The sequence below is a fragment of the Schistocerca cancellata genome, chromosome 2 (genome assembly GCF_023864275.1).
Source record: "Schistocerca cancellata isolate TAMUIC-IGC-003103 chromosome 2, iqSchCanc2.1, whole genome shotgun sequence".
Taxonomy (NCBI): Eukaryota; Metazoa; Arthropoda; class Insecta; order Orthoptera; family Acrididae; genus Schistocerca; species Schistocerca cancellata.
This window is the reverse complement of record NC_064627.1, coordinates 1050303506-1050447684: the sequence shown is the minus strand read 5'-3', so window position 1 is coordinate 1050447684 and position 144179 is coordinate 1050303506. Positions and strand designations below refer to the sequence as shown.

Sequence of the window (144179 nt, the reverse complement as noted above, 5' to 3'; positions counted from 1 at the left end):
GACAGCCAACTATCATTCAGTACATATCAATGTCCAAAAAATATCGTCTTTTTTTCCTTTTCGTTTCTGCTTTTTCTTCTATATTTTGGCTTAGTTCATCATCTCTGTGTTGCCATCTATCGGCAGGTGGTGTCACTTTGGCATCACACTGGTGTTCCCTTCATGGGATTTAAAACTCTCCCAGAGGCTTGGCCGACCTCATCTTGGACTTCTCACCGCTAGGGAGATCATTTTATCTAGGTTGCATATTGGGCATTGTCGTTTTAACCGTCGCCATTTGTTAAGTGGTGACCTCGTGCCACTTCGTGCTTATTGTCGTCAATCTTTGACGGTTCGCCATTTCTTGACCTAATGCCCTTTTTTTTAACCACTTACGCTCTCATGTATGTTATCCGTCTGAGTTACTGGTTTTTTTAGCGAAAGACGCGCCGGCTGTCGACTGCGTTTTACTTTTTATCCTAATAATATGACGAAGGACATTTAATATTTGGTTCGGAACCTCTGCTGCCTCTACAGTGTATTTTTTGGACTGTTTTAGACGAATAAGTCCTTGTTCTTAGCTCGCTTTCCTTCCGTCGATTGGGCTTAACTTATAGTCACTTTTAAGTTCTTTTACTTCTTGATTTTCTAAAGTTACAACATGGGCGCTTGTAACCTTAGTTGTTTTTCACCCTAAAACAAAACAAAGAAAAAAACAACGACCACCACCAAGACCATGTTGCAGCTCCAGTTTCACGTTTTCTGGTGGCGAGCGTCAAGCAACTTCTTGTATTCTTCTACAGCTCTTTCTCATACGTCCTATCGAAAAGGGCACCACTTTTGCCGACGTTCTTAACAGTTTCCATCCATCTTTTCTTTGGCAGTCCGACGTCACTTTTCTCATTTATAGTCACTTCAAGGAATTTCTTGGCTGATCGAACAGTCCACGGGTGTACTGCCTGTGCATAGTGTCCAATTGTTGAACAATTGTATATGACTGTGCTTAAACTGACACACAATATTTTTAGCGCAAAGCAATCTGACTTTCAAAAATCCCTACAAAAGAATGGCCCTGACTAACATTAACCTATACCTTTCACAAATCACTTACCTCACCAAAAATCTTCCTTACTCAAGCTACTGCAATGCAGCGAGCGCCACTACTGCCAGCTAAATAAAAGATTCGAACTACAGAAGGTACTAACTACTGATAGGCATAGTTAGCAAATGAAAGATGTTAATAAAGAACAAACAGTGTATTTACCTTAATAATCATAATATATACAGCAGTTCATGACATCCATTCTGTACTCAAAAATCCGCCATCTCATTTCCCACATCCACCACTGCTGGCGGCTCACCTCCAACTGCCCAACGCTATGCGCTGTTAACATCCAGCTGCCCAACAATACAATGGCAGACAACAATGCAAACTAGCCACAGACTGCACACAGCACAGCCAGTGATTTTCATATAGAGCGCTACGTAACGTTGCCAATACGAAAACCTAAACAGCCTACTTACATAAAGAAAACATAAACAGCCTACTTACACAATGTGAACAATATTTCGGCGATCAGACACGTCGCCATCCATTAACCAGTGCTTACAAGGGACAGGTTCAAAACGACATTCACATTTATAAAAAAAAAAGACAGCCAGAAAGCAAATTTTAGTGTGCACAATTCATGCAAACAGCCCCTAATTGAAACTGGAGATGCTCAGAAACTGACAGAAAATTTACGTTCATCTAGTTGTTATTCAGGCAGTGCACAAAATCAACTATCCTTATTGCATCAGAATATCCGAGGACTCGGGAGTATGCGTAATTGAGTTGCTTATATGTTTTGAAGAATTGGAGTTTAGCAAACCAATTGATATAATCTGCCTCTCTGAACATCATTTCACCACTGGTATAGATATGTTAAATGTTACAGGATTTGAGTTGCCTCTTTCTTCCGCAGAGAAAACATGGAGACAGGAGTAGCTGTCACATTTGTCAGAAATTGTTTTAATTTCAAGAATACTAATATTAATAAATTTTGCTCAGAGCAAGAATTAGGAGCATGTGCATGGCCGAGCGGTTCTAGGCGCTGCAATCTGGAACCGTGCGAACGCTACGGTCGCAGGTTCGAATCCTGCCTCGGGCATGGATGTGTGTGATGTCCTTAGGTTAGTTAGGTTAAAGTAGTTGTAACTTCTAGGCGACTGATGACCTCAGAAGTTAAGTCCCATAGTGCTCAGAGCCATTTGAACCATTTTTTAATATTTCATATCAAATCCTTTATAAGTATATAAAGAGCACCTTCAGGAAACTTTAACCTCTTTATAAAAAATCTGGACTCTCTGTTGCCCCATCTCACAGTAAGAAAGGACATAGTGGTTGCTGGTGATTTTAATGTGGATTTATTGGAAAGCTTTGTCAGCGAACAATTACTACAATCAGTAACACTATCATTCAATTAAGTTCCTACTGTGAACTTTGCAACTAGGATATGTAAATGCTCTGAGACTGCTATCGGTAATATCTTTGTAGACAAATCTAGCGGAAAAAGTCATATCAAAAAACCAATAGTAAATGGGCTATCTGATCATGGCATGCAGCATCTTATGTTAAATGCTGAAACTCGTCAGGATATAAAATGTATTAAATCTGAATACAGGAGGGTACTAAATCAGTAAAAAATTGAGAATTTTAGGAGACTCCCCAAAGTCATAAACTGGATAGATGATTACAATACTTCTGACTCAAATGGAAAATACAATGCATTCATTAAGAAAGTCACTTACTCACTTGAAAATTTTTCCCCCTAAAGGTAACTCAAATCAAACAGAAGTCTAAAAATAATCCATGGATTACACAAGGAATAAAGGTATCATGTGGGACAAAAAGGAAACTGTATCTACTATCTAGGAACAGCTCTGATGTTAGCATTGTAACGCATTGCAAAGAATACCGCAAAATATTGAAGCAGTAATCGTAGCATCTTTATTATGAGAAAAAGATAACTACACTAGGCAACGAAATGAAAACTACATGGGATGTAGTGAAGACAGAGACAGGTGGGACCAGAGAGACAGAGGAACAGATAGCTCTAAAAATAAGTGAGACTTTGGTAACAAGTGCATATAATGTTGCAGACCTCTTAAATAAATACTTCGTTACTGTTACTGACAGCTTGTGATTATCAGCGTCAGTGAACAATGTAATGGAATATCTGAGACTAGTGTCTACAAATAACTTCAGTAAAATGGAAATGACACTCACTTCTCCCAAAGAAGTATCGTCCATCATAAAATCCTTCAAACAAAGTATTTTAGTGGTTATGATAATATATCAAAACGTCAATCAAAGAGTGTTCATATGAGTTGAGTTCTATCTTAAGTTATTTGTGTAATCAATCCCTTACCAGTGGAACATTTCCAGACTGGCTAAAATATACTGAAGTTAAACCTCTTTATAAGAAGGGAGACAAAGCAAACTATCGACCAATTTCACTTTTGCTGGGATTTTCAAAAATATTTCAAAAGGTTGTGTTCTATCATCTGCTTAAGCATCTGACTGTAAACAACCAGGTCACAGTTTGGTTTTCTTAAGGGTTCTTACAGAGAGAAAGCTATTTGCACGTGTAGTGAGAATGTACTTAATTCATTAGATAACGAACTAGAGGCTACTGGCATTTTCTGTTACTTGCAAATAGCCACTGGCTGTGTCAATCACAGCATTCTCTTAAGTAAGTTAAAATATTATAATGTTATTCCCCCCCCCCCATGAACCATGGACCTTGCCATTGGTGGGAAGGTGCCTCAGTGATACAGATAGCCGCACCGTAGGTGCAACCACAACGGAGGGGTATCTGTTGAGAGGCCAGACAAACGTGTGGTTCCTGAAGAGGGGCAGCAGCCTTTTCAGTAGTTGCAGGGGCAACAGTCTGGATGATTGACTGATCTGGCCTTGTAACACTAACCAAAACGGCCTTGCTGTGCTGGTACTGCGAACGGCTGAAAGCAAGGGGAAACTACAGCCGTAATTTTTCCCGACGGCATGCAGCTTTACTGTATGGTTAAATGATGATGGCTTCCTCTGGGTAAAATATTCTGGAGATAAAATAGTCCCCCATTCGGATCTCCGGGTGGGGACTACTCAGGAGGCGATTGTTATCAGAAGAAAGAAAACTAGCGTTCTACGGATCGAACCGTGGAATGTCAGATTCCTTAATCGGGCAGGTAGGTTAGAAAATTTGAAAAGGGAAATGGATAGGTTAAAGTTAGATATAGTGGGAATTAGTGAAGTTCGGTGACAGGAGGAACAAGACTTTTGGTCAGGTGAATACAGGGTTATAAACACAAAATCAAATAGGGGTAATGCAGGAGTAGGTTTAATAATGAATAGGAAAACAGGAATGCAGGTAAGCTACTACAAACAGCGTAGTGAACGCATTATTGTGGCCAAGATAGACACGAAGCCCACGCCTACCACAGTAGTACAAGTTTATATGCCAACTAGCTCCGCAGATGACGAAGAGAGTGCTGAAATGTATGATGAGATAAAAGAAATTATTCAGATAGTGAAGGGAGACGAAAATTTAATAGTCATGGGTGACTGGAATTCGATAGTAGGAAAAGGGAGAGAAGGAAACGTAGTAGGTGAATATGGATTGGGGGGGAAGAAATGAAAGAGGAAGCCGCCTGCTAGAATTTTGCTCAGAGCATAACTTAATCATAACTAACACTTGGTTCAAGGATCACGAAAGAAGGTTGTATACATGGAAGAAGCCTGGAAGTACTAGAAGGTATCAGACAGATTATATAATGGTAAGACAGAGATTCGGGAACCATGTTTTAAATTGTAAGACATTTCCAGGGGCAGATGTGGACTCTGACCACAATCTATTGATTATGAACTGTGGATTAAAACTGAAGAAACTGCAAAAAGGTGGGAATTTAAGGAGATGGGACCTGGATAACCTGAAAGAACCAGAGGTTGTACAGAGCTTCAGGGAGAGCATTAGGGAACGATTGACAGGAGTGGGGGAATGAAATACAGTAGAAGAAGAATGGGTAGCTTTGAGAGATGAAATAGTGAAGGTAGCAGAGGATCAAGTAGGTAAAAAGACGAGGGCTAATAGAAATCCTTGGGTAACAGAAGAGATAATGAATTTAATTGATGTAAGGAGAAAATATAAAAATGCAGTAAATGAAGCAGGCAAAAAGGAATACAAACGTATCAAAAATGAGATCGAAAGGAAGTGCAAAATGGCTAAGCAGGACTGGCTAGAGGACAAATGTAAGGATGTAGAGGCACATATCACTAGGGGTAAGATAGCTACTGCCCACAGGAAAATTAAAGACACCTTTGCAGAAAAGAGAACCAGTTGCATGAATACCAAGAGCTCAGATGGAAACCCAGTTCTAAGCAAATAAGGGAAAGCAGAACGGTTGAAGGAGTATATAGAGGGTCTATACAAGGACGATGTTCTTGAGGACAATATTATGGAAATGGAAGAGGATGTAGATGAAGATGAAATGGGAGATATGATGCTGCGTGAAGAGTCTGACAGAGCACGGAAAGACCTAAGTCGAAACAAGGCCCCGGGAGTAGACAACATTCCATTAGAACTACTGACAGCCTTGGGAGAGCCAGGCCTAACAAAACTCTACCATCTGGTAAGCAAGATGTATGAAACAGGCGAAATACCCTCAGACTTCAAGAAGAATATAATAATTCCAATCCTAAAGAAAGCAGGTGTTGACAGATGTGACAATTATCGAGCTATGAGTTTAATAACCCATGGCTGCAAATGAATAACACGAATTCTACACAGTCAAATGGAAAAACTGGTAGAAGCCGACCTCGGGGAAGATCAGCTTGGATTCTGTAGAAATGTTGGAACACATGAGGGAATATTGACCGTACGACTTATCTTAGAAAATAGATTAACGAAAGTCAAACCTACGTTTCTAGCATTTGTTAGACTAAGAGAAAGCTTTTGACAATGTTGACTGGAATACTCTCTTTCAAATTGTAAAGGTGGCAGGGCTAAAATACAGGGAGCGAAAGGCTATTTACAAATTGTATAGAAGCCAGGTGGCAGTTATAAGAGTCCAGGGGCATGTAAGGGAAGCAGTGATTGGGAAGGGAGTGAGACAATCCTTTGTACCCTTTCCCCGATGTTATTCAATCTGTATATTGAGCAAGCAGTAAAGGAAACAAAAGAAAAATTCGGAGTTGGAATTAAAATCCATGGAGAAGAAAGAAAATCTTTGAGGTTCGCCGATGACATTGTAATTCTGTCAGAGACAGCAAGGGACCTGGAAGAGAAGCTGAACGGAATGGACAGTGTCTTGAAAGGAAGATATAAGATGGACATAAAACGAGGATAATGGAATGTAGTCGAATTAAATCGGGTGATGCTGCGGGAATTAGATTAGGAAATGAGACGCTTAAAGTAGTAAACGAGTTTTATTATTTGGGGAGCAAAATAATTGATGATGGTCGAAGTAGAGGGGATATAAAATGTAGACTGGCAGTGGCAAGGAAAGCGTTTCTGAAGAAGGAAATTTGTTAACATCGAGTATAGATTTAAGTGTCAGGAAGTCGTTTCTGAAAGTATTTGTATGGAGCGTAGCCATGTATGGGAGTGAAACGTGGACGATAAGCAGTTTAGACAAGAAGACAATAGAAGCTTTCGAAATGTGATGCTACAGAAGAATGCTGAAGATTAGATGGGTAGATCACATAACTAATAAGGAGGTATTGAATAGAATATGAGAGAAGAGAAATTTGTGGCACAACTTGACTAGAAGAATGGATCGGTTGGTAGGGCATATTTGAGGCATCAAGGGATTACCAGTTTAGTGTTGGAGGGCATCGTGGAGGGTAAAAATCGTGGAGGGAGACCAAGAGATGAATACACTAAACATATTCAGAAGGATGTAGGTTGCAGTAGGTACTGGGAGATGAAGAAGCTCGCACAGGATAGTGTAGCATGGAGAGCTTCATCAAACCAGTCTCTGGACTGAAGACCACAACAACAACAATGTTATGGGCAGTGCTGCAAAATGGTTTGTGTCTTACCTAACTAAATGGAAACAAAGCGTGCCATTGCGAAATACTTGGGCAGTCTTCATCTGATTGGGAATTAATTACATGAGGTGTTCCTCAAGTTTCCATCTTGGGTCCATTGCTTTTTCTTATGTAAAATTATGACCTCTCGTCTATTACATTGCCACATGTTAAGTTTATTTTGTTTACAGATGATACAAACATTGGAATAAGTTGGAAGTCAAGTACAGATTGAGAAACAGCTGCTAATCAAATTTTCTATGACATTAATAAATGGTTTAAAAAAATTCACTGTCATTAACTTTTGAAACGACCCACTATATTCAGTTGAGTAGGTGTGAGAGATTTCCTTCCAGCATCTATGTAACATATGAAGACATGAAGATAGAAGAGGCTAACACTATTAAATTTGTGGGAACAAAACTCGATAATAAATTCAATTGGGAAGGGCATACCCCAGAATTTTTGAAGCGTCTAAGCAAGTCTGTATTTGTAATGTGAATGATGTCATATGTACGAGATAGAAATTAAAAAAATTGCCTACTGTGCTTACTTTCGTTCTATTGTGTCATATGGGATCATATTTTGCGGTTTCTTGACAAACCGAGCAAAAGTTTTTAGAGTGCAAAAGCGTGTTATTAGACTAATTTGGGGTGTAAATTCAAGAATATCATGTAGAAACTTGTGCAAGGAATTGGGTATTCTAACAACTGCTTCTCAGTATAGTTATTCTTTAATGAAATTTGTTACAAGCAATATTCCACTGTTTCCAGCTAATATCTCAATACAGAGTATCAATACTGGGAATAAGAAAAATCTACATAAAGGCCTTAAATCACTTATCTTGATCTAAAAAGAGGTCCAATATTCAGGAACATACATTTTCAACAAACTGCCAGCAACCATTAAGAACTTGGTTTCAGATAAAGCACATTTTAGCAGAGTTTGAAAGACTTTTTGATAGGCAACTCCTTCTTCTTAATGGGGACTGTTAGACTGGCTTAAGTAAAAATGTCTGTTGCATTTCACTTTTGTCACAACTTGGGCACAACAGTCAAGATTAGTTATTTTGTGTATGATAAATTTATTGAAAGTGCATAGTTATGTTTCCTTCTGATAGTGTATTTATTCTACAAATATTAGCAGTTCCAGTTTACTGTAATTTATTGATATATTTTGACAATCTCCTGACAAATGGTCAGGGAAGTGAGTATTATATTCAGGTGTTTTGTGTTATAGATTCTGACATGTTACGCACCCTTGAGAATCATTTTTGTGTCTATGGAACGAGAACTGCATCCACTCTAATGTAATATAATATAATCTCAGGTGCGTTGACGAACTGAGCTCCCGAGAGCGCGCAGCCGACTTACATCCCCTCCCACCGCAAGCCGTTCCCTCCACGATCCGCGCCCGATGGCACGCTTCCGTGGTCGAGGAGACGCTGGCGTCAGCGTCTCCAGTAACGATGTAGTTGCTGTGTCCGCTCTGGTCGCCAGGTCGTTGTGTTTGATGAGAGTCTATTTAAACAGATCCAGCGCTGGTTTCCAAGCCTTGCTGGGATTGTAGTCGGAGTCCCGACTGATAAGATTGTCTCTCGTGCGAATTTCGATGGCTTCTCTAACGACAGTACCCCAATATTTGTAAGTCAGCGCTAACACCTTAGCAGTTAAGTCCCATAAGATTTCACACACATTTGAACATCTTTTTTTCAGCGCTATCATTCTGATACGCTCGTATTTCATCGTATGATTTTTTTGACAAGGAGTGCTCTGCAACCATCGACTTGTTGGATTACATTAGTCGAGTGTGCCGCTGGTGTTCTCGGTGTCGATCTTCGATGCTGTGAAATATTTGTCCAATATATGTCTTGCCATAGTGGCACGGAATCCGATACACCCCGGCTTTCCACAAACCTGTAATCCCTGACACAGTACTAGTTAAAGCCTGTGCTATGGAAAGTGAGCGGGATTCACCTTACGAGAAAGGATTTTCGCATAGATATCGACCGCGTGAATGGTGGCAAATCAGACTTACGCCCACTCTGTAATAACAATGATCCGTGAAGCAAGTTCGAAATGCAATCACACGTCAGGATGGACCAAAAGCAAACCAGAAGATGCTACCAATGCGACAATAACATGGTCGCCAGCCTAATTAGGCATTAACTGAGTTTCTTCCCTGTACAAGTTGGCATATATTCATGCAAAACAACAAGTTGTAACACTGCATAATAAAGTAGAATTTTAGAACCAGAAAATCTATTGAACTGATAATTTCACGTTCAGTACTGATATGGAAAATCATGAGTACATAACACTACACTATGTTTACTACAAAACTTTATACTGTCTAGTAATCTGACTAAAATGGGGCATAGGTTACCTTAGAAATTGTACTTTCCTGCCACACACAAAATGTCAAGTTTGATAAAGATAAAACACTGATAAATTTTGACGTTTATATTGACTTTAACTTTTGCTGGTCAAACCAATTTAGAACACTTCAGAATTCAAATGAATGAAGGGGGGGGGGGGGACCCTGAAACTGTTATAATCGCTGTATTTTAAAAAATGACTACTGAATTTATTATTCATTCAGGATTTCCAGTATATAAGTTACTACTCTTTTCATCTTATTTACTGCTCATTTAAATGCCTTTAAATCTGTCTCGAAATAATAAACTATATCAATACTAAAGTTGTCTTTCGACTTCGTTAGACCTTCTCTATTCATTTACTGGTTGATTAACAAAACATTTCTTTAAACACCATTCTAATATAGCTAGCTCTGCAAACAGTTATTATTAACACAATTTTTAAATTTCATTTCGGGACACTCGGATTGGACAATGTTTGGAAAGGACCCTGTCTAGGTTAGTTGTGAGGATAATTAAATGATGGAAAAGTTCTGGTAAAATTTAGGTTATTATTGCACCAAACAAACACAGTTCACTCTCTGATTCATGCGAATACAGTACTAAAAGTTTCAACCTGCTAGTATCGATGCGGCGGTTGGCGGGCGGCAAGATGGCGAGGTACAGAGCACACATACAACCACAGCTATGGCTCTTGACGTATCGGCACTTCAATTCTTCTTAGCGTCGCAATACTTTTCCATTTAGTGCCTATGGAATTTTGCCATGCTGTGTGGGCGTTGGAACGGCATACCCGAGGCTCAGTGAAGCTATGTCTTCCAGGAGAGCCTCCTTGCTCCAGAAGGTGTTGCTCAAACCAGTGCCAAACTCCAGCTACTACTGCGCCCGTTGTGCCGTGCAGTGCCCGCGCGCATTTTCCCGCGCTCGCCTGCCATCCACCTTTTACCGCTCCCTGACCGGCCGGGTATTCACCCGAGGTTTTGCATTCTACATATCCTAACACATTGCCTACGCATGGACCAGACGCACAGTTACAATTTTAAACATCTTACAACAGTTTCAACATGTGTTACATTTCAATTCTATTACAATATTACTTGACCTTTGACATAAACATTAATATTCACATTGAAACTTATTTACAGTTTTCTTAACATAATGGCATGAAACAAAAAGAAATGAAATCAGAACCTCAATTACACTAGTTTATCGTAAAATCAGATGAAAAGGATTACTTATATGTACAATAGTACAGAGTCGTTGTTGTTACAAACCCAGGTCATCTTTGACACTGCCCAATAATGCCTGTGTTTTATTGGGCAGGCAAAAGACCATACTTACGCGGTGCTTTTTCAGTACGTGCCCAACTTTTGCCGATAGCAACTCCTTAGAACTGTATTCCGATAAAAAGGGTACTCAGTATGGCAAATTAAGTGCGCTCTTCACTCCACCACTACAGTACAACCTAAGGAGGCGGGAGAAATCAAGGAGGAAGAGATAGCCACAGCCTTTATGTCATACACCGGGGTGGTATAGGGAAAATGCGAGTCGCATACTGAAAAAGCACCGCGTAGGAACTGTCTTTTGCCCACCCTATAAAACACGGGCATTATTTGGGGAGTGTGAAAGATGCTTGCAACAGGAACTCTCTCAGACGGAAGGCCAATGCCTACATCATCAGGAGTCACAAACACCTCAGCAGAACGATAGCACGTATCGCTCCGAGATGGCGAGAAGAAGAAAGTGGTGGCCAACTGCTCATCACAGACGATGGCAACCAACAGAGGCGACAACATCAAATTGGACCGAGGAGTACAAACCATCGAGGTCGTCAACGCACGCGGCAACATGATAAACGATGGAATATTGGACCTCGAGGTTCCAGAGGTCACGCAGCACGACAACTACCAAGAAAAGTGGTTGTACGCTCGCAAACAGGAGAACAACAAGAAGCAATACACACCATGAAGGGAGTTCCATCAATCTATCTTCCCATCACATTATACGGCAAGTAAGGTGTGAGCACCAACAGTACACACCATGAAGGAACTACCATTGATCTATCTTCCCATCACATCAGAAGACAAGTAACGTGCCTACATCAGCAGTTCTGATGGGATTTGGAGCTTTGCCTTGGCTGTAAGGTGAATACCGGAACTGTACCCATAACCTCCTGCAAATAAATTTCCAGTTGGGAGATGTAAGTACCCCTCCTCCTAAACCTTGCAACAAATATTTTACTAATGAAGAAAACATATAACCTGGTAAATCCCAAGGCTGAGAACTGTTAGTGAGCATGACCTTAAACAGTCCATTTCTCCCCATCAGGGATGAGAATAAAAAGTTAAATTGTAAAAAAAAAAAAAAACTCAGGAACTCAGTTCGTCAATGCATCTGACGACGGAGACGTGTTTGATCGCTGAAATATTGTGCCCGTTGGACACTGTGGACCGGCAGATCACGTACTGAACATGGTCAGTTCTGCCTTTTGTGGTATCTGGTTGCCCCAAAGCAGCCACTTCATTTGATTGTAAAACTGCGCACCTTATTGTGTACGGCTTAGAACGTCCCTTCTGGTTAAGTTATAAAAAATTAGCATACATATAAAAACAGATGAAATGTCGAACAGTGTTCTTAAAAGTATCGTTGACGGGTTTTCTGCAAATAGTCTCGCCCTCAGTTTTACAAAGACACAACATATCCCTGTACACACATCTAAGTGTGTAACATTTTCGGTAAGTGTAACATATGGTGATGAAATAATAAATAGGGTGGAAACTTCAAAATTCTTAGATGTCCATACCAATGAGTATGTAAAATGGAAAAAGTTCATTTTGAAACACCCGAAACAACTTACTTCACCCACATTTGCACTTAGAATCATTGCAGATCTTGGAGAGAGATAAATCACTAAGTGCACATGTTTTGCATATTTCCATACAGTAACTTCATGCGGAACAATGTTCTAGGGTAACTCAGAAAGGAAGTCTTCCTTGCTGAAAAACGAGCTGTAAGAATAGTATGTGGTGCTCACCCACGATGATCCTATAGACAACTGTTTAAGGAGATGGGCATTCTGACTGCCGCTTCACTGTATATTTCTTCCCTCATGAAGTTTATTGTGAATAATCCACAACAGCTCAAAAGGGACGATGATGTACGTAATTGCAATACCAGACGGAAATATGACATCCATTACTCCACATTAAGGTTGTCTTTAGCATAAAAAAAGAGTGTGCAATGTTGCAACAAAAATTCTAACTTACCCAGGGATATAAAATGTCTGCCAAATACCAAAGTAAAATATGAAACCAAACTAAAAAAAGTTTCTCTTTGACTGTTCCTTCTCCTCTGCACAAGAATTTCAGTTATTGTAATGAGTAAGAGGTGGTGGGTAGCAATTACTATATCACAGCTGAGTAAATAAATATTTAAACATTAAGTTACAAGGAATATGTAAAATGACTCATTCCACATCATTGCTATTTTACAATGATGATCATACCTCCCTGTGTGAGTGAGTCCCATAAAAATATTTTAACACACTGAGGACAAAGCCGGTGACTGAAGTTTCACGATAAGCTCCTGCCGCAACGAAAAACTCCTTTGTTTTAATCATTGCCATCCCAAATCGTGTATCACATCTGTGCCCCTCTCTCACTTATTTCGCTATAATACAAAACGAGCTGACCTCCTTTGACCTTTTTCGATCTTATCCGTCAATCCTATCTGATGCACATGCCATACTGCACAGCAACAATCCAGAAGATGGCGTAAAAGCAGTCTCTTTAGTACACCTGTTGCATTTTCTACATGTTTTGACAGAAAATCACAGTCTTTGGTTTATTTTATCCACAACATTATCAAAGCGGTTGTTCCAATTTAATTTATTCGTAACTGTAGTCCCTAAGTATTTAGCTGAATATGCTGCCTTCAGATTGGTGTGTTTCAACTCTTTGGACATTACCCATTTTACCAAGTTAGCCAACTACGTTGTTACAACAACTAAGTAAGCTAAAAACGCATGGTTATTATCGTATTATAATGTAAAATTGGCACGTGACAGTCTCACATACTACAGAGAGTTCTACTGTTGCATAATCATGTTCATCATGATGAGATGAGATGAGATGACGTTAATGGCGAGTTCCACTGCTGATTTAACTTCGCAAATGGTATGTATCATTTTCCAACAATAACTGAAAAGACATTACCAGTTTCACGATATCAAATCTCATTAACACGAGTCACATACATCTCTTGCGAAGCCATACGTGCCGTGGTCATACTCGTACTAATTTACGAAGCTGTTTCTTTATACTTATGATTATGCAGTGTTTGCAAAATAAGACTAGCCTGGATAATATTTCATGTACCTTAGATAGGCAACCCGCCACAGGTGCTGTTGATGTAAGTTAGATTGCCTGTCTTAAGGGGAGTTAGAACGGAAAAAATGTTTATTTCACATTTTCGAATTTTTATCACATTATAAAATTTGAAATTTTCCGAATAAAATGATAAACTCACATGGGAAGTGTTTTATTTTATTTTTTAAATATAACCTACACCGGTTGAAAATGTTAAAATTGTTTACGTGCATTACTTCAAGATCTAATAAAATTGGTAATTTTTTATATAGAAGGCTGTGTTATAGAGGTCATGTCCAGAAGAGGATCGGCACCAGGTTGCGGAAGTTGAAACAAAGTCTGAGAGACAAGAAACTTTCTGATGGTAAAACCATGAGAGGCAAGTTGACAGGCAAAAGATTGATGAAGTACAGCAGTATTATGGGATGGCCATTAGAAATAGTACTGAGGATTTGTTGAAAATGAAGCAGGCAGTATGGGCCTCCTTCTTCCACAGACTGTCAACTGATGAAAAACCAGTACACCACCTTTGCCCTCTCTGGACCTGATTCATGGTGCAATTACCACTATGCCCAGTACTCAAACAGCTCATACAGCCATAAACATTCCATTCGAGCAGCAGTCGTGGATATCATAAAACCTATTTACAGAGTCCTGACAAATTCTGAATTACTGAAGAAATGTCTGCATGCTCAGACTCAAAATCCCAGTGACTCGTTCAATAATCTTATATGGACTCGCTTACCAAAATATGTTTTTGTTGGAATGAAGTCACTTAAGTGGAGGGTCAGTGATGCTGTTATAGCTTTTAATGATGGCAACATTGGTAGGGTGATAGTGCTAGAGCATATGGGAATTAATCTTGGAGCAAACTGCATCAGAGAATTGAACGGATGGACAAGGTTCGCATTGATAAAGTAGAGTACACAGCACAGTTGGTCACTAGGGAGTCCAGAAGGAAGAAAAGAAGAAAATGCTTGGAAAAGATGAAGAGGATGATGTACAGTATGGTGCAGGGTGCTTTTGAGTGACTAAAAATAAAAAAGCATATATTAAGTGAGTTACAGTCTTTTGAAATTTTAGAAGGCGTTCCTGAAAATTTACATTTTCTGTTGTATTTTGCCCTAAATCTTAGAAACCACTTCGAGCGGAGCTTCAGATTTTCAGGGAGTAATAACATATATATTGAACTAAAAGAACATAATGTTATGTATAATTAAAATTATTTAGGATAACGTACAAAAAAGTACACAAAATTTTAACCGTATAATTAAAAAATAAAAAATGTAGAGGGTCTATACAGGGTCTATGGAGGGTCTATACAGGGGGGATATTCTTGACGACAATATCATGGAAATGGAAGAGGATGTAGATGAAGATGAAATGCGAGATATGATACTGCGTGAAGAGTTTGACAGAGCACTGAAAGACCTAAGCCGAAACAAGGCCCCGGGAGTAGACAACATTCCACTAGAACTTCTGTCAGCCTTGGGAGAGCCAGTCCTGACAAAACTCTACCATCTGGTGAGCAAGATGCATGAGACAGGCGAAATTCCCTCAGACTTCAAGAAGAATATAATAATTCCAATCCCAAAGAAAGCAGGTGTTGACAGATGTGAAAATTACCGAACAATCAGTTTAATAAGCCACAGCTGCAAAATACTAACACGAATTCTTTACAGACGAATGGAAAAACTGGTAGAAGCTGACCTCGGGGAAGATCAGTTTGGATTCCGTAGAAATACTGGAACACGTGAGGCAATACTGACCCTACAGCTTATCTTAGAAGAAAGCTGAAGGAGAGGCTAACCTACGTTTCTAGCATTTGTAGACTTAGAGAAAGCTTTTGACAATGTCGACTGGAATACTCTCTTTCAAATTCTGAAGGTGGCAGGGGTAAAATATAGGGAGCGAAAGGCTATTTACAATTTGTACAGAAACCAGATGGCAGTTATAAGAGTCGAGGAACATGAAAGGGAATCAGTGGTTGGGAAGGGAGTGAGACAGGGTTGTAGCCTCTCCCCGATGTTATTCAATCTGTATATTGAGCAAGCAGTAAAGGAAACAAAAGAAAAGTACGGAGTAGGTATTAAAATCCATGGAGAAGAAATAAAAACTTTGAGGTTCGCCGATGGCATTGTAATTGTCAGAAACAGCAAAGGACTTGGAAGAGCAGTTGAACGGAATGGACAGTGTCTTGAAAGGAAGATATAAGTTGAACATCAACAAAAGCAAAACAAGGATAATGGAATGTAGTCGAATTAAGTCGGGTGATGCTGAGGGAATTAGATTAGGAAATGAGACACTTAAAGCAGTAATGGATTTTTGCTATTTGGGGAGCAAAATAACTGATGATGGTCGAAGTAGAGAGGATATAAAATGTAGACTGGCAATGACAAGGAAAGCGTTTCTGAAGAAGAGAAATTTGTTAACATCGAGTATTGATTTCAGTGTTAGGAAGTCGTTTCTGAAAGTATTTGCATGGAGTGTAGCCATGTATGGAAGTGAAACGTGGACGATAAATAGTTTAGACAAGAAGAGAATAGAAGCTTTCGAAATGTGGTGCTACAAAAGAATGCTGAAGATTAGATGGGTAGATCACATAACTAATGAGGAGGTATTGAATAGAATTGGGGAGGAGTTTGTGGCACAACTTGACTAGAAGAAGGAATCGGTTGGTAGGACATGTTCTGAGGCATCAAGGGATCACCAATTTAGTACTGGAGGGCAACGTGGCGTGGAGGGTAAAAATCGTAGTGGGAGACCAAGAGATGAGTACACTAAGCAGATTCAGAAGGATGTAGGCTGCAGTAGGTACTGGGAGATTAAGAAGCTGGCACAGGCCAAAGTATCATGGAGAGCTACATCAAACCAGTCTAAGGACTGAAGACTACAACAACAATTAAAAAATTGTATTTCCGAAAAAAGTTGCTGAAATGCCTTTGTAGTTCACTAGATTCATAACATACAGTTTAATGTCTTGTAAAAGTTTCATGTCAATGGCTATGGCTGTTCCTGAAATACGGAGAAGCCAAGTCACTAAATTTAACATCATCGGGACAGGGCGTTCCAACTCTCCTTAAGGAGCCTGAAATATATTCTGCTCACATTTTATGTAGCCCAAACTATATAATCGTAATTATAAAGCAACAGCTTCGTAATGTAGTATGACAGCAGCACGTGTGGTTCAGCAGGTGATCTATGTGACTTTTGTTAGTGAGATTTAACAATTCGAAACTGGATATGAATGATACATAACATACAAGTCACGTACAGGGCATATCGTAATTAATGGTTAAAATACATACGGTTGAAACTACACGATATTAGAAGCGTTTGTGAGATAATTGCGACTTTGTGATTACCAGCCACTACTGACTTGATTCTATGTAAACGTCATCCAATTTAGGAGAAGCTAACAATAGTGTACAACATTAAGAAAATTTATTTAGAGATATTTTTTCAACAGTGCTGGTATTTCAAACGAGCACGACACCAGTTACATGACTTGGTAGCAGTTGAAGGAGGTTTGCAAAGTGTCGCCCATGTACGCGTATTCTGGGCTCTACCCGTCGCTGCAATGAGTTTTCAATCTTTGTGACCGAGGGCTTATTTGTTACAATATAATTCTTGACAAGTATTGGCAACCGTGTTAACTGGAGTGGCGTACAATACACCTTTAAAGTGGCTCCCAACCACTGAAATCCTTGTGGTTAAGCCGAGGGGATCTTGGAGGCCACGGTACAGGTCTTCCTCTCTCACTCCATCTTTGGCCATATCGGGGCGTTAGATGTTGTCTCACATTAGCTGCAAAATGTATGCACCTTATCCTCTGGCGTTGCTGTAAGCGCACATCCTCAACCAATCCTGTAAATCCAAACCAAAAGGTAATTCCGTCCGTTGAGTTTGTTTCGTGACATGTACGGCACAACAAGACGATCCCCTTATACCCGGAATTTGTCCGGCAAGTCTCCTTGTTTTCGTCTCTTTCCAGCACCACATTTTCAAGCACAAGCGTAATTCGTGCAGGTATATCGGTTTCCGCAGCACGTGCATTGTTCCCAGTTTCTCTGAGGGGTTGATGAACTCATGTAAAGGTTAGACTTTCGAGGTATCTTCGCGCAGGGTATGCACCTTGGTGCAAGCGTGTAGCCTCCCGCGCACTGCTCTTAACCTTGCCATACATGAAATGCATATCCGCCATACTCCTCGTTACTGTATGTTCCACGTTTCCAGCAACACTCGTACAACACAAATGGTACTCCACAAACAGCTGACAACTGACATGAGTGGTATTCTAACTGTGTACTGTACTGTCGTATCAATTCTGCTTACAGCTACATCCCTCGAAACCACACTCCACGGTCCGGCATACGGAGTAGTTGCAATTATCTCGCAAACGCTTCGTTTCCGGACCTACATTTACTGATACGTTTTTGCTTCTACACTACTGGCCATTAAAATTTCTACACCGAGAACAAATGCAGATGATAAACGGAGTATTCATTGGACAAATATATTACACTAGAACTGAGATATGATTACATTTTCACGCAGTTTGGGTGCATAGATCCTGAGAAATCAGTACCCAGAACAACGACCTCTGGCCGTAATAACAGCCTTGATAAGCCTGGGAATTGAGTCAAACAGAGCTTGGATGGCGTGTACAGGTACAGCTGCCCATGCAGCTTCAACACGATAACACAGTTCATCAAGAGTAGTGACTGGCGTATTGTGACGAGCCAGTTGCTCGGCCACCATTGACCAGACATTTTCAGTTGGAGAGAGATCTAGAGAATGTGCTGGCCATGGCAGCAGTCGAATATTTTCTGTATCCAGAAAGGCCCGTACAGGACCTGCAACATGCGGTCGCGCGTTATCCTGCTGAAATTTAGGGTTTCGCAGGGATCGAATGAAGGGTAGAGCCACGAATCGTAACACATCTCAAATGTAACGTCCACTGTTCAAAGTCCCGTCAATGCGAACAAGAGGTGACCGAGACGTGTAACCAATGGCACCCCATACCATCACGCCGGGTAATACGCCAGTATGGCGATGAGGAATACACGCTTCCAATGTGCGTTCACCGAGATGTCTCCCTATCACGGATGCGACCATCATGATGCTGTAAACAGATCCTTGATTCATCCGAAAAAATGACATTTTACCATTCGTGCACGCAGGTTCGTAGTTGAACACACCATCGCAGGCGCTCCTGTCTGTGATGCAGCGTCAAGGATAACTGCAGACATGGTCTCCGACCTGATAGTCCATGCTGCTGTAAACGTCGTCGAACTGTTCGTGCAGATGTTTGTTGTCTTGCAAACGTCCCCGTCTGTTGAGTCAGGGATCGAGACGTGGCTGCACGATCCGTTACAGCCACGCGGATAAGATGCCTGTCATCTCGACTGCTAGTGATACGAGGCCGTTGGGATGCAGCACGGCGTTCCGTATTACCCTCCTGAACCCACCGATTCCATGTTCTGCCAACAGTCATTGGATCTCGACCAACGCGAGCAGCAATGTCGCGATACGATAAACCGCAATAGCGATAGGTTACAATCCGACCTTTATCAAAGTCGGAAACGTGATGGGACGCATTTGTCCTCCTTACACGAGGCATCACAACAAAGTTCCACCAGGCAACGCCGGTCAACTGCTGTTTGTGTTTGAGAAATCGGTTGCAAACTTTCCTCATGTCAGCACGTTGTAGGTGTCGCCACCGGCGTCAACCTTGTGTGAATGCTCTGAAAACTAATCATTTGCATATCACAGCATCTTCTTCCTGTCGGTTAAATTTCGCGTATCACAGTACGTCATCTTCGTGGTGTTGCAATTTTAATGGCTAGAAGTGTAGTATCGTATACTTTCAATACTTTCAACTGTATGCGTCGACGCCATTAATTGTGATATACCCTGTATAGTTTTTCAACTACGTAAGCAATACATTATGCCCAACATTGTTACTAGACGACCAAGAAATAATGTCGTTAAGTGATTCGACAACAAGTGACTTACATGCTATCTAGTAATTAGTTTTAACATGTTGAAACCGGTGAAGTTCGAATAAATTGTTTCAATCGTGATTGGTGAATTAAGGATTCTTATTACTTTCTGAAGTTATTCTGTTCTTTATACCATTTTCCCTCGCATATCCCTTGTAAGTAGCAGTGTTCGATATAAGTTTATTTTGTTTCATCACCTATTTGTCAGCTGTGTGTGTGTTGGAGAGCCCGCGACTCATCAAATACACGAAATACCTGAGCGCTGGTCACGGAAAGGTGGCTGGCTCCTGAATTAAGACAACTGGAGGGTTCAGTTTACAGTGGCTTTAAAGTGGGCCGGGAGTCGTATGCTCGGCGTCCTCAATAGCGGGGCTGAGATACAAAAGGGACGCAGTTTGCGGAATATTACCAGATCACATTAACACCGTCTAGAAAAGTACAATTTCAACTATTAATATGTTCCTTCGCAGCAGAAAGTTCAAAACAAAACTATATCATATCTCTGAATTTGCTTTCAGTGTTCCTCTGGGGGGGAAAAAAACTGAACTGAACATCTGGGCTACCTGCACTCGTTCCAAACTGAGGTGTTAAACTATTCGTAGAGCATTTTTTGCTCTCAGAAAATCTGAATATATCAGTAATGTGCATATTTTACATTAATGATTTGTAATTCATTGACCTATCAGAATTCTTGGTCTCATTCTTTGCCTGTCTTGTTTTAATTTGTGTATCATTCAGTTCATAAATGAAACATATTCTAAGAGGTATTTTTTCAAATTTAATTTCACTTATGCATTTGTGTTTTGTTCCAGTGATATCTGCTGTCAGACTTCGAGCTATTTAGACCGAGTGAGGAAGCCACAGCTTTTCAGGTGTAAGGATTCAACGAAAATAAATTTCTTTACTCGCCTTAAGAGAGGTTCCATATTGTTGTTTAGCTGTTTGTGACTAAAATTTGTGAGTGACATTTAAAAATTATTCGTCCTGCCATTGAAGCAGTTTTGACTTTCGTAGCTAAAAACAAAATCAGAATATCGTTATGAGATTTAAGAAACTTAAGTACTCGTATTTTTCCCCTACTCTGCACAACATAAATAAATGTAATAAGTTCATTAAAGTTACTGGAGCAATAAAGTGTATTTTTACAGCAAAAGTCTACTGAATAAGTGTTACTGCTTATCTAAGAGGTTTCGCTATGACAATTAGCAGGACAGTCTCAGAGTTTCTGTGAGCTTCATTTTCCGTACAAGTTGAAGTGATTACCAGTAGCAGTTGTGATGAAACTGAGTGCACAGTCAACTTGCTATGTTATGATGAACGTTGTCTCTCACTGTAGGTTTTTTTTTATCAAAGCGGCAATTTCATTGATAAGAAAAGGCAAGTCTCACACTACATATTTTTGTCTCAATAGCTGTTTTATTGATAAGAAATGGGAATTTCGTTTGTTTGCATACGCAGGATTATCGAAATCATTCCTAGTTAACAGGTTTGAAAGGCGGGCGCATACCGGCTAAAAATGAGAAACGAATGATCGCTTTGGTTATATAATTCAGTTGTGCGATAAAATTACATATGAAAGATTAAAAGTAACTGCAGGTATTTACATCTTCGAGAAATAAGCAAATTTTGGGAAAATATAGTCATGTATAAACGCCATATTCTCACTGAGAAGAACAATCGAAGAATGTGGAGAATTCATTGGTAAAACAAACTTAGGATATATCTATTTTGAAAAAAAAACGTTACCGCTGTGAACAGGAACATATTGTAATAATTTTTTTTTGTAGGAGACACTTCGTAAGATCTATAAGACGTCTGCACAACGAAACAAAGTTTATTTAAACATACATGGAAAATTACAGGTCCAGTTTCAATAACGTTACTGGGAATTTAGCGGAAGCAGATATCACAAATAAAAGAGCCAGTCGGGGCTCTGTGTTCCATCAACAGGTACTAGACCAAATTACAAGGGACTCGGATTGTGCCCGATTCGTACCGCTAGTTTCCAAATAATAAAAAAATGGTTTGGCGCTATTTTATGATCTTGTTGATCACTTTCGCACCCTCGACTAGTCATGCTCTATGGGCCAGTAATACAACTGCTAAAGACGTTGATTTAAATGACGAATTGAGAGGAGTCTAGTACATTTGAAAATAAACTTTAACGACCAAAACTATGATTTTACGCCATAAAGAAGTCAACAATACCCCAATAAATTCCTTTAAATATACCAATCAAACCTAAATATCACAAAAAAGTGCAAGAAGGTTTCCCATATTAAATATCACATTGAATGTGTGCAGTTCAGCGGTTTGTTGGTCTCTTAACTCAGCGAAAGTCTAGGCTTTGTTATGTTTCTAATTTAACCAGGACCGACGGACCGCCGTGTCATCCTCCACCAGAAGCTTCATTGGTCATGGTATGTAGGAGATTGAAACTTGAGCGCCGCCCTCCCCACCACTTCTCACCCGGGTAGCTCCTCAGTTACCACCACCCAGTAGAGTGCACCCCGATCCAGTCCTCCCGCCACGGAAAAATCCCTGGCACTACCGGGGATCGAATCCGGGGTCGTCCACAAGGCAGCCACACACACTGACCACTGAGCTACAGAGACAGACATTGCAGACTGTAGCATTTCGTTTATGAGTTTGGATTCTGTTTTCAACCACACTACTGGCCATTAAAATTGCTGCACCAAGAAGAAATGCAGATGATAAACGGGCATTCATTGGACAGATATATTATACAAGAACTGACATGTGATTACATTTTCACGTAATTTGGGTGTATAGATCCTGAGAAATCAGTACCCAGAACAACCACCTCTGGCCGTAATAATGGCCTTGATACGCCTGGGCATTGAGTCAAACAGAGCTTGGATGGCGTGTACAGGTACAGCTGCCCATGCAGCTTCAACACGATACCACAGTTCATCAAGAGTAGTGACTGGCGTATTGTGACGAGCCAGTTGCTCGGCCACCATTGACCAGACGTTTTCAATTGGTGAGAGATCTGGAGAATGTGCTGGCCAGGGCAGCAGTCGAACATTTTCTGTATCCAGAGAGGCCCGTACAGGACCTGCAACATGCAGTTGTGCATTAGCCTGCTGAAATTTAGGGTTTCGCAGGGATCGAATGGAGGGTAGAGCCACGGGTCGTAACACATCTAAAATGTAACGTCCACTGTTCAAAGTGCAGTCAATGCGAACAAGAGGTGACCGAGACGTGTAACCAATGGCACCCCATACCAACATGCCGGGTGATACGCCAGTATTGCGATGACGAATACACGCTGCCAATGTGCGTTCCCCGGGATGTCGCCAAACACGGATGCGACCATCACGATGCTGTAAACAGAACTTGGATTCATCCGAAAAAATGACGTTTTGCCATTCGTGCACCCAGGTTCGTCGTTGAGTACACCATGGCAGGCGCTCCTGTCTGCGATGCAGCGTCAAGGGTAACCGCAGCCATGGTCTCCGAGCTGATAGTCCATGCAGCTGCAAACGTCGTCGAACTGTTCGTGCAGATGCTTGTTGTCTTGCAAACGTCCCCATCTGTTGACTCAGGGTGGAGACGTGGCTGCACGATCCGTTACAGCCATGCGGATAAGATGCCTGTCATCTCTACTGCTAGTGATACGAGGCCGTTGGGATCCAGCACGGAGTTCCGTATTACTCTCCTGAACCCCTCCGATTCCATATGCTGCTAACAGTCATTGGATCTCGACCAACGCGAGCATCAATGTCGCGATACGATAAACTACAATCGCGATAGGCTAAAATCCGACCTTTATCAAAGCCGGTAACGTGACGGTACGCATTTGTCCTCCTTATACGAGGTATCACAACAACGTTTCACCAGGCAACGCCGGTCAACTGCTGTTTGTGTACGAGAAATCGGTTGGAAACTTTCCTCGTGTCAGCACGTTGTAGATGTCGCCACCGGCGCCAACCTTGTGTTAATGCTCTGAAAAGCTAATCATTTGCATATCACAGCATCTTCTTCCTGTCGGTTAAATTTCGCGTCTGTACCACGTCATCTTCATGGTGTAGCAATTTTAATGGCCAGTAGTGTATTTTTCGAACTTTAATGTCTCTTGATATATTACTAACGCCTTGGGCGCGAAAATAAATAATTCGTCAATTAAATGGATTAAAATTACCACAAACATTTTCTTACGTCAGATGTCACCCTAAGAGACGGTGGGAAATATCGCTGCTTCTGGCGCTAATGTTGCTCTCGGACGCAGCAGTTATTGTCATGGCTGTGTGTTTTACCACATCTGCATCTATAGTCTGCCAAGCATAACATGGCATTTCCCATTGCTCCACGTATTTGGTTTTCTGCTCGTTCTTGTCGCGTTTGATCATTTCGAGTATTTCATTTTTCGTGTAGGTGTGGTGCAGTTCCTTGTCGTGGACGCGAATTCCCCTTCAATGCCCGTTTACAATATCAATCTTCGTGCTTCTACTGTATTCGTGTAGTCGCCAGTATTTTTAAGTAATCACACATTAGTCGTTTGATGTGGGCATGTGTGATGTTTAGTGCAGTTTTCCTCGCATAATGACAGATGTCGTCTGGCTATTTTTAGCTAATTGTACAGCTGAAGTGCACCAACTTTGTGCGCGGCTCTTCCGTTGCATGATGCTGTTGGCAGTAGGTTATCGTTGGTCATAGCCTATCAGTTGATGGTATACGGTAGCCAATGGTCATCAGCGCACACAAGCTCGGACTACGAAAGGTGGGGAACCAAACAACCCGACATTGGCCCGGAGCGATTTAGGGAAATGATGGGAAATGATGGGAAATCCAGATCTGGATGGCCCGATGGAAATTTGAGCCGTCGTCCTGCCGACTCCAAGTCAAGTGTGTTGGCTCTCGTTAGTTCGTCATATAACGGTCTTGGCGCTAATGGGTTCACAACCTTTCTCTTTTGAGTCATGAGTCTTCAAACTGGTTTGAAGCACCCCGCCACGAATTCCTCTCCTGTGCCAACCTCCATCTCAATGTAGCACTTACAACCTGCGTCCTGAATTATTTGCTGGATGTATTTCAATCTCTGTCTTCCTCTACACTTTTTACCCTCTACAGCTTCCTCAGGGACCATAGATCTTATTCCCCGATGTCTTAACAGATGTACTATCACCATCTTTCTTCTTCTTCTTCTTCTTCTTGCCAGAGTTTGCCACATATTCCTCTCCTCATTGATTCTGCGGAGAACCTTACGTTATCGGTCCACCTTATTTTTCGACATTCTTCTGTAGCACCACATCTCTGTTCCCGTTTTCCCACAGTCCGTGTTTCACTTCTATAAAATGTTGTGCTCCAAACGTTTATTCTCAGAAATTTCTTCCTCAAATTAAGCTCTGTGTTTGATACTAACAGTAGTCTCTTTGCCGGGAATACGGTTTTTGCTAGTACTAGTCCGCTTTTTATTTCCTCCTTGCGCTGCCCATCATGGATTATTTTGCTACGTAGGTAACAGAATTCCTCAACTTCTACTTGACGATCCCTAATTCTGATGCTAGGTTTCTCGCTGTTCTCATTTCTGTTACTTCTCATTATTTTCGTCTTTCTTCGATTTACTCTCAATCTATATTCTGTACTTATTAGACTGTTCTTTCCAGTCAACAGACCATGTAATTCATCATCACTGTCAATCAGGATAGCAACGTCTTCAGCGAATCTCAATTTATATCCTTGCACCTTGTATTTTAATCTCACTATTGAAACTTTCTTTAATTTCTGTCATTGGTTCTTCGTTGTGTAGATTGAACAGTAGGGGGTGAAAGACTACGTCCTTGTCTTACATTCTTTTTAATCCACTCTCCGTCTTCCACTCTTATTGTTCTTACACATACTGTGTATTACCCGTCTTTCCCTATAAGTTGCCCCCATTTTTCTTGAACGTTTTGTGCTTTTTTAGATCGTCAAACGCTTTTTCCAGGTCGACAAATACTACGAACGTGTCTTTATTTTTCTACAATCTTGCTTCCATTATCAACCGCAACATCAGAATGGCTCTCTGGAGCCTTTGCCTTTTCTAAAGCCAAACTGATTGTCAACTAACAGATCTTCAATTTTCCAGTGCATTCGTCTGTATGTAGTTCTTGTCAGTAAATTGGATGCGTGAACTGCTAAGCTCATCGTGTGATAATTCTCGCAGCTGTCGACTATCTTCAGAATTGTGCGGATAATGTTTTTCCGAAAGCCTGATATATCGACGGTCTCTCACATTTTACACACCAACGTGAGTAGTAATTTTGTTGCCGCTCCCACCTATGATTTTAGAAATTCCGATGGAAAGTTAAATACCCCTATTGTCTTATTTTATCTGAAGTAGTACAAAGCTTATTCAAACTCTGATTCTAATAGTGGATCCCCTGTCTCTTCCCTGTAGACTCCTGTTTCGTCTATCACGTCATCGGACAAGTTCTCTCCCCCTCATAGTGGCCCTCATTGTATTCTTTCCACCTATTCGCTCTCTTCTCTGGAATTAACAGTCGAATTACCATTACATTCCTAATGTTGTCGCCCTAGCTTTTAATTTCACGGAAGCTTATTTTGACTTTTCTATATGCTGTCAGTCTTTCCGAAAGTGATTTATTTTCCGATTTTTCACATTTTTGAAGGAGTCATTTCGCCTTGCTTCCCTGCACTTGCTATTTCATTCCTAAGCAACTTGTATTTCTGTATTCCTTAATTCCCCCGTACATTTTTGCACAGTACCACCCTAACGGTATACTGAGCGAATGTTAATATTTTTAAAAATCTGCAGTTTTCTTCAAAATATTGCTCATACTGTCAAGACTGTCAATATTACCTCGCTATTCTCCGTGCTGGGCAGTAAATTGAGCGTGTGAGGGCCCTTAGGTGTTCACATACTTTCATTATTTATTGCACAATAATGTTGTGTCAATACAGTGCGCGGAAATGTGAGGACAGGAACGGTACAATATTACGCGCAATGTTTATGCCCGGGGCGTGTCAGAAATATGACCTCGTAGCGAACATGTCGGTGGTCGATGATGTAGAATTGGCATGTATTTCGATTGCTGTCGCAACGTGCTACAAAAAGAAAAGCAGGAGGAGATTGTTATGGGAAAAAATGTGTCTTGGAAGGTGTTTCTTATATGGCTATACTAACATGGTAGAATTTCGGAATTTGAGGATAGAGGAGGAATCTTTCGACGAATTTGTGAACTTCGTTACGTCTTACGTGCACAGAAAAAGATACAGTTGATATATTCGCCGGGTTTCATTTTCCACGATGCTAGAAGTGATCTATAAACCCGACAAAGAGTAAATTTTATTATAGATCAGTACGTAGTCCTGTTATGTATTTATGCTATAAATAATTCAAGCTTCTGAAACAAACAAATGAGCAGTTGCAGTGCTATTTCCCTGCACTTAAGTACTTTTGTCGAATGTTTCTAAAGCTGATTACTGAATACGTATTAAATATGTAATCAAACTACTCTCCTGAATGCAGTTCAGCGGATAATTCCTTTCGTATGAATTCATATTAATATGGCGTCGCTGTACAGCATCAGTCGTTTGTATGTCCGCAGACCACAGAGCCTCAGCAGAAAGGGCTGTGTATTGCGTAGTATCACCCTTACCGGTTCAACATAATGGGCAATATTATTAACAAGTATCAATATTTTTAAAACTCCACTGTCTTCTTCAATCTACTATTGCTCAAATCATCAATATGAGCACGTGAGGGCTCCTTTAAACCTAAATGTGGGTGTTGGTAACACCTACCGCGAGCGATGATAGGAGGGGGAGCAGCCGAGTTGCACAGATACAACCAATACCGTAACGCTATGTTTTCGCTTCCGTAGTGAGAGACGTTTCAGCATTACTGTGGTATGTTTAAGATGCCACAGTGTGATAAACTGGATTTTCTGAGAAATCACATGATTTTCAAGGGCAGATATCTATAATCTCAAATTTTTTACACTATATTTTCAATAAAAACAAATGAAACAAAATGTCTGATTAATGCTTGTAAGCCGTTGCCACGTAATTCATAGAACGTATAATAATATCATAACCATTGCACCTGTTTCTGTGCACATGTTCCAATAAGTAGCTATTGAACATATTAGTGCACTGTAGAGGCGTTAACGTGAAGTTGTGTCACTATACGCATAAACTGAAATGTTATCCGCTACGTACGAAGATTCACAACTAAGACCTCTTGGCTTTCAAATTCCATCAAAGTTTCTCGTATAGAAGATATTGGCCAGCCTGGTCCCAGTGCTACGAAGAGCTAGTTTACACTCTTACGTTATTTTTTACAGTGATTCCCATTTACCAGGAATGCTCTGGCAATATTTATCCTTTGTTATCCTTTAAAATACATACACGCAAGTGGAAGCATTCTTAAAGCGTGTAGCTTTCCTGGCAGTAAAACTCGAACCTATGCTGCACATCAATACCCACTGTTTGTCAGCGATATTTACCAATCATTCTTAAAAACCCCGGAACACCATGAGCAGTAGAGGCAGAACATTTGCGGGAAAACTTTTAGAACGTCACGAGTAAATTTCCTGGATACGTTAATGCAGTAGGTGATTTCAGCTTAAACTCTAGGCCACTGAAGTGATTAGGGTGGACGGTAGCGACAAGGGATCGATGAAATAGTTCTAAACGTCTTATCCAGTAATTACCATAATCGGAGAACCGACTCGACCGGTTAACGTCTTAGATCTCCAGGCTATGAACAGGCCCGAAATATCTGACTCAGTAAATGTTAAACGGGTAATTAGTAATCATAAGACCGTTATAGCATCACTGAATACAGTATTAAATAGGAATGTACAGAAAGGCAGGAAAATAATTCTGTTTAGCAAGCGAGGCAAGAAACAATACTCAGACCATCAACATGAAATATTCACCCCTCAGACTGAAAATGGTAAGTGCACATGGTCAGTATTGAGAACTATAAAATAAGCAATCGTGTTACAAAGCACATAAAGCTCCCCCGCGCGTTTAAACCTAGTCGAAGCCTCAAGCAAAAACTGATAAAAGCCAAAATTAGCGTAAAGAGAGCCTTACGTGAAGTGTTCAACACATTCGAAAGTAATATTCTATCTAACAATCCAACAGAACATCTTAGGAAGTAACGAATCAGACCCATCTTTCCAAAACATACTGCAACCGTAATGGCATCGAAATTGGGGATGCTGGAGAAAAGACCGAAATACTGAGTTCCGATCTCAAAAACTGTTTCAGACAGGACGATCGTACTAGGATTTATATTTTTTTATGATGACGCTGATCACAAACAGCCGTTGATGGTTAACAGTGAGCTTCCTGATGTCCTGCCGAGTTGTTGGTTCCATTTCAAGCACAAGAGCATCAAAGTTTGGTTGGGTTGTTTGGGGGAAGAGACCAAACGGCGAGGTCATCGGTCTCATCGGATTAGGGAAGGATGGGGAAGGAAGTCGGCCGTACCCTTTCAAAGGAACCATCCCAGCATTTGCCTGGAGCGATTTAGGGAAATCACGGAAAACTTAAATCAGGATGGGCGGACGCAGGATTAACCGTCGTCCTCCCGAATGCGAGTCCAGTGTAGCATCAAAGTGCGTAATGGGTGTCGGCAACACTCTTAGTAGTACGTGAAGAAGACGGCTGGGACGTTCGTCAAAATACTGCGCACAGAATGGAGACAAACAACTCTGTAAAGCACCTGGAAGCACATATTAATCAGTCGCGCTGAGGAGACCTGAGAGATCAGTCATTGACAGATCTTTATAGGAATGTCTATTGAAGATAATTATGTTACAAAACCAACAGTCAGTGGCCTCACAGACTATGACAGGCAGTTTCCTTTTCAAATATTAATACTGTACAGAATATAAAATATAATAAATCTGGATTCAAGATGGTAGTCAGTAAGCCAAAAACTGATTATTTTATTATACTTCTCAAAGACTTGACTAGTGATGTATACTGCGCTCATGCCATGAATCTGTCAATCCTAAGGGCCCGGGTTCGATTCCCGGCTGGGTCGGAGATTTTCTCCGCTCAGGGACTGGGTGTTGTGTTGTCCTAATCATCATCATTTCATCCCCATCGACGCGCAGGTCGCCGAAGTGGCGTCAAATCGAAAGACCTGCACCAGGCGAACGGTCTACCCGCGGGAGGCCCTAGCCACATGACATTTCCATTTCCATGCCATGAATGAAAAATACGTAGGTTGGAACTTTTAATAGTGCAACACTGCTGTAGACACTATGCAACGGATAGTACACGTTTTTGACATACCTACCTTACCTCCGAGCAAATGGACTCGCCCGTCCCACGTCACCGGCGTGCGCACATTCGAGGGAAACGCAGTCACTTGTGAGCGAGCTGTCTAACGTAACGGAGTCATTATGTTACCGAAACAGGAACGGAGTTGGATCAAGATTGAATGTGCCAGAGGTCGTACCGCACGACAGCGTCATCAAGGTCTTCAAGAGGTGTGCGAGGAATCGGCATTGCCGTACAGAACAGTGGCACGTTGCGTAAAAGCCTTCAACGAAGGTCGGCAAACAGTGGCAGACATGCTTCAGGCAGGTCGTCCTGGCGTCTCTGAAGAAGTGCATGCTGTTGCCGCGTTAGTGGACAGTGATCGACGCCATACGATTCGTGAGCTCGCCCACGAAGCCGGATTAGCGCATACGACTGTGCTTCGCATCTTGAAGGAACTCCTGGGCATGCGAAAAATTGCATCACGATGGGTTCCGCATGAACTGACGGAAATGCAGAAATGGATGCGTTACGATGACGCTCAGACGCACTTGGATCGCTATGAGCGCGAAGGAGAGGCTTTCGTACGCCGTATCGTAACACTGGATGAGACATCGGCCACATCTTAAGAGGCAATACTGAAACGCTAGTCCAACGAATGGCGTCATTATGGGTCGCCGTGAAAGTCGAACGTGCGTCAGAGCCCGAGTGTGGTAAAAGTTATGGTGATTCTCGTGTACTCATGGTGTTATCCTAAAGCATTACGTTCCTCCACGGCAGACCGTCAGTGCACAGTATTATTGTTCGTTTTTGGAGCATCACCTGCGACCAGATATGCGAAAGAAGCGGCGACACTTTCTGCGCAACGCACCCACCATTTTGCACGACAATGCGCGGGCGCATACAGCGCAAGCTGTGGCTGCTCTGTTCGGTCGATGGGACTGGGAAGTACTGTACTATCCACCATACTCCCCGGACTTAAGTCCTTGTGGCTTTGATTTCATTCCGAAGATGAAGGAACTACTTCGAGACATTCGCTTCAGAATTGTTCCAGAGATTCGAAAGACAGTAGACCGCTCCATTCGCACCATCAACAGAACAGGCTCTGCTAACTGTATGCTACGCCTTCCACATTGCTGGCAACGGGTTCTGCACAACACTAGAGACTAATTTGAAGGACAATAACAGGTGCAAACATGTGAATCTTTTGTATCGGCTGTGAATAAATAGTTGCCACTATTTAAGTTCCAACCCTCGTACTACAGTCATTAATAAAGTACCAAAGTTATTGGAATACTGTTTCCCCACAAAGTAACCCAGATTAGACCAAAGCCTACAAATAAGCTATGGATTACTCAAGGAATAAAGGTACCTTGTAAAACAAAACGGAACCTATATATGACAGTCAGAAACAGCGATGATGATGATGATGATGATGATGATGATGATGATGATGATGATGATTCATTACAAGACATACTGCAAAATATTACATACAATAATATGTACACCAAAGCAAATACATTATAAGAAATAGATATAGACATTAGACAAATACAGACAATATGGGATACAGTAAAGAGGAGACTGGTAAAACTCGACAAAGAGGAGCAGATGGCATTAAGAGTAAATGATACATTTGTAAGAAATACGTGCAGTGCTTCAAAACCTTAACCAGCATTTCATAAGTTACTGAGAGAAGGGATTGTCACGTTCAGTGGGGGCTACAATGATATATCTCACACCAGTCACTACAACTAACTTCAGTAATATGGATATGACCTTTACTGCACAATTAGGAATATTTATCACCATAAAAACATGAAAATAAAGAAATCTAGTCGTCATGATAAAATATCAACAAAGTTAATCAAAGGGTGTGTTTCACAGTACAGTAACATTAAATTATCTGTGTAACCCGTCATTTATCAATGACACATTTCCTGGATAGCTGAAATGTGCTGAAGTTTAGCCGTTGTTTAAGAAAGGAGATAAAAAATACTGGCAAATTTCCGTCCAATTTCACTTTTGCCAACATAGTCGAAAATTTTATGAAAGGTAACATACAATCAGCCTCTTAAACAATTGGTAACAATAATACATTCTCAAAGTCACAGATCGTTTTCTACAGGGTTCTTATATTGAGAAGGCTCCCTACTTACGCAGTGAGAATGTGCTTCATTTGTTAGACAGTAAATTAAATGTTACTGTAAGTGAATTAGAATATTATTCTGTATCAGAAAACGCTCCAAAATAGTTCATCTCCTATATCATAGGGAGCAAAGTGTGTCAGTGGGAAAGAGTCATGCAGCAGGTGTCGTCCAACTGGGAACCAGCAACATTTGGTACCCGACAAGGTTACAACTTACGGCTTTTGATTTTTCTTGTTTATACCAATGTACTTTCATCTGTAGCATTGCCAGTACCAAAGTTTTTCCCTTCAGATGACAAACATTGCAATAAATAGTAAAAAATGAGCTATGTACTTAGGAAGATTGGTTAACGAAATGTTCATTGACATTAATATGTGGTTCCTAGACAGTTGTCACTAAACTTTAGAGAGAAACCAAAAAAGACTTAAGCGCCCCACCCCCATATATACCTACAATACGACTACAAGAAGATATAAGACGACATTGTTAAATTCATCAGATTACAGTAATAAAGTTAACTGGGAAGAATACGCCAGAGAACTGCTTCTGTGCCTAAATAAATCTGTTTTCTGTGCAAATTTTGACAGATGTGATATAAAAAAAGGAGAACGTTGTGCTTACTGTTATTCCATAACGTCATGTAGGATTTTTGGGGGTAATTCATCAAATCAAGCTAATGTTTCCCAGGCCCAAAAACATTATATATGGTGTGAACTGAAGAACATCCTGCAGAGGCCTGTTTAGGGAACTGGGGATACTAATTGCTACTTTGCAATATATTTAATGAACAGCTCACTTCATGGACTATTCTAGAAATAAGGCTGGTCTTTACAGAGACTTAAAGTCACTTTAATACAGAATGGTGTCCAACATTTGGTAACACGTTTTCAGTAACTTGCCAGCAGCCATAAATATTTGAACTACAAATCAAAATTATAGGATCGACATAAAAGCAACTTCTTATGTTACTGATAGTATCAAATAATACTAGTATTATGTAAAGTCTGACTTCTGTACAAATTGAGTGCAGATTGCAGAAAATGATTTTTCTATTTGATGACGCATGATAAGCTTAGAATTATCAGATACACCTTAGCGTGTTGATTTGTGGCAAATTTGTTATTACCTTGTAAATGAAAATAAGTTTCACATTCTATTTCACATCCATGAGTACCATTTTTCTCTTGGGATCTGTGTAAGATACTTTAATGTATCTGTTGTTCTTTATAAATATTTATTGTGTGTTCATGTTTTCTGACATGTTCCACATCCTGGAGGACCTCACTATGGTTCTATTGGAATGGGAAGTACATCAAACTCAATCTAATTGCTTATTACTTATCAGTATAAAGCCTAAGGATTCCACCAACAGGGAACCAGTTACAGTACCCCTTTTTTTAATGATTCCTTTAGCTAATAACTTTCATAAAATATTTCAGTATTAAATTGTATAATGGGCGCTCTTCTCATCAAGGCTCATCTCGCTTCACAGAAAAACCCTTGAAAAAGGGTTAACCCTTCGACTACCATTGGGACTTGTGTGTCCCACGATAGAATAGCAGAGAATTAGTTGGAATTTTGCTGCATGTTATTGGTATGTATCAATGGCCCACTGGTAAAGGGGTACCTGCTAATGTTTTGCAGAATTATTATTACAGATTGTGGCTGTAGGTTGTACTGTCTTCAAGTTTCATTGTTAACTCTTGGTACCATATTGAAACACTGAATTCGTTCGTGCCTACAGATACGCAACTTATTTAAAATATTTGCAAAGCAGGCTTCCGTTGCACATTTGTAGACACATGTCAATGAACTGCACGCACCTACTGACGTTTGCTATATCACAAACTAATCCCTAATTGTGGAGCTGTAATATGAGTTACAAACTTGGAGGAATGATCTATCCGCTGAAGTGTCATTTTCCTTTATGGCTTAGTTTTTCTGTGTCATGTTCTGAGATCACAGAGGTACTTATTGACACACTACACACTACCTCTTCCCATGCTGGCAAATGAAATAGTGGGAAATATTCTTTTCATATTGTTACTTTTGACTGACAAAATAACAATACCTGAATGTCCTTGAAAACAGTTTGTATTCAAAGGGTTAAATCAGGTGAATTCATGGGCATAATGACTGTGTTTGCATCTAACATTAAGTAGTTATATAGGACAGCTAGGAGTATCACTGTGTCGCAATTATATATCATATACCTAAATATTTCGTGAAATGATCAAGCATTTTAGCACATTTCAATGAAGTGTGACATTATTACTGTTTTAATTTACAATGTACCTGGATTAAGAAATACGTGGAAACAGTGAAAATATAGTACTAACCTAGCATTTACCTTTAAATCACAATGTTACTTACCTTCAGTACTAACGGAGAAACTATTCAAAACTTTTATTTAAAGTACAGTTTGCAATAATGCTTAATAGGTGTTTTTCTCCAGTATGTTGTAAGTTACTCCTCTCAGACAACATTTCATAACACAAACAGGCCACTACTTAACACAACAAACCTAATAAATGCAATGTGATACCTTCCGTTCTGTCCTATCAGTAGACACAATTGTGGAATTATTGAAGTACTTTTTCCGACTCATAATAAAGTAAATAACTTTATAACGAGCAACTCAGTGGCGTCAGTTTTATCCAATTCAGGGTACTCATCAGCGCCTCCTATTAAATGGAACTGTACCCACCTGCAAAGCAGTACATTTAGTCTTCTCTGTACTGGCGCAATGTTTAATGTTAATGACATAATAAATTCATCCATTTTGTCAGTAACTTTAGCCACATCTTGTGTTAGATGAGATGTATACTTATTCCATCACAGGCTTAAGACAAAATTGTTTATCATCTCAGAAATTATGCCCACAAAGAATGGAATGTATTCTCACAAACAGTGTGATGGCACAGTATTCAGGTTACTATTAAGAAACACACTGTAGTTATTTGCTTATCTGGTTTAATAATATAAACATGGAATTGAAACACTATTACACAACAAAAATACAAATGTTATCTTTATTACTCTACGTAGTATGAGCATGTTCTGTAACAGCAAATGCTTATACTATATCATGTTAAATGTTTCATAGCTAAAAGACTCTTGCTTTTGTAGACAGTTTAACCATTTACAGGCCATTTATGAAATTTCTGAAAACTAACATATATTAAAATTTCCTTAAACTTGAATTTGTATATGTTATATACCATTTGTTGAACTCTGCAACTATAATAGAAATTTATGAAATTTTTCTTCTGCCAGTCGCTTTTTTAATTATATTTATTAGCATGAGGTTCTGAGCACTATGGGACTCAACTTCTGAGGTCATTAGTCCCCTAGAACTTAGAACCAGTTAAACCTAACTAACCTAAGGACATCACAAACATCCATGCCCGAGGCAGGATTCGAACCTGCGACCGTAGCGGTCTTGCGGTTCCAGACTGCAGCGCCTTTAACCGCACGGCCACTTCTGCCGGCTTATTAGCATGAAGCATTTCAGTTGCATGCTGTCATCATGTAGTTTACAGTTACATGTACATTAATCTGATGAGGTCTGAACAGTGTGCTAGTGATGTTGAGCGCTGAAATTTATCCATGTATAAAAATATTGATTTCAGTGTATACCCTAAGTGATATGTATGTTTAAATCATCTCATTGATGTCCCTACCTAACATTTCTATTGATTATGTATCCGACACACACAGCACAATAATAAAAATAATGTCATCACTTAACACTTTCACATTAAGCTGTTTACATTACAAAGAGTTTAATGCTAATATAACCTTATTTCAATTGCTAAGATAGTACAAACTACAAAAATACAATCATTTATATAAGTATAGTTAGGTCGTGACACTAAATAATATGATTGTTTAGTATTTCTTGGTCACTACAAGTAATATTCTTAAGACAATTTTTTTCCTCATTTAAGTCTCATTTCTATTAGCGACCCACTTCTCCAGCTGCTGATTAACTACTACACATCGGCTTAAGATCATTTAATAAATTTCCTGGAGCTTGTAATAAATAGTTGACGTGTTTTACAATGATCTCCCACTGTAATAAAGTAATATTCATGTAGCCTGTATGCTTCCCACATTAAATACGAGGGCTATCAACAAATTAAATTACGTTTTGGAATTAAAAATAAATAAAGTATTGGAAATTTTTTCATTATATACAGATGAAAGCCACACTTAAGTACTACTTTTCTACATAGTTGCCATTTAAATTAAGGCACTTATCGTAGCGACGGACGAGCTTGGAAATTCCCTCGTCGTAAAATTCGGCCGCCTGCGGTTTCAACCACGTGGTTAATCAGTAACCCGGCAGAAATACCATTTTTGTGGATTTCCTGGAAAGAGGCACTACAATAAACTCTCAAAGGTATTGCCAAACTCTGCACAACCTCAGAAGAGCAATACAAAACAAGCGCAGGGGTAAGTTGGGCCCAAAGATCTTGCTGATTCACGACAACGCCCGGGCCCACACGGCAAATGCCACTCGTGAAGTTCTCGAATCTTTTTAGTGGGAGTTGTTTGCTCATCCGCCGTACAGTCCCGACCTGGCACCGAGCGACTTCCACTTATTCCCAGCAATGAAGAAATGGTTGGCTATGCAGCGTTTTGATGACGACGCACAGCTTCAAGAAGAGGTAACCACGTGGTTAAAGGCGCAGACGGTCGAATTTTACGACGAAGGAATTTCCAAGCTCGTCCATCGCTACGATACGTGCCTTAATTTAAATGGCAACTATGTAGAAAAGTAGTTTTGAAGTGTGGCTTTCATCTGTATATAATAAAAAATTTTCCAATACTTTATTTTTAATTCCAAAACGTAATGTACTTTGTGGAAAGCCCTCATATAAACTTAGATTCCTATAACAGTCGAGCATCTTTAGTTGACAAGTGGTGCACTTTCACAGTTCTCGTAAAGATAAGTGTTTAATTGAGTAACAACAATTAAGTCAATATTAAATCATAAGTAAATTAGTAACTATTGTAAGTTATCAGCTGAAGGTTTCACATTTTTTGCGTATTTTCTGAAAAAGAAAAACATTTCATAGGCCCGAATTTCGGGCTAGGATGTGTTTACGTTGTGGTATACTGTAAGTTACGTGATTATTTCAATGAAGTAACGTTTGTGTTCTTTGTGTATTCTTATACACCATCCATTTGATTCTTTAGTAAGTAGCCGAAGTGATAAGTTCTGAACTAAGTGAATAGTTTATATAGTGTAGGCTCAGTTCTTTGTTTACTTTTTGATTCGTTACAAACAATACAGGTTAAATGGTTTTTGTTTCTCCAGAAGGTTTGAATTAGTATCTGAACTTTAAGCCTAAACTTTCTAAGAAATTTAATATATTAAGTAGTCTACGAAGTTACTCTTGTTTTAACTTAGACTAAAGCTAAAATTTGCTTACCATGAGTGAGAAGTGTACGACTTGCCATAGGATTGTTATTTCTGGGGTGTGGTGCGAGGGATGTTGCAGTTTCTTTCATGTGGGTGACACTTGTGGCGTGGAAATTGGGGAAATAAACAAGGCTCATTGGTTGTGTAGAATTTGCTGTAGAGCAAAGAAGATAGTAGAACAGAAGGTGAAGATTGCTGCCCTTAAGGCGGAACCAGATAAAGCGAAACAAGATCTGGAAAGGTTAAGGGGGGAGAAGGGAAAAGAGAGGTAGGATGTGACAACAGGTTATAGAAGAAATGACGTTGTCAGACACAGTGTGGTTGTTAATGTGGAAAACAGGTTTGATCTCTTGTCACAGTTGGAAACTGATGAGCCATAAGTAGATTTAGGAGTAGACAGGACACAACAAACTTTCAAAAAGTGTTTGAAAAGTAAGAAATCAAAAGAGCTGTGAAGAAAGTATTGTTAGGCAGTTCACATGGTAGAGGTGTTGGTCAACTGTTGCAGGTTGAACTAGGGTTAGGTTACCAGGTCACAAGTGTGGTTTTTTTTTTAACCAAATGCAAGTCTGGGTGATTGAGGATGTATGATTACTTTGAAAAGACTTCACAAAGGAAGAGACAGTGGTAATAGTGGGTGGTGGGGGGGGGGGGGGGGTACGCAACAGCATAGATAGGAACCCTAATTATTAAATTGAGGGTGACCTGTAAAGATAGCTTCAGCAACGAGACATACTGGCGTTGGGCTTGTGTCTGTTCTGAGGCGCCATGACTGGCCTCATTTAAAATTCTTCTGTTAGGAGAGTTAATTTAGAAGTGGAATGGCTGCTTGAATCAGGTATGGGGGTCTCATATCAGTGTGGTTCCTGTTGACTATCAACTGGTGGGAGGGACTACACTAGGCACAACCTTCGACTCAACAGGAAAGAGAAAGGAAAACTGTCTGGGCTAATAGCACAAATAACTTAAGGGAGGGCACTGCCACAAATGGTAAAGTACAAGTGACAGAACAGCAGTTTCTTAGGGTAGGGAGGACAGAAACAACACATGTTCAGCGAGCTTCAAAATGACATTCACATTGATTAACAGGCAGTCAGAAACCAAATTTTAATGCACACAATTCTGATTGAAACTGGAGATACTCAAAAATTGACAGGAAGATTAGTTTCATCCAGTAGTAATTTAGCCAGTGCACAAAATGAGCTATCCTTATTGCATCAGAATATCTGAGGACTAAGGGGAAAGGTTAATGAGTTACTTATTTGTGTTGAATTAGAGTTGAGCAATCCAGTTGATATAATCTGTCTCTCTGATCATCATGTGACAACTGGTACAGATACGTTAAATGTTACTGGATTTAAGTTAGATTTTTACTTCTGTGGAGAAAATATTGAGAAAGGGGGAGTTGATAATTTTTACTTCTGTAGAGAAAATATTGAGAAAGGGGGAGTTGCTACATTTGTGACAAACTGTTTTGATTTCAAGAAGATTGGTAAAGTTTGCTCAGAGCAGCACTTAGAAGCTTGTGCAAAGGAAGTAGGATTTCATAACAAGCCCTTTATAAAAGTAGGCATATACAGATCACCTTCAGGAAACCTGAACCTCTTCATAAAAATCTGGAAGCTCTGTTGTCCCATCTCATGGCAAAAAACGAGGAAGTAGTGGTTGCTGCTGATTTCAATATGGATTTATTGAAAAGCTCTGTCAGCAAACAATTATTGCAGTCAGTAACACTATCATTCAAATTAGTTCCTACTTGAACTTTTGCAACTATGCTATGTAAATGCTCAAGACTGCTATTGCTAATCTCTTTGTAGACAAATCTAGGGAAAAACCAATAGTAAATGGACTATCTGATCATGACATGCAGCATCTAGTGTTAAATGTTGAAACTTGTCAGAATAAAAGAATCTATTAAATCTGAGTACAGGAGGGTAATAAATAAGTCAAAATTGGAGAAATTCAGGAAACTGCTCAAAGACATGAACTGTACAGATGTTTATAATACTTCTGACTCAAATGGAAATTAAAAGCATTCATTAATAAAGTTACCTCCACTTTTGAAAAATATTTTCCCCTGAAGGTAACTCAAATCACACTGAGATCGAAAAGTAAACTGTGGATTACACAAGGAATGAAGGTATCATGAGGGACAAAAAGGAGACTATCTACTACCTAGGAACAGCTCTGAAGTTAGAATTTTAATACATTACAAAGAATACAGCAAACTATTGAAGCAAGTAATCCTAAAAATGAAGCAGCTTTATTATGAGAAAAACATAATTATATCAGGCAACAAAATAAAAACTGTATTGGATATAGTTAAGACAGACAGGTGGGGCCAGAAAGGAAGAGGAACAGGTAGCTCTAAAAATAAATGCGACTTTGGCAACAAATGCATGCAGTGTTGGGAATCTCTTATTTCTGTTACTGACAGCTTGGGGTTGTCAGGTTTGGTGAATAATTGACTGGAGTATCCGAGACCAGTCTTCAAAAATAACGCCACTAAAATGGAAATGACTTCTCCCAAAGAAGTAGCATCCATGATAAAATCCTTAAAATCTAAGTATTCCAGTGGGTACAATAGCATATCAAAAAGTTAATGAAAGAATGATCGTGCGAGTTGAGTTCCATCTTAAGTTATTTGTGTAATCAATCTTATCACTGCAACATTTCCAGACTAGCTGAAATATGCTGAAGTTAAGCCTATCTATAAGAAGGGGGACAAAGAGTTACCATCAAACTGTCGACTAATTTCACTTTTGCTGGGCTTTTCAAAAATATTTCAAAAGGTTGTGTTCAAGCATCTCCTTAGGCATCTGACTGCAAAGAATACATTGCCCAAGTGACAGTTTGGGTTTCATAAGGGTTCTTAAATAGAGAAAGCTATTTGAACGTGTAGTGAGTATGTACTTAATTCATTAGATAACAAACTAGAGGCTACTGTCATTTTCTGTGACCTGTCAAAGGCCATTGACTGTGTGAATCACAGTGTTCTCTTAACTAAACGCAAACAAATATTGTCGTTGCGAAATACCTGGACAGTCTTCATGTGATTGGGAATTAATTACATGTGGTGTCCCTCAATATTCCATCTTGGATCCATTGCTTTTTCTTGTGTACATTAATGACCTCTCATCTGTGACATGGCCAGATGCTAAGTTTGTTTAGTTTGCAGATACAAACATTGCAATAAGTAGCAAGTCAAGTACAGATATAGAAATAGCTACTAATCAAATTTTCACAAGGGCATACTACAGAATTGCTTAAGCGCCTAAACAAGTCTGTATTTGCAGTGAAAAAGAAGTCAGATGGAGATATATGTATAAAAAATTTGCATACTTAGCTTATTTTCATTCCATTATGTGAGATCATATTTTGGGGTAACTCCTCAAACCTTGCATCTCGATATTTGTAGCATTGTCTGCCCATGAGTAGTACCATCCAGCGTTACCATCTTTGAAGCACAATTTCCCCCTGTATCTTATTTGAAATTCCCTAAATATTTGATCAAACGAAATGGCTATATTATTAAATCTTTTTTCTTTTGGAATGGTAGAAGGTGGGGTGGGGATGTTCGGAATCATTTAAATAACACTAGACAGTGCATTTGTAAACTGCAATCACAAAATGACGTGATCTGCCTCTGTTTAAATCACTATAAAATACGTATAGTAGCATGAAGTGCTCGCAAGAAACCTCATTGTTTTATAAGCATCTTACGCCGTGTCTGTGTCTTATTTCAGATGAATTCCATGTAGAAAAAGCCAGACTTTCACGCCAATTTTGAAGTTTCCGGAATTCAATCGAGGTTATTTTTACACGGAAAAAATGGCATTAAACGTCTTTGAGAAGGGTACATAGTTGCTTTGGCGAGATGGAATAAGACCTGCGATAATACCAAAGGTATATTATAATACATACAGGTATATGCAAATTCTAGCTCACTGGCTCTAAGAGAATGAGAACATGTTCGTGCACCAAGAAGAGATACTATGATAGCAACGACACCAATAATGCGTAAATTTCAGCAAAGAAGTGAACGTCTCAAAATAATTGCTTGGTTACGGTCTTTTTGAGATGTCTGAGGGGGTTTGGATTATGATTTGTCACTATTCCAGGAATACTCATCAAATTCTGGTCATACGTTATTCATGCAACAACGATTTTAATAATATTTTAAACTATTTACGAAGCAGTTTCTTTTTACGTAGTTGACCATCGAAGTTTGTAGTCTCTAGAAGTCTTCAGGATCTTCCAGGACTTCTACTTTGCTTGATTCTGTTTCTGGTCTACGTTGAACGTTTTGGAGGACGATTCAAAACGAGTACAGTATAGGTTTTCCCTTTTTAGATAATGTGTGGTGGTTAACAAAGCATTTACTAACTATTCCTGAGATTATTTTGCTATGCAATGTAATACTGAAAATACCAAAAATTTTCAGCTATAGAATTTGATATGGGCAGCGTTAGTAACTTAGCTGCAAAACTGCCAATATTTCAAAATCGGCCATTACCAGTTGCATCTGTATTTTGCAAAAACTCTGTCCGGAAACCTGCAGTGTCTGGAACGCTTTTGCACTGTTTATTTGGCAGGGAGTTCCATTCTGAGACATCTATTTTACCCGTTAACTATTTCTAAAGCTAGAGGCAAGTGGAAAAATATTTGGTCTCTGCTGGGATGTTACCGTGTGCGTGCGTGTGTGTGTGTGTGTGTGTGTGTGTGTGTGTGTGTGTGTGTGTGTGTGTGTGTTTTTGAGGTTTGAGGTTTTCGGGCGCTAAACAGCGTGGTTATCAGCGCCCAAACGCATAGAAAAAGGAACACATGCGGTGAAGGGACGAAGACGGACAGCGAACAAGGAGAACGGCTAAAAGACACAGACCTGTCGCAATTCCAAAATCTCACATACAGATACAAAACAAGAGGAGAAGAAATGCACTAAAAAAGGAAAGGAAAAACAAGGAAAAGAAAACAGAAATCGAAGTGAAACAAGTAGGTAACCGTGACTGGCGGACCTCTTACCTAAAACCTGGGTGAGCCAGTCACCCAGCAGCACATGTTACAGTTGGAAGGGTGATGTATGGTTATCTATTGCAAAACTGCTACATTTTATGGCAACCGCTTTTGAAATTCCTCAGAAAATTCTATTTGAAATTTCTTGCCTGTTTCATGGACATCATCAGAACGTTCTTCTGGTTTAAGAACTTGTGCCTTAAACTGAATTTCATAACCCAAATATAAGGCTGACATATGCATTAGGTGATTTTTAAAACAAAAATTAGGGAGTTCGTAATTATATAGTTTTTCTGACTGTATGGGAACAACAACCTTTCTGAATAGAGATCTGAAGAATGGAAAGACGTCCTCAAAGACTCTTAACATCAATAACCTCACTCTGAAAAGCAAATTAAATCTGCATATCTATTTTCATTCATTTCCGAGAAACGTCTGATACGATTTTGTATGCTGGAGAATCCACTATCTAAAAATTGTTCGACCATGTATTGATCGTCGCTTCTGGTGAGAGAAAATAAGAATTTAAATTCCTCCTATTGTTTCAAAATTTTATCGATAGCAGAATACGTATTTAGGCAACGTGTACCAGAGTGTCCTTTGATTTTTTTAGGATTGCAGCCATCACTTTTCGTTTCATACAACTGTGTGTACTGGTTCAATCTCTCAGGACTGTAAGAAAACCAATAGTGCTTCTCTAATACGGAATTACAATTGGCGTGCAACGACTGCAGCAGATTTTTCTGCTTAGATACGAGAATGACAAACGCACACAACAATTAAGTCAAGAACTATTTCTATCAGAAGAGCAGTTAGATAAGTGGAGCCCTACCACTAAACTAGCACCATGCACCAGAATTTTTGTTAACTTTCCAATTTTGAATTTAGGACATTTTAAATGGTATGAGCATTAGAAGCAGATAGGCTAATTGTAGAATGCAAAAAAATTTAGTTATAATGCATTTCTTCAGAACAGAAAAGCATCTAAGCAAAATGCGAAGCTGCTTCTGAGTCTTTACATCTGTGCTTTCAGAAATTACTAAAGAATACGGAGACATTCCTATTTCTAGGTTTAAATCCTCTTACACACTAACTTAACGAGTAAGTCGTTATGTTTGTTGAGCGGTCGGGGACGTACGTACAATAGACGACTGTATCCTAAAGTAACTTGGGAGAATCCCGAGACTGCAGTGAAACAGATTTAAGTGGTTTTGAGTGAGTAAATAGGACCAGAAAGCTAGAAACTTTGAAATGGTTTCATCTAAGCAGGTATGGAGAGGGCCTAGGACAGTGACAAGAGTAGCGCGTGCCAGCCACCGGGTTTTACCGACAGGGTAGTTGCAGGCGGTAGCAGGACAGCTGCTACGGCCGACAGGTAGTTGGACCCTGAAGTATACGTCTCGCTAACGGCAGACGCGGTACACACCTTAATAACATGAAATGGCAACAAATTTCGGTCACATTTCTGTTAAATTTGCTTCTGTTTCTAGAACGTAGATAGATAATAAAAAGACAATTATAACTACAATAGATGGTATAGCGCAATAACATACATAAAAAAGCAGTGACAGCGCAGGAAAGTGTTTACGTCTCCAACCACATTACATAGAAAAGCAGTGCTAAACATAGCCTGATGTTACCTTTCAGATCAGAGGCTTGACACCCTCCTTTTTTACGTGAATTTAATTCTCTGTTCCCTGTGAAAGTAATAATATGCCATGACGTATAACTCAGAACTTACCAAGCATGAGAAATACGTACTTCTAACCAAGTGAGACAACACCGTAGGGTTATCACTGGCTCTCAAGACACATTTTGTAAACCATGTTTCGTCAGTTATGCTGGTTTTCATCCAGGATATACATATTTATTACTTCAAAATATTGGTTAACTTTCCGTTTTAGTTCTCATGTGAGACACTCTGAGAAATAGCTGAAACATTTTCTGTCAAGGTTTTGGTATTATCGGCAAGAGAGATTCTTCCGAACCAGTCACAAAATATTCTTTTTGATGACACAGGATAGCGGTAAAGCCATTGGATTTGTCGTCGACACAGATCAGATTGCTAATGATTACAAAACTTCAAAAATTTTATTGAGTTTGAAAATCATAAATGTACAATAAAATTATCTAAACCTTTGAAACGGCTGAATAGGTCACAGGAAAGATTTTATCAAATGGTTCAAATGGCTCTGAGCACTACGGGACTTAACTTCTGAGGTCATCAGTCCCCTAGAACTCAGAACTACTTAAACCTAACTAACCTAAGGACATCACACACATCCATGCCCGAGGCAGGATTCGAACCTGCGAAAGTAGCGGTCGCGCGGTTCCAGACTGAAGCGCCTAGAACCGCTCGGCCACTCTGGCCGGTAAGATTTTATCACTTTGTGGTCAGTAATTCTTATTGATTGACGCGCTTCGAGCTTAACTCATCAGAATATCTGTCAAAAGATGACAAAAGTCACAAGGTAGAGAGTAATTAAGACACAGGCAAATCTTTGAACGTACCTAAGAAGCTAAGGAGGAAGGTCGAATTCTTCACACACAGTACGGTGTCATGTGTAATCTAATTACTCCAGACTGCAGTTGAGGTTAAATGCATTACAAGGTAGCAAGGTAACAGGAATGACCTCCAGATAGTGTTACTACATGAGTAAAGCCGCGCTACGAGTGACAAATGGAGGTCTGGCGAAACAAGTGTGCTAATCGCTATGAAAAGTCAATGATAACTATACTGAGTTCATTATCAGAACAAACCTGATATAAATGTTACACCACGTTCCACGTTCGCTGGAATTTCACTGGGCTTCGTTTCACGTAGAGCGGAAGCCAAGCTGTGACTCGTACAGTCGAGTACGATTGTAAGGTCACGCTTTATGCTACGCGTTACGCGCATGAGTCGTAGCACCGGAAAACCATTTAACTTTTGACAGCACTGTTCAGCGAGCTGGTCCAACTACCCTGCAGTGATGTGGGAAGTTGAAATTAAGACGTAAAAAGTGACAAGCAGAGAAACGAAGTTTTGATTTTCATTTTCAAGGAGAGTGAAATAATGTTCGGCAAAACTCCAGCAATACCGCACGCTTCTTAGGGGATCAGACGTGCTTCATAACATGAAATATTCTCAGCTAACATAGGAATTTTCATCTCTCTTTTTAATTACAATACTAACTTAAACACAGGGCAATTTTTCTGAGTGATCTGTGTGTGATGCAAAAGCTTATTGCAGGGATTTTACCGTATAGATTAATACTGAAGCAGTGGCAGTTGTCTGGCAATCTCTGAACTCTCGTATTTGAATCCGAGAAATACTTTTCAGTACTGGAACTGCCATCTACGACGTTGATAACGAGTCTATCAACAACAGAATCCCCGAAGCCACCCAAGCGCCACATTTTGTCTCCCCTTTCGACGTAGCCTACGATTTTGAACCTCGCCAGCGTTCGGCAGTGACGTGACAAAGCTTCTTCCATTAGCTTCAGTATGTCTGGCAGCTAAAATGTCTTCTGTCGAGCAGCAAATCCCTTAACTTGGTTCCAGGTCAGTTCTGTTTGGTTCATATTGCAGTGGTACACTGGCAGTGGCGACGTGCAGCGTTTGCATGGTGTGCTCGATGCTGTGAAAATTTTTTTTCATGCTTCTACAACGTTTATCACTGGCCTGAATGAGACCAAATATGCGGTATAAAACAATGGAAATAGTACAAATGAAGAGTAATTGATTTTCATTTTTGTTGTAAGAAATTAGCTGCATTTTCTTTATTTAAATAATCTTAAACAATCTTTTTATAAATGTCGTTAATTAAGAATTCTGCTATGAAAACTGGATTTTTGCATGCATTAATTAGAAACTAAAAGACGAGCATTTTTCGTAAAAATGAGTAGATGTGTAAATTAACCAACATTTGATGAATTTTACGTTTATGGGATGTAGGTATTCCACACTGAACGAAAAAAGATAAAGACTAACGTAAGATTGGAACCACTGACTCATGGACTGTACCAGGTTACCTTAGTACGTCGCTACCGATTCAGTTGTGCATACCATAAGAAAAAATTAAAAGAAAACCGCTTTAACCACACTAAATGCAGTTTCTCGGAAAACTTCCAAGTCAGTTTCTGTAAACTTGTGAAAAAACATTCAAAACAACCTGTCTCTGCCACGTTTTAACGTTGTTACAGGCGCGTGTTTCACTTTGTAGCAGTTAGCAACGTCAGCCACTTTCACACTACCTATTAACAGCGTGACAATCAGAACAACCCCACAGAGACTGCTACTGTACACTAATTTTTAAATAAAAATTACATAGCTCAGGTGCCATTAAGAAAAACTTCGAGGTTGTTAGTACATTAGAGTATTTTTAAGTTTCATTAACCGTCACATAGTAATAAGATATCTACACTGAAGCGCCAAAGAAACTGGTAAAGGCATGCGTATTTAAGTACAGAGAGATGTAAACAGGTAGAATACGGCCCTACATTCGGCAACAAGTGTGTGGCGCAGTTGTTAGATCTGTTACGGCTCCTACAATGGCAAGTTATCAAGATTTAAAGGAGTTTGAACGTAGTATTACACTCGGCGTACAAGCGATGGGGCACAGCATCTCCGAGGTAGCGATGAAGTGGAGACTTTCCCATACGATCATTTCATGAGTGTACCGTGAATATCAGGAATCAAGTAAAACATCAAATCTCCGGCAGCGCTGCGGCCGGGAAAAGATCCTACAAGAACGGGACCAACGACAACTGAAGACAATCGTTCAACGTGACAGAAGTGCAGACCTTCCGGGAATTGCTGCAGAATTCAATGCTGGACCATCAATAAGTGTCAGCGTGCGAATCATTCAACGAAAGATAATCGATATGGGCTTTCGGAGCGGAAGACTCACTCGTGTACCCTTGATGACTGCACGACACAAAGCTCTATGCCTCGCCTGGATCCGTCAACACCGACTTTGCACTGTTTATGACTGGAAACCTGCTGCCTGGTTGAACGAGTCTCGTTTAAAATTGTATCGAGCGGATGGACATGAACGGGTATGGAGACAACCCGTAGTAGAATCCATGGAGCCTGCATGTAAATAGGGGACTGTACAAGCTGGTGGAGGTTCTGTAATGGTGTGGGGCGTGTGCAGTTTGAGTCATAGGAGACTCCTGATACGTCTAGATACGAATGCGACTGGTGACACGTACGTGAGCATCCTGCCTGATCCACCTGCATCCATTCATGTTCATTGTGCACTCCGACGGACTTTAGCAATTCCACCAGGACAATGCGACACCCGACACGTCCAGAATTGCTACAGGATGGCTCCAGGAACACTTCTAAGTTTAAACACATCCGCTGGCCACTAAACTCCGCAGGCATGAACATTACTGAGCATATCTGGGATGGCTGGCAACGTGCTGTTCAGAAGAGATTTCCACGTCCTCGTACTCTTACGGATTTATGGGCAGCCCTGCAGGATTCATAGTGTCAGTTCCCTCCGGAACTACTTCAGGCATTAGTCGAGTCCATGCCACGTCATGTTGCGGCACTGGGCCTTACACAGTATTAGGGAGGTGTGTCAGTTTCTTTGGCTCTTCAGTTAATACATAAGTAGGACCTACTTTCAAGAGCGTAACGCCAGTGTACATGAGCTACGGCTACTGGCTGATCATCGCGTTTGTGTATGTTTAAACCTGGTTTATTCTTATGATAAAATATAGACACGTTTCCGAAGGTGTACTTCTTGCATCCTTCGATAGCACAAATTTGTGCACTAACATTCCGTGTGATGAGTCTCTTGAGCTTATATGTAGGAACCTCTTGCTATTTAGAAAACTGAATGCGGATGAGGCTTTTGTTTTGCTAGAGTTAATACGCCTCTCCCTATCTTGACTATTTCAATTTTAATGCTATGATATACTATCAAAATGATGGTTTGGCCATACGAAGCAGTTTTTCAGGTACGATTGCAAACATTAACGAGCACGAGGAAAAAAATTTCAGTTCTCTTACTGATATAAAAAGTAACTTGTTTATAGCAGATATGTTGTGCAACGTTTTAGTGCTTTATGGGTTTAATGAAGAAAATGAGATGAACTTTGCGCTCGCTCTCAAACGTATGCACGATAAAATCAAACTTTTTGTGGAAATGGAAGAACAAGGATGCTTAAATTTTTTGAATTTGCAGATAACCAGGCAAGGTTGAAGTCTGCCCAGCTACCACTGGTATTGTTATCGATATGGAATCTTGTTACCCCCGTTCATAAGCAAGCACACTTATGCTCTATGTTCAGCAGACTCGCTAAACTGCATCTTAGTTGAGACGCTGTCAAACGAAGATCGATATAGTTCAGGCTGGACTAGCTAATGGTTACAATGAAGAAAACCATCCGTGCAATGGGCAGAAAAATATCGAACAGACAGCGGTACCAAGCCTGCCTACCTACCTACCTACCTACCTACCTACTGTAACATTATGTGATTGTCTTATTTTAAATCTTTCACTAATCGAGCAGTCGCTCGGCAACAGCTACAGTTAGCAAATAATGTTGCGAGAATGTAAAAGGTGAACGACCTGTGACGTAAACTTGTTTATTGTCGAAGCGCCGTCAGAGATGCAGTGAGTTATTGACTTCGAAAACCGCGGCGCGAAAAACAGACAGAGAAGAAGAACACTTTTACACTTTTTTTTTTTGAGGTACGAGATATTCTCGATGAACAGTTACTCATTCTTGTCTTGTCTCCTGTAACTTGTGTCGGACGCGCATGTCTTGCCGCCGTATTATTATCGTTAAAAATAATATTGTTTTTGTGAAAAGTGAATGTATAATACTAAAAGTGCCTAGTAGTAGATTTATTGTGCGACGTGTATGTGAAAACGTCGAAGGAATTGTTTTCATTAAGAGAAGTGCCAGTCAAAACGGCATCCATGTTAAATCCTTCATTGCAGTGTAAGTTCGTCTATTAATTGCCATAAATTCAGACTTTGGAACTGGTGTATGGACTATTTATTTAATATAGAATCTATGTCTCACTCCTTCATGAAGTTATTTAATTTTCTTTATGTTTCTGCCAAAATAGAGTGTTCACAGTCACGAATTCTTTCGTCGAGTTCGGACGGAAGTTGCATGCGGCGAAATACTTTCTCCGCGCCATATTCTACTGGTAAATGCATGATAAACTACGGTCCCTTAGGAAATTCATGTTGAGCTATCCAAAATAATTATATTTTGAATAGGCATTTACTCTCCTCTGCAATGCAACTTCCGACTGACCAGACGATCAAAGAAGAATCAGCCGCACACGGTCGGCGTTCGCAAATATGTTTCCACCGCTGATTATAGCTATATGTTACAGCACAAAAGTAAACATATTGTTATAATTAGCGACTACGAACGGGGACGTTTATAACTGTATGTTTATGTATACTCATTACGTAAACATATCGTTATACTACCTACCTACCTACCTACCTGTATTATTTTGGTCCCTGCTGTAATACAATATGTTACGTCTCTAAGAATGCTAATGTGAAAATAGGTTTTTACACATGTGACCAACTGTTCGCTCTTGCGTCGTTACCACGACGGTACGCCAGATAAATTTAAAGAATCTGGGGTGTATAAAATTCATTGTAACTCGTGCAGTAGTGTCTACATAGGACCAATATTTAGATCTAGATAATTACTCCAATTCTGGAAGAGGATTTATAGAACCACCTTCAAGCTACTTCTCTAACGTTCCTCTCCCGAACGGCGCGCGGGAGAAACGATCGCTTTCCGTGCGAGCTTCTTTTATTATTATGATAATTCCTCCCTATGTAAGTGGGCGCCAACAAAATATTTTCACACTCTGAAGAGAAAATTTTCGTGATAAGGTCCAACCGTAGCGGAAAACGCATTTGTTTTATTGACTGCCACCGCAAATCACATAGGACATACGTGGCACTCTCCCCCCTGTTTGGCGATAACTCAAAAGAAGCTGCCCTTCTTTCATATTTTTTGATGTCATTGGTCAGTCTCATTTGATGCGGATCCCACACCACACAGCAATACTCCAGAATAAGGCGGATAAGCGTGGTGTGAGCAGTCTCTCTAGTAGACGTGTTACATTTGCTAAGTGTTCCGCCAATAAATCACTGTCTTGGACTAGCTTTTCTCATATTATCTACATGACAGTACCAACTTAAGGTATCTCTAATCCCTAGGTATTTAGTTGAATTTACAGCCTTAAATAATTGTGTGATTATCGAGGAACTGAAATTTTGATTTTGCGGATTCCTTTTAGCATTCTTGAGGACAACTTCACGCTTTTCGTCAATGAAAGTCAATGGCTGGTTCTTGCACCATACAGGGATCTTGTGTAAATCATTTTACATTTGTTTTGATCGTCTGATGACTTTGCAGGCCGATAAATGACAGGATCATCTGCAGACAATCTACGAGGGCTGCCAGGATTGTCTCCTAAATCGTTTATGTAGATCAGGAACAGCAGAGCGCCTGTAACACTTCCTTGGGGAGCGCCAGATATTACTTTTGTTTTACTCCATGTATGAACTGTGACATTTCTGACAGGAAATCACGAAGCCATGCACGCAATTGAGATGGTACTCCATGGGCACGCAATTTGATTAGAAGTCGCTGCTGAGAAACGCTGCCAAAACCTTCCAGAAATTTAAAAATATGGAATCAGTTTGACATTCCCTGTCGTTAGCACTCATTACTTCATGTTTATGAAGAGCTAGTTGTGTTTCACAAGAACGATATTTCCTGTATTCATGTTGGCTATTTGTCAAAGTGTTTTCTTCGCGGTGGTTAATAACGTTCGAGCACAGTAAATGTTCCAAAATCCTAAAGCAAATCAACGTTAGGGTCTGTAATTTAGCGCATTACCACTGTTTCCTTTCTTGAGTATTTATGTTACTTATGTAACTTTCCATATTTAGGAACAGATTTTTTAACGAGAAACCAGTTCCACATGTTTGCTAAGTATGGAGCTATTGTGTCAGCGTACCCTGAAAAAAAAAATTAAAAATAAAACCTGACATACACAACATGAACCGGAAGCCTTGCCTTAGGTGTTTCAAGCTGCTTCACTACGCCGAGGGTATCTACTACGTTACTCATGTTGGCAGTTTTTGATTCAAATTCTGGAATATTTACTTCGTCGTCTTTTGTGGAGGAATTTTGGAAACCCGTGTTTAATAACTGATTTAGTGGCACTCATCAGTAACGCCGTTGTTCGACATAAAAGCTTTCTGGATGTGGTACCGCGTCCTAATGTATAAAACTACTGCTGCTGGAGAAAAACCAACGTTTCGGCCACGGTTGCAACGGCCTCCTCCTGGGTCTACTGGTGCGTTCCAACTATGCAGTGTCCTTTATAATTTGTTGTTACTGTTCACTGTGCATGCCATTACGTCATAATTTTAAAAAGATGGTTCGCTTCATTGGTCACTTAAGGAAGAAGGAGAGCGAACTTTATTTTAATAGGTTGTTGCTGTGGAGGGAGAACGTAGCCTCTGTTGTCTATTGTCTCTTGCGTTATGTGCCGTGACTGGTGGTCACCGTCGAATGAGAAGTTGGCTGCTGTTTACCAAATGCTGGACGTCGGCCGCGCAGCGGCTGTTACTCGCCAGTAGTTCTCGTGTCTCGTGTTCACAGTGCGGTCTGTTGGGCTCTGATTGCTGGCAGCCAAGAAGGAGCAAGCCTCAGTCCACACTCCCTATTCATGTTATTAGGGTGTTTAAGTATTTTGATAGCCCCTCTGATATTGCGTTTCGTCACAACCGGCTGCTTGGCCAACACAGGCTTCGCTGAATTTTATCTCTTTTCTGCAGTCTTGCTGATATTCTGAAACTACAGTTTTATTGCGTTATCTGCATCCTTAGGGAGCATGTCCCACCAGACATACGTACTGGTTGAGTTGTGCCTGACTTCAACATACTTCAAATGCCAAGGAAATACTATGAGCAGACAGATGGCGTAGCAATGGGTCTCCCCTATCTCCACTGGCAGCCGACATGTTATGGAAGCCTTTGAAGCAACGGCCCTTGTTTCAGCTCCTTTACACCCCTGTTGCTGGTTCAGATATGTGGACGACATGTTCACTATGTGCCCTCATGTTGAAACAGAGCTACACATGTCTCATGAATATTTGAACAACATGCATGGGAAGATACAGTTCACACTCGAAACAGAGATGAATGGTACAACTCAATCTCAAGACTTGGAAGTATACAGGACAAAGGAGGGCACACTGGGGCACAGAGTATATCTCAAGCCCACACATACAGAGAGGTACCTGCATGCCCAAACCTACCATCACTCAGCACAGAACAACTCTGTCATCCTTTCTTTGGCAATATGTGCTCAGTGCCTGAGAGATGTTGAAAACATAGCACCCGAGCTTAAAAGGCTATGCACAACGTTTCTAGCCAATGGATACAGCCATAAGTCGATCCACACAGCCTTGTCAACGAGAGCTGGGCGAGGAAAGCTGGGCGAGGAAAGCTGGGCGAGGAAAGCTGGGCGAGGAAAGCTGGGCGAGGAAAGCTGGGCGAGGAAAGCTGGGCGAGGAAAGCTGGGCGAGGAAAGCTGGGCGAGGAAAGCTGGGCGAGGAAAGCTGGGCGAGGAAAGCTGGGCGAGGAAAGCTGGGCGAGGAAAGCTGGGCGAGGAAAGCTGGGCGAGGAAAGCTGGGCGAGGAAAGCTGGGCGAGGAAAGCTGGGCGAGGAAAGCTGGGCGAGGAAAGCTGGGCGAGGAAAGCTGGGCGAGGAAAGCTGGGCGAGGAAAGCTGGGCGAGGAAAGCTGGGCGAGGAAAGCTGGGCGAGGAAAGCTGGGCGAGGAAAGCTGGGCGAGGAAAGCTGGGCGAGGAAAGCTGGGCGAGGAAAGCTGGGCGAGGAAAGCTGGGCGAGGAAAGCTGGGCGAGGAAAGCTGGGCGAGGAAAGCTGGGCGAGGAAAGCTGGGCGAGGAAAGCTGGGCGAGGAAAGCTGGGCGAGGAAAGCTGGGCGAGGAAAGCTGGGCGAGGAAAGCTGGGCGAGGAAAGCTGGGCGAGGAAAGCTGGGCGAGGAAAGCTGGGCGAGGAAAGCTGGGCGAGGAAAGCTGGGCGAGGAAAGCTGGGCGAGGAAAGCTGGGCGAGGAAAGCTGGGCGAGGAAAGCTGGGCGAGGAAAGCTGGGCGAGGAAAGCTGGGCGAGGAAAGCTGGGCGAGGAAAGCTGGGCGAGGAAAGCTGGGCGAGGAAAGCTGGGCGAGGAAAGCTGGGCGAGGAAAGCTGGGCGAGGAAAGCTGGGCGAGGAAAGCTGGGCGAGGAAAGCTGGGCGAGGAAAGCTGGGCGAGGAAAGCTGGGCGAGGAAAGCTGGGCGAGGAAAGCTGGGCGAGGAAAGCTGGGCGAGGAAAGCTGGGCGAGGAAAGCTGGGCGAGGAAAGCTGGGCGAGGAAAGCTGGGCGAGGAAAGCTGGGCGAGGAAAGCTGGGCGAGGAAAGCTGGGCGAGGAAAGCTGGGCGAGGAAAGCTGGGCGAGGAAAGCTGGGCGAGGAAAGCTGGGCGAGGAAAGCTGGGCGAGGAAAGCTGGGCGAGGAAAGCTGGGCGAGGAAAGCTGGGCGAGGAAAGCTGGGCGAGGAAAGCTGGGCGAGGAAAGCTGGGCGAGGAAAGCTGGGCGAGGAAAGCTGGGCGAGGAAAGCTGGGCGAGGAAAGCTGGGCGAGGAAAGCTGGGCGAGGAAAGCTGGGCGAGGAAAGCTGGGCGAGGAAAGCTGGGCGAGGAAAGCTGGGCGAGGAAAGCTGGGCGAGGAAAGCTGGGCGAGGAAAGCTGGGCGAGGAAAGCTGGGCGAGGAAAGCTGGGCGAGGAAAGCTGGGCGAGGAAAGCTGGGCGAGGAAAGCTGGGCGAGGAAAGCTGGGCGAGGAAAGCTGGGCGAGGAAAGCTGAGCGAGGAAAGCTGAGCGAGGAAAGCTGAGCGAGGAAAGCTGAGCGAGGAAAGCTGAGCGAGGAAAGCTGAGCGAGGAAAGCTGAGCGAGGAAAGCTGAGCGAGGAAAGCTGAGCGAGGAAAGCTGAGCGAGAAAGCTGAGCGAGGAAGCTGAGCTTGTTTCATCGTACCTCCATTTGTCACTGGTAGCGCCACTTCACTCATGTGCTCACGCTATTTGGACGTCATTACTGTTAACACACTACCCTGTAATGCAGGTGTGTGCAAGGTATTATGCGAATGTGGAGAGGCATACATCAGCGAGACCGGCAGGGCAATAGCAACGCGCATTCGGGAACATGAGCTCTATATTCTTCTAGGGCAACAACAAATCTGCAGTGGCAGAACGTGAGCACGACTTTGGAAAAGTAATAAAATTCAGCGAAGCCTGTATGTTGGCCAAGCAGCCGTTATGACGAAACGCAAAATCAGAGGGGCTATCGAAATACTTAAACACCCTAATAACATGAATAGGGAGGATGAACTGAGGCTTGCTCCTTCTTGGCTGCCAGCAATCAGTGCCCAACAGACCGCACTGTCAACACGAGGCACGAGCACTACCGGAAAGTAACTGCCGCCGCGCGGCCGACGTCCAGCATTTGATGAAAAGCAGCCAACTTCTCATTCGACGGTGACCAATCATGGCACATAACCCAAGAGCCAATAGACAACAGCCTATTAAAATGAAGTTTCCTCTCTTCCTTCCTTAAGTGACGAATGAAACGAACTATCTTTTTAAAATTATGTCGTAATTTGCATGCGAAGTGAACAGCAACAACAAAAGTACAAGGGACACTGCATAGCTAAAACCCACCAGTAGACCCAGAAGGAGGCCGCTGCAACCGTGGCCGAAACGTTGGTTTTTCTCCAGCAGCAGTAGTTTTATACATTATGACGCGGTACCACACCCAGAAAACTTACGTCGACTGACTCTGGCCACGGAAGCCTACGCAATTATATTGACATCGTTGATGTTGCTCAGTGAAAGCATTGTCTTTCCGCTGGCGAACTTTTTGTACTACAACAAACTCTTGGGGTTTCCTGTCAGACTACGAGGCAGTTTCGTTGTGAAAACTTAACAGCATGTCACACTGAAGTTCATGGTAAACTTCGAGCTTCAGTAAAAATTCGCCAGTCTTGGGGGGTTTTGCTTTTTTCCATTTGGCATGCCTTTTTTGGTTGCTTCTGCAACCGTGTTCTCACGTATTTTGTGTACCATGGAGCATTACTACCATTTCTTATTAATTTATTTGGTATATATCTCAATTGCCGTCGAAACTGTTAGAGTTTAAGCCACATCTGGCCTACGGTTAGGTAGACTGGAAGGAATGGAGATGTCTCTTAGGAAGGTGTCAACAGAATTTTTTTTGCTTTTTAAATAGATGTATTTTGAGTTTATTTTAGGTAAGTTTGGATTTCACAGTATTCAGTCTAGCTACAACAACCTTGTTGACACTAATCGATATCAGTCAGGATGCTCCCTATTTGTATACGATTATTGGTTGCTAAAAGGTGAAGTATGTTTTCGCAACAGATTACACTTTAAATGTGCTCCTGAACCAAGTGTTCAAAATAATTTCCTGAGAAGGCTCTCATTACAATCTGGATGACGGTTTATACGTACCACCGACTTTAGACGTGTATTTTTGCCAACATATAGATAGGTTGAATTTCCAACCAACGATAAGTGTGATTGGGGTATCCTATTTGAAATGAACCGTTCAGAGGGTGTATCGTCTGAGTCATAGGGTCGGAAAAGGAACAAATTGTTAATGTATTTCGGTTAAGTATAGCCTCTACTCATACTAACTCACAGGAACTATCTGCTTCAATTTCACTTCAAGGTAAACTACTACTAACAGTAATAAACACACCACCACCACCACCACCACCACCACCACCACCACCACCACCACCACCACCACCACCACTTAAACGATCCTTTCTGAACACGGTCAGTCTTTGTAAAAAGTTCGGTTGAACTTTTTTCCGGCCTTAGCCAGCTTTCCGTACCCGTAACGATTTTAGATTCAGTACTTCCTGCTAGCGTTTGGAGCTCTGGTTCTTTTACGGCACAGCTACGATAGATCACAACTGTAATACTGATTGTTGTGTCTACCCTCATCCTGTGTTCGTCGTGCGCTCTTTGAAATTGATGCCCTTTCTGCACTTCCCCGAGACACACTGACCTAAAAAAACCGCCCAGTCCCCTTCACACAGCTCCTGGTATCCGTGTAGCCGCTTCCTGTGTGTAGTGGACTCCTGACCTACTTAGCAGAACCCGTAAACCCACCATGCCATAGAGCAAGTCGAGGTATCTGCAACCTACACGGTCGCAGAACCATACATAGCCTCTGATTTGGACCCTCCATTCCGCTCTGTACCAAAGGAATACAGTCCGTTTTGTCGACGATGCTACAGATGGTGAGTTCCGCCTTAATCTCGCAAGCAAGACTGACAGTCTTTACTACTTCAGCTAGCCGCCCGAAACCAGAGAGAATCTCTTCCGATCCAAAGCAACACCTGCAGCTGCCTACACCCTGTGCTCTTCATGGCGTCCAGAAGCACCCGTTCCACATCTGGAATGGCTCCTCCTGGTGTGCGTACAGAGTGCATAATGGATTCCTCCCCCTCCCTTGCAGCCACATACCTAAGAGGACCCATTACGCACCTAACGTTGGAGCTCCCAACTACCAGCAATCCCAGCGTTTGCGACTAGATATAGGTAACAATCACAGAAACAGTAGTGCTCTTGCTGTCATCTGAAAAATGAAGGCCACACTACCTCCTACAAAAATGGGCACGAAAATATTGCGTGTTGAACGTAAAGGACGAGAACACTATATTCGTGAGGTGCTGGAAATTTATATTGAGCTAACCCTTCTATCGTGATTAATGAAGAGTGTCTCCGCTTGCCAATAGTTTGATATTTTCGACAGATTGTTGATGGCATAGCCTTTGGCTGTTCAGAATGATGCGATGGCTGCATACGCATTTGTTATTCGTTTCATTTATGCGCCTTGTCATAATTTTATGCCTCACTTGCTCTTTCATTCCGCACCCTGCGATTTCCTTATGCGTGGCACGTTGTCATTCCTTCTTATCGTCTGAATCTTCCTTTTGTCTTTTTCCCATTCTCTTACATTTATTGTAACAAAGTAAATTTAAAAAGTTATTTTTGGTCTACTGTTCTACGGTCATATGGCACAGATTTTTTAAATGTGTGTACTATTATATTGGTTCACGTTGTTTGTTATTCCCGTTGACCCCCTTATTGTTTTCGTTTGGCATATATCTGTAGGATATCCATCATAGCTATAATTCTTTTTTAATTTTACAATTTCTCATTTATACAGCATTTAGTTTTTACCGCCACTTACGCTCTTCAGTTTGCCTTTTATAATTTTTCAAGACCACTTGTGATATTTTTAACATTATTTTGTGCTCTAACGTTTTGTGAACTTTAGTATTTATTCTTTTATATCTTGTTTTCATTATTAGCACACTTGTGTCATCGTACCTCCATTTGTCACTCGTAGCGCCACTTCACTTCACTCATGTGCTCACGCTATTTGGATGTAATTACTGTTAACACTCTACCCTATAATGCACTTTATGCTTAACTGTGAACTGGAGCAGTTCGCTCACACGAGATCGTACCGTGTATGAAGAATTCAACCTTTATTCTTAGGTATGTTCATAAGTTTGCCCTTTTAGAAAATCTCTATTCATCTGATACTTTTGACTTCTGTAGTCTTTTGACAGATGAATTACGCTCGAAACGCGTCAATGTGAATTACTGAATACCAAGTGACAATTTTTATTGTGACCTAATTATCAGTATTACAAGTTTTAAAAAAATTTGTTAGATAATGGTCGCAATTTTCGTACGTGACTTAATATCGCTAATCAAAAACATAAAAAATACAATATTACATGCTTCATGCATTTCAAACATGTCAGTTGATTCACTGGGAAGAGCATTAATCTTTGCACAGGGTAATAGCAAACTCTGAAAACCCAACTTAAAATGTAGAGCTTACAAACCCGGTTGCTAGTGTTTAGATTTGAATGTGCAGCACTAATTTTTTAAGATATCGAGCTACACATTAATACTGGCGTTGCTGCTTCGGATTTTGCGTCAATAGATGTCACAATAGACAAAAGAAGAACAGTGTTCATTACTGCAGGGTATTTCTTTACCGAAACAAACTTTTGTCGTGAAAACAGTAATACAAATTCAGCTACGAAAGAGCCTACTATTTATTCTTAAAACGGCAAACATAACTAGTACCAACTAATGGAGAACGGTTTCACACATTAACATTTGTAATTTTTACCTCGTACCTTAAGGAGAGAGGTTGTTTCAAAAGCAATAGTAGGGTTACAATTTGTTGAAATTGGGTTTCTTATTTCTTACTTTTCAACGGAAGAGTACTGAGTAAACATTACATCTGACAATAAGGTCTATGAACTGTGATCGCAGCGCTGAGGTGGGTTTTTTTTTCTTCAAGACAGTGCTTAATGAATGAATGTGAGTGCTCACGACCGTTACAGTTTCGTCAAAGTCGTAAAACTTGGAAAAGAAAACTGAGTGTCGTTAACTTGAAACCCAAGACAAACGGCACGTAACTGTCAGTATATACACAACTGCAGCAGTAAGCAGCCACGTCGTTTTTAGAGTCTGATTAGCAGTGCAGTCAAACACCTATAGTTGAAACTGTACGACTTCATTCCAGTTAAATAGTTCTGTTCCACCGTGACTGCATACATGACATAGCAACGCCGCAGTATTTCTGCAAGGAAGTCTTCCTTCTTCTCATCTGGCAATCTGTGCACGAAAGGATTCACCGCTCTTAAGTACCCTGCACAAAAACGTTTCATATGAAGCACCTTAAAATTATAAATGAAACACACACGAATGAAATCAAATGCGCATGTAGCCCTTGACACAAACATAACTCAGAATGTTCATTATCAGAAATGCACACCTAGCAGGTGGTGTGTTCCATCTGCAGCGTGCATTCAGAAAATATACAGAATTTTATTTAATAGATGGACTACAAGAAAACTATGTAATTGTTTCAAATTTCGGCAGTAACTAAAAATTAGGCATTCTTATATACTGTAGTGAAGACAACAATGCCGAACCTCAACTATCAAAAACATCATGAATGACATAATACACAGAGAAAACCGCACTTGAAAATGGGACTCATTTCCCTCAAGGCGTAGTGCAAAATACATTAGATCTACAACTCTGCTTCCGCCGTTTTGCAATAGGTGGCAGTAGCTGCAAGTGGTTGTGCAGCTGGAAAGTCTTCAGTGTCATACATTAAGCTTAGACTTTTATAAACAAGTTTTTGTTGTTTTCAGTGCAGAGACTGATTTGATGCAGCTCTCCTTGTTACTCTATCCTGTGCAAGCTGCTTCATCTTCCAGTACCTACTGCAACCACCTCCATCCTCCTGAATCTCCTTAGTGTCTTGGCTTCCTCTACGATTTTTCCCCTCCACGCTGCCCTCCAATACTAGATTGGTGATCCCTTTATGCCTCAGAATATGTCCTACCAACTGATCCCTTCTGCTACTCAAGTTGTGCCACTAATTTCTCTTCTCACCAATTCTAATCAGTACCTCACTGGTTATGTGATCTACCCATCTGATCTTCAGCATTCTTCTGTAGCAACATATTTCGAAAGCTTCTGTTCTCTTCTTGTCTAAACTATTTATCGTCCATGTTTCATTTCCGTTTATGTTTCCACTATGTTTATAAACATAGCGGCATAAAAATATTTGTCGATTTGTGATTTTATCATAAAATTATTCTCTATTGAATGTGTCATCTTAAGAGCCCGGTTCTCGTCATCTGCGGAAGTTTTAATTTTGTACTTTAAGATGAAGAAATCTGCGGCTGAGGCCCAAAATGCTGGGTAAGACCTGTGGTGAAGCACGTATTAGTAAAAAAAAAAAAAAAAAAAAGTGCCGAGAATGGTTTCAACGATTGAAGACCGGTGGTTTTGACGTCTAAATCCGGCGTGGCGATGAAAGAGTGAAGGTTTTCGAAGCTACTAAAACCGACGGAAACAATCACAGGAGATAGTTATAGAAAGCAGCTGAAGTGTCTGCCAAGCACTGAAAGACAAGTAGCCACAGTACAGTGATAGACATGAAAAGTTGATTTTCAGCATGACATTTCACAAAATCCGTTAAAAACTTTGACATAGGAAGTGATACCCCATCCGCTGTGTTCTCTGGACATTGCTTTCCCTGACTACCACCTCCTTCGATCAATGGCACACGGCCTAGCTGACCATCACTTCTGGTGGTGGTGGTGGTGGTGGTGGTGGTTAGTGTTTAACGTCCCGTCGACAACGAGGTCATTAGAGACGGAGCGCAAGCTCGGGTTAGGGAAGGATCGGGAAGGAAATCGGCCGTGCCCTTTCAAAGGAACCATCCCGGCATTTGCCTGAAACGATTTAGGGAAATCACGGAAAACCTAAATCAGGATGGTTGGAGACGGGATTGAACCGTCGTCCTCCCGAATGCGAGTCCAGTGTGCTAACCACTGCGCCACCTCGCTCGGTCACTTCTGGTCATGTGAACAACTGCAGAATTGGATCTCGTCAAAAGACGTGCAGTTCTTCCGCCGCGGGATTCGTATGCTGCCGGGAGAAATTAGTGGCCAGCGGTGGCCAATATTTTGAATCGTAAATGTTATGGAATTTTTTCACAAAGCCTGCAACCTCGATAGAAAACGGCGGAAGGAAATTTGTAGACCCAACAAACACTAGTTGCAAAAAATTATTTACAAATAAACCCACCGTTTCACAGTCGCAGGCTTTCACAAGCCATTTATAATGGACCAAATCAAAATATCGTCACTTCAGTGTCAAAATATCGTTACTTCAGTGCGGACCAACCTTAGGCTGGATAAGGCTTATTGAATTGTGGTTTTGAACAACAATGCTGTAGTTTAAGCCATAACCACGGGGAACACACAGCGTGAAAACCGAGCATCATTACATTCTATGAATTGACAACTAGATGGCAGCATCGCAAATGTCAGACCCAGTAGCCAATATCTGTGAATGCTTTGTTTGTGAATCAACTGTGTTCGTCGGGTTTAATCGTCGAAGCTGAAAAACTAAACTCTCTGACCGAGGTTTGTTTTGTTTTAGGCCGCAAAAACAACTGGGGTAAACGCGCCCATGTCAAAACTGTAGAACATGAAGACAAAGAGGAATTAAAAACGACTACACTTCAATCCCAATCGACGGAAGAGAAGACTGCTAAAAAGAAGGACATGGAGAAAGGTCTATAAAATACGCCATAGAGAATTGGAGGTCCAGAACTAAAAATTAAATGGCCTTCACCATATTGCTACGACGGATAAAAAGTAAAAACTGGTCAACAGTCCGCGCGTCGTTCGCTAAAACAGCCAATAACTCAGATGACAAACACAAATGGGAACGTAAGCGATTAAAAAAAGGGCATTCGGTCAGGAAATGGCGAATCGTCAAAAGCTGGGCGCAATGTGCACAAAGTGATAGGGGGCACTACTAACAAATGGCGATGGCTAAAGAGATAGTACCCAATACGCAACGTAGTTAAAATAATGATCTTGCGGCGAAAGGGCCGAGAGGAGGTCGTCCAAGCCGCTGGGAGCGGCTTAATAGCCCAGAGCTTGTTCCTATGAAGGGAGGACCAGAGGTGATGCCAAAGTGACACCACCTGCTAACAGACAGCAACACAGCGGTCATCCGAGGGAATATAAGAACTAGTGGGCAGAGGTACGAGGATTGCAGCCTTGGCAGTAGCCTTGGCAGTAGCCTCAGCTGCCCCGTCTGCTGTCAGAACGACGTCCCCAGGAACTCTCAAACATCACAGTAGCTCCACCTAGAGTGAGCAAGTGACAGCTTTCCTGCACCCCCTGGACTAAGGAATGGACGCTGTGCACCACACAGAGGGTTTGAAAGAAGCAGAGAGAGAGAGAGAGAGAGAGAGAGAGAGAGAGAGAGAGAGAGAGAGAGAGAGAGAGCAGATGGCGCAATTGAAAAGCCTGTCGCCGGATGGACTGCGTGGTCTGATACAGGACGATGAGCTCTGCTGCAAATACTGAGCAGTGTTCCGGAAGCAGATACCGAAAAAAGTCTGCGCTAATGAAGAAGGCACACCCGACACCGCGGACAATCCGAGAGCTATCAGTGTACACAAAGTTACTATCCCGAAATTCAATGTGGAGGTCGTGAATCTGAAAGCGATAGAGCGAGGCTGGAGAAGAGTCCTTAGGAAGTGAATGAAGGCCAAGGTGAACGAGGGCCGCCACACGAAGCTAACAAGGGAACCTCCCCATCGCACCCCCCTCAGATTTAGTTATAGGTTGGCACAGTGGATAGGCCTTGAAAAACTGAACACAGATCGATCGAGAAAACAGGAAGAAGTTGTGTGGAACTATGAAAAAATAAGCAAACTGAGTAGTCCATGCGCAAGATAGGCAATCTTAAGGAGAATGTGAGCTCAGGAGCGCCGTGGTCCCGTGGTTAGCGTGACCAGCTGCGGAACGAGCAGTCCTTGGTTCAAGTCTTCCTTCGAGTGAAAAGTTTAACTTTTTATTTTTAGTTTATGTGACAAACTCTTATGTTTTCGTCACTTTTTGGGAGCGATTATCACATCCACAAGAAAGCCTAAATCGGGCAAGGTAGAAGAATCTTTTTACCCATTCGCCAAGTGTACTAATTAGGTGGGTCGACAACATATTCCTGTCACATGCTGTCACCAGTCTCGTATAGAATATATCAGAAGTGTTTTCCTGTGGAGGAATCGGTTGACCTATGACCTTGTGATCAAATGTTTTCGGTTCCCATTGGAGATGCACGTCCTTTCGTCAACTAATCGCACGGTTTTGCGGTGCGGTCGCAAAACACAGACACTAAACTTATTACAGTGAACGGAGACGTCAATGAACGAACGGACAGATCATAACTTTGCGAAAATAAAGAAAGTAAAATTTTCAGTCGAGGGAAGATTTGACCTAAAGAACTCTCGTTTCGCAGCTGCTCACGCTAACCACGGGACCACGGCGCTCTTGACTTCATACTGTCGTTCATATTGCCTATCTTGCGCATAGACTACTCAGTATATTTTGTTTATTTTTTCATAGTTCCACACAACTTCTTCCTGTTTTCTCGATTGATCTGTGTTCAGTTTTTCAAGGCCTATCCACTGTGCCAACTTATAACTAAATCTGAGGGGGGTGCGATGGGGATGTTCCCTTGTAAGATGGTGAAGAGTTCACACCTACTGCAAAAGAGGGACGCCTCCCATACTGAAGATAGCGTGAAGTTAAACTGCCGCAGCAAGAGCAGAAAGCAAACTCCAGGAGGTAACAGAAGAGGGACGCCTCCCATACTGGCGATCAAAGGAGTCATCGGAAAAGGAGACACAGGATGGGTGACCACGCGTGGCAGACAAACTGCTTGCATATCTGCTAAGGAGAAAGTCAGGCAGTAGTGACAGTGGTAGTTCGGCAGCATCTGCATAGAAAGACTCAACCGGGCTAGTGTACAAGGCGTCAGTGGCCAATCGGATGGTACGGTGGATAGTATCGAGACGGCATAAGAGGGACGGACGGGCAGATGCATAAACGAAACATCCATAGTCTACAGAATGAGATTTTTCACTCTGCAGCGGAGTGTGCGCTGATATGAAACTTCCTGGCAGATTACAACTGTGTTCCGGACCGAGACTCGAACTCGGGACCTTTGCCTTTTGCGGGCAAGTGCTCTACCAACTGAGCTACCGAAGCACGACTCACGCCCGGTACTCACAGCTTTACTTCTGCCAGTACCTCGTCTCCTACCTTCCAAACTTTACAGAAGCTCTCCTGCGAACCTTGCAGAACTAACACTCCTGAAAGAAAGGATATTGCGGAGACATGGGAGATGCGAAAGTCAAAGGTCCCGAGTTCGAGTCTCGGTCGGGCACACAGTTTTAATCTGCCAGGAAGTTTCATATCAGCGCATACTCCGCTGCAGAGTGAAAACCTCATTCTGGAAACATCCCCAGGCTGTGGCTAAGCCATGTCTCCGCAATATCCTTTCTTTCAGGAGTGCTAGTTCTGCAAGGTTCGCAGGAGAGCTTCTGTAAAGTTTGGAAGGTAGGAGACGAGGTACTGGCAGAAGTAAAGCTGTGAGTACCGGGCGTGAGTCGTGCTTCGGTAGCTCAGTTGGTGGAGCACTTGCCCGCGAAAGGCAAAGGTCCCGAGTTCGAGTCTCGGTCGGGCACACAGTTTTAATCTGCCAGGAAGTTTCATCCATAGTCTAGTTTCTAATGGACAAGGGACCGGTACAAACTGAGGAGGGTGGTTCGATCTGCAATCCAGGATGTACCAGTGAGGAGACACAGGACACCCAAGGACTGCATACAGTGGGCTGCTACGTACGACACGTGGGGAGACCAAGAGTGTTTCCTATCGAGCATAAGCCCCCCAGGAATTTCGTAGCTTCAACGAAAGGAAGAGCAACAGGTTCAAGATGTAAAGACGGTGGAAGAAACCAATTGCGCCGCCAGAAATTCATACAAACAGTTTTATCAGTGGAAAAACGAAAGCCATTGTCGGTGGTAAAGACGACACCGCTGATGACGCCGCTCAATGACATGTGCATGGAGATCTGCAATAGATGGCAAAACAGTCAACGAAAGGGCAGCCGGGGATGTCCAGCATGAGACAGACCATGATAGGGTTAATGGTGATAGCAAAGAGGACAGTGCTCAGAACGGAACTCTGTGGCAAACCGTTTTCCTGAATAGCGTTGTCCGACAAGGCAGGACCCACATGTACCTTGAAAACTTGGTCTTTTAAAAATGCCTGAAGGAAACGGGGCACGCGGCCACAGAAGCCCTACACGTAGAGTGTATGGAGGATACCAGTCCTCCAGTAGGTGTCTTAGGCTTTCTCCAAATCGAAAAACACGGTCACATTCTAGTGGTTCCGCAGAAAACCATTCATGACATGGGTGAACAAAGTGACGAGATGGTCAACTGCAGAACGCCGAGCTCGAAACTCACACTGTGCAGTTGTTAGTAAATTTCGGAACTCTAACCACCATAACAGCTGGGCATGAATCATATTTTCCATCACCTTGCAAACACAGCTGGTGAGAGAAATGGAGCGGTAGGTAGAAGAAAAGTGTTTGTCCTTACCGGCTTCGATATGAGTATGACAGTGGCTTTACGTCAGCGTTTGGGAAACGTGTCCTCTGCCCAGATGCGGTTGTATATTTTAAGCAGAAAGTGCTTTCCCACAAGAGAGAGGTACTGCAACATCTGAATGTTAACAGTGTCTGTCCTTGGGGCGGAGGATCGGCATGAAGTGAGAGCATGATCTAACTCCCTCACAGTAAAGGCTGCATTATAGCACTCACTCACGATTCTGAAAAGAAAAAGTTATCGGCCGAGCCACCTCCGCTCATTTCCGATAGAGAAAGGCAGGGTGTTAGTGGGAGAAACCCTAAATCTCCGCAAAATGGTGGCCCAAGATGTTGAAGATAGCAATAGGGTCTGACTACTGTCAGCCTGGAAATTGGGGAACGGATCTTGGTCCCAGAGAGCTGGTCGGAGGTTGGCCCACAAGACAGAAGAGGGAGTGGAACAGTTAAAAGATCTAGTAAAGCAATCCAGCTAGCTTTCTTGCCATCCCGAAGAACACGACGACACTGTGCACACATCTGTTTATAATGAATGCACGTTGCCATCGTAGGATGACTGTTAAAAACGTGGAGAGCACGTCTCGGTGCGGAAATTGCGTCGTGGCACGTCTCAGTCCACCGAGGGACCGGGACACGGCGTGGTAAAGAGGAAGTGCGAGGAATGGGACGTTCTGCGGCGGTAAGGATAATGTTTGTAAGGTATTCCACCTGGTCATGACAACTGGGGAAATGTTGTTGGTCGAAGGTCGCCAGGAGGAGAAAAAGACTCCTCCAGTTGGCCTTAGTAAGCTGTCATTTGGGTGTGCACAGAGGTTGCTTAGGAGTCACCAGACGGACAGCACAAGGGAAATGGTCGCTCGAGTATATGTCAAAAAGAACAGACCACTCGAGACGATGGGCAAGCTGGGCAGTGTAGCAGGGTAGGTCCGAACAGGAATAGGTGAGTGGTGTCTGAATTGAACGTGGGTGCTCCTGTGTTAAGACAAAAGAGGTTAAGTTGATTAAGAATGACAGCCAAGAGGGCGCCTCTGACAGGTTCTGCGAGAAACCCTAAGGGGATGGTGGGCATTAAAATCAGCGAGTAGAAGTAAGGGGTGAGGTAGCAGCCCAGTAAGCTGGAGGAAGTCTGGCCTGGTGACATCTTATGATGGAGGAATGTAAATGGAACAAAGGGAAAAGGTAAAGTGGGAAAGGTAAAGTGGGAAAGGAAGAAGCGAACTGTAACATCTTGGAAGTGGGTAGACAGGGAGATCGGTGGACTGTGAACGTAATCCTGTATGAGCAACACGATCACCCATGAGACGGAATGTCAACCTTGGGGGAAAGTAAAAACGGACCAGGAAGAAATGTGTGAGCACAAAGCAGTCGTGAGGACGCAATTTCATTTCCTGAAGGCGGAGAACATATGCGATGCTAAGAGCAGCTGTAAATCCTCTTTGTTGGATCGAAGGCCGTGAACATCCCATTGGAGTCGTGACAAGGAAAAATAAAGGTGTGTCACGTCGGCGGCTAACGAGTGCTAGCCTTCGAAGAATTACTGCTACAAAGCACAGAGGCAGGACCACCCTGCTCCATGAGGTCTTCTGGAACGTCCGCGTTATTGTGCTGTCTGCCTGCGGAGTCCAGTGGAGCAAAACGGTTGGTTGTGCGCACTGGCGACATAGAGGTTGGCCGGGCGAGTATCATTTGGAGACACCGTTCGTCTTTGTTTTTCCTAGAGCTTTTGTGGTTAGCAGAAGAAGACTCAGATGTTCGCTGGCTGGAGGGACGTAGGAAGTCTTCACGAGAGTATTCCTTCTGTTCTTTCCGTCCTGCCGATATGTAGCTGGTGACTTCGCGCCATGAGACGAAAGTCTGGTGGATTATTGCCCAGCTGAAGGAGACAGGGATGCTATCATGACGGTGGACGAATTCACAACCTCAGAGCTAAATTTGAGGACGCATGTCTGCGCGGCCATGTACTTCGTGGAGCGAGAGGTGGCGAGAAGAGTATTGTAGGTACCAGAGGGTAGAATGCAGAATTTTCAACTCTGCCAACAACTTGGCGAGCGACCAAGTAAGGCACTTTTACCGCCACTCTGATGTACTGGACAGCACGCTCATCGAGATACACGGGACATTCGAGGGAGGGGGGCGACACGGTCGCCATTGCAGTTGATGAAATGAGGATGAGGAGAAGGACAATCGCTCTGTTGAGCATCCCTACTACAGGTTACACATTTGGGTGGGTGTAACAGGACTCTCGAGTGTGGTTGAAACGATAGTAAGGTAGCAGCGCATCAGATTTGGAATATACGGTCTGACTGTGAATAACTTCATAACCTGCTTTGATCTTTGACGGAAGAACCACTCTACCAAAAGTGAGAAAAAGAGAGTGAGTGGGCACTAAGGAGGCATCTACATTTTTCATCACCCGACAGACAGCAATGACACCCTGATCAGAGAGGTACGTTTGGATTTCTGCCTCGGTCAAACGACAGAGCAGCCTCGTGTAAATACCGCCACAGGAAGAACTCAGCATTCGATGGGCCTCAAAACGAACAGGACAGCCATGAAGAAGCGAAGCTCCAAGCAGAAGTTGTGCTTGAGAATCAAAAATAGTCTCCAATAGCAAAGTGCTGTTGTATAAACGACAGCAGTGTTTCACAGGGCCAACAACTGCGCCAGTACCTTTCTGAATAATAAACGGATTTACCGTAGCGATGGCTGACTCTTCAGTATGCGAAACAACAAGGACCCTTGGTGCAGCTAGGAGGGGCTTTGAATTGTCAGCCTCATTCCGCTTACATTTCGTAGCTATTGACTGTGAAGATGATTGGCTCATTGCGAGAAAATCCCCATGATTGCCAGCGTCTCCAGTGGCGCGTGGCGCGGTCCTCCTTCCAACTGGGGCCCCCTTCAGAAGGGGGCGCAACAGTCTTAGTTGATTGTTCACCCCCCCCCCCCCGAACGCCTGACAGAGGTACCAATCAGTAATTTTGGAAGGTAGCAGCTGAGGCAATCACACCTCCCTGGGCCTGGCCTGTACAAGGGTGTACGTGCGAATCCTACCTCTCGACCCGGGGCTGGGAATTATGCGTTATCCAGTCACCTGTTACGCGTTAGACTCGTTGGCCGGCCCTCAGGAGCTCACAAGGCGGATGAAAAAAAGGAACCTCAGTCTCAAACGCCGAAGCGGAGGAAGGATAGGAGAAGGTGAATAAAGAAAGAAAAAAGGAACAGTGGAGAGTGTTCTGATACTGACTAACGAAAATGCAGAATACATTTCCGAAAACAGACCAGACATGAGAGGAAAAACAGCAAGAGAATAGACACGCAGTATGGAAGGGAAAAGATGCTGTAACGATGTGGTAGCCAAGCACGAACCCGCCAATGAGCGGTGTGCTCCCTGGGGGGTTTTGACCGACGTGAGTACACACAATGTTGCGCTGTCGATTCTTAAGGTTTGGCGACGAATTCATTAGATTAAACGTGATAATGCTGAGATGTTTGTGTCGTGCACATCATGGGGAGCACGTTCTAGCATTAAAAACCAGGCGAAAACCGCAAAGAAAGAAGACATCGTTGTGACCTTTTCCCACTGCGTGCGATGAGATGCGACTTACTAAAGAGATGCAGTTTCATGAATGATGGCTCATTCATGATAATATAATTGTTTAAGTCGCTGAATTAACATGAAACAACTCAAATCGACACACTAAATACGGCATTTTGAATGACAGGAACGTTGGTGATCTGTAGAAGTCACCAGTTTAGTGTAAATGTAAACAATGCCATAAACTGAACGTAACATGATTAATAACCGTATTAGGAAATCATAGGTTTCATTAGTTATTCATCGCGTCTTAAAACAGATCATGGGGAGAACGTGTGACCATAAAACTCAACGTGTAGCTTGGTCAGAAGATTATGTGCAAAAGCCTTGTGAAGCAGTAAATAGTGGCTCAATGAAATCACGGAACGCAGAAAAAACATTTGGAATACCATGCAAGACATTGAAGTCTTGAGACAAATTTTGTGAAAGGACTGCCCGAACCCTCAGGTCAGTGATGTTTATTCTTTAATAAATTTTTGTGTGATTTAAATGAAGTCTCTTTTACAATATTCTTTACCTTTTTTTGTAGGATATTTCGGAATAGAAAATGAGAAAAGTCTTGTTAAATATATTCAGTATCTTCAGAAGACACGTTTCCCACCTATTGGAGCAGACATCCGATGTTTGGCCTTTTCATTTGCCGTGAAGAATATAGCCCAATGCTTCAACAAAGAAACGAAAATTACAGGTTACGACTGGGTGCACTTATTTTGGAGAAGACATCTTGATGTAACTATGCGAAAGTCGCAGGTAATTTCGATGGTAAGGATGTTGGGAATGAACCGCGCTGAAGTTGGGAACTGCTTCAATCTGCCACTGCAAGTATGTGATGAAAATGGCTTGATAGGGCATCCAGGCAAGATTTACGGTGTAGATGAATGTATTCTGCAGTTGAATAATGGCCCAGGGACTGTCCTTTCAGTGAGGGGTGCCCATGATGTCCATCACATCATGTCAGGAGAGAAGGGTGACACCACCACCGGTAGAGGCATGTGCAATGTGGAAGTGAGATTTCTGTCACCATGCTGCATTTTTAAATGTCAAAGAAAGAAGGCCGAGTTTGAAGATGGGATGCCATTGGGTTCGTCGTTCGGATGAACAAGGAATCAGCGTATGTAAGCTCAAATGGCTTCACTGGCCGAGGACCCACGGAAAGAGCCTGGGAGGGTGCTAATTTTAGATCGTCACAGATCACATTGTTCTGATGTTTCTGTGCTGTATTTCGCATCTGAATATGAAGTGATGCTGCTATGCCTCTCAAGTCACACAACTCACTGTTTGCTGCCCCTGGACAGATCGTTCAAGTAATTTAAGACATTTTAGCAGCAGGCTGTGTACAACTGGATCCATCCGAAAGCAGGCCGCAGAACCACCACACTTCAGTTTGGGTCTTCGCTGTACGCTGCTTGGAATACGGCAGCCACTGTACGAAACGGCAGCGTGGGATTTTCTGAATGCAGAATTTATCCTTACGATCCACAAAAAGTTCCAGAACATTTTTTTACCATTTCTGACAATATGAATGATACTTTGACTTACAACCACGAAATCAAGGCCCCTCCGGCAGTAGTTACAATAATCACCAACGGTGCGGTAACTTCCTTTGCGGATGTTAGTCCTAATCTCAGGCCGCACACGCCCAAGGAAACTGCAAGAAAGAAGCAAACAACGAAGTCCTTACGATGGTGGAGAAACGGTAGCTGTTGAGACGAGAGGCTGCTCCGAAGTTAACGAAAGGAGGAAAATTACGGCAGAAGAGGAAGGACAGTTCATCTTCAGCATCCTCCACTCCTGAGGACGAAGTCGATAGTTGTGTGTAAGGGATATTGTTACAACAAAAAGACCCCAAAATGCTAGTGGCTTCAATGTATGACACGCAAGAGATAGCTACATGAAATTTGCAGCAAAGACAATTTTCAATGCAATAAATGCTGCAAAGAAACTACAAAAATGTATTGCTCAATGTTTCCCTTCCCTCCCTCCCCCTTGCGCCCTCCCACACCCTCCTATCCCATATTTCTCCTGATGGCCTCCCACACATCGGAACTTCTGATGGAACGATTAATAGTGTTCAGGAACTGTTGCCACGACCTGTTCTTGCTCTCTCGAATAATTTGGCTACACTTTGCCCTCGCCACTCGAAAGGCTGCAAGATTCTCTGCAGTTTGCCAACACTTGAACCTACGCAGAGCCGCACGCCTGGATCTGATTGCAGAGTGGTATTTGGCAGTCCACCAAGGGACAGGTTGCCTCTTTGTTGTCCTGTGGACTGCGGAAGGGATGGTGCAGCGGTGTGGTGGATCATTTCGGTAATATGATCCACCCATGTCTCGACATTCGCACAATGTTCGAATTGGGCCAACTGGCTATAAAGTGTCCAGTCTGCTGCACCGAGCACCCATCACGGCAGTTTCCTTTCGGGTTCCACTCCATCTGCAATTCATTATCGACTTTCCATTGAGCTGTGTGAGCAAGGGCTGGAGAGCAAAGCGAGAGATCAGTAACAGAAAACGACCCAGTTGCTGTGCAAGAGTGAGTGCTCTGTCCCGCAATTAGCAAGTATGTGCAAGACGACACGACAACCATCTCAATTGCTCTACCCCTGGGGTAGTTGCAGAGCCCGAAAGCACATTGTTAGCTTTAAAATCGCCACAGAGGATGAAGGGGTGGGGGAGCTGTGTGAGAAGGTCGGTTACAGCCTCTTCATCAAGTGCATCATGTGGGGGCAAGTAAATGGAACGTTATCAATGGATGACCGCACGTGCACTTATACAGCAACGGCTTGTGAAGTAGTTTTAATTGAGAGTCGAGGAATGGTAGTTGGTTCTGACGAAAACACCATCGCCTCTTCTAGCTATCTCTCCACTCACGTTCTTTTTGTGGAGTACATAGCCTCGGAGCTCAGGGGTGTACGATTGAGGGAAATGAGTCTCCTAGAGAGAGACACGGTGGTTTACCCTGAGACGGTGTTCCTCCACATGCGTCCTGAATCCCTGCATGTTCCACTCTAGGATGGGAGCCATTTCATCGATGTAGATTTCATTTACCGTATCTTTGCACTACGAAAATGAAGCACTTGTAGAGCGAGGGGGAGTGGAGGGTCTGCCAAGGCATCTAACTCCATGATGCTCTTATCTGTCAGACGTGAAAGAATGCTGTCTGACGGCGCTCGGGACAGCTCTTGACCGGAACGTCGTGCACCTTTCCCCGCACCTGTCCCTTCGAAGACGAGGAGGAAAGGGAGCGTTGAGAGGCACTGTGCTTGCCGTGCGCCTTCTTCACACTCACTACGGAACCGTTGCTGGTCTTTTCTGTGGTGGCTGCTCGTATCGCTGTATCCTTACTCGTTTTGCCTTGGCATATACACATGCAAGTACAAGTGCTGGCAGTGGATGGTTGTACACTGGACGTCGTCTGCCTCGAGGCGTCGACCGTAGCAACAGGTTTCTGCGCCATGGAAGCGTAAGTGGTAAAGACGGGAGGTTTCGTCGCCTTGCATTCCTTTTTGGCTTCAGCATAGGGGATCCGCTTGGTGACTTATTTCCTGAATTTTTCGTTCCTCTGCCATAAAGGGCAGACTCGGCTCCAGACTGAGTTGCTCCCAGAGCAGTTAATGCAGACTGCTGGAGATGGACACTCAATCCCAGCTTCATGGGCCGTCTTTCCACATTTCCCACAGATTGCTTACCCCCGAAACTCAGTTGTGTGACCAAAACGCTGGCATTTGCAGCACCACAGTGTGCATGTGACCACACCCCTGCTAGAGTTAAGGGAGTTATGCAGTTCAACAGTTACATTCATATTCACCCAATTTTTCTGTCTTCGGATGTCTTCGTAAGTAGTTCCACCTCCTTTGCCCTGTTAGTCTCGACCAGTAGGGAACTATTCCGCAGCCACTTAATAGACTTCAGGCTTCCAACAAGTCCTTCCAAGCCTTTATGGATATAGAAGAGGGACACTTAAACGTCGCCTCCTTCCTCTTAATGATCAAAAACACGTTTTAATTTAGGACTCCTTGAGCCCTGTTAGTATAATTCAACTGATGCAGGTTACCAGGACGGCTGGTCTCCCTTATTCTTTTGGAGCATTGGGTGTGATTACTCCCAGGCAGTACGCCCTTCCCACTGGGAGGAGAAGATGATTTCGAGGGTTCCATCTCGGTTCCACGAGCAGCTAGGGAAACAATGAGCCACTTAGAGCCCCCATGTGCCTGAGTAGCCCTTATACAACTGAGTCGCTGCAGGTTTCGCAGAGGCTGCCCGCTAACGACTGTTCCACCTCAAAAGCCACGCATCTCATCAGCTCGCAGCACACCTTGAGATTGAGGTTTTTTATAGAGGTTTTTACCATCCTCGCGATCCAGGCGGTCAAACCAAGATCCCATTCCCTGCTACGCACAACGTATCAATGCCGCACCATACAGCGGTCGTTGAAGCATGCCCAGAGCTTTCGGTAACAGGAGACTGGCGGCGCTTACCAGTCCCCAGTTCAGGACACCGGGGTTCACAAGCCCGTACTCGGCAAACGAATGCTGAGCCCCTGAGGGCATTAATGTCTTCAAGTCTATGTCTTGCCCCTCTTACACAACACCCGCGTTAGAGATCCATCCTCAGTGGGTCTGGTAACTCGACACAGATTCTAGTAATGTTCTCCTATCTCTCCTCACTGTTCGTCAGATTCGCTGTTGCCTTCTTCCACTGCCAACTATTGAGAGGGGTGGGGGTGGAAAGGGAGAGAGGGTGGGAGGGGGGGGAGGGGAGGGGAGAGAGAGAGAGAGAGAGAGAGAGAGAGAGAGAGAGAGAGAGAGAGAGAGAGAGAGAGAGAAAGTAATCTCCCTGAAAGTCCCTACGTAAAGGCATATTTCTGCAGCTACACTAGTTAGCTGTATCAGGTTTCACTATTTTCCCAGTAAGAGAAGCCATGTCTTTTTTATACTTTGCGCCTTGTTATTTTAAGAAAATGTCACTGTCAAACAAAAAAGGTCTGCTGGCGACGCGGTAATCATCTTTCGCCATGCTCCCAATGAGTTAGGTGAATTGCCAATTCCACTGAACTCTCTCCGGTTGTATCTCAAATTCTGTGGCCACACTTAGCATTTATAGTGCTTAATGAGATTTTTTTGAAGCTTCCGCCTTAGGCGCTGAGCACTAAGCCACACTGTTGTATCATTGTTTCTACTTTGGTCACTTAAGATTTTGTGAGAAGAGTAACTGAATGCTCTAAAAGCGCTGCTTCACTAACGGAAATTTCCTGAATACTCCCGTTATTGCAGTTCACAAGCCACACACTACAGTTATGTAATAGGGGAAACACTATGCTACTTTGATTTATGAAAAGAATAACTAAGGATGTACTCATCTGCTAGCCACCGAGCTACATTTGAACAGAAATTAAGCAGTTTTGTAGCTTTTTTGGGAAACATTGCAGTCCATCATGTCACTGCCTTCGAAGTTTTCTGAGACAGTGTCTTGAACTAAGATACTAGTGAACATCTGAGGAATCTTTACTGGAGGAACGGAAACCAATAGAAGTACGTCAAGTTACCTTCTGGATTGACGTCTACGTACATATAGTTGGGCAGCATTACCACTGGAAGTATTATCAGTCTTAAATTCAGCAGCGGAGTGAAAGCTGTAGTGAAACATGCTGATGCTACGGAACAACAGGGTTAACAGAACATTGTCTGCTAATGGCTGTCGTGCATTCGATTTCTGGTGTGATACACTGCTAGAGGACTTCTAGTCAATGTTTTCTCCAATATCCTCTATCAATAAATCACAATAATAGCTACAGTATCAGTTAAACACATTGATAGATTTACCACTGTACAGGGTGTGCCAGAAATGTTGAGATCAGTTTCAAGGGAATTAGAGAGTGTCTTCAGTAACAAATCGAGACAGGGAACCCATGTCCGCAAAGTGTCACCCAACGGCGCTATAGAGCGTGGAAGTTATAGGTGCCAGAGCTTGCTTCATCTTCTCCACTGGCAATCAGTCACGATCACTGAATAACAAACAACATTGCGAGACGTTCCGTCTTGTGTCAGTCAGCGCACGAAGTCACGTTTTCTGCCGAAGAGGGTGGCCACGAATTCTGTACCAGTGTCTGGTGGGTGCCTCACCTTTGAGCTGCTCCTCCGTGTTGTACACAAACTTTTTTTGATCCGCCCAACACCGCTGGACCTGGAAACCCGCTTCGTTCAACAGCGACACCAGCTCTTGCAAGTCGTTTTGAGACTTATAGAATGGAGACACGTAAACGTCCACATCCTGGAAACAAGACACCTGTGTATGAGCAAAGAGTTTTGGACGATGGACATAGGACCACTTATAAATTAGTCATAAAAATCTGATAGTTTTTGTTAATTTAGAGCTGCGTAAAATATTTAAAGCAGTAACATGAAACACTGCCCTATTAATGGGTTTTCGGGTCACTTGTGGCATTCATTCGTCTAAGAATTAACATGGGATATTTCTGTGGGAATATCCAACATTAAAGGGCAAGATGTCCCTGCTAATTATGATAAAGTTAATATCAATGCACTGTATCTTCCGAAAAGTAACTGATGTTATGGTTTCAATGTTATCACACAAAAACTTCAGGCATCAGTGAAAAAGTAAATTGTAGGGAATTTGCTGGTTATCCGTTACCATAGTGATAATGAATATTGCAAAATTGAAACAATAAGGTTTTGATTTGAAAAGTTTTCATTCAAGAAGGCAAGTTAACGAAATTGACATGTACAAATATGGAAACAACAACAATAAATAATAATAATAATAAATAATAATAATAAATAATAATAAATAATCATAATAAAAAATAATAACGTTATTCAGAACTCAGGATATATCACTTTAATACATTACTCCAGTTAGTATTCTAGGTGGTAGCTATAATTTTTCATTATGTTTTTTCTAATGTTAATTTTTTATAATTTATGAAAATTTTTATAAAGAAAAGATCTCTAGGGTCAAGCCGATGAGCACTTTACGGAAAGTTCCTGCAATTTGGCGAATTAAAAGTCAAAGAGCGTATCTTTTTTGGCCCACTGATTCTTATGTTTTCCAGAGATAAGGAATTTGATTATATCCTACATGGCGATGAGAAGACTGCCTGGGAAAGCATCAAAATGTTTGTTTTTATTTCCTAAGGAATGAGAATACAAACTTGGAGACCGTGCGTAAACTGTGCTGTTATGAAAAAAATAGCTATAATACGGCTCTGAAATGGAGCCGCACGAACCGTGAAAGGTGCCTGAGACCACGCGGCATGTCACCTCGACTGCTTCCCTGAAAACTGCAGAGCCGTTTCTGGTGAACATGGCAAGCGATTTTATCAGGATACTGAAGCCATGGGGAACAGGGATGGAGGGCAGTGGGCTGCTACTAATTTGACAAACTACTGCCTCACTGTCGCTAGGGATGGTCTAGATGAAATTTTACCTTCGGAATGGTAATTATAAAAATATTCTACACTAAATATTCCCAGAATATATTGCTATTTAATTAAATACGTATGTTGTTGGTATTAAAGAGAATAAGAGTATCTGAAGCTAAGTATTTCATTTAAAGGCTAATTTTCATCACATACCTAAATAAATGTTGCCACCCTTTTCAGTCCCGCCTTCACCCCATGGGAGCTAGGTGGATGTTAACCCCTGTCTGGAATATCACTTCACTGTGTTTTGCGATTAGTTGAAATAATTTATCTGCTTATTATTGAAGTTCACGTAAATTTCACTGCTGGTCTAGTGCGCTAATCTAGCTTAGTGGTAGTTTATCATTAATTTTACTTCTGTTAGCTTCGTACTATCCAACAACAAAAATCTAGTTATGTGTGTAACTGAGCGACCAAAGAAGAGGATCAGAAAGATCCAAACTGATAAGTAGAGAGAGTCCAAGTAGAGAGATTATTCCTTTCATGGCTACAAAAAATGTTCAAATGTGTGTGAAATCTTATGGGACTTAACTGCTAAGGTCATCAGTCCCTAATCTTACACACACTAAACCTAAATTATCCTAAGGACAAACACACACACACACACACCCATGCCCGAGGGAGGACTCGAACCTCCACCGGGACCAGCCGCACAGTCCATGACTGCAGCGCCTCAGACCGCTCGGCTAATCCCGCGCGGCTCATGGCTACTACAGGAAGTATCTTCGCACGCTTGTTTACGGACTCCTTTCTGGTGAAGCTGGTTCATAGCGTCATGTGCATCCACAGAAAACGGGCTACTATGCGTCATAAAACTGCGTGAGCTGCATACTGGTTGCCGTTGCATATTGTTAAAATTGGTGCTTAGTGCGCAGTTTCAAAATTGGTTTAACTTTGACCATTCTGTATTTCTTATAGCAAGTGAAGCATATAATATACAATACGAGTTTGCTGAAAATGATGTAAAGAACTACTATTTCTCTTAATAACCCTCAGCTTTAACTATTAATGTAATGTTTCATCTTCGTGTAATGTTTTTATAACATCAGGAGTAGTTTAAACAAATTTTTCAATTACCAGCATGGAGTCTTTCCAGTCAGATTCCTGCGCCATCTGGTAGTAAACCGTGTAGAGATGAGTGTGCGCAATGAGCGTGAACAGAGCATCTCCGCTGGGCGCCATTAGCTTGTAAATGTTTCCAAGGGAACGCCTGTGAAACAGAGAGGCATTAAATTATGACTATCGTAATTAGATGTCCCAGCTCATTCGACGTTCGCAACAGCACTTCAGTTATTGGTTTGATACTACTGCCACAGACGCCACAAAATCACATGTAAAGATTTTTTCGGCAATTTTAAGTCCTATGTTTCATCGATTTGCACAGTGCCAAATATGATAGAAGTAGTCACTGCATGGACGAGACTCTTAATACTGATACAATCCTTACATTGTAAACAAAGTTAACTGGTTGAGCTGTGGGTTCTTGGTGAAACACTTTTGTACGAAGCAAAATAAGTTGTTGCATAGTTTATCTTCTGCGCTGATTATCTTAATATGAATGTAGGTGAATGTTTTCTTTACTAAGCCTGATGTATTTACATCCTTAGCACTACATGCATTGCATACTTTTTCTGTTATTGTTAATTGTATACAGTTTGCATCATAAGTTTTAAGCGCCTTATTTTATACAAGAAATAAAATTTGATCACAAACTCTGAACTTGATTACAGTCTACCAGGTTACGGACCCAGGAAAACGTTTATGTGCAGAGGTAAGGTCTTATTTTTCTACACGTCAGTGTTTTCAAGTGAGTTAAATTACATATAACCTTTTAACTTGGAAAGTGAAAATCTAAAAGGTGTAACTAAGATTTTCAGAATCCAAAAATTAGATGGAGGTAATTTTCAATTATGGAATTATTAAAGGTAAATTATCTTCTGTGCTGAGATATTGCTGGACATTGTTGAAGCAGGTAAAGTAAGGCTAGCTGAAGGCAGAAATGCACGGAACTTTATAGATGCTTATTTCGTCTGGTATGGAATCTGACCACCTGCAAACTCATGTCGTGTGCTACAGCAAATGTTATGTGGAATCGACTTCAGATAATTATTTACGAACAGCAACTTGTAATAAAGTAATCTGACGTTACAGATAGAAAAACATTCAGACGAGAAAGATTTGATTGAAAAGTCGGTTAGAGGGAACTTAGAAAACTGACTGGAACCTCGTGGTATGATGAAAGAGACTTCATTTTGGAAGGATGAAACAAATTTCGACAACCATCCAAAGCGACATTGATGGATTTTACCTCGCGTGGTCCTATTGGGCCCATATGTGAATAATAATTGAGACAATATATGTTTTACTAAAGAATATCGCATTGTGATATTTTTGGGCAACATATTAAGTTGAAATATTAGCATAGTCACATGCTGATGGTGAACTAGTGGGGGATCAAGCCAAGACCGCTGAAAATGTAGATGGACTTCAGGTGAAATATGGTTCGTTTGTAACTGGTTGTGACTGTGACAAATATGGCAGTTTTTCGACAATTTTACAGCAAAGTTACTGAAAGAATGGCAACGTGTGTCGCAGACTGATGGAGTGGCAACTGCATTCGCTGCTGTTGAGGTTAATCACAAAGGGTAGAAGGCAGTGTTCACAAAGTACGTCAGGCAAAGCTGTCGTGAACACAAATAATGCTGAGTGCTATTATTGTCACAGTAAATGTCATTGTAAGGCGGAGTTCAATAAAGAACTTAAAATTTTCAAGAGGAAGTCAAGAATATAAACAAAGCGGTGACTGCAGGGATTAGAAACCGTTTGGCTACTAACTGTGGTAATTTTTGTACTGTACTGCATAAAAAACATTAATTCAAACAAGGGATGGTGTTCAATATTTAAATCTCTTGCGAAGTTTAAGACCTCCTATCCAGATAAAGAAAGCGACTAAGTCTGTTCATTCATATGACGCCGTCGCAGCTTCGCAAAACCCAAAGCTAAGTACAACAGCTAAGATACAGAAATTATCAAACAAGAAAACCAGCACACACTTTATTAGCTCCACCGAGAACAATGATGGCAAGGATGCAAGGAAGAAACTTACTGATGCAATAAAACACAAGATAGACAATATTCGGATCAAACCAATCCGGACAATCAATAGCGCTGTCATAGTGGAAAAGGAAAATGTTGACGTCAGAAAGCTTCAAGAGGAAGCAAGTCAGATACGTAGCATTAAATGTGAAGCACCGAAAAAGAAGAGGCAACTACTAATTGGGTACAATGGGCTCAAGGAAGTGGACGACAATGAACGTCTCTAAGATACTTATGAGCTTAACTTTTATGAGCACATGCAAAAGAAGCAGTTTAGAAGAGGTAAGACGGATTCCGAAGCGGACCCCCGAGAGAAAACCTATGTCAATCACGTAATGGAAGTCACTCTTTGCCTTCGTAAGTTTCTAATGCAAAAACAAAAGGTGTATGTTCGTTTCCGTGCTTTAGGAATGAATAATTATGTGGACGTGCCAAAAAGTTATAAATGCTGTGACTTAGGTCACACCAAGAAGATCCATTAGTTGAAGGAAGAGTGTGCCCCCACTGTGGAGCAGGCCGCCATCAGGACAGTGTGTGCACAAAAATCAACGACAAACCTGCCTGCATCCATCGTCGCAACAGGGATAGGAAATGCTACCCCCCCCCCCCCCCCCAATGGAAAAGACTGTGCACCTTATGCAATGGTTTTAGAACGTAAATAGCTCGGACAGACTATGGATCCATCTGAAATAGAAGCAAACGTTTTTTGGTCAACTCCATATAAAAAATACGTAAATCGAGGAACAGAAATGTTGCACAGGGAACAGAAGCACAAGTCATCGTCGACAGTAATCAGGAATTTGCTTCGTGCCATAGCGTGGTGTCAGCAGCTTGGGAGTGTACTGCCAGAGACGACATGGTACTGCAGAAGAGATTAGAGACAGCAGTTGCAAAGGAACTTATGGTCTTAAATGGGTAATAACGCAAACAAAGATTTGTTGCATGATTAATGAACTTCAGCTACAGCAATTTTGTGCAAGTGACGCTGAACATTCAGGAAGCTGTAACACAGACAGCACAACCCGTAACGACCTGTCCTCGAGCCAAGAGGGCAGTTCCTCATCACAAGCGAAATCACACTAAGTGAAGATTGTGAACTTCGTTCACGGAGAGACCATATGGGGAACACTAGGATCAACCCAAGCTGCAGGGGCTGCTGAAGGACGGAATGTTCCTGGTGCAGCAGCGCTTACAACGGGAGGCTTCCCGACTTGTCTTTTGTCCAGCCCCGACGTTGCATTCACATGGAACTCCTACCGAAGGGTATGATAAAGACGGTGATGATCGTGATAACATCGAGACAGCTTCAACCTCATTTGCAGAGCCTCACCTATTACCGCGTTGAGTGTGGTGATCGCGATAATACTGATGAGTATAAGAACGGCAAAATAGTGAAGTGCAGTGGAAGTAAGGTTGTCCTATTAAATACAAAAAAATTTATAGCGTTTAGAGCCCTACTAAAAATGATTTTCAGTAGCGCACAGACAAAATATAATAATTTAGAAGCTGCTGTATAGTTACGTCGTCTGTAGGATCCCAGTTTACTGCAGGTTGCTCTTAGACATATAATCAGAGCTGGGCATCGTACAGGAAAATCTATTGTGTATCCTACACCAGGAGCATAAACAGGATTCTTTTGAGAGTAAATAATTTGCCAACAGAGATTAAACCATTACGTGAACTCGGCAGGTGTTCACAAGAAGAAATGAACCATTCGATATTGGGTATTTGTACGTGATTTTGTACAAGCGTAGGGATGAGTTTTGACTCAGCTCTCCCCCTCAGAAATGCTTTGTTCACAATCTAAACACGTGCAAGGATGAAGATACTAGAGATAAATGCTGCTCGAAGTAAACTGGCAATGACAAATACAGAAACTAATTGACGAGCTGATTATTGATATAGTTCGTTTGCAAGAACCATACAGTACAAACAATAAGCTCCATTTTCCTGTGGATATGGCAGCAGTTACTGGTCTTTGTACATTTTTGTAGTAGACGTAGCGTCCAGTGGCTTGCGTGGTGGAGCAAGATTATCGGAAAGGCTACCAAGAGCTGTTCTCAAGGCTCCATAAGTGGTCCACTGTTCTGGGATCTTGGTATGGAATCCCTATTACATCTGTTAGACGGAGCAAATGTTACTGAGGAAGTTGTTTCATACGTAGATGACATCCTAATAGTTGCGTCCGCAGACTCCAGGGCGAGTCTTGAGGGAAAGGTTTAGATGTAGCATTGGTGTAAGAGCAACAAATTGACCATACCTGTTCACAACAAATACTTCTGAAGGGAAGACTATCTTGCCACAAATCCTTCCCTTCCCTGAGGCTCGACGGAGTACCTTTAAAACGCTGCACAGTTCGCAGATATTTAGACACACTTCTAGACGAGAAAAGAAACTTTCTAGAACACGTAAAATCTGTTTCTGAGAAAGCAGCCCGAGTTATGTGTAAAATCACGAAGCGATCTTGAACGTCATTGTGGGCTCCGGTGCCAGCTTCTGGGCGTCGCCTTAGGCTGAGCAGCTACAAAACCATACTGCGACGAATTCGGCGGAGTGTAGTTCTGAGGCTCACCGGTGTCTGACACTACACCTGCAGACGGTTACCTGATGATCCTAGGGATATGTCCAATGGAGATCGTGATACGTTGCAAGGCAGCACTGTTTTGGTTGAGGGTTGAGGAATATGATCGTTTGTTAGAGATCACAGGAACGCGTATTACTGATAAGACATTTACGAGCATGAAGCTAGATGAAAGGCAATCTAAAAGGGACACTAGGAGCACTGCAAGGCTTTTTTACAGCATATTCCGAAGCATGAGGAACAGGCTCAAACTGCACTACATTGCCCTAGTGAAGGTATGGTGCACCAATTAACAGGTCATAGTCCGTATCCCGAAAACTTACATCGCCTTCCAGATCAGCGAGAGAACCATCACAGATAAGGAAGACAACAGCACACAGGGTGTTAGGCAAACGGTTCCAGCTGTACGCTTACAAAATTCAGATACTGAAAACTGAAACCAGGTAATTATGAAAAAGGAACAAAGTGTTTATAACACGTTACTCAATATTGAAGAGAATAAAAATTTGTTACAGCAAATAGCGTTTTGAGATGGAACGATTTCATTTAACTGGCGTGATAAATACACGCAGTGCATATTTGGGGTAATAATAAGCCGAGGCACGAGAGGCAGTACATGTGGGGTATCCCGAAGACCAGTGTGTGGTAAGTAATTTATGAGGAAGACGTTCGCCCATTTTTCTTATATGGAAGATTTGACACTGGTACTGTGCACTGGGATATGGTTCAAAATTGCGCTGTACTCAAAGACACGCAGCTACATCTAATGTTTCACCTAGATGGCGTACCATTTCATTGGCGAAAATGTAGCTGGTATTCTTTGGGTGAAGAATTTCCGTGCTAGAGAATTGGAAGGAAAGACCCAATGCTATGACCGCCAAGTTTGCCAGACATTACCTTATCGCTCCGTTTTCCTTTTGGGGGGGGGGGGGGGGGAGGCGGCGGCGGCACATGTTAAGACCAAGGTATTTGGCACACCTGCACCGGAAACGGGACATAGCATGGACCATGTATTGGAAACGGTTCGAAGTGTCATGTTTGATATGCTGCAAAACGTGTAGCGTGAATCTTTTGTGTGCCGCCAATATCGTCCACAGCGAGTGCACTAAACAACATTACAGTGAGGTTTCTGGCTCATTTTTGGTATTTTGTTAGAGTGGTCAGCTCTTTTTATTTGATAAGCCACAGTTGGTATTTGTACACTGGATGTTCTTCAGACAGGTTCAAATGGTTCAAATGGCTCTGAGCACTATGGAACTCAACTTTTAAGGTCATCAGTCCCCTAGAACTTAGAACTACTTAAACCTAACTAACCTAAGGATATCACGCACATCTATGCCCGAGGCAGGATTCGAACCTGCGACCGTAGCGGTTACGCGGTTCCAGAATAAAGCGCCTAGAACCGCACGGCCACACCGGCCGGCTCTTCAGACAGGAATCTTAATAGTTGATACAAGAGTCAAATGTTCAAATGTGAGTTAAATCTTACGGGACTTAACTGCTAAGGTCATCAGTCCCTAAGCTTACACACTACTTAACCTAAATTGTCCTAAGAACAAACACACACACACACACACACACACACACACACACACACACACACACACACACACACACACACACACACACACACACACGCCCGAGGGAGGACTCTAACCTTCGCCGGAACTAGCTGCACAGTCCATGATTGCAGCGCCTCAGACCGCTCGGCTAATCCCGCGCGGCTACGAGGGTCACACCAAAAGAAATGCACACCATTTTTTTATATTCATCTTATTCTACATGTTTGAAAGTTTTGCAATGTGTAGATACAGCCTTTATGAACAATATTTTCATTTCTCTACATAAATTCCATCCTTCTCAACTTTTTTTTATGATTTTAGGGCGCAAAACTGCTACGGTCATTAACGCCCGGTCTGTGACTTAGGAAAAGGTAAAAAAAACGAAACTGGAAACCAGCAGCAATGGGAACGAAACTCAAAAAATTGGAGGAACTAAAAATAGAAGGAAAGCTTAAAAACCACTATAGAATGAGGTTGGTTGTCCCCAAAAAGAGCTTAAAATGACTGACGTCATCTCACTGGCACTAATAAACTCGAGAACGCGATCGGTTGAGCGCGTATCATCTGCTAAAATGGAAGACATATCAGGCGACAGCTGTAGACGGGCGCGTAACGGAGTAAAATAGGGGCACTCAAGTAAAAGGTGTCTTACCGTCCACAGCTGAGAGCAGTGGGGACAGAGTAGGGGAGGATCACCACTTAAAAGATGTCGATGGCTAAAAAGACAGTGCCCTATCCGGAGTCTAGTTAAAATTACCTCCTCCCGACGACGAGGAAGAGGTTCAAGCACAGGGAAGAGCTTTCAAGTCCCGCAATTTGTTATTGGGAAGTGTCGACCAATGTGAGTGCCATAAAAGAACAACACGACGACATAAAACACTCCGTAGATCAGCGAAGGGAATCGTGCGAATAGCTGGCTGAAGAAGAGAGACTGCAGCCTTGGGCGCTATATCGGCCGCCTCATTTCCACAGATACCAACGTGTCCTGGGATCCAGAGGAACGCCACGGAGACGCCCCCCAAGTGGAGCAAGTGGAGGCAGTCCTGAATCCGGTGGACCAGAGGGCGGACAGGGTACAGAGCTTGGAGACTGAGGAGAGAGCTGAGAGAATCTGAACAGATAACATACTGTATCCGCTGATGGCGACGGATGTATTGGACAGCCTGGAGAACAGCGTAAAGCTCCGCAGCATAAACCGAACACTGGTCGGGAAGCTGAAATCGATTTGGGGTGTCGCCAACAATATAGGCACTCCCTACATCTAACGAATTTTTTGAGCCATCAGTGTAAATAAATGTGGCTTCCTTCATTGTGCACATAGAGCAGCAAATGCCCGACGATAAACAAGTGAAGGGGTACCATCCTTGGGAAATTGACAAAGGTCATGGAGCTGGCAGGTCCGGGGACGGAGCCAAGGCGGTGCTGTACCCCAAGTTGTCAAGAAGATTTTAGGAAAGCGACAGGAAAGAGAATGGAGCAGTTGACGGAAGCGGACTCCCGGTGGTAGTAGGGAGGAAGGGCGGCCTGCATACCCTAAATCCAAGGTGGCGTCGAAAAAAATGTCATGGGCCGGATTAGCAGGCATGGAAGACAGATGGCTAGCATAACGACTCAGAAGGACAGCTCGCCGATTGGACAGCGGAGGTTCAGCAGTCTCAGCATAAAGGCTTTCCACAGAGCTGGTGTAAAAAGCTACAGACACTATACGTAATCCACGGTGGTGGATAGAGTCGAGACGCCGAAGAATAGACGGCCGAGCAGAGGACTAAACTATGCTTCCATAGTCCAATTTCGAGCGCACTAAGACGCGAAAGAGACGGAGAAGGACCACTCGGTTTGCTCCCCAGGAGGTACCATTCAGGACACGGAGGATGTTGAGGGATCGCAGACAGCGAGCCGAAAGATAGGAAACGTGGGAGGACCAGCACAGTTTTCTGTCAAACATGAGACCCAAGAATTTAGCGACGTCCGAAAACGGAAGGTTGACAGGTCCTAGATGTAAGGAAGGTGGAAGAAACTCCGTGCGACGCCAACATTTAACACAAACGGTCTTACTGGGAGAAAAGCGGAAGCCGGTTTCGATGCTCCAAGAGTGGAGGCGATCGAGACATCCTTGAAGACGTCGTTCAAGAAGGCTGGTCCGTTGAGAGCTGTAGTAGATCGCAAAATCGTCCACAAAGAGGGAGCCCGAGACATCAGGAAGGAGACAGTCCATAATTGGATTTATGGCAATGACAAACAGTACAACACTTAGCACGGAGCCCTGGGGTACCCCGTTTTCTTGGGAGAAAGTACGGGAGAGAGTAGTGTGCATCCGCACTCTAAACATGCGCTCTGCCACAAATTGGCGAAGAAAAAGGGGCAGCCGACCTCGAAAGCCCCAAGAGACAGTGTGCGGAGGATGCCTGTCCAACAGGTATCGTATGCTCTCTCAAGATAAAAAAATATTGCTACTGTTTGGCGTTTCCGGAGAAAATTGTTCAGGATATAAGTGGAGAGAGCAACAAGATGGTCAACTGCAGAACGATGCTTTCGGAAACCGCATCGGGTAGGTGTTAAAAGACTGAGGGACTCCAGCCACCAAGCTAAACGGCATTTCACCATACGCTCCAAAACCTTACAGACACTCCTAGTGAGAGAAATGGGGCGATAGCTAGTGAGGAGATGTTTGTCCTTTCCAGGTTTCGGAACAGGAACGACGATATCTTCCCGCCATCGCCTGGGAAAAGTACTGTCGGTCCAAATTCAATTATAAAGGCGAAGGAGGTAAAGCAGACTGGTATGATAAATGCAGCAACATTTGGATGTGGATACCATCCGGTCCTGGGGCGGAGGAGCGAGAAGAAGAGAGTGCATGTTGGAGTTCCCGCATGGAGAAAACAGTATTATAGCTTTCGCGATTTTGAGAAGAGAAAGCAAGAGGTCGCACTTCCGCTGCACGTTTCTTCGGGAGAAACGCTGGCGGGTAATTTGAAGAGCTCGAAATCTCAGCAAAGTGTTGACCCAATGAGTTAGAAACTGCGACGGGGTCCACTAATGTATCATGTGCGACAGTGAGCCCAGAGACCGGGGAGAAACTAGGCGCGCCAGATAACCGTCGAATCCGACTCCAAACTTCCGAGGAGGGAGTGAAGGTGTTAAATGAGCTAGTAAAGAAGTCCCAGCTTGCCTTCTTGCTACCGCGGATGACATGACGGCATCGCGCACGGAACTGCTTATAGCGGATACAGTTGGCCAAAGTAGGATGGTGGCGGAAAACGCGAAGAGCACGTCGCCGCTCATGTATTGCGTCACGGCATGCCTCGTTCCACCAAGGAACTGGGGGACGCCGGGGCAATTCGGAGGTGCGTGGTATTGAACGTTCCGCAGCTGTAAGAATAACGTCTGTAATATGTGTAACCTCATCGTCGACGCTAGGAAAGTGACGGTCATCGAATGTCGCTAGAGACGAAAAAAGTGTCCAGTCGGCTTGGGCAAACTTCCAGCGTCGCGGGCGCATATATGGCAGTTTTGGCTGCAATCTAAGGACACATGGAAAGTAGTCACTCGAGTGTGTATCAGCAAGGGCGAACCATTGGAAGCGCCGAGCTAGCGGAACAGTGCCGACCGCAAGGTCCAAATGAGAGAAATTTGTCGTGGAGGCAGACAAAAATGTAGGGTCCCCAGTGTTGAGGCAAACTAGATCCGCTTGGTGGAAGACGTCTATCAATAGTGAGCCACGCGAACAAGGATGTGGAGATCCCCAAAGCGGATGGTGGGCATTGAAGTCCCCAACCAGCAAACAGGGGGTGGAAGCTGACCAAGAAGATGAAGGAGATCAGCTCGTGCCATTGGTGTGGACAATGGAATGTATACAGTACAAAGAGAGAAGGTGTATCCAGAAAGAGAAAGACGGACAGCGACAGCTTGGAAGGAAGTGTTAAAGGGGACTGGGTGATAATGGAGAGTATCATGGACAAGAATCATGAGTCCTCCATGTGCTGGAGTGTCTTCAACAGAGGGGAGATCAAATCGGACTGACTGAAAATGGGGGAGAACAAAGCGGTCGGGGGGACGCAGCTTTGTTTCCTGAAGACAGAAGGTGACCGGCGAGTAGGATCGTAAGAGGATCGACAATTCATCCCAATTGGCTCGAATGCCGCGGATATTCCAGTGGACAATAGACATAGGGTGAACAGAAAATGGAACAATGTGACCAAGGGTGCCGTCAACTCAACGACTGTTCAGAGCTTGCGACCGACAGCGTGGAACGGCATTCAGCCGAAGGTAGAAGATCCTGATCCATAGGTTGTTCAGGAGCAGCTCCTGCCACCAGCGATCGGCCGGTTGATCGGCCGCCAGCAGTGCGCCTCGGCGACACAGAAGACTGCCGAGGGCGGTACCGCCAGGTGGTGCTGTAGACGAGACACGTCGTGGCGGAGGAGGAGAGGAACTGGGTTTCTTATTAGCCTTCTTGGAAACAGGATGTTTAGATGAAGGCGGAACCGATGGTTGTGAAGTTGGGGTACGTAAAAAATCTTCACGAGAAGGCTCTTTATTGGAAGTCTTGGTGTCTGACTTTTGGGATCGAGATTTAGCAGAACCAGATGAAGGGTGAGCCATAGAGTGAGCAGGCGAACGTGGGGAGGTTGAACGGGCGATCTTTGCGCTGGCCGATCTGACGACTGTGGCACTGCAGGTGAGGTCACAAATCTGCATGGCCACCTCCTTCGTTGGTCGAGGAGAGGCAAGGACAGTGCTGTATTTACCTGTGTGAGGCACAGTGGGCTTTCGACTGGCGAATAACTTTCGAGCAGCAAAGGTCGACACCTTTTCCTTCACTCTGATTTCCTGAATAAGTCGTTCGTCTTTAAAAATGGGGAAATCTCTAGAGGAAGCAGCGTGGTCACCCATACAGTTGATGCAACGAGGGGATGGAGGTGGACAAGCACCCTCATGGGCATCCATGCCACACGTGACACATTTGGCCGTATTGGAACAGGACTGGCTGGTGTGACTGAACCGCTGACACCGATAGCAACGCGTAGGGTTTGGGATGTAAGGGCGAACGGAAATTATCTCATAGCCCGCTTTTATGTTCGATGGGAGTTGAACTCTGTCAAATGTCAAGAAGACAGTATGGGTTGGAATGATGTTCGTGTCAACCCTTTTCATGACTATGAACAGCCGTTACGCCCTGGTCAGACAGGTAGAATTGAATTTCCTCGTTGGACAATCCGTCGAGGGAGCGTGTATAAACGACCCCACATGAGGAATTTAAAATGTGGTGCGCTTCCACCTGGACAGGGAAGGTGTGTAGCAGTGAAGTAAGCAGCAATTTTTGTGCCTGGAGGGCACTGACTGTTTCTAACAACAAGGTGCCATTTCGTAATCTGGAACAAGACTTTACAGGACCGGCAATTGCGTCGACACCTTTCTGAATAATGAAAGGGTTGACCGTGGAGAAGTCGTGACCTTCGTCAGACCGAGAAACAAGGAACTGTGGCAACGATGGAAGGACTGTCTGTGGCTGAGACTCATTGAACTTATGCTTGTGAGCTGACATAGTAGAAGATGAGGAAACCATTGCGAAAGTACCCCTATGATTACTGGCGTCTCAGATGGCGCGCTCCTTCCTTGTGGGGGCCCTCTCTGAGGGCACTCCCACCTTAGGTGATTGTTCACACCTCAGGTCACACCTCCCGAGAAACGGACAGAGGGACCAATCGGCACTTTCGGAAGGTATCAGTTCGGTTAATCACCCCTCCCTGGGCCTGGCCATTACCAGGGGGTACGTACGTGTCCTACCTGTCTACCCGGGGTGGGGAATTACGCGTTACCCCATCACCGGCTACACATGGAAATGCATGGGTTGGCCTTCAGACACGCACAGGGAGGAAAAAAATGAAAGGGAAAAACAAAGGGAAAGGAAAGAAGAGGTCTCAAACGCTGCAACGGAAAAAAGGGGAAAGACAAGAGGTAAGGAAAAGAGAAGTACAAACGAAGGACTAAGACTTGCAAGCAGAGAAAGCGAAGAATGTGTTACATTTTCGAGGATCCGTCTCCGGACATAGGCACAAAACATACTCCCAGAGGGGGAGAAAGGGAAGGAAAGAGGGGGAGGTGAGTGGTGGGGGGGGGCGAAGATGGGGGATGGGGAAGGATGCAGAAAGGGAAGGTATGCAGCCCAGAAAGGAAGGAGGGCCACATTAGCTTGAGGCCCCGTGCTTGCAACACACGTATCCACAAAAGAGTTGTGGACCTCCTGGGGGGATCCTTCTCAACTGCCTTGCGCCATCTTGGAACCAGCGCCTGTATACCCACATGGTAAAATTCAGGACCAATCTGTTGGAGCCACTGTTTGGCAGCATGCACAATGAAGTCCATCTTCAAACCTTGTTCCACGAAGGGAGTCTCTCAGTTTCCCCAAAGAGATGACAGTCACATGGAGCCCAGTCAGGACTGTAAGGTGGGTGTTTCAGTGTTGTCCATCCGAGTTTTGTAATCGCTTCCATGGTTTTTCTGACTGACATGTGGCCGTGCATTGTCGTGCAACAGCAAAACGTCCTGCTTTTGCCGATGTGTTCGAACAGGACTCAGTCGAGCTTGACGTTTCTTTAGTGTCGTCACATATTCATCAGAATTTATGGTTATTTTTCTATCAAAAACAGTCTTGATTACAATTTATTTATTACGGAGACCAGTTTCGACCACTACTGTGGTCATCTTCAGACCAATGAGTAAGTACCACCTCCTGCTGGAGAATCACTACTAAGTGATAGTAAATATTTGTAACACATTAATCACTGTCACTCCCATAATGTATTCAAAAGTGAAGAATTTATGGTGGTTCCACTTAGCATGATGTCCACAAATAAGAGTCCTTTAGAATCTAAAAACACCTTTGCCATAACTTTTTCATCAGAAGGTGTGGTATTGATTTTTTTTCTTGGATGAATTTGCATGATGCCTCTCCAGTAGTAACTCTTCGTCTCTGGTGAAAAATGATGGAGCCATGTTTCATCACCTGTCACAATTCTTCCAAGAAATTCATCCCCATCATTCTCGTACTTTTCCAAAAGTTCGCTGCATACCATTTTTCTTGTTTCTTTGTTAGCCACTGTCAACATCCTGGGAACCCACCTGGCACAAACCTTTAACGCCAACACTTTCAGTATTCTGAAACACTTCCTTCCCCTATCCCAACGTAGCGTGACAACTCGTTCACTGTGATGCGTCTGTCAGCAGTCACCAATTCGTTAACACTCTGCACATTATCTGGAGTGTGTGCAGTACGAGGCCTGCCGCTGCGAGGACAATCTTCAATATTGCAGAGCCCGCTTTCAGCATATAACCTGCTTCCCCACCGACTAACTGTACTGCGATCGGCAGCAGCATCTCCATACACCTTGTTCAACCTCTTGTCGATGTTTCCCACAGTCTCGTTTCCACAGCACGGGAATTCTATGATAGCACGTTGCCTGTGACAAACGTCAAGTGTAGCAGCCATCTTGAAGGCATGCTGTGACGGCGCCACTCACGGGAACAGGTTGAACTAAGTTTGAAAACAAGCGGGAAGGATGTACGAGTCTACACAATGTAAAACTCACACACGCAAAATGAAAACTGTATTTTTGCAAAACTAATGAACATTTCTTTTGGAGTGACCCTCATATGTTAAGTCACAGACGTTCTGAGTACTAGCAATGTGATCTTTGGTTGTCAGTAGTACTGTCGTTTCATTACGAGTTTCACGAGTTTTGCTATCGACTGTTGTGTGCATTCTGTATATTTAGACTTATGTGCCTCTTGAGTCTGCAATGTTATTTGTTTGTGTGCATTTTCAGCAACACTGAATTATCTTCAGAACCACTTCAATTTCTTAGTTTAACGTTTCTGACCCATGAATTATGTACAACTCATTGGCTTGTATAAAAATACGAAACACTAATTTCTCGCTATTTCACATTTTTATCCACATGAGATACACACGATTAATATGATTAAAAGAAATGACAACACACTAACTTTTGTTATGGTTAGATTCCTTCATTCAGATATTCGTTATGTTCGTGAAACACACAACATGCCATATTCTTTGGATTGCAGCTTAATAATTATTTCACGTTTCTCTGCACACAATTTATGCTCGATTCATCGGACTTAAAAAATGAGTACAAGCTTTTTTTACTTTCATTATGATTCCTTCGTTCATTCAGACATTCATTATGTTCATGAAACACACTATAACATCCTAAATTCTTGGGATCACAGCTTAATTCAACTGGGATAAGCATACCACACAATTCCTGTCACTTCGTTTGTACACATTGACGTTATCGGTACAACTGCAAAGATCGAATACGTACTCATGCAGTCGATTAAGGTTCTTTACTTCACGATGACGTAGTGTCACGTCACTATGACATAGGGTCCTCCTCACCTAGCGTGAGGTGAATGCTACCCCTGCGCTGCATTCTAAAGTTCACAACTTTCGAGCGGTATCGAGTTTCCGCTACACAAGGTCAAGTCGTTAACGTTTATTAGGACCAGTTTAACATCACTTACGTCACACTAAGATCATTTACAATCATTGTGTTACAAAATTATCATTAATGGTTAGTTTAGTTCAGGTCTCGTTTCTTTTATTAGGCATTTTTACTCATATTGCACTGTTACATGTTCGCGGGTGTAATTTTTAATGTTCGGAATTTTACTTACGAGACGAACACGGCAAGGGCCATCACCTGATTTCCCACGAACTTCATTCAGTGGAAGAGGAGTCAAAATAAGCGAACACGTGTCTCGGCTCATCCATTGATACTGTACCGTTTCTGGAAAAAAGGTCAATGTTTTCGAGGTATTTTGGAGGTACCGTATGTGCCTTTTACCACGTGATATCCTCAGAAGATATGGTGACTCAGTGATTAGCGTCGCAGCATCTTAATTTTGCTCCCTGGCTTCGAAACCTCATTGTTTTTATTTATTTTATTTGTATTTTTTTCATTTATCTACCCATGTCCGCAGATGCTTACTTCATGAATGATTCTTATTAAATTCGGGGGATAAAAGGGAGTTACATTAATTGTGAAACTAGAACAGGATTTCAGAGTCACATTTATCATGCATGTGTGTATGGCGTGTTGAGGAGTACAATTCTTTGTAAATTCTCATATTCTGATATTTCATTCTCATATAAATTCTTATTTTTAATTCATATTTTATTGATATGTTTTTTCTTGAGGAAGATGTGGTGCATTCCTTTGGATGATACCGATAGTAGAAACATTCGAAAAACATATTTCGCGCACCAAGAGCATTGCGCGAAGGCAGGTTTGCCGCAGTGACATTTTTTCGTATGAATCTCACTGAGGAAAGAAACGTCATTAGCGCTGGTGAGGATTTCACGCGTTTGCTGTAATTCCGCGCAAACCACGCATAACGAATCATTATTCCGAAAACTGGTGCTTACAATTTAGTATGAATCAAGATACACTGCAGGAATTTCACCGAAAACAGTTTCAAATAATTTCATTTTTTAAAATTCATTTATGCGACATACAATTGGTAGGTAAATAAGAACAGCGTAATAACTATGCACACTGGAAAAGATTCGTGTAGTAGTCTCCTACAGAGATGGGTATATAAATGAAAAAAAAGTAATAAGCGTGTTTCGATCACAGTTTGCAAAATTTAGAAGCGCGACGGTAACTACTGTGCCACTATTTCGTCTGAGGATGCCAGGCGGGAAGTACTTTTAACATACCTCGAAAACTTCGTCTTTTTTATCTACAGATAAGCCGAGACACGAGTTTTCTTATTTTGAGCTCTCTTCTCCTGAGCGAAGTCACTGGAAATGAGATTTTAGCACTTCGCCTCGTTAGCTTAGGTTTGTAAATTTGCACGGCATTTTTAACAAGCGTTATGAGCATTTATTCTTTCAAAGCTTAGTTTGTAATTTTGTATGCTGGAACTGCAGGAGACTCACTGTGACACACATTGTAGCACTGTTCACAAATGCAAAATACAGAGTTTCGCTTCCTTATTTTTGTAAGTCTTTTGCTGAAAGTTAACTGGAATGCATTTACACTATTTCAAAAAACACACACACACACACACACACACACACACACACAGACACACACACACACACACACACACACACACACAGAGACACACACACACACACACACACACACACACACACACACAGAGACACACACACACACACACACACACACACACACACACAGAGACACACACACACACACACAGAGACACACACACACACACACACACACACACACACACACACACACACACACACACACAGAGACACACACACACACACACACACAGACAGAGACACACACACACACACACACACACACACACAGAGACACACACACACACACACAGACAGAGACACACACACACACACACACACACACACACACACACACAGAGACACACACACACACACACACACAGAGACACACACACACACACACACACAGACACACACACAGACACACACACACACACACACACAGACACACACACACACAGACACACACACACACAGACACACACACACACAGACACACACACACACAGACACACACACACAGACACACACACACAGACACACACACACACACACACACACACACACACACAGACACACACACACACACACCACACAGACACAGACACACACACACACACACACACACACACACACACAGACACACACACACACAGACACAGAGAGAGAGAGAGAGAGAGAGAGAGAGAGAGAGAGAGAATGCAAACAGTTACGTTACATACGACTGGAAACTTTATAATCTTTGTTATGTCCACTCAGCTGGTAGCCTGCTTGCCTGATGTTGCAGACGCGGTGCAGCAGCAGGAAGGAGAAGACGATGCCGAAGGGCGCACACCGCCAGAGCAGGCTCAGCTCCACCTCGAAGCTGTCGGCGTCGAACAGCTCGTAGCAGACGCCGGCGCGCGAGTTGCGGAGGCGGGCGTGCTGCACGAAGCCCGGGTGCGCGTCCGCCCCCACCAGCAGCACGCGCTCCGGCAGTCGCGGCGCCAGCACCTGCCACAGGGGGGAGGCAGAGGGTTCACACAGACACTCTGTCGACAGTTCCACTCTGCAATAGCTCGTGGAAAGAACCGAGACCTAAGCCTCCCCGATTTTTTCCTATTTTATTGCAATGGTCATTTCCCCCTGGGCAGGTTGTAGTCAATAAGATTATCGCGTTCGGAGGAGATAGTGACAAACTAGGTGGAAAGAAGTGCAATTAAAAACAGGCTTCGGTTTAGTGGTCGTCACTTCAACTCGCATATCTGTGACACTATTTCGTGGTAATACAGAATGAGATGTCCTTTGAACTTTCTCGAAGTCCTCCATCAATCCTATCTGGTAAGGTCCCACACTGTGCAGCAATACCCAAGAAGAGGATGGAGAAGCCCAGTGTAGGCAGTCTAGTAGATCTGTAGCACCTGTGTATTCCACCAATGAAACAAAGTCTTCAGTTAGCCTTCACAAAACATTTTCTGAGCTATGTTTCCAATTTCAGCTTTCGTAATTCAATCCCTACGTAATGTTGCGAAACTACCGTACATGAGCAAAGACTACCGTAGTTTCCCCAGTAGCTTTGGTCAGTTACGGCAGTCCCCACGTTACCTGTATGTTGGCTGTGTTGGACACCAGTCTGGTGCTACCTCACAACGATCGCTTTCTTTACAAATTCGATCAGTGTTTTACTACGTTAACCTAAAACTTAAAGTAGTGCCCCATCTAGAAACTCAGTCAGGATATATAAAGGGCTGGGTAACCTACAGCACATTTTTGTTCTACATACTTATCCTCCTGTCTGTTACCTAAACAATGTCTACAGCAATACAACAGTCAACAGTTAATTCATGTTGTATTCAAAAATCGTTGATTCTTAACGTGAAACAGAGGGATGTTGTAAAAACAAAGAAAACAATGCAGATTGTTATATAGCGCTAGAAAACGCAATTTCCTCGACAAAAAGGTAAAATAAACGGATCCAACAGAGCTTCAGTACCTCGAACTTACACAAAACATGTTCCTGTTTTTGAGAGTAACTTTTGCATATATCAATAACAAAATTCTTGCCTTTGATTATGATGAACAACGTTTTACTGAGTACAAAGTGACAATAATTGTACATATTTTTTATGTTTGTGCGTGAAAATTATACTTACAGAAGCATGAAGTACAAATGTATACTCAAAAGTATTTGCTTTGGTCACATAAAAGTGTGAAAGTAACCCAATGAAATAACATTACTTATAAAATGCAATTTATATTCTCTAAGACTATAAAATACGCAATGGACTAACATTGAATCATGTGCAGTTCCAGTTATGTGCAAAACAACCAAAAACGAAAGAAATAGTCGGCTCCCTTCTCTTGCACATTCATTTGTGTTTCTTTCACTACGAATTCTACCAGTAATGCCGATAAGCCTACTATTTACTACGTCATTTATGCAGCGTACCAAAACTACGAAGCTGTACTTTTGGTACAGTGCAGCTCTATCCACAAATACTTTGTTGAAGTTCCGGCTTTTAAAATTCTTATATATCTAGACAGGAAATGTAATGAATGTTTTTAGTAATTATGTGCAGAACCTTACAATTTTCACTGTTTATGACTGTGACAAAACTGGTTGAATCCCACCATCGTATTTTGTATGCACTCCTATTTCAGGTATTAAGGTCTAGACAAAATTTTCGCTGACCTTTACAAAATTCAGATATTAAAGTTTCTACATTCAGTATGTCATACAAATTATCAAAATTTTAGAAAAAGTCCCGTACATAACTTAGAGCATTCAGTTTGTTGTCCTGATTGCAATGAGAATTACTTTCATCAGAAATGGCATTAAAAGTTATTGCAAGTATAAAAATTCTCACCTCTAGCCTTTAGGGATAACTTACGAGTTAACAGATATATGCGGAAGGAAAGTCCACTTTCAAAAGGAAGGTCTAGTTATCCTCAATTCAATAACATTTACATTAGCCCAAACTTAATTAGTTTAAAAGATACTGTTAGTTAAAGACTTCACCTGGTCCAGACTTCCGGTATAATTTATAGGCAAATTACTGTATATATCCGGAATCTGGTGATACACTTTTGATCAACAGATTTTTCTGAAGCCAGTATTGACGAGCAACAAACACCAATTAAAAATTACTAAATTTTGGTAACTAAATTTCAATGTACAAGATTATTCCCATGGTCACAAACCCATGATTCCAAATTGCGTAAGCAAAAATTGTTGCTCGTAATGAATAGCATATAAGCACAATAAAATCAGTGTCTCGTCAGCCAGTGAAAGGCAAACATTCTTCTCTATAAAAAAATGCTTAACAACATACTGGAGCGACGTCTTCAGAAGGCCAACACTCGCGCCGTTTCAGTCTTCATTCTGCTCGGACTGCCCTTAGTATTCATTCTTTCTGCTCGCAGTCTGTTTATTCTGCTCCTAGTTTTCTTTTACTACAGCTTCAGGCTATCTGGTCTGTATTTTAAGCCAGCCTCGAGAACACTCAGTTTAATTCAGGATGAGAGAACATTTTATAATAATGAAGAAGACATAAAAATCCATATTTTCGTTCGAATAATATTTTTGACTACAATAAGGTGACAAAAGTCATGGGACACTTCCTGATATGGTGTCTGGCCTTTTTCTGCCCGGAGTAGTGCAACAAATCTATGTGGCGTGGACTCAAGTCGTTGGAAGTTCCCTGCAGAAACAATCTCTATAGCCTCTATAATTTCGAAAGTGTTGCCAGTGCCGCATTTTTTTTTGCATGAACTGACCTCCCGATTATGTTCCATAAGTGTTCAATGGTTGGCCAAATCATTTTCTCGAATTGTCCCGAATTTTCTTTAAACCAGTCGGGAACAACTGTGGCCTGTCGACGTGACGACGTCGTTTAGGAACATCAAGACCACGAACAGCTGCAGATGGACTGCAAACAGCCGAGTGTAATCAATTCCAGTCTACGATCACTTCAGTTGGAACATAGCTCCCAGTCCACTTAATGTAAACACAACCCACACCATTATGGAGCCAACACCAGTTTGTACGGTGCCTTGTTGACAACTTGCGTCCATGGCTCCGTCGGGTCTGCGCCACGCACTAGCATTACCATCAGCTCTTAGCAACTGAAATCGGGTCTCATTGTACCAGGCCACGGTTTCCAGTCGTGTAGGGTCCAACCGATATGGTCATGAGCCTAGGAGAGGCGCTGCAGGCGATGCCATGCTCTTAGCAAAGGCACTTGCGTCGGTCGCCTGCTGCCATAATCCATAACGCCAAATTTCGTCGCGCTGTCCTAATGGATACTTTCGTCGCACGTTCCACATTGATTTCTGTGGTTATTTCAGACAGTGCTGGTTCTCTGTTAACACTGACAACTCTACGGAAACGCCGCTGCTGTCGGTCGTGTAATTAAGGCCGTCGGCCACTGCCTTGTCCGTGGTGAGAGGTAATGCCTGAAGTTTCTTCTTCTGGGCACACTCTTGATACTATGGGTCTCGGAATATTGAAACCCTTTACGATTTCCGAAATAGAATGTCCCACGCGTCGAGCACCAACTACCATTCCGCTTTCAGAGTCTTAATTCCCGTCGTGCGGTCATAATGACGCCGGAAATCTTTTCACATGAAGCACCTGATTACAAATGACAGTTCCACCAACGCACTGCCCTTTTATACCTTGTGTACGCGATAATATCGCCATCTGTGTACGTATATGTGGCAGTCCCTTGAGTTGTCACCTCAATGCACAGGAACTGCTCTGTGACTATTTTACTTAACTAAGCGTGAGGAATGATATTTAGTCTTTAATGAGAAATTTGTTAACATCGAATATAGATTTAGGTGTCAGGAAGTCGTTTCTGAAAGTATTTGTATGGAGTGTAGCCATGTATGGAAGTGAGACATGGACGATAACTAGTTTGGACAAGAAGAGAATAGAAGCTTTCGAAATGTGGTGCTACAGAAGAATGCTGAAGATAAGGTGGGTAGATCACGTAACTAATGAGGAGGTATTGAATAGGATTGGGGAGAAGAGAAGTTTGTGGCACAACTTGACTAGAAGAAGGGATCGGTTGGTAGGACATGTTCTGAGGCATCGAGGGATCACAAATTTAGCATTGGAGGGCAGCGTGGAGAGTAAAAATCGTAGAGGGAGACCAAGAGATCAATACACTAAGCAGATTCAGAAGGATGTAGGTTGCAGTAGGTACTGGGAGATGAAGAAGCTTGCACAGGATAGAGTAGCATGGAGAGCTGCATCAAACCAGTCTCAGGACTGAAGACCACAACAACAACAACAACAACAACAACAACGAGTGTACTTATAGCAGTGAAAACTATTAAGCTCCACATATGTCCTTACTAAATATCTGTGTGCGAACATTATTATATAGTTAAAGACCTGTTCATTATCGATAGGATCTGAAGGACGTGATTAAAGACTGGTAAACTCCCGATTTTGAACTTGAAAGTAGCTTCAGGCTATTCATTTTAAGGGTAGATGCTACAACAGCATTTTCAGATGGTGATGTAGTGAAAACGCGAAACTACCGAAGGCTTTTATCACAAGCGGTAGCTTTAGTTGCATGACAGGCTGAACTCACACTTTTAACACAATACAGAAATCTCAATTTTCGATTCGTTTCCTTTTTCAGATGCCTTTACTAGAAACTTCATTTCAAAGCAGTTTAAGGGAGTTGGTCTCATGGTATCAGATCTTTCCTCTACATTGTGTGTGACAAAGTGAAACACCCGAAAGGTAAGTCCAATGTTAGTGGTACTTTCTACACGTACACTCCATCGACGGGTATGGAGTTCTCAGTCGGATACAGAGCGACCGACAGACTGCGTTTGTGTTCTTCGTGTTTAGCGTTGCTATCAAGCCTGATAGTGTGTGTCCAGTGATCACTCAAGGATACGGAGATGCGACGTACTCGCGAGACACAGCATTATCAGCAACTGCCAGTTTAAAAGTGGCTTCGTTGGGAATCTCCGTGTGGGGCTGCTGGTAGAATCGTGCAGTATCCAGATTTGTGGGGCGTTCGGGTATGACAGTGGCCTAATGTTGACTTTATGAACCTGATGACAGGAATGTTGTATATTTTCAGTAATGAGTCGTATCATAGTTTAAGTGGAAACATTACAAGTTGGGGTACCACAGAAGTCTTATGGGCAGGCAGTATTCGCTAGCATTGTTTCGTTCGCTGTATTCTAGCTCAGGTTACGTACATCAGATTTTCCGCTTGTATTATTGGTTGGCTGGTTTGGGGTATAAAGGGACCAAACTACGTGGTAATCAGTCCCTTTTTCCGGACGCAAGCAAGGCTCAAGTACAAAAACACCCCACCTGAAAAAAAAACGAATGGAACGAACAAAGAACGGGGAAAACATACACCACAAGGAAAAGTGGAGGAAGGTATTAAACCATGGCGCATATGGTCTGGGCTGGTAGATCACAATAATAAAAGAGGATGAGCCAGCCACTCTGCAACACATTAAAATGTCCACCCCAACAAACACATGTAGGGAAAAGACTAGCACCACGACAAACAAATGCAAAGAAAGTGCGATAGAGTTTAAAATGGCAGCCTCTGAGGGAAGGCTAAATGCTCACCTCTAGATGGTACGATAAAAACGCCCCTCACGAAGAAAACGTCTAAATCTGCTGTTGAGGCATTGTCGCCCATCAGCGAAGGTAGGGTGCGGGGAAGGTTAAAAGTGGGCAGTCCAGCAAAATGTGGACGACAGTCATATGTGAGCCACAGTGACAACGAGGTGGGTCCTCGCGAAGGAGGAAGTAGCCATGTGCTAGGCATGTATGGCCAATGCAGACCCGGCAGAGAACCACAGGGTCACTGCAAGAGGCCCGCATGGAGGTCTTCCACACAAGGCATGCAGTTTGTTGTGCGTACTGAGATTATGCCATTCCGTCTCCAAAAGCTGAAAAACCTTGCGGTGTAATAATGATCGCAGGTCAGTTACAGCGATGCTGATTTCCCGAAGCGGTTTCGGTGTAACGTGTTTGGCCAGCCTGTCAGCAAGTTCATTTCCTGTGATAGCGACGTGGCCTGCAGTCCACACAAACATTACTGAACGACAGGACCTTACAAGGGCATAGATGGACTCTTGAATGGACACTACCAAAGGATCGCGAGGGTAGCACTGCTCGATAGCTTGTAGGCTGCTCAAGGAGTCAGTACACAGAAGAAACAACTCCCCTGGGCATGAACCGATGTGCTCATGAGCACGAGATATAGCCACCAGCTAGGTAGTGGAAACATGCAGCCATCGGGCAAGGAATTGCTGTTCAATATGTGCTCCATGGACTTACGCGAAGCCAACGTGATCATCAGCCATGGAGCAGTCGGTGTAAACCACTTCATGGCCTCAGTACATGTCAAGAATCGAGAGGAAGTTACAGCAGAGAACCGCGGGGTTAACTGAGTCCTTAGGGCCATAGATCCAGGCAAAGCCGCGGTGTAAAAGTGTACATCATGGAGGTGTACGTGAATGGACCTCAAGTATGGGTGGTAAAGGCAAGGACTCTAGTTCGGAAAGAAGGGATCGGACACACACTGCAATTGGAAGCCCTGACCTGGGCAGCCGATGCGGGAGATGAACCGCCGTTGGTGGGAAAAAGAGACGGTAATTCGGACGCTCAGGGGAACTACGAACGTGTGCAACTTAACTGGCGAGCAGGTGTGCACTCCTAACCTTCAATGGAGGGACTCCAGCCTCGTCCTAAAAGTTCTTGTCGCTAGGCGGATACCATACTGGTGCACTGGGTCGCGTAAATGCAACGCTGAGGGCGCAGCCTAACCATAAACAAGACTCCCATAGTCAAAGCGGGATTGAACAAGGGCTCTGTAGAGCTGCAGTAGCGTATAGTGATGTGCACCCCAGTTGGTGTTGCTGAGGCAGTGCAGGGCACTGAGGTGCTGCCAGCACTTCCGCTTTAGCTGACGAAGGTTAGGAAGTCAAGTCAATCTGGCCAAACTGGCGTCGAAGACCAGTCCTAAAAATCGATATGACTGCACTACAGTGAGGGGATCGTCATTAAAGTAAAGCTCTGGTTCTGGATGAACGGTACGACGCCGACAGAAGTGCATAACACTCTAATTTGAGGCCGAAAACTGGAAACCGTGGGCTAGAGCCCATGACTGCGCCTTGTGGATGGATCCCTGTAGGCGCCGCCCAGCAACACCAGTACTGGTGGAGCAGTACAGAATGCAGAAGTCCTCTGCGTACAGAGAAGGTGAGACAACCCTACAGCTGCTGATAGACCATTCATGTCCACTACAAATAGAGATACACCAATACAGAGCCGTGTGGGACCCCATTCTCCTGGATGTGAAGGGAACTGTGGGAGGCACGAATTTGGAAACACCAAGTATGAAGTGACAGAAAATTTTGGGTTATAATCGGGAGCAGGCTTTTTTTTGGGGGGGGTGTTAGGGCACTCAACTACTGAGGTCATTAGCGCTCAGTCACAAATGTAAGTGCACATATAGTCTGGTGAAACTCAAGGGGGGGACAACAGAAAGCTCTTACAAAGACGCAGATAAAATAATTAAAAGAGATGTCTTTGGACAAGTACGTCAAAGTAATAAAACGAAGAACACGAGCAGCTGCTCGAGCGCCATCAGCTAAAATTTCCTGTAAAGTAGATGGCAGAGAAAGGACAACACGAGATTGATTAAAACGGGGACACGGCAGTAAAACATGGCGCACTGTCAATGCATGACCACAAGGGCACTGCGGGGCAGGTTCACCGGATAGCAGGTAATGGTGGCTAATGTGGTGTCACCGCCAGACACCACACTTGCTAGGTGGTAGCCTTTAAATCGGCCGCGGTCCGTTAGTATACGTCGGACCCGCGTGGCGCCACTATCAGTGATTGCAGACCGAGCGCCGCCACACGGCAGGTCTAGAGAGACCTACTAGCACTCGCCCCAGTGGTACAACCGACTTTGCTAGCGATGGTTCACTGACAAAATACGCTGTCATTTGCCGAGACGATAGTTAGCATAGCCTTCAGCTACGTCATTTGCTACGACCTAGCAAGGCGCCATTACCAGTTACTATTGATGCTGTAAAACATGTACCGTCAAGAGCGACGTTCACCATTTATGGATTAAAGTTCATTATTCCAGCTTCAACGTCCGTTTTTTCTAAAGTCTAATTTCCTTGTCCTGTTCCAGACCTCACGCCAGCCTGCGTGAGCTAAAACGCGTGCCTTTCGGCTTCCTCTAGTAGTACCGGGTTGGCTCTCTTGCGAACCCACAACAGCTAAACCGACAATGCCCAATCCGCAACCTGGCCAAAAGGACCTCTCGCCGAGATGGTCGGGAGGAGGTTGTCCAAGCTGTTGGGAACAGTTTTATGGCCCGGAGCTTATTTTCTTGAAGTGACGACCAAGTATCCCACCATAATGTCACAAGCCTCTTACAAACAACCCCACTAATGTCAGACGATGGGACACACAGGGAGGCTGGCCGAGGCAGGAGGACTGCAGCCTTGGCCACAGCATCAGCAGCCTCATTCCCAGGCACTCCTAAATGGCCTGGAACCCACATAAAGCAAACAGGAGAGCCATCATAAGCAAAAGAATGGAGGGATTGCTGGATCCGTTGCACCAAGGGATGGACCGGATATGGAGCTCCAAGGCTCTGAAGAGCACTGAGTGAATCAGAGCAGAGTACATACGAGGAATGGCGGTGGCGGCAGGCATACTGAACGGCCTGATGGAGAGCAAAAAGCTCGGCCGTAAAGCTGGAACATTGGTCGAGGAGCCGGTATTTAAAGGTGACAGCCCCGACGACAAAGGCACAGCCGACACCATCGTCAGTTTTGGAGCCATCAGTGTAAATAAAGGTGTGACTGGCAAGTCGTGCACGAAGTTCGACAAACCGTGAGCAATACACTGCAGCCGGAGAACCCTCCTTCGGGAGCGAGCTTAGGTCGAGATAAACATGAACCGGATCCTGGAGCCAAGATGGTGTCGGGCTCTCACCCTCTCTGAAGGTGGTAGGGAGGGCAAAATCCACTTGTCGAAGCAGGCGACGAAAGTGGACTCCAGGGGGCAGCAGGGCAGACACATACAACCCATACTGACGGTCGAGAGAATCGGCGAAGAAGGACTGATAAGAGGGGTGGTTGGGCATTGACAACAGCCGGCAGGCATACCAACAAAGCAGTATGTCGTGCTGGTAGGTCAATGGTAATTCGGCAGCTTCAGCATAAAGACTCTCGACGGGACTAGTGTAGAAAGCTCCGGTCACAAGACGTAACCCCCTATGGTGGAAGGAGTTGAGATGGCGTAAGAGGGATGGCCGAGCAGACGAGTAGACGAGGCTCCCATAATGCAGCTTTGATCGAACTATGGACCGATACAAGCGAAGCAGGACAGTGCGATCCGCTCCCCAAGATGAACCACTAAGAACTCTGAGGACATTAAGGGAACGTGTACAACGAGCAGCCAAATAAGAGACGTGCGGAGACCAACAAAGTTTCCAGTCCAGTGTGAGCCTTAAAAACTTCGTTGTCTCCACAAATGGGAGAACAACGGGAGCAAGATGTAAGGATGGTGGAAGGAATGCTTTATATCGCCAAAACCATCTTCTCTTCAGAGAACTGGAAGTCATTAGCCACACTCCATGAGTATAGGCTGTCAAGACAATGCTGAAGGCAGCGCTCCAGGAGGCATGTTCTCTGGCCACTGCAGTAGATCGCGAAGTCATCGACGAAAAGAGAGCCTGAGACGTTAGGTGGAATGCAATCCATAATTGGACTGATCGCTATGGAAAAAAGGGCTTTGCTCAAAACGGAGTCCTGAGGCATTCCGTTCTCCTGGAGGAAGACGTCGGACAATACGGAACCCACACGTACCCTAAACTTTCGATCTGTTAAAAAATGAATCCAGAAAAAGGGGCAGGCGACCACGTAGGCCCCAACTGTGCATAGTGCGGAGGATACCTCCTCTCCAACAGGTATCGTAAGCCTTCTCCAAATCAAAGAACAAGCTACCGTTGGCGCTTTCGCAAAAAGTTTTTCATGATGAACGTCAACAAGGTCACAAGGCGGTCAACAGCGGAGCGGCGTCGACGAAAGCCGCATTGAACATTGGTAAGTAGCCATCGAGATTCAAGAATCCAAACCAAACGAGCGTTAACCATGCACTCCATCACCTTACAGACACAGCTCTTAAGAGAAATGGGGCGGTAGCTAGAAGGAAGGTGTCTATCCTTCCCGGGTTTGGATATGGGAACAACGATGGCCTCACACCAACGCATGGGGACCTGACCTTCAGTCCAGATGCGATTATAGGTACGAAGAAGAAAGCATTTGCCTGCCGGAGAAAGGTGTGTCAGCATCTGAACGTGAATGTCATCTGGCCGTGGAGCAGAGGACCGGACAGTGCAAGTGCACAGTCGAGTTCCCGCATGGTAAAGGGGGCATTATAATCTTCCAGATTCAGTTAGTGGAAAGAAGGTCGCCGAGCCTCTTCTGCCTCTTTTCTGGGAAGGAAGGCAGGGTGGTAATGGGCGGAGCTTGAAACCTCCTTGAAAAAGCGGCCGAAGGCGTTGGAGACATCCACAGGGTCCACAAGTACCTCTCTACCTGAAGTCAGGCCAGGTATCGAGGAGTGGGCCTTAATGCCCGACAGCCGGCGCAGGCCACCCCAGACGACAGAAGAGGGAGTAAAACTGTTAAACGAGCTTGTGAACGAGGCTCAACAAGCTTTTTGCTGTCTTTGATGACTCGACATTGCGCTCGGAGTCGTTTGTAATCAATACAATTCGCCAGCGTAGGATGGCGGCGAAAGGTGCGTAAAGCACGTCGTCGAGCACGGATAGCGTCTCTGCAAGCCTCATTCCACCAGGGGACTGAAACGCGACGTGAAGAAGAGGTGGTATGAGGAATGGAACGTTCGGCAGCATTGATGATAACAGCTGTGAGGTATTCAACCTGTCACAGCTGAGAAAATCTTGGTCCAGGAAGGTCGCCAGGGAGGAGTAAAGTCCCCAGTCAGCTTTCGTTCCAGCTCGAGGGATGTGGGGATGGGGTGTGGTGCAGGAGACGAATGACACAGGGGAAATGGTCGCTCGAATATGTGTCAGAAAGGACATACCACTCAAACCGACAGGCAAGAGTGGTAGAACAGATCGAGAGGTCCAAGTGGGAGTAGGTATGAGTAGAGTCCGAGAGGAAAGTTGAGGCGCCAGTATTGAGGCAGACAGGATTGAGATGGTTGAAAACATCCACCAAGAGGGAGCCTCTCTGACAGGATGCAGGAGAACCCCAAAGGGGATGATGGGCATTGAAGTCGCCAAACAATAAAAACTGAGGAGGAACCTGAGCAATGAGGTGCATCATGTCAGCCCGACTAACTGTGGATGACGATGGAGTGTAGACAGTACAAACAGAAAAAGTAAAGGCAGAAAGAGTAATACGGACAGCTATTGCTTGGAGTGGAGTGGTCAGTGGGATGGTAATAGCCATCCCGAACGAGCAACATGACCCGACCATGAGCTGGAAATCCGTCCACAGGGGTTGGGTCAGATCGCTCAGAGGTATAGTGGGTAAAAGCAAAAAGGTCAGTTGGGCGTAACTTTGTTTCCTGGAGACAAATGATGAGCAGACAGTGCAGGTGGAGGAGCAGTTTTAATTCCTCCTGATTGGATCAAATACCTCATGTTCCAATATAACAGAGCCATCGCGAATCAGAGAAAGGGAACGGCATGGGTGAAGGGCTGGTCACCTCGACGGCCACGGAGGGCCAGTTTCGAGGGAACATCGCTACAACCATCGGGAGGCGGATCCTGTTCCATCGAGTCGTCGCCAGCTGCAGCCACATTCCTGGGTTGTGCAGGAGTGACTGATCGTCCGCCGACGACAGGCCAGCTGAGCGCCTGGCAGCAGAGCGTCCCGGCGAAACTGATGATGGCCGGGAGCAGTGACCGTCGGATGGAGCATCAGATGAAACGCGCTGGGGTGGAGAAGGGGATAAATAGTTCTTCTTTGAGGCCTTCTTGGAAGAGCGATGAGTCACAGGGATGGTGGGCTGTGGGGGAAAGTCCTCACACTCAGGGTGCTTTTTGGAGCGCCAGACCTGGGAAGCCGGGGTCCATAACGTTTCCCTGATGGACGCCTGAGAAGAGGATCGCTTCTCAGGTGGTGGAGGAGGAGGAGGAGGAGAAGGAGGAGGAGGAGGAGGAGGAGGAGGAGGAGGAGGGCCCTGGGGCAGAGGGGGCAGGGGCCACGAGGGAGGAGGTTGTGGAAGGGAGAGATTTGGGAGGCAGAGGCATAGACCCCGGATGGGGTGAGGAGTTGGAGGGGGGGGGACAGGATAGGGGTGAGGATACTGCAAAAGGAGTGGACATGACCGAAGAAAACGACGTTGTCAACATCACGGGATGGAGGTGATCATATTGCTTCCTGGCCTCAGAATAAGACAGATGGTCCAAGGTTTTCAATTCTTGTATCTTCTTCTCCTTCTGATATGCAGGGCAGTCAAAAGATCTAGGCGAGTGGAGGCCAGGACAAATGGTGCACCTAGGTGGTGAGGTGCATGTATGTCCCTCATGCAGAGGACGTCCACAATCGCCACAAAGGGGTTCAGCTTCACACCGTGACGACATGTGCCCGAAGCGCAAATATCGAAAGTATCGCATAGGAGGTGTGATGTAAGGTCGCACATCACACTGGTAGCACATAACCTTTACCTTCTCCGGGACAACGTCCCCCTCGAGAGGGAGGATAAAGGCCCCAGTGTCGACGCAATGGTCTTTGGGGCCGCAGTGGAGTCGCCGGACGAAATGCACTCCACGGCGCTCCAGGTTGGCCCTGAGCTCCTCATCAGATTGCAGCAGGAGGTCCCAATGGAAAATTATCCCTTGCGTCCTGTTGAGCGCCAGATGTGGAACAATGGACACTGGGATGTCCCCTAGTCGGTTGCATGCCTGGAGCGCTGCCGACTGTAGCAGAGGTGGTCTTTATGAGAATGAACCCCGAACACATTTTACTAAGAGCCTCGATTTCTCCAAAGATATCCTCGATATGCTGTACATAGAACATGGGGTTGGAGGTGGTGAATGTCCCCACATCGGTCCGAGAACAGATTAAATAGTGGGGGAAGTATTTCGCCCCAAGCCGGCAGGCCTGTCCTTCCTCACATGGAGTGGCCAAGAGGAAAAAGGCGGAATTACCAGAACCAGAGACAGAACCTTTCCTCTTGGAAGACGCGGCCGCAGAGCGACCTGATGCATGTTGACGTTTCATCTGCGAAACGTCCGCCCTGATACCAATCACTCTGACCAGGGACTCTCCCCACGGGTGCCACCGAGCCTCAGCCAGGGCCACCTGGCAGGATGACTGTTGCCGGGAGTCCTGAGTCCCCAGGTAGACGGGCATCTACTCCTTGGCTGACGTGGGGAGGGTGCAACTCAGGTATCAGCAGTACGATCCCTGTGTTGTCAGGGGGTACAACCTAGAGGGTACATTACGACCCCACCACAACGGGTTGGCTACTGTGCTGGATTTCAGGTGCCATGGAGAGTCCATCATGATCATAGGTGCAGATGGGGACGCACTATGGGTGTAACTTGTGCAACCCATCAGGTGTTTAGGCCCAAATTGATGAACAGTGGGTGCAGTTACGACGCTGTTACGATGATCAGTGCCAAGGTCTTAGTGCACTGAGGACTGGTGATACACCACGTAAGGTGTCCTTCCCCAAAAGGCTCATACTTCTGTAGAATTTTGAAAAATGGAGGTCAAACCCCAATGGGTACCATTACATTGAATGCTGAAATGGTTGAAACTCCTTTTAGTCGCCTCTTACGACAGGAATACCTCGGACCTTTTCTTACCCTGGACCTGCAGGGGGCTGGGAGCAGGCTTGGAGACCCCACTCATATAATGAGACAAGGATGTGATTTTGCCAGGTTGTGTCATACGCTTTTCGTAAATCAAAAAAGTCTGCAACCAGATGTTGGCATCTGGAAAAGGCTGTTCGAACGGCAGACTAGAGGGGTCACAAGATTATTAGTGGTAGAGGGACCCTGGCGAAAGCCACCCTGACATGGAGCCGGTAGACCACGTGACTCCACATCCCAAACTAGCCGTCGACACATCATACGTACCAGCAGCTTACAAAGAACTTTGGTGGGGCTAATGGGCCGATAGCTATCCGCATCAAGCGGCTTTTTACCAGGTCTGAGCACTAGGATGATACTGATCTCCCGGCATTACGATGGAATGACGCCATCGCACCCGTCCAGTTGAAGATGACGAGGAGATGTCACTTGTAGTCAGTTGAGAGATGTTTAATCATCTGACTGTGGATCCGATCTGGCCCGGGAGCAGTGTCAGGGCAATGTCCAAGGGCACTGAGCAGCTCCCACTCTGTAAATGGGGCGTTATAGGATTCACTGTGGTGTGAAGGATTCTCTCTTCCAGTCGCCATTTGAGAGAGTGAAAGGCTGGGGGGGGGGGGGAGGGGGGAGTCATTCTCTGACCCAGAGGCTAGAGCACAGTGTTCAGCAAAGCGCTCGGCAATCGCGATTGCGTCGGTAGATAACACGCCATTTATGTTAACACCAGGAACACCTGTTGGGGCCTGGTACCAGAAAACAAGTTTTATCCTTGCCCAGACTTGGGAAGGTGACGTGTGGCACCCAATGGTCGAGACATATGTCTCCCAACAATCCTGCTTCCGTCGTTTGGTAAGTTGGCGAACGCGGGTACGGGGCCATTTAAAGGCTATGAGGTGCTCCTGGGAAGGGTGCCGGTTACGCTGCTGTAGAGCTCACTGACGCTCCTTCATTGCTTCAGCGACTTCCGGCGACTCTCAACGGACTGACTTTCGATGGGGGCCCCCTAAACAGTGAGGGATCGCCTTTGCTGACACAGATATTATTGTAGTCACCTGCTCAACGATCACATCGATGTTCCCGTGTGGGGGAGATTGAATGGTGACAGCAGAGGTGAAAGTTTCCCAGTCTGCATTGTTTAAAGCCCATCTTGGCAGGCGTCCGTGTGCCTGACGCCGGGGCAGTGACAGAAAGATGGGGAAGTGGTCACCACCACACAGGTCGTCATGTGCTCTCCATTGGATAGATGGGGAAGTCCAGGACTGCAAATTGATAAATTAATGGCCGAGTAAGTACCATGAGCCACACTGAAATGTGTGGCGGCCCAAGTATTTAAGAGGCAGAGGTCGAACTGAGACAGTAAATAATTAACTTTTTATATCTGGGATCCACAGTCATGTAGAACTCTATAAAAGACATTTACGCCAGTGACTAACACTTATTTCACGATTGCAATTTCTGCCTTTGGCAATTATCAAGTGAAGATGTCATGGGTATTAGGCCATATCAACCTAAAATGAGCTGATATTTATATGTAGTTGTCATTACTACTAAATACATTGGTGACGCACTATGTAACAGTCACCAATGTATTTAATAGTAATGACAACGACAAATGTGTCAGCTCATCTCTGGTTGACATGGCCCAAAACCCATGACATCTTCACTTGATAATGGCCAAAGGCAGAAATTGCAATCGTGAAATAAAAGTGTTACAGTCACTGGCGTAAATATGTCTTATGAGACAATGTTTAGACATATATGACTCAAATGTTCAAATGTGTGTGACGTCTTATGGGTTATCAGTCTCTAAGCTTACACACTACTTAACCTAAATTATCCTAAGGACAAACACACACACACACACACACACACACACACACACACACACACACACACACACACACTCTAGGGAGGACTCGAACCTCCGCCAGGACCAGCCGCACAGTCCATGACTGCAGCGCCTTAGACCGCTCAGCATATCTGCCTCAGCCAGTAAGCAAGGTGCCACCCCACAATGGTTTATGGGCGTTAAAATCTCCCAAAAGTAGGAAAGGTTTAGGGAGTTGATCAATCAGTGCAGATAATACATTAAGGGGTACTGTACCATCTGGAGGAAGATATACATTGCAGACAGTTATTGCCTGCGTCGTCATTGTGACAGCCACAGCTTCAAGAGGGGTTTGAAGGGGCACAGTTTCACTACAGACTGAGTTTAGGACTTCAACACAAACTCCCCGACACTAGTATAGGCGCTACAGTTCCTGTAATATCCATTGTAGCCACAGATGGCAGGGGTATGCATTGGCAAGAACCAGGTTTCCTGGAGGGCAATACAAAAAGCAGGAGTAAAGCTTAACAGTTGCCGTAGCTTAACCAGGTGATGGAAAAAACACCACAATTCCACTGGAAGATGACGTTATCGTAAGACGGGGAAGGCATGGATCATTCAATGAGGCAGGTTGCACCTCAGGGTCACCTGCTGACACCTACTTATTGCCTGAGCACTATATCCATTGTCTCTGAGGGTCTGGCGAGATCTAGGTCCTCAGCGGACGCCAAAATCTCCACCTCATCCTCAGAGACAGAGCTTGTAGGTAGTGGTGGTGTAGATGCCACTGCAGTACCTTGGTTCTTGCAGGTCTTTTTCATTTTAGGTTTCTCTCGCTGCTCCTTTGGTTTGTCCAGCTGGGAGGGCTTCACTGATTCAGTCTCAGGTAATGAGGAGGACCGTGAAGCCCTGCAACTAGCTACCTGTGGATGCTTTAGCCACTGGTGGGTGTCAGCTTTGCCACTGGTAGGAAACTGGGAAGGGAGTGACCCAAGGGATCCTTTTCTGGCGAGAGGAGGCAAGGAAGACTTACGCTTCTCTGGCTGAGAAGTGGGGACTGACGTCCTGATGGTTGGGGGCGGGGGTGGGGCTGTTGATCCTGAAGTAGGTCGTGCAGGAGCAATAGGGAACTCAAAACCAACTGTATGTGGCGGAACGGAACATGGTAGAACCGTTGTCGTAGTGGCGGCGTAGGTTGACGGCATATGCACAGGATGTAACCTCTCATTCTCTTAGCCTCAGTGTAGGTCAGTCAGTGCCGGATCTTGTATTCCATTATTTTCCTTTCTTTCTGGAGATTCCTGTAATCTGGCGAGCAAGACCAGTGGTGCTCACCACAGTTGACACAGATGGGAGGCGGGGAACTGGGCGTATTGGGATGTCAAGGACGTCCACAATCCCGACAGGTGGCGCTGGATGTACAGTAGGAAGACATATGGCTGAACTTCCAGCACTCAAAGCACAGCATTGTATAAGCGATATATGGCTTTACATCACAGTAGCAGACCATCACCTTGACCTTAGGTAATGTGTCACCGTCAAAGACCAAGATGAAGGCCCTGGTGTCAACCTAATTATTCCATGGACCCCGGTGGACCCGCCAGACGAAATGGACACCTCGCCACTTCAAACTGGTGTGCAGCTCATCGTCAGACTGGAAAAAAGGTCCCTGTGAAATATGATACCCTGGACCATAGTTACCGAAACATCCCAGCAGGCGAGAAGTGTCCGTGACTGGGAAGAGGACGCTGTTTTGATCAAGACCGACCCTGAATGCATTTTGGACAAACCTTCACCTCCCCAAACTTGTCCTCCAAATGCTCCACAGAAAACTGAAGCTTCATGGACATGAAAGATTCCCAATCAACTCTCGTACATACAAGGTACCGGGGCGAATAAACTTCACTGCCATCCTTAGCCTGGCGTTCTTCCCATGGTGTGCACAGGGAGGGGAACGATTTGGGGTCATATTTCTTAGTACTGAAGCTAGACTTTGCCCGCTGAGAGACTGCAAGCGGCGGACCCTCGGCAAAAGGTGACTTATTACTCTTCATGACGTCTCATCCGCACTGATGCTACCCACTCTGACCAGGGGGCCCTTTCCACAGGCGCCACCCAGCAACAGCGAAGGCCACCTGGCAGGATGGCCATTTCTGGGAGTCTCGATGGCCCCAGGGTGACAGGCATTACTCCTTGGCATATGGCATACGTGGGGAGTTAACGTTGCAGGCATCAGCAGAGCAATCCGTGTGGTCAGGGGGCTTCAACCAACAGGGTACATGGCAGTCCCACCACAATGGACTGGCTACCGTGCTGGATATTAGGTGTAAATGAAATAAGAAGTCCATCGTCGTCGACAGTGCAGAAGGCGATATTGCACAGAGGATGGAGGAAAACGCACCCAGGAGGGTGACCTCGCCCAACAGCTGGAGAATGAGCAGAAGTGCAGATCCACGTCGACAGAGGATGAGATAGGTCTCAGCGCATGATGGACACGATGCAAAATGTAAGGTGCCCTTTCCTAATTGGCTTGCTCTTCGGGAAACTTTTGAAAGATGGAGGTCAAACCTTACAGGGGACCATCATATGAAGGCCGAAACGTGTGAGACTCCTTTTAGTCGCCTCTTACGACAGGCAGGAATACCTCGGGCTTATTCTAACCTTCAGACTCGCAGGGGGAGCTTGTGGTATTTAGCTCATCATCTTTCGCAGATGGCTTTGTACATAATCTGGATGTAACCTAAATCTGTCCCTTTTTCTCAGTACTACTATCGCATCCGGTCTGACTATCTGGAGAATAACGGACGACGCCGAATAAGATGTCATTACATTAGAAGATATTAACAACTGTAACATCAATAGTTATTGATAAACTTTGTCTCTTGTAATAAATAGGTGGGCGTATGTAGCTATAAGCGCTTAATTTCTAATACTTTGTACTCTACATGAAGCCGTCATTGAATTAACAGCTAAAACCATATTAGTCTATTTAGGTTCTGGGTACTGTACATCCCAATAAGACGGGCTGTGATAGCCTGGTATCAAACGCTGTGTGATAATTCATATCGCATTTTTGTGCAGCACATGAATATTATATGTCTTCTGTCTTCAACACTGTTAGATATAGTTTGTGTTCACCTGGAAGAGCAGGTGTATGACCGTTCGGATGAGAGTACCTTACCGATGTGCAAAACATCACAGAAAGAATGCATTTCTTCAGCGCTCAAGACCATCAGCAACCTCACTACACGTGCTACCACATTTGTCACTGTGTGTTATCACTCCAACAAAGAGACGCTACTTCACTTCTTTTATAGCTTTTCTGTAATTTGATATCTATTCATTTAATCTGATCAATGGATCTTCTGGAGTATGCGAGTTCTGGAGTATGCGCGTCCCCGCTGGCGCGCCGCCAACGCCGAGCCAGACGGTTACGTAACCACCGTCTAGACGATAAGCGGGCAGGCTAGCAGCGGGATGCCCATATTGGGGAACTATGCTTTATCATCATCTTGGACAGTTTCCAGCCACTTGCTGGGTCTGTCGGGAACACAAGCCTCTCCATCGTGTTCTGTCTTTCCACCATTCCCCCTCTTCCACCTTCGTCCAGTTCTCCTCTCTTCTCATCACACATTCCTTCACTCCCTTCACCCATCTATCCCTTTGTCTTCCTCTGGGCCTCTTCCCCTCCAGTTGCAGAAAAAAAATTATAAAGCATAGTTCCCGTCTCCCATAAGTCCAACCCCTCGTCCAAGTCGTGGGAGATGGGCAACGGCACAAAGTAGGGGACTGCCTATAGGGGCGATGTACAGCGGGGACTTCGTGTGCCCCAGGACCGCTACGGTAGCTGAGAAAGCCCTATGGGAACCCTGAAACGTGACGGCTAACGGGGCTCTGGTGAAGCTGCGATAGGCCTAGCAAGCCAGTAGTGGATAAATCAACTGCTTTTAAAAAGGGAACATGCCTCGGAAATATGCTTTATAAATTTTTTAAAACTGTTGCATCCTTGAGCCCCCGGTTCGAGATGTACCCTTGTCCAGTTACAGGCTGACGCTACAGATCTTTATTTATGAAGGTATACAGTACAATCTGATACAAATTTTACATATTCACATACACCTTTACCTTTAATCCAAATAAATACAGATTCATTAGGATTGAGTTTTCTTTTGTTACGTGTATACAAGTGGAGAGGTAGAGTCATAGGCAGATTTTCCAAAGTCTTTATTGGCAAGTTCAAACATATGGTAGGTATGGTAGGAATTACATCTCTATCATTAAAACTTTCAAGTCCTGGTACACTAGAAACTCCACTACCACCTCTCACTATGGTAACAGTGAACCATCCATTTCCATGTGAGAATGTGTTGTTAATATCAACCGTTTACAAAAATATAGAAAACATTGAACTTACTACAACATCAGGAGACAAGAAGAATCGCAACCCAGTGAAGAGTGTTGCAGCCCACGCCCTCATCGATGGACCTTCAGTATTTCTTGGATGTTCACTTAATTTTAGCCTTGATATTAACGACACATTCTCACATGGAAATGGATGGTTCACTGTTGCCATTGTGAGACGTGGTAGTGGAGTTTCTAGTGAACCAGGACTTGAAAGATTTAATGATAGAGATGTAATTGCCTACCGTACCTGCCATATGTTTGAACTTGCCAATTAAGACTGAAAAATCTGCCTATGACTCTACCTCTCCACTTTTATTGTAACTATAATCTTTTTAGTTCACTTTCTCTTAGGGAATAATAATTTTTAACGAGTTGTACTAATTAAATGATATTAACAGAATAAAAATTGTTTGGATGTATGTAATGACAATGAAAATAACAATAGTGACTAGGGAATAACACTGCCAGTTGCGTATTAAGTATTTTTACAAGATTTTATTAATAAGAATAGAAACACTAGACAGTCATTTACATGAATATCAAGGCGGTTTCAGGAAGAGAAGGTCACGCTCAGAACAAATACTTCATCGCAAGTCAGTACTTCGCCACAGATTACTGAACTCATAGGACATCGTAGTTATGTTTGTGGATTTGAAAAAGGCTTTTGATTCTGTCGATAAAGAAACTATAGAGAAAGTAATTCCAGAATTTGGCCTGAAGTCTAGGCTGGCAAACCTACTCCGAAAAAAAAAAAAAAAAGTGCGAAACAGTCTGTACGGTAAAATTTATGGGAGAAATTTCACAGCCTTTCCAAATTGAAACAGGTGTACGACAAGATGACGGCGCAGCCTCAATTCTTTTTAATAGTGTGTTAGAGAAAACAGTGAGAATTTGGAACGAAAAACTTGTTGAACACAACATCTCGCCTGTAAGGTTAGGAAGCGGAAGCGAAAAAATCGAAATCAACTATCTTGCATTTGCACATGATTTTGCTATACTTTCCGAAAATGTGGCGTCTGGTGTAACAAATCTCCTGGAAGAAATAGCGATCAGATCTGGCTTAAGAATTTCTACAGAAATAACAAAATTTGTAACAAATGTTAAGCATTCTCCAAATTTCCTGCAAACCGATATTAAACAAATAGATCGGTTAAAAAATCATGTATCTAGGAGAAAGTAATCCAAGAAAATGCTTCGGGAAAATCTACTGTAGAGGAACGGTTGAATAAAATGGGGAGAGCATATGGGATAAGCAAAGACCTCTACTATAAAAAGTGCGTATCCAAAAATGCAAAAATAAGGCATTACAGAATAATAATGAAGCCAGAATGCCAATATGTAAGCGGATGCCTGACATTAAACTATAATTTTTGTGGATAAATTTGAAGTACTAGGAATGTGAATTATAAGGGAAATATTAGGAACACGAAACACAGAAGAAGGTTGGAAACTACGAAGTAATACTGAAACATACCAAAATACAGAAAATATTTGAAGTTCAACGAGAAAAAGATGTTTCTTTTACATTTATTTCGAATGCGAGACAGATTAGCAAGATTTTCAAATATTTTTGGGATACTTAGTACACAATAAACTGGTTCAACGAAGTAAAAAGGATTTAGGAAGAAACAATATAAAGACAGAAGATGTAAACAACGGAAGTCTTTCGGGGAAAAGTATTGAAAATGGAAGGATTCCAAGGCAGGCTAACTAAAGGACTGGTTCGAAATAGTCTGAAGACAGAAGAAACATAATTAACAGATGAAAGCATACTGGACGGAAATAAAAGAACGAAGAACTGATGTTGGAATGTGGTCCTCAGATGGCCTATTCGCAATAAAAAGAAATAGTTGCATTACGAGGTACAAAATTATCTAAAGCTGTAGGAGAGGGATTTTATGAGATAGTAAGTTCTGAAAGAGAGAAATTTAGACAGAATGCCCCATCCAGGAGCTTTGGAAATGAGACGTTTGGTAAAGGAGTGTGTTTAGTTGTAACGGATTGACAGGTGCATACATAACAAAACCAAACACTGTTTTAGTAAATGTATCATTACTTGTCTTCAAGTTTTGGACATGAATTCTCTAATATAGTGAGGCAGAGCATCCCACAGTCATGCTGCTGAAAAGGACGGAAGGTAGCTGATGGCTATAGTGGGGCACAGGTGTTTTATCTGGTGGGATCTACTGTTTCTGATTGGTTTTGTTCTTTCTTGTGTCTTCTTTACAGATAGGTCTATCACAGGATATCCCCACCACCCTTAGCCACTGTTACCCCGTCAGCCACCCCCGCCCCCTATCAACCGCCAACAGATTCACGAGTGCAGGGTGAGGCTGGAGGAGTAGGATGAACAGCAGGGTGTGAGCACTCACCCAGGCAGTGGTGTCCCCCGGGCCGCAGCCCAGGTCGAGCACGGTGAGCCTGCGGCGGAGGGGCCCCGCCCTCAGGACTGCCTCCGCCTGCGGCCAACGCAGCAGCGGCCAGACGGCGTCCACCGCCTCCAGGGCCGCCAGCCGCTGTGGCGCGCAGTGCGCTGCGTACAGCTCCGCGTCCAGCATCGCGCCGCCCCGCACCCTGGCCACCAACAGGATGCGGCACTCAGTCGTCATCAACGTACAGAATTACAGAATGCGTGACAAGGCGGATGGATACAGGATTCGGCTTTTGGGGTCGAGGGAGGATATCGGCTGTGTATCCCCCGCCCCTCCACTCCCTCAAAGATAACTTGCCATCATCTCCACTTTTAACGTGCTACTGATGGGTCAAATGATGATGTAGCAATAGTAATAATAATAATAATAATAATAATAATAACAGACAAATGTAAAAAAATAGCATAGTCAAGGGAAAACACACTAAACAAGAAGATTACATATTGAGTAACCACAGCGACTGCATAGAAGCGATGGAAAAACATGCCTATAAATATCTAGGATACAGACAAAAAATAGGAATAGATATTACAAATATTAAAGAAGAACAAAGAAAAATATAGACAAAAACTAACAAAAATACTGAAAACAGAATTGACAGCAAGAAACAAGACAAAAGCTATAAATACTTATGCTATACCAGTATTGACCTACTCATTTGGAATAGTGAAATTGAGTGACACAGACCTAGAAGCACTCAATACACTTACACAATCACAATGCCACAAATATAGAATACATCACATACATTCAGCAACAGAAAGATTCACATTAAGCAGAAAGGAAGGTGGAAGGGGATTTATAGATATAAAAAATCTACATTATGGACAGGTAGACAATTATGAAAATTCTTTCTAGAACGAGCAGAAACTAGCAAAATACACAAAGCAATCACTCGTATAAATACATCAGCTACACCATTGCAATTTCATAACCACTTCTACAACCCTTTAGATCACATAACATCAACAGATACAAAGAAAGTAAATTGGAAAAAGAAAACACTACATGGCAAGCACCCGTATCATCTAACACAGCCACACATAGATCAAGACGCATCCAACACATGGCTAAGAAAAGGCAATACATACAGTGAGACGGAAGGATTCATGATTGCAATACAGGATCACACAATAAACAACAGATATTACAGCAAGCATATTATTAAAGATCCCAATACCACAACAGATAAATGCAGACTTTGCAAACAACAAATAGAAACAGTAGATCACATCACAAGCGGATGTACAATACTAGCAAATACAGAATACCCCAGAAGACATGACAATGTAGCAAAAATAATACATCAACAACTTGCCATAAAACATAAACTAATAAAACAACACGTTCCCACATACAAGTACACACCACAAAATGTACTGGAGAATGATGAATACAAATTATACTGGAACAGAACGATTATAACACACAAAACACCACCACATAACAAACCTGACATCATACTCACCAATAAAAAGAAGAAATTAACACAACTAATTGAAATATCCATAACCAACACAACAAATATACAGAAGAAAACAGGTGAAAAAATTGAAAAATACATCCAACTGGCTGAGGAAGTCAAGGAGATGTGGCATCAGGATAAAGTCGACATTATACCAATTATACTATCAACTACAGGAGTCATACCTCACAATATCCACCAGTACATCAATGCAATACAGCTACATCCAAACTTATATACAATTACAAAAATTATTGATACATGTTCAATTACGCGAAAGTTCCTAAATGCAATATAACATATACCATACAGTTAAAAGGAAGTGACGCTTGATCAAGGTCCACGTCACTTTCCATTTTTAACCAGACTTAACGTCTGAGAAAGTAAAGAAATAATAATAATAATAATAATAATAATAATAATAATAATAATAAAACCTGTGGAGGCCCAGGAAAAGAATATGCCTCCGGTATGTTCTGCCAGTCGTAAAAGGCGACGAAAAGAACAAACCACTAATAGGGCTAACCCCCCTTTTAGGGTGATAAGTTGGTTCAGGAAAGAACTAATGAAGCCTCGGACAAGCGCTGTCATGGTCGGGGATGACGCTTAAACCCTATACCCGTCCACAATGGTAACGACACTGCTAGCCACACGGAAAATGATTTAAATCCAAATAGGTGTTTTGCAGGATATGCTTCCTCCAACCACTCTAGAAGGAAAACAAAGACAGTGGATGACATGGTCAGATGAACTCAACCGACACCTCATGTTCTCTTATTACCAAGCAACAAACTTAGGAACTAACACAGCTGGATACAGATCACAAGTATACACAACATTTATTACCAGATACCCAGAATTAAAATTTTTAACAGAACAACGACTAGCTGATCAGATCCGTGTAATAATAAAAAATAACAGGATACCCCAGTCAGAATTAGAAAACATCAAACAAGTACAACAAATACTATAACAAAATAATGTGCAATCGGAAGAAGAAGAAGAAAATACAGTAATGGACTCAAACATCCCAGAACAAACAAAGAACAACACACATCAATTAAATAATCAGAGGAAAACAAAATCTTAAGACAGCCACCAGAACGAGCACAAATAGAACACGAAGTGACACACATGTTAGATACAGAAGAAAAGTTTCAGCTGACATATATAGAATACAAAGAAACAAATACAGACATTAGACCATTCTTGCATAGACCACCAAATAACTCCCAAGTCGAAACAACAATAACAACTATCAACACAATCAACAAAATAAATGAAAATACAACTATGGAAGAGCTACAACTATGGAAGAGCTACAACTATGGAAGAGCTACAACTATGGAAGAGCTACAACTATGGAAGAGCTACAACTATGGAAGAGCTACAACTATGGAAGAGCTACAACTATGGAAGAGCTACAACTATGGAAGAGCTACAACTATGGAAGAGCTACAACTATGGAAGAGCTACAACTATGGAAGAGCTACAACTATGGAAGAGCTACAACTATGGAAGAGCTACAACTATGGAAGAGCTACAACTATGGAAGAGCTACAACTATGGAAGAGCTACAACTATGGAAGAGCTACAACTATGGAAGAGCTACAACTATGGAAGAGCTACAACTATGGAAGAGCTACAACTATGGAAGAGCTACAACTATGGAAGAGCTACAACTATGGAAGAGCTACAACTATGGAAGAGCTACAACTATGGAAGAGCTACAACTATGGAAGAGCTACAACTATGGAAGAGCTACAACTATGGAAGAGCTACAACTATGGAAGAGCTACAACTATGGAAGAGCTACAACTATGGAAGAGCTACAACTATGGAAGAGCTACAACTATGGAAGAGCTACAACTATGGAAGAGCTACAACTATGGAAGAGCTACAACTATGGAAGAGCTACAACTATGGAAGAGCTACAACTATGGAAGAGCTACAACTATGGAAGAGCTACAACTATGGAAGAGCTACAACTATGGAAGAGCTACAACTATGGAAGAGCTACAACTATGGAAGAGCTACAACTATGGAAGAGCTACAACTATGGAAGAGCTACAACTATGGAAGAGCTACAACTATGGAAGAGCTACAACTATGGAAGAGCTACAACTATGGAAGAGCTACAACTATGGAAGAGCTACAACTATGGAAGAGCTACAACTATGGAAGAGCTACAACTATGGAAGAGCTACAACTATGGAAGAGCTACAACTATGGAAGAGCTACAACTATGGAAGAGCTACAACTATGGAAGAGCTACAACTATGGAAGAGCTACAACTATGGAAGAGCTACAACTATGGAAGAGCTACAACTATGGAAGAGCTACAACTATGGAAGAGCTACAACTATGGAAGAGCTACAACTATGGAAGAGCTACAACTATGGAAGAGCTACAACTATGGAAGAGCTACAACTATGGAAGAGCTACAACTATGGAAGAGCTACAACTATGGAAGAGCTACAACTATGGAAGAGCTACAACTATGGAAGAGCTACAACTATGGAAGAGCTACAACTATGGAAGAGCTACAACTATGGAAGAGCTACAACTATGGAAGAGCTACAACTATGGAAGAGCTACAACTATGGAAGAGCTACAACTATGGAAGAGCTACAACTATGGAAGAGCTACAACTATGGAAGAGCTACAACTATGGAAGAGCTACAACTATGGAAGAGCTACAACTATGGAAGAGCTACAACTATGGAAGAGCTACAACTATGGAAGAGCTACAACTATGGAAGAGCTACAACTATGGAAGAGCTACAACTATGGAAGAGCTACAACTATGGAAGAGCTACAACTATGGAAGAGCTACAACTATGGAAGAGCTACAACTATGGAAGAGCTACAACTATGGAAGAGCTACAACTATGGAAGAGCTACAACTATGGAAGAGCTACAACTATGGAAGAGCTACAACTATGGAAGAGCTACAACTATGGAAGAGCTACAACTATGGAAGAGCTACAACTATGGAAGAGCTACAACTATGGAAGAGCTACAACTATGGAAGAGCTACAACTATGGAAGAGCTACAACTATGGAAGAGCTACAACTATGGAAGAGCTACAACTATGGAAGAGCTACAACTATGGAAGAGCTACAACTATGGAAGAGCTACAACTATGGAAGAGCTACAACTATGGAAGAGCTACAACTATGGAAGAGCTACAACTATGGAAGAGCTACAACTATGGAAGAGCTACAACTATGGAAGAGCTACAACTATGGAAGAGCTACAACTATGGAAGAGCTACAACTATGGAAGAGCTACAACTATGGAAGAGCTACAACTATGGAAGAGCTACAACTATGGAAGAGCTACAACTATGGAAGAGCTACAACTATGGAAGAGCTACAACTATGGAAGAGCTACAACTATGGAAGAGCTACAACTATGGAAGAGCTACAACTATGGAAGAGCTACAACTATGGAAGAGCTACAACTATGGAAGAGCTACAACTATGGAAGAGCTACAACTATGGAAGAGCTACAACTATGGAAGAGCTACAACTATGGAAGAGCTACAACTATGGAAGAGCTACAACTATGGAAGAGCTACAACTATGGAAGAGCTACAACTATGGAAGAGCTACAACTATGGAAGAGCTACAACTATGGAAGAGCTACAACTATGGAAGAGCTACAACTATGGAAGAGCTACAACTATGGAAGAGCTACAACTATGGAAGAGCTACAACTATGGAAGAGCTACAACTATGGAAGAGCTACAACTATGGAAGAGCTACAACTATGGAAGAGCTACAACTATGGAAGAGCTACAACTATGGAAGAGCTACAACTATGGAAGAGCTACAACTATGGAAGAGCTACAACTATGGAAGAGCTACAACTATGGAAGAGCTACAACTATGGAAGAGCTACAACTATGGAAGAGCTACAACTATGGAAGAGCTACAACTATGGAAGAGCTACAACTATGGAAGAGCTACAACTATGGAAGAGCTACAACTATGGAAGAGCTACAACTATGGAAGAGCTACAACTATGGAAGAGCTACAACTATGGAAGAGCTACAACTATGGAAGAGCTACAACTATGGAAGAGTTACAACTACTGGTTTACATAGGAGCACTCATTACACTAAATATACACGCTAGGCAGAGATCAGAACCAACCAACACACAGAAGAAACCCACAAAACCAGCATGGCAACACAGGCTACAGATCAGAACAGAACAGAACAGAAAAACTGAGAAATGACATCGGACAGCTAACACAATTTATAAGAAATGAAATGTCAGAAAAAAAACGAAAAAGGTTAGGTAAAATCTCACAACAAGAAGCGATAGAGCAATTAGATGAAAAGAAGCAGAAATTACAAGCATTGGCCAAACGACTTAGAAGATACACAAAAAAAGTGAAAATAGAAGGAAACAAAACCAAACATTCGACACAAACCAAAAGAAATTTTACCAGACAATAGATAACACACACATTAAAATAGACAATCCACCAAACATAAACATGGAACTCTTCTGGAGCAACATATGATCAAACCTGGTACAACATAACAGGCATGCATGGTGGATACAAGCAGAAACAGACTCATGCAAGATGATACCACAAATGTCTGAAGTGATAATTTTGCAAAATGAAGTCACCCAAGCAATTAATTCTACTCACAATTGGAAAGCCCCTGGAAAAGATAAAATACCAAATTTCTGGCTAAAGAAGTTCACCTCAACACATTCACATCTAACTAAATTATTTAACAGTTACATTGCAGACCCATACACATTCCCTGATACACTTACACATGGAATAACTTATCTGAAACCTAAAGATCAAGCAGACACAGCAAACACAGCTAAATATTGCCCCATAACATGCCTACCAACAATATACAAAATATTAACTTCAGTCATTACACAGAAATTAATAACACATACAACACAGAACAAAATTATAAATGAAGAACAAAAAGGCTGTTGCAAAGGAGCACGAGGATGTAAAGAGCAACTGATAATAGATGCAGAGGTGACATATCAAGCTAAAACTAAACAAAGGTTGCTACTCTATGCATAAATTGATTACCAAAAAGCTTTTGATAGTGTACCCCACTCATGGTTACTACAAATATTGGAAATATACAAAGTAGATCCTAAATTGATACAGTTCCTAAACATAGTAATCAAAAATTGGAAAACCACACTTAATATCCAAATAAATTCAAATAATATCACATCACAGCCAATACAGATTAAACGTGGAATATACCAAGGAGACTCATGAAGTCCTTTCTGGTTCTGCCTTACTCTGAACCCACTATCCAACATGCTAAATAATACAAATTATGGATACAATATTACTGGAACATACCAACATAAAATCACACATTTGCTATACATGGATGATCTAAAACTACTGGCAGCAACAAATCAACAACTCAACCAATTACTAAAGATAACAGAAGTATTCAGCAATGATATAAATATGGCTTTCAGAACAGACAAATTTAAGAAAAATAGCATAGTCAAGGGAAAACACACTAAAGAAGATTACATATTGGATAACCACAGCGACTGCATAGAAGCAATGGAAAAAACAGATGCGTAAAAATATCTAGGATACATACAAAAAATAGGAATAGATAATACAAATATTAAAGAAGAACTGAAAGAAAAATATAGACAAAGACTAACAAAAATACTGAAAACAGAATTGACAGCAAGAAACAAGACAAAAGCAAGAAGCAAGACAAAAGCTAAAAATACTTATGCTATACCAATATTGACCTACTCATTTGGAGTAGTGAAATGGAGTAACACAGACCTAGAAGCACTCGATACACTTACACAATCACAATGCCACAAATATAGAATACATCAGCAACAGAAAGCTTCACATTAAGCAGAAAGGAAGGAGGAAGGATTTATCGACATAAAAAACATACATTATGGACAGGTAGGCAATTTAAGAAAATTCTTTCTAGAACGAGCAGAAACTAGCAAAATACACAAAGCAATCACTCACTCATATAAATACATCGGCTACACCACTGCAATTTCATAACCACTTCTACAACCCTTTAGATCACATAACATTAACAGATACAAAGAAAGTAAATTGGAAAAAGAAAACACTACATGGCAAGCACCCTTATCATCTAACAGAGCCACACATCGATCAAGACGCATCCAACACATGGCTAAGCAAAGGCAATATATACAGTGAGACGGAAGGATTCATGATTGCAATACAGTGTCAAACAATAAACACCAGATATTACAGCAAGCATATTATTAAAGATCCCAATACCACAACAGATAAATGCAGACTTTGCAAACAACAAATAGAAACAGTAGATCACATCACAAGCGGATGTACAATACTAGCAAATACAGAATACCCCCAGAAGACATGACAATGTAGCAAAAATAATACATCAACAACTTGCCATAAAACATAAACTAATAAAACAACACGTTCCCACATACAAGTACACACCACAAAATGTACTGGAGAATGATGAATACAAATTATACTGGAACAGAACGATTATAACAGATAAAACAACACCACATAACAAACCTGACATCATACTCACCAATAAAAAGAAAAAATTAACACAACTAATCGAAATATCCATACCCAATACAACAAATATAGAAAAGAAAACAGGTGAAAAAATTGAAAAATACATCCAACTGGCAGAGGAATCAAGGACATGTGGCATCAGGATAAAGTTGACATTATACCAATTATACTATCAACTACAGGAGTCATACCACACAATATCCACCAGTACATCAATGCAATACAGCTACATCCAAACATATATACAACTACAGAAATCCGTAATTATTGATACATGCTCAATTACCCGAAAGTTCCTAAATGCAATATAACATATACCATACAGTTAAAAGGAAGTCACGCTTGATCAAGGTCCGCATCACTTTCCATTTTTGACCAGACAATGTCTGAGAAAAGAAAGAAGAAGAAAAATAATAATATAGTGGTGGTAGTAGTAGTAGGTAGTAGTAGTAGTAGTTTTCTATAGAAATCCTAAGGGAATAGGTAATGTCATTATGTGACAGCCAAATCACCACCACTTCCAGCATTTAAAGCACCTCATTGGGGGAGGGATATAGGGCTTTACATCACAGTGGTATACCATCACCTTGACCACCTCGGGTATTTTATCACCCTCAACGGCGAAGATGAAGGCACCAGTGGCAACCTGATTATCCCTCAGATCCCCAGGGGAAGCGCCGAACTAAATTTACACGTCGCCGCTTTGAATTGGCGTGCAGCTCATCGTCAGACTGCAAAAAAAGGCCCCTGTGAAATGAAACCCTGGACCATATTTAAGCTCTTATGGGGTGTGATGGTTACAGAAACATCCCAGCTTGTCAGAAGCGTGTATCGCCTGGGACTAGACAAAGGATGCTATTTTGGGAAAGCCCTTCATCTCCCTAAACTTGTCCTCTAAATACTCAACAAAAAACTGAGGCTTCATCGTCATGAAAGATTCCCATCAGCTCGCTAACATGCAAGATGCCGGGGCGAATAAGATCGCTGCCATCCTCAGCCTGACATTTTTCCCATGGTATGGCCAGGGAGGGGAACGATGTGAGGTGGTCATTCTGTGTGTTGAATTGAGCCCGTGAATTCTTAGAGAGTGCTGGCGTTTAACTACCAGCAAGATATGATGTACTACGCTTCACCGCGTGTCATCCGCCCTGATGCCACCCACTCCGACCAGGGGCCCTCCCCACCGGCGCCACCCATCCGCAGTGAAGGCTACATGGCAGGAGGGCCATTTCCGGCAGTCCCAAAGACCCAGGGCGACAGGCATCTACTCCTTGGCATATGTGAGGAGTTAACGGCGCAGGCATCAGCAGAGCGATCTCTGTGTGGTCGGGGGCTACAAGCAACAGGGTACGTGGAGGCCCCACCACAACGGGCTGGGCTACCGTGCTGTATATCAGGTGCCACCAAGCAAAGAAGTCCATTAGATTAGATTAGATTTACTTTCATTCCAATTGATCCGTAATGAGGAGGTCCTCCAGGATGTGGAACATGTCAAAAAAACAACAATACATGACAAATATTTACAACTAAAACAAATAAGCTAATGTACCATTGCACAGGTCCCAAGTGGAATGATCGCCATTTTTTAATGAACACTAAGAGTCATTTTACAAATACTAATGCACTGAATTTAAAATAAAAAAGTTTATTTATTTATAAGGTAATAAACATGTAATACAACTACTGTAATACTTATTTACAATAAACACATTACTGCACTGAAATTGTGCAGAAGTTATGTTGTACTTATATACAAATCAGTTGGTTTTACTAAGAAATTCATCAATGGAGTAGAAGGAGTTGGCCACCAATAAATCCTTTAGGCCTCTCTTAAACTGAATTTCATTGGTTGTTAAGCTTTTTATAGCCGCTGGCAAGTTATTGAAAATGTGTGTTCCTGAATAATGCACACCTTTTTGTACAAGACTAAGTGACTTTAAATCCTTGTGAAGATTATTCTTATTTCTAGTATTGATTCCATGAATTGAGCTGTTGGTTTGAAAAAAGTGATATATTTTAATGACAAATTTCATTAAGGAATAAATATATTGGGAAGCTGTAGTTAGTATCCCTAGTTCCCTAAACAGGCTTCTGCAGGATGTTCTTGAGTTCACACCACATATAATTCTTACTGCACGTTTTTGTGCCCGGAAAACTTTAGCTTGGCTTGATGAATTACCCCAAAAAATAATCCCATATGACATTATGGAATGAAAGTAAGCATAGTATGCCAGCTTTTTCATTTTTATATCCCCTATGTCTGACAAAATTCGCATTGCAAACAGAGATTTGTTAAGACGCTTCAGAAGTTCTGTGGTGTGCTCCTCCCAGTTGAATTTATTATCAAGCTGTAATCCCAAGAATTTAACACTGTCCACTTCTTCTATCTTCTTGTCATCGTATGTTAGACATATACTCTTGGGACACCCCTTACAAGTTCTGAACTGCATGTAGTGTGTTTTTTCAAAGTTTAGTGACAAAGAATTAGCTAGGAACCAGTGATGTCCACAAATATTTTATTGGCTGATCTTTCTAAGACTACACTTGATTTGCTATTTATTGCAATGTTTGTATCATCGGCAGACAAAACAAACTTGGCATCTGGTAATGTTACTGATGAAAGGTCATTGATATACACGAGAAAAAGTAAGGGCCCCAAAATGGAACCTTGTGGGACCCCACATGTAATTAGTTCCCAGTTGGATGATGCCTGATAGCTTGATACATGTCTCTTTCCTAGTAACACCCTTTGTTTCCTGCCAGAGATATAAGATTTGAACCATTTTGCAGCATTTCCTGTTACGCTATAATATTCTAGTTTACTTAAAAGGATATTGTGATTTACACAGTCAAATGCCTTTGACAGATCACAAAATATACCAGTTGCCTGCAATTTTTTGTCTAATGAATTAAGCACATTTTCACTGTAAGTGTAGATAGCCTTCTCAATATCAGAACCTTTTAGAAATCCAAACTGTGACTGACAGTATGTTATTTGAGATAAGATGGTTATAAAGACGACTGTACATTGCTTTTTCGAAAATTTTTGAGAATGCTGGCAACAGTGAAATTGGACGGAAATTTGATGCTATTTCTTTATCTCCCTTCTTAAACAGTGGCATAACTTCAGTATATTTCAGCCATTCAGGAAATATTCCACTGATAAACGACTGGTTACACAGATAGCTTAATATGTTACTTAGCTCAGAATCACATTCTTTAATTAACTTTGTTAATATTTCATCATACCCACTAGATGTTTTTGATTTTAAAGATTTTATGATGGACATTATTTCTGTTGGGGTAGTGAGGGTCAAATTCATAGTATGGAAGTTACTTGAAATGTCTGGTCTAAGGTAATCCATAGCAGCATCTACCGAACCTGAGAACCCCATCTTTTCAGTAACAGTTATCTTTGTCAGCGTAGAAAACGATATTGCGCAGTTGATGAAAAAATACGAACCCAGGAGGGTGACTTCGCTCTACAGTTGGAGAATGAGCAGAAGTGCAGGTCCACGTCGACGAAGGGTGAGATAGGTCTCAGTGCGTGATGGACATGGTGCACCATGTAATGCGCCCTTCCCCAATTGGCTCGTTCTTCGGGATAATTTTGAAATGGTGGTCAGATCCTACAGTGGACCATCACATAAAAATCGAAACGCGTGAGACTCCTTTAAGTCGCCTTTTACGACAGGCAGAAACACCCTGGGCCTATTATAACCCCTGGACCCACAGGGGGTATAAACAGGTGTTCGATCGTGTTGTACGATACTGTCGCCATTCCCGAATTGCTCTTCAACCAAGGGAAGCAAGAATGTGCCTAAAACATCAATGTAGGCCTGTGCTGTGATAGTACCAGGCAAAACAAGGGATGCAAGCCCCTCCATTAAAAACACAACCACACCATAACACCACCGCCTCCGAATTTTACAGTTGGCACTACACATGCTAGCAGATGACGTTCACCGGGAATTCGCCATACCCACACCCTGCCATCGTATCGCCAGATTGTGTACCGTAATTCGTCAGTCCACAAAAGGTTTTTCCACTGTTCAGTAGTCCAATGTTTACGCCCCATACACCAAGAAAGGCATCGTTTTGCATTTACCGGCGCGAGCGAGGCGTCCTTTGGCATTTACCAGCGTGATGTGTGACTTATGAGCAGCCGATCGACCATGAAATCCAAGTTTTCTCACCTCCCGCCTAACTGTCACAGTACTTTCAGTGGCTCCAGATGCAGTTTGAAATTCGTGTGTGATGGTATGGATAGATGTCTGCCTGTTACACATTACTAAACTATAGACGGTCTATGTCAGTCAATAGACGAGGTCGGCCTGTACACTTTTGTGCTGTACGTGTCCCTACACGTTTCCACTTCACTATCACTTCGGAAACAGTGGACCTAGGGATGTTTAGTAGCATGGAAATCTCACGTACAGACGTATGACACAAATCACACCCAATCACCTGACCACGTTCGAAGTCCGTGAGTGCCGCAGAGCGCCCCATTCTGCTCTCCCACGATATCTAATGACTACTGAGGTCGCTGGTATGGAGTACCTGGCACTAGGTGGTTGTACAATGCAACTAATATGAAATGCATATGTTTTTGGGGGTGTCCGGATACTTTTGATCACATAGTGTGTATCAGAAAAAATTGCGTCATTATTGTTTTTGGTTCGCCAAAGACATAGTGTAATTGATATCTTGTACAAATCGTTGGTATACTGACAGGCGCAAGTTATCAGATTGCTGTCACCCAGGCTGCCTCGTAATAGGGGCTTGATTTCACTATCGAAAAAGAAAGTTTTTCCCACACTTAAGTTAATATAACCGTCGATATCACTTTTGCAGCGTCACTATGTCGTGGAAACGCTTCCCAGGAAAAACCTTCGTGCAGCTCCTGGACAGTTTTAACATAAAACTTTGGCTTTTAATCGGGAATTAAGCTGCGGATCGATCGTTTCACCAGTTAAATCTGCAAATTAACAGGGGTACTTTCAACTGATACGGTAAATGGTCTTCAAAGCGTGTCAGAAATAGGTGCGAAGTTGGCAGTAACTTAGAAAACGATACGGAAACACTTCCTGTATTTATTCTCCTCCGAAATGAATTGTTCAAAACTCGCATTTTATTTAACATTAGAACACTTACTGGAATGGGCGACGTTCTTTTCCAGAATCTGTTTCTTCCATAATGTGATTTTCATTTTAAGTGCATTAACCTTTCTCATTAAACCAGACGTTAACACTTCTCACCTTGCGACGTTCTCTGGAGGGTGATCAAATGTGCAATGAAGTCAACTAAAAAATTCTGTGTGCAATCCAGTCCTTATCTTCCAACGTTGGTTCCTGCTTTTCTTTTCCCTTCATAAATTGAACAATAGATGGTCTTAACTCTAAGCCCTCCACTTAATCAAGGTAGGTTGCAGTAGTAAATCACGTCTCCTTACTCTTCCTGAGGTTCCACCAAAAACGGTTTAAATTGACAATGTAATAACCCATTGTGACTTTAGATAATGTACTACTCGGACTACCAGTTTCATGACGTGCTCCGTTCCAGAATATTTAGAACGAAGAGCTTCTTGATGTGCCAAACAGTGGGTTCCGTACAGATCGTCTGTTGCTATGTTGATCGTTTTAGATTTTTACGCAACAATGCTACGAGCTCATTTTGTGCCCCCTATATCTACATCGATACTCTGCAAATCACACTGAAGTGCCTGGCAGAGGGTTCATCGAACCACCTTCACAATTCTCTATCGTTCCAATCTCTCATAGTGCGCGGAAAGAACGAACGCGTTATCTATCCGTACGAGCGCTGATTCCGCTTATTTTATTACGGTGATTGTTTCTCCCTGTGTGTGTGTCGGTGTCAACAAAAGAAAGTTGGTGATTGGAATTTCGTGAGAATCCGCCGCAACGGAAAACGCCTTTGTTTTAATGATGTCCAGCCCAAATCCTATATCATTTCAGTTACACTCTCTCCCCTATTTCGTGATAATGGAATACGTGGAAGCGCTCCATCTCCATCGGCGGCAACAGACCAGCGGCTTGAGTTTCTTCTTCAACAGTTTTCAGCAAGTAGATCCCTGTCGTCGTGGCTTTCATTGGCACCAAATCTAACGGTTCTTCTGCCATGTGCCAATTGCTGTCTGCTGTCCACGTGCTTAGCTGGCTGGTTACGTGCTTGCCCCTCATACAGCAGACCCGGAGTCGATCCCCGGCCGGATTGAAGATTTTCTCCGCTGGGTCTTGTATTGTCCTCATCATTACATCCTCATCTCCGGCGCTCGAGTCGCTCACTGTGGCGTCGACTGAAAAGACTCCGTGGCAGAACTTCCTCGAATGGGGCCTCCAGGCCAGTAAATGCCATACGATCATTTCATTTTTGCTGTCTTCTCCAGAAACATGAATACCAAGTTGTGCTGTGTCCGGAATGTCGATCCACAAGACCAAAGCAATCGAGAATGCAATGAACTTGTTGGGATTGCCAATGACATACTACCTTGACAAGCATGAGGCTAGTTATTGCTCGTTGAGAGGGACTATTTTCGGAAAACTTCTTCCTGTACCTCCTATGGCGTCACGAGTTCCTCTGCACTCCTTAATGAACGGTCAATTAGATCTGGCAATTTTTAGCTATATTTTGTTGCGTGCTTTTAATGACGGGGCTCGTACAGCTTGTTGCCAGTAAAAGATAAAGAAACAATAGAAGGGACTGTAACACAAGGAAATAAGTAAAAAATATAAGCAGCACAAAAACTAATTTTCACGTTGAGATCGGCTCGCTGTGCAGCACTATCGTTTTACGTCCGCCATGTTTTCCTCTCTTTCATCGCTAACTAAATCTTTAAATTCCTTGTGCGCTGTGATGTAATGCCGTTCTATAGCATATTTTTAGTGTCTGGCAATTACGTGATTGCATAACGGACACAGAGAAGTTTCATCATTCTCTTCTACATACTGTAGCCCCCATTCATATTTACATGGTCGTGACAATGTGTCGCTAGCTGCCTCTTTTTGAGTGTGCGTGCTATTGCAACCACCGCTGTCCTCTTGCGCTTCCTTTGAACCACAAGCAGTGAGGAATACACAGCGTTGGCACTTCGAAGAATACCGCACCATATGCCAGAAGAAACAGTGCCGTATTGCTGTACTACATGAAATGTCGTGCCGTACCGAATACTTCCGCGAAGGACCGAGCAAAGGCGAGCGTAGCCCTGCTAGAGAACCAAACGTAGCACACGCGTGCAGCTTGGTAAGCCGCGGCCAGTCCTGCGGATTAATCTCCACCGCATCTAACAGCCATTTTTTTAAGGAGAAAATACTGAAACAATATAATCAACAATGTCCTCCGCTTCCAGTATAGCAATTTGAATGCAACAGTATCGCCAAGAGCGGAATCGTTAACATAAAATACACAAAAAAATTAAAATGTCTAAATCCTGTAAGGGGTATTTTGTGACCAATCTCGTTAAATCCTAAGCGTAAACACAGTTTCAATATTTAGAATGTATATTCACTTGAAGAAAAAAGTTTCCAGATAAATATATCTCCAACATGAAGATTTTATAATTAGAATTACGTACTTTAATGTTTTATTAATGCTTGATGAATGATGAGTATACGGTGACAAACGTTTTTGCCGTAATAAAGAATGTAGTATAAACAAAACTGTATACAACCGAAATTCTCCTTTAAATATTAAAAGGCAAGATGCAGGCAGATGAATGACTAACAAACTGCATACTCTGTGGCCCACGCAGACTGAGATGGAGCAGTGGTTACAACAGGAGGTCAAAAGTCCGTCAGCCACGTAGGTTCACTGTAGGTTTACCTTATCCGCGATTTCCCTAAATCCTTAATCTCAGGATGGTCCCTTTGAGATGTCTTGGCAGATTTCCTTCCCTGACCTTACAGAATCCGAACCTTAGCTCATCTCCTAATGACGTCACCGGCGTGCCATTTAACCCTTCTTTTCCTTTCTTCATGTGGCTTATGAAATATAACCACATGAGTGCACTATAACGTCATCTGAAGCACTGACATTTATTAAATAATGAATTTGAAGTATGACGAATCATGGGAGAATTGTATGGGAAGAATGATGAGCTATTGAGGAAACAGTGAAAAATATGTCGTGCTTTAGCCACGTTGCAGGTACGACAGTCACGTTAAAATTAACCGGACAATCTAAGGAAAAATTTCCGTTGATGAAGCACATAGTTAGGTGCAAAACGAATACGAAGCTGGAACCCAAACATGTAATTACACATCATACAGCGCACTACTTCAAGAGAGTTTAGGTTGAAACTGTAGCATGCATTTACTTCGGGAAAATTAACTAACCACATAAACTGCCGCTACATGAAAGAGTAACGTTATAAACAATTTTAATTCGCTACTCTGAGAAAAGAGACTGTATTGCCTAATGGTGCCCTGGGAAAATATAACAGTTCTATCAACTTATATGTAATGGCAGTTGAAACCTAAATCCCCTGAAGACAGAAAATCAGGAGGAATACGTGAAAAATGATCTGCCCACAGTGCCAGCAACACATGTCACCGTTCACTTTCGCACCATTAATTTTAAGAAAATATGACGTATTACACATATTTAATACCGACATTAGAGAAGGGATCTAAGACCATACTATGACGAATATCAGTATTTTATATAACCGGATCTCAGGCAGCAACTGCTGCTTCACCGAAGAGAACACTACCTAAGCGTCCTAGAAGAGATTAAGTATTGCGGAAGAGACTCTTCTGGCGGGGAGGGGGGGGGGTGAGGGAGGTAGATGTTTGTTACCGAAGACACGAAGAATAGTGACAAACCTTTCTTTCTGATGTATGAGAAGAAAAATGGACGGAAACATCTTCCTTTTCCTACCTTCTGTTACAATAAATGAAGCCACGAAAACTTTTCTCACAATGACAACACGCCACAGCAGCAGAAACATCAAATACCTCCGTTGCGTGGCAAAATATTGCCACGGAGACAGTCTACATAAACGATACTTATCTGATGTGTGGAAGGAAGACTATGAAATGACTTTCCTGAGATAACTACATTAGCGACCATATGTGAAAATGACTTTTTAAACAATACGTAGAAAGTGCGGTTATAACTTACTGCCCAACCGCGATATTACAGCACTTCGCCCTTGTGACCATGATCGGAAACGGGCGTTGAAATTACAATAATTTTTTTTACTGTAGGACGCACTGTGGAAGCCCTAAACACTTTCAGGATCTAGTTGTCTGGTCGTTAAAACAGCAGAGCACATTTTCGTAGGTTTCAAGCGCGCGTGTAAACACGAGCCGATCGAAGCGCCCCTGCATAACAACGTGGTCGGCTTAAGTGCCGCCGCCCCCCTATCAACAGCGTTAAGTATTCTGAACACATATTCAGTCTTACCTTTTCGCGTTATGTGCCGTTGATCATTTTCTGTGTTGTCCTGTGATTTGCAACATCTGAACACCTACTCGCTGCAGATCATAACATGAAAACATCTGACGTTAGTAGCAGAAAGACTACTTCACCTGCGGCCGCCGCGTAAACAGCAACAGTGGCTCGTTTCCTTATATTACTGATTTTGTTGCCTTGCTTAATATAGTTATGGAACTGTAGATATTTCACAAATCTGAAACAATTCGTATAGCTATGACACCTATACTATGATGCAAAAAGCAATACAGTGGAGTTACTAGTTTGTTTCAGTTGATCTCATTGGTTACGTGCCATACGTGGGTCGTGATGAATCTACAACTTGCAAATTTTGGATCTTGTTTGTTTTCATATTCCCGCTGGTTTCGGAACATTTTTTAATCTCTGCTATGTGTCAGAAAAACAACTTTTCTGTTTCGGCAGCAGTTCCGAGTTTTCGTAGAGTTATGAGGCCCTTTTCAATGGGAAATATGATGTTTGTGCTGATATTTTTGAAGATAGAGGGAGTGTTTATCGTGACGTCCCAGAAATGCATTTCATCATTCTGGAATTGGGTGAAGTGATTAGAAATCTGGCTTTTTGGGTAATTACCTAGCAACGGTGCATATCGAAGTTACGGCCTCTCAGAGCGATGTATATTGAATGCTCGACACACTAAGCGGCAAATATTGTTTTTTCTACTTTGACAACAGAATGTCGCATGATAATAGTTAAAACTTATGGGTGCATCCAGTGCAACGCGCACGTCGAATTCTCTAATGTGGAAGCAGTTGATTCCCAGTTCGAGTAATACTGAAAAATTGTCTACAATTCCAGAAAGACCTGTCAAGTGATCCTAAGAAAGAAAGAAAGAAAGGGGATGGTGCCCACTGACAACGTCGAAATACCCAATTTTGTTAATACATTCCCGTGGTTACTCTTTTTTAATGACTTTTCAATACGTTCGTCTCTTCTCGTCTCTCTTGTCAACATCTCTGAAGCCGATCGTTCGAGATAAGACACTCAGTGAGACGGCGACTTCTACGTGCAACGTTTCTTGCTTTTTTTTGGAATGTGAAGTGTCATTTTGCAGTAACAGTCTATTTCCTCGTGAAACATACAAGTATATTCGTAAGTGGGTATAGAAACACCAGTTGAGCTATACTGCTAAACCTTATTTTTCTAAACTAGCTTCTCTTATTAGACTTTACCCCTCTTAATCTTAGTCTTCACTCCAGTTGAACTTTTCTGCGATATTCGATTCGATCTACACTGAAGGGCCGAATAAATGGTATAAGCATGCGTATTCAGATACAGATTGATGTAAATAGGCAGAATATGGCGCTGTAGTCGGCAAAGCCTATGTAAGACAAGTGTCTGGCGCAGTTGTTAGATCGATTAGTGCTGCTACAATGGCAGGTTATCAAGATTTAAGTGGGTTTAAACGTGTTGTAGTCTGCGCACGAGCGATGGGACACAGCATCTCCGTGGTAGCGATGAAGTGGCGATTTTCCCCTACGACCATTTAACGAGTGCACCTCGAATATCAGGAATCCGGTAAAACAAATCTCCGATATCGCTGTGGGCGCAGAAAGATTCTGTAAGAACGGGACAGACGACGATTGACGATAATCGTTCAGCGTGACAAGTGCAACCCGTCTGCAAATTGCTGCAGATTTCAATGCTGAGACAACAACAAGTATCAGCGTGCGAACCATTCAACGAAACATCGATATGGGCATTCGGAGAAGGCCCACTCGTGTACCGTTGATGATTGCACGACTCAAAGTTTTACGCCTCGCCTGGGCCCGTCGACACAGTCATTAGACTGTTGACTGGACACGTGTTGCCTGGTCGGACGAGTCTCGTTTCAAATTTTATTGAGTCGATGGATGTGTACGGGTATGGAGACAACCTCATGAATCCATGCATCCTGCATGTCAGCAGGGAACTGTTTAAGCTGGTGGAGGGCTCTGCAATAGTATGGGGCGTGTGCGGTAGGAGTGATATGGGACGCCTGATACGTATAGATACGACTGACAGGTGACACGTTCGAAAGCATCCTGTCTGATCACCTGCATCTATTCATGTCCACTGTGCATTCCGACGGACTTGGGAAATTCCAGCAGGATAATGCTTCAGCCCACACGTCCAGAATTGCTGAAGAGTGGCTCCAGGAACAGTCCTCTGAGTAAACACTTCCGCTGGTCACAAAACACCCCAGTCACTAACATTATTAAGCATATCTGGGATGCTTTGCAACGTGCTGTTAAGAAGACATGTCTATCCCCTCGTACTCTTACGGATTTATAGACAAGCCTACAGTGTTCATGGTGTCAGTTACCCCCAGCACTACTTCAGACATTATTCAAGTCCATGCCACATCGTGTTGCGGTACTTCTGCGTGCTCGCGGTGGCCCTACATGTTATTAGGTAGGTGTACTAGTTGCTTTGGCTCTTCAGTCTAATTACGATAAATGTAGTTATATTTTTGTTTGCACTAACTACAAGTGTCTCCTGATGCATATAATCTTGCCTGTGTATCGCGCACTAGAGTTGAGCTATATAGATCAAGTTAATTTTTCGATAATAGTATCGATTACTTTACAACAATATTTCTTCTAGTTAGTATGCTGTATGATGCTCTACCTGCAATATTTTACGATCCTCTGTTTCTTCCGTTTACGAAAAATACTGTTAGCTGTCTAGTAGTTGTTATTCAATTATTCCGATTTACGAAACTCAGCTAACGAAAAATGAGATACACGACTGTCGCCTGGCTGATTACAAATCAGTGTGTGTATTGCGTTACAAACTACACACATCGTAACGCAATCTTTACTTTATCTCTAGTTTTAACAAACTGAAGATACCTTTTCCGACGTAATAAAATCTTAATGCAGTAGTCAGAGTGACAGAATCAGAGTATATTTCGAATATTCACACGCCTTTTCATACAGTTTACAGAACTTGTTTGATAATTAAGAACCACTACTTGAAAGATGAAAACTTATTTCCATGGTAGGGTACTTTCCAGAAAAAAGGCGTTTATACGTTAGTTACTAAGAGCCTGCGAAGGAGTTAAGCTTTTCTGCAAACATTCCGTACTAAAAACTGTGCAGCTGCAGGCAGTTTAAACCTTACTGAACCGAATACCACAGGGAAGGTTATAATTTCAAAATCTGAAGTCTGCGTTATTAGGTAAGCGGAGTTAACAACAATACAGGTGGGAATATGCCGTGGTTTGTTATGAAACATTAGGATGCAATTAAAAGTGATATAGTTAAACTATAGAGTACGTCATTTTAGGTTTACGGACGTATGTCTGAACGCCTATGAAGCGTACCACTGTGCCGTATCGTGAGATGCAGTACGGCTTCCAGTACTCTGGAAGCTCTGGCAAAGTACCTTACAAACGACGTCAGATTGTATCACCATATTAACAACTGTAAAGAATTTGTTACACTAACCCAGATGTAGTAGTAGTAGTAGTAGTAGTAGTAGTAAGACTGCTTTCAAGCAGTTCCTGACAGCAATTCTACCTGTGTAAACCTACTCATCTATTCTTTACTGATCTAACCTACATGCTCCTCACCGTATTCAAATCTCTGCTTCCAACGATTTATGCTCTCCACTGTTACTTCTGTTACCAAATTTACGATCCTTGAAGCTTCGGGATATGCCGTATCAGCGGATCTCTTTTAGTCAGGTTGTGTCACAAATGTCTTTTTTCCTGAGGCTGAGTACCTCAGTCTACCGAATTTTCAGCATTCTTCTGCAGTTTTGTATGCTGATCTGTAGCTACAAATTGTGTAAAACTCATTGTAATGCTAGTCTACCGGGACTGCTTTTTATATCTTTTTTTAGTGCTGTCGGTAGCAGTACATAGTAGAAAAGTAGCTCTGGTGAACTATCAGTACAATGCATTCTTCTGTAGCGTCACATTTCAAAAGCCTCTGTTTCCGGTCAGTATTTTATGCCGTCTCTACTTCGGAGATCTTCAGCTATTTTGCTGCCCTAATAGCAAAACTAATGTACTACTATTAGTGTCATTTCCTAATGTAAGTCCCTCACCAGAGCATGATTTTAGTAGATTACATTCCATTAACCTTTTTGGCCATTGTTAATTTCGCCTTATAACCTTTTCAAGACACCGATTTCGCTCAACTGCTCTTCCAGGTCGTTTATCGGCTGACAACCCCAAAATTTTTGTTTTTCTCCTCCCTGTGTTTCGCATGTCGGCCTAGTTTGCCTTGCTGCTTACTCAGTGTGCAGATTAGTCGACGTCCTGGAGAGCATAGTAACGCAAGCGTCTGTGCGCTTGCAATTCTCGCGTCCAGCCATTCCAGCTTTGCTAGTCTGCAATTTCTTTAAATCTCCACGATGACTGTTTTGCCTTTGGCCTGCTTTATTTGCTGCATTTTTATGTTTTCTCATTTCATCTTGAGGCGTAGCGCCGTATAACGATCCTGCCTTGGAGGCTGTTAAGTGGGAGATGTGTCTCAGAGCTGGAAAGTGACAGATGGTGATGCGAGACTGGACGCGCACGTAGTTTATGTATCAGCCGATAGAGGACAATATTGGATAGGGGGACTGATTTTAGTTTCGATTGTGCCCACTAGAGTGCACTAAAGTAATAGAATGTTTTTCATAAACTGTTCTAGTATTTTCATAAAGTGTTGTTATGTCTTTTTTTGTATGTAAAATGTTATAAATGTGTTTTAGCAGTATGAATGATGCACGAGTGTGGTTTAAGGTTAACATGAAGATAATTGTTTAACGAGTTATGTAGTAGGATGTAGTGTGGAAACATTTCGAAGTAGTATGGATGTGGACACAGGGAATTTTTCTAGAATAGATTTGTAAAGTAAGTTTATTTTAAAGGGAAAGTTAATTCAGGTGTAAATAACAATAGTAAATAACTTTATGCATAAGCAAAAGTTCAGCATATTAGATAATTATGTCGGTAAAAAGTGCAACCGTTAGGTTTACTATTTTGAGACTGGTTATTGATGGAAAGCGCGGATTGACGCGGGAGAATGTTTTGCTATTGGCTGTTAAGTAAACTGATCAATGGTAAAGCAATATTTTTCGCGCGCCTTTCCCTGCTGGTAGAGAAGACTTAGCGTATTCTAGAGAAGAGTTGGAGCCTAGCCATGAAACAGTTCGGACGTGTGTAGTAGTTCCGATGGAAACGATAAGTTGCCGGAACTAGCAGTGTTTCATACATCAAAAGTGTGGTAAAGTGACGGCATAATTATTCCGATGGACGTGTAGAAAGTTCGAAATTTTTAAGTGAATTTTGAGACGAGAAAAGACATTTATTCCGCGTGGCGCATTGAGCAAGTCGGTGGCTAAAAACTGACTGCATTTGGTACAGAGACTTAATATTTGAAGAGCATTCTCAATCGAAAACAACCAGTATTTTTGTAGCTATTACGTTTTCGTTAAATGCAGCACCATAAACTTGCTAACGTGAGTGAAAGGGATTGTGAGTGTGTTAAGACAAGCTTGGCAGTGATACGGTACTTGTTCACCTAAGTTTCAGAATATATTAATTGAGGACAAAATTTCCAACCTTTCATTTCGTGTGAAAACTTTCTTCCGAAACGTAGATTAGTGACTAATTGCAGCCTGGTTCACGTCAAAGTACAGTAGGTTCCGCTCGTCTTCCCTACTGATGATATGCTGAGACAATGTTCACAGGTAGGTGCAGGTTCGTCGTAAAGGGACGGAAGGAACCGCGCCGCCGCAATCTCTAAAGGCTACCCATTCGTCGTCTGTAGTGTTCCTTTGACAATGTTACAAACACACAGTGCATCAAGTCGTGAATAAATATTTCAACTGAACTTTGAACAAATGATGTACAATATTTCACAACAATTATTCATTCACAATTGTAAATGTTGTGTACCAAAAGTTTCGCTGAATGTTAATACGTAACAAGAATTTTATAGCTAGTAAATAGAAAATAATCCACTGAAGATAGCACAAAATGTCCTGAAACATGTCTGGGTGACACAGAACAGAAAAAAAGGTATCTTGCATAAAGCGGGATTCTTCTTCCCATTCCTTACCGCTGTTTCAGTCAATCGTTGCCTAGTGCATCCTTTGTAACTCTCAACAACCTTTGGATGTTTCATTTAATCCAAACCCCCATCTTGTCAATTTTCTACAGTTGCCTTTCTGCAGTTTCTTCCGTTTTAATCTACAGTTTAATAGTAAACCGTAGAATCCACATCTGTCCATGGCAATGTTTTGCAGTTTAAAATCTGTTTCATAATCTATCTTACCATTATATAATCAATCTGAAACCTCCGGTGTCTCGAGGTCTCGTAGTGCACAACCTTCTTTCACGATTTTTAAACCATTAGTATTTTAATTGTGCTCTGCGTAAAATTCTTTCCTGAAATTAATGTTTTGTTTTTCCATCTCTTCCTTTCCTTACTATCTAATAACAGCCCTCTATCATAATTAGATTTTCGTCTCCCCCTTAACTATTTCAATAATTTCGTTTATCTCGTCATACCTTATTTATATCTCATTTGCAGTGCTAGTAGGCATATAACCTAACTTGTCGCGGGTGTTAGAATTCTTTCTTGCCTACTGTAGCATATTCACTACTTTTTGTATCTTACGTAGCTTCTTATCACGTTGACCTGCTTGAAACTACGCGCAAAAGCGTCTTTCTCACAATGAATTTGTTCATATGAATTTGACTCAGCACACGATTTAGTACAAGGTATATACGAAGTTTTACTCTAACATTCAATAAGCGAATTTTAAGGCAAAACCGGGAGAGAATGTTACTTTATTTCTAGTCAGAATGATAATTCATCAATATCCAGTATCACATCACTGGCTGTGTCAACGCTTCCTTCAGCTGTTGTAAACGGAGCAATAGGTGCAGAGGTTATGATAATGGATTCTTACTGTGATGAAGCGGGATTCAACTACCGTCTGGTAATCCAAATTATGGTTTTCCTTCGGTTCTGTGCGTCTAATTGAACGTCAGGTTGGTTTCTTGGAAACTGCCGTGATTGATTTCTTTTCGTTTCCTGACCTATCTGAGCTTGTGCGCTGTCTCTAATGACATCACTATGGACGGCTCTTAAAACAAGCTGCTAAATTGAGTAAGTGAGGCGTGTAATGCGATCCTGAAGTATTTCTGCTAGTCTTCTCCAATCCAAGTGAACCTGATAGGCACTTTGCTTGGCTTCAGCATTACCACCAGAAAAATGTGGGGCCAAGTTAACACCCATCTGACCAGTTTCCGCAGATCGCAGTACCATTAAAATGTGAACCGACTGAAAGGGAACAGCAAAAAATAATCTACGAACTTTTGCGTTTCTGCATAATAAAATCATTGAAAATGGACGTCACTGCAAAAATACCCGTTTTTGGGCGGCAATTTCATATTGTATGAATAATTAACCCTTGCTTAATTATAAGCCACTTAACGCGGTTCGCATACTTTGATTATCCTCTCATGGAAATTTTGCTTTCATATTATGAAATGTATATAGTCTTTCTCGCTGCCATAAGTATCGTCAAAATGTGACTAATGACGTCTATAGATAGAGTATGTGCGACGCAATGCCATACCGTTTCTCCACTATAAACAGCTAAATGTGCGTTTGACTACTAATTTATTAAGGAGGTTTACACGCCGCGAATCTGACAGTATTCAGTTTTTAAGAGTTTTGTTATGCTGCTTCTGCGCAAACGATTTTTCGACGTTATTTAATATCGCCGGCTCTGTTGAACAAATTGAACGTTTTTTATGGACTTAATTTTGACAACTGCTGCATGATATCTTCATCACACGATCCCGCTCTCCCAGAGTCTGATGAAAAAATGTGGAGAAAGCCGAGGTTTAAAAATTGGCTCGAGGAACGAAAACTATTCCCACAATATGGATATTTTAGTCTCGCTTGGCGTATAGGGCTACACACATACCTGCAATTTTTTATAATGATTGACATTTCTGCGTTAGCGCACTGAATTTATGCATTTACGTGACATTTATCCCAAGATAAAGAAACTTACTTGAACGTTGTCATTTAACTAACAAGCAGGTTGCAAAACTAATAGAATCTGTAACACATGAAAGATTCAGTGAAACACTGCTGTATCTCGCAACTTAGGATTTAGGAGTACTTCAGACACTCATCTCTACAGGCATTAAGTTTCTTAGTTGCTGGAATTTGCTAAAAGAAACTGACACCATCGTATTTATAACTATTTAATTTTCTTCTTTTCCTTTGTGTTCATAGCCTTCGGGGAATTAGCCTTTCCTACAACATTTTTGTTTTGCGATTGCGTCTGTTGCTTTAAATTTCATTGAAACAGTATGGTGTGCAGCATTCCTCTGAGTTACCGTGACATGTTTAGTATTTAAAACTAGAGGCAACGCTGAGTTTCCAAACATCGAATAAACGCCCCCAACTAAAGTATTTTCTCCACATGGTTTGGAATGATGCTCGATACAGAAACTGTCTCAGTGATTACGTTCGCTAGAACAGCCTTCAATATTTTGTTCGTAATTTTTGCACAAGAATTATGACTATTCAAGCTGCTTTCAGCTTTATCGGTTTTCAATCGTGCAAGGATACAAAGGGTATATTTTCTTGAGCAGGGTTCCTGACAATGCAGAGATGTACAACCAAAGTCAATTGCGAGACAACCTTCGTAGCGGGACTATGTCGAGCGACGTCAAGCTAATCTGTCGCGAATTGCTGGAAAAGTATTGGCATTAAATCGAAAGTCCGTCACTAAGGCAACTAGGAATGCCTCACACGTTGTACTTTAAACAAAAACATTTCGCTGTGTTACGAACAATTTTACTAAAATCTAAATTCTCCCGCACTCAAATGCAAACTGGAAAAATAAAAGAATGTCTTATTCCGGGGTAGACTGAATGGGCAGGTGAAGAATAATGTGCATAGGTGTGTATTTCAAGTCTTCAAGCACCTTCGGCACACGGGTCACCTCTATATTACTGTCACTTTTCAATGTTGTGCTACAG

At 42.8% G+C, this 144179-nt stretch overlaps 1 protein-coding gene and 1 non-coding gene across 2 annotated transcripts; both read right to left on the bottom strand.

Moving 5' to 3' along the window:
- Window positions 1–59259: 59259 nt before the first annotated feature.
- LOC126160939 (juvenile hormone acid O-methyltransferase-like) lies at window positions 59260–117848 on the bottom strand. The gene is made up of 5 exons (XM_049916941.1): window positions 117612–117848; window positions 94928–95145; window positions 77904–78036; window positions 75508–75655; window positions 59260–59447 (listed from the first exon to the last, which is right to left on the bottom strand). Exons 1-5 carry the CDS (start codon window positions 117846–117848, stop codon window positions 59260–59262), a joined length of 924 nt encoding a protein of 307 aa, XP_049772898.1.
- On the bottom strand, window positions 64315–64389 carry Trnal-caa (transfer RNA leucine (anticodon CAA)). The gene has a single exon. It is a non-coding gene; the product is annotated as a tRNA-Leu (tRNA).
- Window positions 117849–144179: the final 26331 nt, after the last annotated feature.

Excerpts from the sequence above, each read along its gene's own strand:
- LOC126160939 (XM_049916941.1), bottom strand. The coding sequence starts at position 117,848 with ATGACGACTGAGTGCCGCATCCTGTTGGTGGCCAGGGTGCGGGGCGGC. Across the intron at positions 95,146-117,611 it reads CGGGGGACACCACTGCCTGG|GTGCTGGCGCCGCGACTGCC; the intron begins GTGAGTGCTCAC and ends CCCCTGTGGCAG. Across the intron at positions 75,656-77,903 it reads ACTGGAAAGACTCCATGCTG|GATGTGGACGTTTACGTGTC; the intron begins GTAATTGAAAAA and ends TCTTGTTTCCAG.